Source organism: Varroa destructor, unplaced genomic scaffold (assembly GCF_002443255.2).
Source record: "Varroa destructor unplaced genomic scaffold, Vdes_3.0 BEIS01000006.1, whole genome shotgun sequence".
In the NCBI taxonomy this organism is placed as follows: Eukaryota; Metazoa; Arthropoda; class Arachnida; order Mesostigmata; family Varroidae; genus Varroa; species Varroa destructor.
In genome coordinates, this window is record NW_019211459.1 from 28,561,415 (window position 1) to 28,702,315 (window position 140,901).

General features: G+C 43.3%; 4 protein-coding genes and 2 long non-coding RNA genes across 11 annotated transcripts in view; 3 read left to right on the forward strand and 3 right to left on the reverse strand.

The window, feature by feature from the left end:
• The window catches only part of LOC111253381 (uncharacterized), a 44,431-nt gene extending 43,053 nt beyond the window's left edge, over positions 1-1,378 (reverse strand). The window contains exon 1 of the mRNA XM_022812676.2: positions 427-1,378. Coding sequence (XP_022668411.1) covers positions 427-697 — 271 coding nt within the window. The 5' untranslated portion in view covers positions 698-1,378. The remainder of the gene's footprint in view (positions 1-426) is intronic.
• An 11,579-nt stretch (positions 1,379-12,957) lies between these two features.
• LOC147755081 (uncharacterized) lies at positions 12,958-15,933 on the forward strand. Its single transcript, XR_015330470.1, has 2 exons — positions 12,958-14,366; positions 15,508-15,933. It is a non-coding gene; the product is annotated as an uncharacterized LOC147755081 (long non-coding RNA).
• A 21,048-nt stretch (positions 15,934-36,981) lies between these two features.
• Positions 36,982-42,622, forward strand: LOC147755082 (uncharacterized). The gene is made up of 2 exons (XR_015329970.1): positions 36,982-41,317; positions 41,430-42,622. It is a non-coding gene; the product is annotated as an uncharacterized LOC147755082 (long non-coding RNA).
• Positions 42,623-42,654: 32 nt separating this feature from the next.
• On the reverse strand, positions 42,655-44,772 carry LOC111252676 (uncharacterized). The gene has a single exon (XM_022810950.2). The coding sequence runs from the start codon at positions 44,770-44,772 to the stop codon at positions 43,279-43,281; it is 1,494 nt and encodes a 497-aa protein (XP_022666685.1). The 3' UTR covers positions 42,655-43,278.
• A 13-nt stretch (positions 44,773-44,785) lies between these two features.
• On the forward strand, positions 44,786-121,573 carry LOC111253298 (uncharacterized). Of its 3 annotated transcripts, none has more exons than XM_086992541.1 (4): positions 44,786-46,101; positions 99,108-99,209; positions 111,209-111,369; positions 118,519-121,573. In XM_086992541.1, the coding sequence occupies exons 1-4, from the start codon at positions 45,972-45,974 to the stop codon at positions 119,425-119,427; spliced, it is 1,302 nt and encodes a 433-aa protein (XP_086848667.1). In that variant the 5' UTR covers positions 44,786-45,971; the 3' UTR covers positions 119,428-121,573. The 3 variants fall into 3 exon arrangements, with proteins under 3 accessions (XP_086848667.1, XP_086848666.1, XP_022668225.1); XM_086992540.1 differs by lacking the exon at positions 44,786-46,101 and adding an exon at positions 90,034-91,350; XM_022812490.2 differs by lacking the exon at positions 44,786-46,101 and adding an exon at positions 90,034-91,350 and having other exon boundaries at positions 99,111-99,209.
• An 18,576-nt stretch (positions 121,574-140,149) lies between these two features.
• Positions 140,150-140,901, reverse strand: part of LOC111252709 (uncharacterized) — a 50,142-nt gene continuing 49,390 nt past the window's right edge. For all 4 annotated transcript variants that reach the window (XM_086992431.1, XM_086992432.1, XM_086992429.1 and 1 more), the window contains exon 10: positions 140,150-140,897. In XM_086992431.1, the coding sequence (XP_086848557.1) occupies positions 140,165-140,897 (733 nt within the window). In that variant the 3' untranslated portion in view covers positions 140,150-140,164. The remainder of the gene's footprint in view (positions 140,898-140,901) is intronic.

Sequence of the window (140,901 nt, forward strand, 5' to 3'; positions counted from 1 at the left end):
CGATAACGCATTGTAACGTCTCTCACGTCACCAAGTTGGTGAATTCAAATAAATTGAAGTTGACAGGTTATTGAAATGGAAATCGGTAACTAATGGTACCGAGCGCAGTGAGTAGTATTAGACGCTGCTACGCTTGCTTGCTTCTAAGATACTGTCAGTATTTAGTATCAAAGAATCTTACAAAATGAACAATTATCTTTTCTATATTTGGCGGTTATTAATGGTATTAGTGCTCATAGGCCCTCTAAAACCAATTGTACGGAATAGCTCCCTGCCACCAAAGTTATACAGACAATAGTGCGGTATAGGAGCTTTGACTCCACAGGATATTACTGAGGCATTAGTGCAATCAATTAATTAAGTTACGTTTGCGATAATAAACTTGACGCCAACCTACTAATGATGGATCGAGAAAGTGCAACTGACCTGTCCTAAGTTGATCGATGCTGTTCTGGCTGTATTCGTTAAGGTCACTGTTACCATTATGGGTATGGTCCTTCTGTCCACTAGCGTGATGATGATGGAAGTTATTTCGGTGATGATTGCTATGATGATCGGTTCTGAGCAGGTCGTCAATAAGGTAACTGCACTTGCGTCTCTCTTCAACCCGTTGCTCATCGTCCACCTCGGCGTCAACACTAGCGATAAGCGGTCGCGTTGAGAGATCCAGACCAATGCATTCGCTTGTCATGGTCATATTAAATCCGAAACACAGACTATTTCGAAGTCACCTCACAGCCTGAACGCTTCTACCACAAGAATACCAAAAGTCCGTCGGACGGTAGCGAGGACGACGTACCACAAAGTAATTGTGCTTTACCTCACATTAAGGCGTTTGTTTAGAGAACACGATCTCTATTGAAGAGTCTTGGAATTCCATCCTCCAGCAACAACTGTCCATTTAGGACGCCTTCACGATCTGGTTCTAATTTACTGACGAAGCAGGTGAAGGTAACGCAATGTTTAGGAAAGGCGCACGGCAACAATTCGTTCGTCTTGTCAATTAATAATAATTCTATATATACGCACATACAATTACAGTGGATGCATTAATATTGATAACATTATTGTTGGATTTAGTTTAGTACTAGCTGGATGCTGCTGTATAGCTGGTTATGGCTGTGGCTCTCCGCACCGTTCTTCAGGATGGTATCAGTAGTGTTGTATACCAATGGGGAGTGCGCGAACGCCGCGATTCCGATGTATGGGACAGGGTCTCTGTGCCTAGTGCCTTCGAGGTTATTTGAGCGGTTGTTCGCGCGTCTCGCTGCTTGCTGAGAAAAACCACAGTCCCGCTATCAAGACAAGGCCCGGCGGTAGAGAGCGAAGAGTGTCAAGCTCTGGCTCTACTTGGTCCCTCGGATGCGGATGGGCCCTAGGCCCGTTCAGCCGTCTGCTGCACACCGCCGCCCATCCCGCGATTGCCTCTCGCATAGGGAAACGCCGCAAGTTTGGGGCGGAGTCTGCTGTCTTGGGCGGGGCTTCTTTAGGCGGGGGAGTGGGCCTCAACGAGGGTAACGAAGGGAACCTAGAGAGATGCTTTAGGGGATGCTGACGGGAGATACGATGCCTCGGGGCGCACGAGGAGACAGAGGGGCATGAGGAGAGGGAAACAACCTGACGGGGGGATTGTATTTAGGGATAAGATGGGATCGGGTCTGGTGCTCTCGCTGCTCATCGTTCGGACTAAGCGAGGCGCTAGCCGGGTCGACTGTCGGCTTATCGCCGCTCTGAGGGAGACGGCCAACGCTCACCATCAACCAAAACGAATCAGCTGATCGTTGCGAGCAGACGACCGGAGATCCCTAAATCGAGGGGTAGTCCCGCTTCGCGATCGTTCGTAGTCTCAACTCTCAACTGAGACTCCGAAGCGAAGCTTTGATGAGGATCGACACGGTGCAGTGCCGTAGTGGAAGGTGCTAGCGGGGGACCAAAAGGACGGGTGGAGTAGGGGGAATAGAGAATCTGCTTGTTGATGGGGAGCACCAACAGGATCTATCGCGGTACTTCGCTCTTAGTGTGAATGTAGACTCCGAATCACCTTATTATAACAACAGTATACAATATGTCGCTTGTCTCAAATAATTGATGGTATTAGGTATAGATAATTTTTGGGTAATGATCACCAGGTGTGCGTGAGCGCAAGCGTGTCGCTTGCTAAAAATTGCTATCCTTTAGGAAATATAGGCTACTCTGGGATGCTTATATAAACTAATAGTTATCGAAGCACACCCATTTCACAGCCTAAATTGTTGTATAAACGCAGCCTTATAAACAGCCATGTGATGTGAAGCATTTAGCCCAGCCCCAAGTTTAGTACAACCTTTGTTATCATAATAGTCATGAGAAAAGCTGTTTTCTCGCGATGAATTTTGCATTAGTGTAAGTCCTTCTTTATACTGGCATCATTATTTATACCCAAACAATAAGTTATCTCTCTCGTCCAATAAGATCTAATACTATAAACACCGCAAATCACTAATAGTTTTAGCGCTTGAAAGATTGTTCATGACCGAAATGTAGGGCCTTTGAGCCTGCCTAAATCTGGAGTCGACGAATGAAGACTAGCTGAAAACATAGAAACAGGCAGCAATACATTTGCCATGTTTAGTTTCACTCTATCAAATATCCTGTTAAAAAAATTCACATGAGAAAAACCCGCGCGACTGTATCTTACAAACGTACTTGTCCAGACCCAGGGGAAAGAGATTCATCTTGGCGGTATTAGCTAATCTTGAGGAGAAGCGCCATATTCATGGCTTTCACATCTATGCGGTATCCATGGGCTTTTGGATGAAGGTGTTCCACTCCATGCAATTTAGTAATTCCTACATCCTAAATAGGACATACAGAACCAATTGACACATCTCAGATTCTGCTTCGACGAAATATGTGATATCAATCAAATTATATAACACGAAATCTGACATGGGAAGTTCATATGGTAAAGTCACGATGGTTTCGACATTAACCATTTTACAAAAATGGAATGAAGATTCCTGAAAAATTAATTTGTGCGACTGGATAGATTTTTTCCCAACAAAAATTAGGCCCTAGGTTGCTGGCTGGATGAGAATCCACATTTTCAATGTCCAATCTTTCTCTGCGGTTATGACGATCTATTCGATAGCGCCACCTTGGCGCTATGTTGGAAGTTAAAGCAGAAGGAGTCACTTTAAGAAACAAGAGTCACTGACCCTGTTAACAAAATATGTGCTTAGGTTATTGATCCACATTAGCATGATGTAGTCGTAGGTAGTTAATGTAGTATGGTAATTCATTTTTGTAGTTATTAAAATACAGCTCTAGCACCTGACAATGATTTTGGCTTGTCTTCAATTGGATGATACTAAAATGAAAAATCTAGTACCCCCAACTATACAATCAACATTGCAGTCATACTGTCTAGTTTCCCATTTATCGAAGGTGCTTATCACGAGCTGCCATAGTTCTGATGTGATTATCGACCAAGTCAGATTGTCTTGCTGAGCGTATCCCAGGGGAAGCATGTCCTCATCCTTGCCACCATCACCACCACCACCACTCCCCACTCTTCAGCAGGTGTCTACCTAGTCCGGAACCATTTCAGTATACGACCTAGACGCCGATCGTCTGATTATCAACATTACTACACAGCCCTATGGACGTAGTCACGATGTCGGTCGTATCTATGAAGCCTTCCCTTATACAGCCTTAATCATCACCTTAAAACACCCTAAATACTAGAACCAGACAGCTCTATCCTGCGTGACCAACAACGGCATGTATAAGATCTGGTACCGTCGGCACCCCGGCAGCCGTCGCAGGCAATCTGACAAGACGTTTGTGATTACTTGTTCTTCAATATGGATGGCGGACCCATCGCTCGTGTGCTGTTAACAGCAATTCAATGCCGACAGGATGGGTACGTTCTTGGTCTAGCCAGCTTCCACTCATCGAGTTGAGGGTGTTGGTGACTCTTATCTGATGCTGTCCTGTTATCTGCGGAAGGAGAAGGATCAACGGGCAGGACATGGCACGAAGGCACACTAAAGCAACCCTTCCGACGAAGATCGGATAAGGTGACTTATTATAGGCAGGTGAAGTGGCACCTATGTACCTGATAGACCTGCCTTCGCATGGGTAAACTGCCTCTCGGCTGTGCGTTCATTTCAAGAGGTAGTCGTGAAAAGATAAACCTTACGGTAACCCAGATGAATCACGAACAAATACTATACAAATTTCTAACACAATCGATTTTTTGCGAAAATCTGTTTGTTTGTTGTGTTGCATAACGTCTATATTTACTTGAAACGACAGTAGAGAGAAATAAGTGTGCCTATAGGCTTTTGGCTCCTCTTTTAGCGTGAACGATAGGTGACTAGCCGCTCGCATTTTGCGTTAACTAGGTTGATTATGTTATGGCTGAAGGTATATCCCTTGAGAATGACTAAACAAACGGGCGGAAATGTTTGGTTGAAGCTGTTACGCGACAGACGCCTACATGCGCACCTACTTTTTCCTTAACCCTTAGTTTCCCTGAAGCATCAGCCTCTTCATTTTGCTATATTAACGTTTAAGTTAACCAGCAGCCATTACTTGAAAATAGGTCATATCACATAGACCAAACCGTTAACTACCGTGCTTTACGATGCTGACCCCAGAGATACGGAAAACAATTTGCTGCAGGTCCAGTTGATCTGGATGAATCAACTAGCGATAATCTAAATGGGAAAGCGCGATTTACAATACGGGGTGTTTCAAATATTTCCACAACGAATATTGCTTAGAGAGGTATGTGGCTGTGTCATTGATCCGATGAATCCTTAACGAAACTGGCATAGATTCACCACGAATTTTGCAGAAGAGAGTTCTCATTTGATTTCATAGTAAAAAAACAAACAAAAAAAAAGGCCAAGTTCGATAAATCAAGCGATCTTACTGCTTAGATCGCGAACCTTTTCAGGCTAATCAAATTATACCAAACACCTGTGCTCAAATAATAATAAATGCAGGCATCCCCTTTATGAGTTATTGTTAACGGTCGCCGCAAAATAAATAGATAACATAGTTCGAAAAAAACGCACGCTTTTCTCGAAGTTTCTATAAGTGCAACGTTTTGTTAGCCCCCTGGCGAATTATAAGAGAACGAGCTAAAGCAATTGATAAGTCGTGATTTGCCATTCTCTGGTTTACGTTGCCTCCTGCTTCTAATGTATCGCACTCAGACGAGAAGATGTCGTAAGCAATCTTATATTCCGCTAACCTCAATTCTAAATAATAAATCACAAAGAAAAAAAATAGCCAGACTGTGTGAATCCCTATAGCCGGATCGTAAGTTTGCAACTTCGGTCGAGCTATGAACGCCTGAATGTTTGGTCAGAGTTTATTCGCTAATTTATTTACTTAGCGTAAGTGAGGGACTGTATCGGACGAGAGCGACGGCAGCTGTAGGCCCCTCAGCTGAGTGTTTTGCTCGTTCACAGAGTCAGCAATGAACGCCATGTTGTCCATGCCTCATACAGCTCTGTACAGGACAAGCGTTTTTGCTAGAAGCGACCGCCACAACAAGCTAAAAGATCAGCGGTAACACAACCGTAGAAGCTACGTCAAGAGAATTGTAACGAGATACAATAACAATAATTTTCAAGCGATAATAATATTTTCCGTGTTTTTTTTTTTATCTCCTTGAGCTTTTCCTATTGCACTTGTAGCATAGATGGACACCCTAACAGAGAGATAATAATCATATGTCGAAGGGCGACCCGTTGCGGCTACTGCTTTAGCACACAGGTACAGCCGCTGAATAGAAACAAAAACATCAGTTAGTATATAATTTGAGTATTCCGGCAGGCGTTGAGCGAGCGACTGGCTGCCTGGCTGACTCTGTTGGGTAACCCCGTGAAGATGATAGCTTTCTCAAGCAGAGCTGATGGGAGTCTTGATGCTCCGGTACATATATTCTGTTGATCGTTGTTGTGCAGACTGTCATGCAGACGTGTTCTCTTCAATTTCGACGTAATTCTAGCAATGATAGCAGGGCTAACGTAATGATGACCGTAGAAATAATGGTGATGATGATGCCGCTGCTGATGACGATGATATTAGTTCATTGATGATGGGTATTTTAGAACCCGGCGAGATGAGTCGAAGTATACCTACCGAGAACTCTCGGCCTTTTTGGAATCTTTTCCTTTCTGGGTACTTTATAATAGCGTTTCTCCCGCTTTTCTAGCGGATATGAGCGGTATGCTCGCCGTTCTAACATGACGCGATGCCCATCTGCAAATTCAATTGTGAATTGTTGAAACAGCGTTGGATTTATAGCTCGATTGTAAATGTTCCGCACTAGCCCGTTATTCCTAATATATCCTCTAATTTAAAATGACATCTACTTTACTAATAAGTGTAGACATTATGGGAGCAACTCTTCTGATACAAGAACTTTTTGCCGGTGATCTGAAGCAATACGTAGCATCGGACGTCGAACCTAGCACATTAACTTCGTATTAAATGAAATCCAATTTATTTGTAACACGCGTTTTCATCTGTGCGATTACAAAAAGCCGCAAATTTACTTTAAAACCCTATTCAAAATTACAACCCATATGTCCAGAAGAGTTCTTACGCTAGCACGCTGGGCTTATTTTTGGCAATAGAAAAAGCCTGCGGAATAGAAATATTTAACCACTACAGAAATCTGGCAGCTGCATTCGGCGAAAGATTCTGGGTCGAGTTAATTAACCAATAGTTATAGGGCAAATATAAGTGCTCACTTCCTTGATATAAATGACACATGGGGAAATTCTGGTCTTGCCCAAAAAAAATCATACAGTCCGTTACGATTTAGAACATTTTGCCATGTAGAGCTTTTTATGGATTCTAAAAAAGCAGAGCTATCTTCTCGATGTGACATGAAATGACCACACCAATATCCGTGCTAGCCTGTCGCCAAGATAGTTTCGTAATGCACTAGCTCAGGCGGAAACAGTTGTCCGATATATTGATGTCAGATCATTTTGACTTAATACGAACTTGACCTATGGTAATCGCTAGTTTCTAACCCTCAGTATCAGGCGCCCTTGGCCAATGGCTGGATAGTTATCCGCAAAGCTTATTGAGCTCGGTACTGTTCCTATGATCATCGGGTCACCGAAACGGTGTTCGTATCACTTGCTTCTTACTCAACTGTGCGTCCTGTACTCTTATTTTTTTTCGTATAAGCAACGGTGTTTAAGAAAAACTCCGCCATTCCTAGACAGGCTTCATAGTTTGCACACGAGCCCATCGCTTCATAGACGTGTGATGCTGTCACTTATTACACTAATACGAACTCTCCCTCTAAGCGGACCTAGCTGGTGATTTGTGGCCTGTGCCCTATGTACGCTTTGTTGGGGCGCTTGTCATTAGACCCGCTAAATTTGAAAATAGGTCAATGTACGGCGATCAAAAAGGCGCCCCGAAAACCAGCAGCGGTAGCATCACGACCCAACGTAATGACAACAGCATGGTCATCGGCCTATAAGCAGCCTCCTCACATGAAATCCTGATTCGACTAACAGCGGCAATCGTCGATAGCCGCCAAAAAGTTAAGCCAGCAGTGAATCAGAAGCGAGATCTGTCAGTGCGGCAGCGCTGACCGCTCGATTCGTCGTCCGTCGATCTCTGTTTACCCGCTCTCTGTCCCGCTCTCGATGTCTCTGCTGGTCGGCGATTATTATTTTTTTCGGTTGTTGTTACTGGCGTTAATGTTTTCGCAGTCATTCCCGCCAATATCGCGGATTGTTGCTGCTGTGATCATTGTTATTATTAAGAATAGGACCAGTGTCGATTATTTGGTTTCGTGATGTCTGTTTATTGGCCTGGTCCCCGCTCAGATACAATTATCAGCTAGCTAGTTATAGCCAGCAGGATTCACTCGCTTATAGATCATAGCAGAACAGAAGTAGAGAGGAAAAAATGCTAATGGAATGTATTTGATACAACGAAATGGCGGTCAGACAATTGAATGGAGATTTTCTTCTTATGTCGTATAGAACGCTCGATACGTAACTAGCTATTATATATACACGAAATAACATGGATATATACGTCGTTGCGACATAAACGACGCAGGAGAAAACTAGAAGACTAAGATCATGTTCAGAAGAAGAAGAAGAAGAAGAAGAAATGGCGACGTACGCCTTGACGTGAATACGTCTTGACATTGATGCTGCTAATTGAGCGAGCATGGTTACTTCTGACTGTTCAGTCACTTCAGTTGTACACTGAAATGCCCAATTTGGGTGAATTTGTCAACGCCTCCTTTAACATAACGACAAAAAGAACGCTTGCTAGGTATTCTTATCCTGGTTAGAACTGTTTGTTAGACGTCGAATTTGTAAAGAAGTTTTCTTAAAGCACGAGGTTGTCTACTTCAACGAGTGGCCGTTCAGCAGAAAAGTAACGTACACTTAAGAGGTTAAGGGGCGGTTGAAAAAATTCTCTTATTTTATAGATACTTAGGGATATTCTCTATCTATTCCTAGCTAAGTTTGGCTAAGAGAAAGATCATCATGCCATCCAGAGCTCAGGAACAATGGCGTAGATTAACGGATCGAACTGGAGAGTCCGAGCTGTGGTCTATTGCTGCATGAAGCTTAACAATTCTAACTGGCAGGCTCTTTGTGCTAAAGGTAACAAGAAAATTAAATGTCAGACGTTCGAAAAGGCCAGGGCTTGCTACTGTCTTGTACTGGGATTGCCTTATCAGCTGCACCCCCTCTTAGTTGTATGGACACCCCATACAACAGCAAACAATTCACTTGAGCCGTTGTCGCATAGTAGCAAATCGTTCGTCCAGAGGTTCTCGGGGCTGTTTGCATGTCTGAGAATAGTAGATCATATAATAACGAATGAGAAAATTCACTTCAAAAAACAGTTGCGGATTATACGCTAGATGCAGCTCCGTTTCAACAGGTTGTCGTTGTACCGTACATTTTCCATTTTTAATACATTTACGTGGAGGCCTTTTGTTTGGCTATCGACGGCCATGTTGGCGACAGTAACGCAGATTTGAGTGTTTACATCCGCGCAGTAAAATCCGCACGTATAACTAACAATCCGTAAAACTAATACCTTTGCTCGGTGAAGAAAGAGGTCGGATCCTCAGTCTACAGCGAGAATACATTTATTCCTAGGCGTTGTAGAGGATCAAAACCCACACGAAGGACTCTTTTATAACATACAATTTGTAGACATTTTGAAACTAACATTATTTATAATTATTAGATAATTGAAAACTAAATACTCTGCTTTGATAACGTCAATAAATTTCGGACTCATTACCTTTATACACAGCAAGATAGAAGATACCGCAGCTAGAAATCTCAGAGTGCCGCCTTTTATGCCTATAGTAATTTCAGTCATTAAGTGAAGCTAGTACAAACCCCGGTCGCGTATAACGAAGTAAAAATCACTCAAAAACGTATAATTTTAATAAAGATATATTATTCAAAATTGTTACATTTCGTTTGCAATACATAAACAAATTGAAAAAAATAATAATGATGATACTCTACAGGGGTAGGCGGCTAAAAGCACACTACAGAAATTTAGCATAAGCTGCTTTATTTTATAGATTTTTATGTGCTGTTTTTGTTATTCTATCGACTCGATCGAACACGATGATCTCTTATAGCACATCTATGTATGTATCACATACGTACACGACTCTTAATCATTATAATAATAATAATAATAATGAAAAATTTATTAGAAGGTTTAGGAAAAATGCTTTATTAATTTCCACTTGCTTTGAAGGTAGGGCATGTATGATCGTATCGAGTTGGTAGTCGGTCCGAATAAGCGGTTTACAGCTCAAATACATGTCCTTAATAACGTATTTGTTTACACGGTTTTCGTTGTTAATAATTGTTACGTTAGTAATAACTGTAACGCTAATCACGACAACGTTCGCCAGAGAAGAACATTTGCTCAAAGTGACTTACGCGTATATGAGATTTGTTGACTACCCCAGTTGGTACGATGTGGTACGAAGTGGATAACCTCGTAAATCGTAGCGGCTTTGTCAAATTACGTAGTAAATTTATAGTAAACATGTATTTTAGCGCCGCCTGGACTAAAAAAAATATTTTATGTTAATCACGTAGTACTTATTCTCTCATGGATTTGTGTGCGGCTGGTTACTGTGGTTTTTAAATACTGTAGGGGCTTGTTATTTTTTTGTTTTTTTGTTAGCAAAACGGCCAGTGGACCACCCATTGTTGTTGCAGCGGTCTGAGAAAGACGGCTTCAATATATACGCACGAGAAGATCTGCGAGGGATGAGGGGGGGGGGGGTTGAGGCGAAGCACTTCTGCGTCCATAGCAGATTGCTGATTACTGTGCCGGTCGTTATTACTGCTGTGGATCGTGTACAGACGGTGGCGAATTAGCTCAAGGGAGCTATGCTGAGTGGACGGACGGGGGACGGGGGTTTCGTGCGCGTCACGTCAAGCAGTCTTCTCTGATGGAGACAGATCACCCGCCGTAGTAGCCGTCGTCGCCACTAGTGCCAGCCTGCCACCAGCAAGTTTAGCAGACTGAGCTTTTTTATAAACAAGTCGCCATAGACACAGTTGCAGCGCGCAATGGGACAGCTCGAACGCTACCCCTTCTCGTCGTCGTCGTCGTCGTCGTCGCCATATTTATTCCTTTTTCCCAACCTCGCTTTATCCGCCTCTTTCCTCTCCGCCTCCGTTCAAGTTCGTGCCACAAGAGCGTGGCTCAGCAAAGCTGTTGTCGTCGCTGCTGCTGCTTACTTCCCGTTGGTCTCCTGCACAGTCCACAATAACAGAGTATATAACAAAGTAAGTTGAACTTGGGAGAAAAATCCTACTGACATAAAATATAGGGACGCATAAAGCGGAGAGTCAATAGGGAACTGCATATTTTTCTCTGGCCAACCATCACACACTATTAACGACATACGTATCTGTAATAGCTAAAGGAAACATAACATAACTAGTGTTAAAAGATAAACAAAACAGCAGGCACTTGAAGTACTACTGCTGCCGCCGCCATCGGCGGGACGCAACAATTGGTGATGCAGGCGGCACATTTTTTTGCCTTCACGAGGCACTTTTAATTTGCTTTCTATGGATTCGAGATAGATGCAGCCCAGCTCTTCGAAATACATCTACGCTTTGCTTCAGGTTATGATACATAAGCAAAACTGCCAGTAGTCAGTCGTAATGGTGGTAAGAAAGTACATTATTAGGCTCAAAGAGTGCCGCAGTTCATTTTCTACCCTTTGTCGCGGTCGTATGAAGCGATCATTCTTGACAGCTGGTCGTCGGCTTTAATATTCCTTAGAACAAATACATTATGCCCCTAGTTTTCGTTACGCCTTCGAGAACATTGCCGTCGCGTGTAGCTATTGGCTTGAGCCTGGTGGGTCGAATATGTTTTGTTTGGCGTGGCACGCCCTTCGAAAAACGTTCCAGATGGAAGGAAGGTGGCACGTCTACATGCCCCTCAGCTATAATAACGCTATCGCTGTATACATTAGTATTGAGTCCGTTTGAATTCGAGCTATGGTGGCGAAGTTGTATGCACAAAAAACGAACGAAAAATCCAAAAAATCTTTGCCGGATAATCGATGAGATATATTGCAGGTATCAGACTTTAGTAGGTGCCAAATCGACCGTTCGAAAATGGTAAGATCTCTTTGGGTAAAGGGACTTTATCTATCGATACGAGGTGCAAATCATGGAAACTCTAATCATTCGTTGGAAAAAACCAGGACATCTGCACTTTCAGGTGTGCTGGACGCAATTGACCTGCATGTTTAAGGAACATTAAACTCTCGGCATGACACTAACAGCAGGCTCAAAACGTTCTGTAATATTGGCTCCGGCCTCTAATTTCATACGAGTGGAATTATGTGATTGAACTTACTTATCCTTAGTAAGTAAAGTTATCGCATCGATAAAATCCGTTGAAAAGAATTCTTGTCTATCAAAAAGAGTAATGAAATCATGATTTCTTTATATATAAACGAGATATGAGCCAATACATGAACCGCATCACTGGGTGCTCCTAACAGCATCAACTTGCCAAATCGTCCTGCAAGGATGTTCTGATATAACAACTATCGTGTAACTTGGTAAATATTTATAGGTGAAAAGTGCGGCTGTATGAAAAATCAGCTCAATTCAATCAAAAAAAAAAAAAATAGGGTTGTACAAGTTTATATCTAGGATAGTCGCATACGGGCGAAGTCAACTATACTGTGCTGTCTAGTGCTTAAGGGCGGCAAAACGTCTATACACTTGTAACAATTGGGCCGTCAAATATTGTAAATAAAGTAGATCTCTATTACTGTTCCCTCACCAGTGGAGGGGTTCGTTTCACTCGTTTGATTTGCCATCGTGCTATATTTCCGTACAGACCGTGCTAGTTAAATTGAGATATGTACAGACAGCTCCGAGCACTCTTTCCTAGGCGGATCCGTGGACCGTTGCTCACGCTACCGCCGCAGCTTGAACGCGTGCGTATTTAGCCTATTTTTAGGACTATACTTTTACCGCTTTCAGGAATTCGTTACTCGAGGCATAGTTAACTCGTTCTATAGCGCATTGACTTATGGGTTATAGTTAGTTATGGTTCGAGTACGTGATTCATAAGCAGGTCGGCCTAGATCCCCTTTTCCCCCCCCCCCCCCCTGTGTCGTTATTTTCGTAACGAAAAATGACATTAAACGATCGGAGCCATCTTTATCTCTAGATAAGCAAATATGCATTTAGGGCGAATAGATATGTCATATAAACAATATAATTTATATTACGTCCGATGCTATGTTGTTTAGGCAATTGCCAGTGATTGTTTGTCCGTGCCGAATCGAGATGACGGGGGTGGGCTGAAACCTCCATCCGCTAATAATATTGGCCGCTACTGCTATCGTTGTCGATGCGGTGATGACGTCTGCAGCCGGCTCTCGTCGTAAATTTGCTTTAATTGTTTGAGTAAGACGTGAATAATAATGAAGATAACTGGTGGCGTAACAGCAAACGACTGTTATCGTCCGCTGCTCTTACCTTTATCTGTACACCGTCATTTTATTTATGTTTTATTTTTTTGATACAGTATAAATATATAATTGCGTGCACACGTGCACTTATTTGCCCATGTGATGATGCTTTGCGGTTCACGGCATTGCCGGCCATCGTTGCTATTATGCGGTTGTTTTCCAAGAGACAGCACCGTCTGATGTTCGCTGTTGCTGGTGAAGACATGCGTATAGGCTCCCGAAAATTCTGTCCGGCAACCCTGTCCATTAACTCTCAACAGAAATTACTCAAGCATTATGTTATCTATATACACAAAGTTACATGTGATAGACGCCAGTTCTGCACAGTATACTGCTATCGTCTACTTTCTATTCAGTGGGCTCATTTTCTGCTGGTAACTTCATCGGCAGTTGTATGTGCCCTTGGGTGCTACTTGCACATACTGAGATTTCTACTTCGCAGCTGAAGTACTGACGAGGCGCGCATACTTGCACACGGAATTCGATTGCAGTCGGAGGCTATAATTAATTGGGAGCTTTAAAAACTATACATTTTCACTTTGTCTATGCTATCAAGCTAAGCCTGTGTTTGTTCTTTTTTTTTTTTTTACCCGGATTCTATCACGGATAATTGCCCAGAACAAATTTTCCTAAATCCATCTCTCGATGGTGCCCTGGGTGTACTTCAAATCAAAATGGTCGCAGTTTTGTTATCACCGCCACCGCCACCGCCACCGCCACCGCCACTGCCCTGCTGCTGCTGCTGATGGCGATGACAAGAGTAATCAATTTCACTTATAGTGTACATTCGGAGGTCTTCTGAGATCCGATGCGTTTATTATGAGGATTCTATGATGATGTGCTCTCAGTTACTTCGGAGGCGACAGCAATACGTAAATCGAGTGAGTGAGTGAGTGAGTGAGTGCTATTATGTGATGGTGGTCGTTGTGGCGATAAAATCAATCAGAACCCTCAACGGTCACTGCTCGGGTATTAGTCAAACGTTCATGCGAGGATAATTGGCTTAGAGAAGGCACCAAACGATATAATGATCCTGATGTTAGACGATTGTCGAAAAGTACCTTGTGGCGCTACGATCCGGGTCTGTAATAAAAGCAAGTCCGGATACAAATTTTGCACGACCTTATTGTTGTTGACTGCCAAAGATGATGCTGGTTGAATTGTCAGGGTTTGTTAGTGCCGCGCGTCTTCGCCCTCACGATGCTCAATATTTGACTTCGCCGTCCGCGGTACGACCGCCGTTGATGCCGTGCGCCGTCTACGGCACGAGAGAACGAAAACGACTCGATGGAATCAAGTGTTTCTGCAATTACAGGTAGGTCAAGAATCCAGCCATTTTCTATATGGGTGTTTATTTTATGTTAGCGAATTACCGCAAGCAGATTTTATCAACAACGTGATGAAATTCTTTGACCTGTTCACATGATCCATTGGGGCACGACCTATAATAGCTCATGATTATTGATTTATCCAATGCTCGAGGTCGGAGAACATAATCGGCAGAGCGATAGCGTATGCATCCGCGTGTAAATCTTGCCCGTACCAACTGTGCCTCCAGTGGTGTGGTAGCGAAGTTACCAGTCAAGAACATCTCATAACCACCGGTACCTAAGGAAGCACCTATGTTAATTTGTAATAAAACGTCTCTTCAGTGATCCTGATGCAAAGGGTGACACACTCAGCGTCGCGAAATCTGTCTTGAAACTACCGACTATCTAACGTATACTAGCTAGCCACCAAATCGAGTTTTAACAAAGAAAATATAGCGTCAGTGTGTCAGCGATGGGTTTACTAAAGCTGGCTCCTTTCGCACGAATGAGCGGATACCTTTGCCCTCCTAGCAGTAATCTAGTTTTACGTTTTTCAATTTAAATACCTTTTTTTACTATGACGAAGGGGAGACTCACAACGATACGGGCGTGGTATGTACAATACGATCATAAGCTTTTCATCTCCTGCAATAGCTAAAACATTGGCCCTTAGGTAAAAGGCGTCCCGTTCTTATGGCACCAGCAGGCGGCACCATTCTGTGATTATATATTTCGGCCTCTGCGCTTACTAAAATAATAATCAAAGTTTAAATAGACAGCAGCACGATTTGTATACGCGACAAGCCTGTAACGCCGAGTTCTTGGGTAGGTATTTGCGTTTGGCAGGACTTTAACTGCAGTCCGGCAGATAGGAGAGTTTTGATTATGAAATTTCGCGTCACTTAGAAGAACCGCTTTAAACGGCTTCCATTACCCATACGATATCAACAGAAACCAATCAACGACATGAAGGATTTGCTGAGAGCGAACTGCTGCGACCATCCAATAACGATCTATAACAGATTTTTTGCCAGATTTCCGTACATGTTAAACGAAAAAAGTTGCCATAAACGTTAAGCAATTCAAATCAATGTAATACAACAAATAAAGTGTATATCATTTGCTTGAATTTCCGTATGTCTGAAGGTGATCACACTGTTGAGATACGAGTACAACGGTAGATGGTGACCGGTGCGTACGTGCCGTTACGGATCGCGGGGCTCATGCCACTGCATGCTAAGGTCTCTTCGTTCGGGCAATAACAATGTGTATTATTAATACAGTAGATAAATCTCAACTATAACGGTAACTGTAGAGGGTAGATTTGAGCAAATGAACAATCCACCGCTACCGTGTAGGGGGTTACAATGCGGCAAATTCGATTGTTATATTGCTACGCAAAAATCGAGTAGAGCTTTTGCTTGGATAGCAGGAGCGCTGGTTTGTTTCGTGGCAGTTTGATTCGTTACTCTTATAGGTATTACTATAGAGATGCAGGAGGGTTCTTAAGAAGAATGTTACAAATTCGGGTAACGGGTGAAATAAAATATTTTTAGGATTTCGCTAATTTTACTCACTGCTCACTGCTTTTACCGCTGAAGAAACCATAAACATCGATCTTCAATACGGTAAAACTCAAAATCGTCCTTCGTAATAATAGTACTACGCAACACTACAATCAAACGTAATTATACGAGTTCTATAGAATCCATAGGCCATAGGCACACGCGTGAACACAATTAGAAAGCCATAGTCTGTTTGGATTAAATAGTTCCTATACTGCATTGCTTGCTAGATACGGCTCAGGCAATATCGCGTAAGCTGTTTAGACGTGGGCATACGTCAAAGGATTTATGAGCGGTTAGTTCTGCGCGGTTCGTAGGTAAAAGGACATCCGATTCGCATTTCGGATGCCACCGCTACCAGGATCCTTCGGTTGAACAACATGCCCTTTAAAAATCAATGCCGCTGTTCCCCGACCGTCAACATAGCCAGCCCTGTCTATGTTCTATATTCTATAGAAGTGGTCGGTCGGTCGGTCGGTTTGGCTACTATCCACGACCCGACATTTAATGAAATCTGCTATCGTGGCCTGGCTGATATACGTGGGCTTCTCGGGCGCCACCCACCGGCACAGGTCATTTACCGAACTCGTTATCCTGTATTGTTATTCATTTATGTCTGTAACTGGTTATCGCATTGAATAAAAAAGTGATCCCCAAATTCAAATGAAACGGCATTTGTTCCGTTTTAGGTCGTATCTAAGATCGATTATACTAGTCTGGGACATATGCATGGGTCAACGATATTAGCCATGATGTTCAGTGCGTCTGAAAAGCCTCTTCATACTTCGCAACAGCGTACAATTCAATCTGAGGACCAAAAATGTGTAGGTCTGTCATTGTCAGGGGTTTGTGCTGCCCCCACGCTAACCGTAGTGGACAACTTCATTACTAGTTAACGGATGATACGTACAATATAGATAGATAGATAGATAGTAGGACTTATATTAAACCGATTAAATCTACAAACGAGCGCTAAACAGAGGTGAAGTACTGTGTGTGTCATCTGATCTCCAGAAGACAGTCATACCACCAACCTGCAAATTTTAACCAACAAATACATAGTGCAAAGTAAATTATATATATACGCCTGTGATGTCGACCGTAGGATCTCAACCTAGCTATTCACCATTCTTTCATTATGTTATCGCATTGAATAAAAAAGTGGACGCGCGTAGCTCACCATATGGCAAAGATCGACTAGCTACAAAAGATGCATGCTGAAAATAGACCCGAATATATGGATAAATGTAGAAACTAAGTGGGCATTGTAGGCTGCCTGCTGCGACCAGTTCAGCTTGCCTACTTAGTACAATCCTGATACCAGGTTTTTGTGTTGGCCAGTGCAGGTAATTCAAATCGGAGAAAATTTCATTGGATAATATCTGCGAACATTAGTAGCTGATGACCTGGTACGATAGTGGATAATTGGCATTTGCTAATATTTCATATCTATGTGTGCCAAATCTTTACGCCGGGCTGTTTGGGAACACGTCAAGAGACCAAAATAAATGGGTCGCCCTTTTTCTTTCCTGAGGTTTCGTCCGCTTATAACAAGGTATAAATGAGCGCAAATCAAACGCATCAACAGCAAATACTGGGGATGAATACTAAAAAACCGTTCGTGGAGCTGAAAGTAAGAATCCCGGAAGTTACTGAGATAGGTGTTCGATGGTTCTGTCGAAGTGCACCGAAATTACGCCGATCATTTTAAGAAGCGACACCGTCTAAACGTAAACTATTCAACTAACTACGGCAATATATCTCTTTTCAGTTGCTTTTAATAGAAAGTTCGCTTTCTTCTACTTCTGATTATCAACTACATAGAGCGTGACTGGCTAACGCAAAAATTACTATAGGTAATAATAGCAGTTTTGACGGGTATGGCCAACTCACTTCGCCTGGTACATTGCCCACAAGGTTTCAATTAAGCCACGTTTTCACGCGGCATTCCAATATGGTCCATGGCAGACGACTGGAAGTGCTACCTTATCCTAGATCTCTTCTTAGCCAATCATCGGCCTGCGCAGATGATGCCGATTCAGTAGTTTTATTGATCTAGTCTATGAGATGTTTTTTGAAATTGCCGCCACAGTAGCCGTTCGAGTTTGGCGGGTCATATTCAGCTCACCTGTTTTGGCTCTGTAAAAAGATTTATCAACTGACGAACGTGAGTTAATATAGAGCACGTCGAGCAGCCAGAAGCTCGTCGTTGAGTGGCTGATTAAAATTAAATGGATGGACGTTAATAGATGAAGTAGGAGTGCACCAGGCGTATAGATAAAATGAGATCTAACATTCGACTCTTGATCTAATCATGCTTGTGCCGGTGCGTTAGATGGACAGAGCTGGTCGTGAAGTTTGGCCACGTATCTGTTTAGAAGAGATAGAAGTAAGGACGAATATTTCCACCGCGGCAAACGGGACAAAGGGAGGACAAATATTATAAGGCTTCTCATACGGATCGGAAAAGTTAAGATAGGTCTCTGGCTGAGCAGCTCAGACTTTATTGCGTACTACCAGGGCTTCGATCTAACGCTCTGGCTGTGCCTAAACGTTTAGGTAAACTAAGCTAACCTCTAAGCGATAAATACTGCGAGGTTAAAATCTCGCAAAATTAATGTTGTGTAATTCCCTTTTCGAAGAAAAACTGACCGTTTTTCGATCGGCCATTGGAATAATCCTTCCTTTAATCATCATGTAACACAAATGTATAGACATCTGCATGACAGGCGCTGGCTTGTTTAGTTTGACAATCGTAATGTGTACCAAAGTATTGTTTATCATGTAAGACGAAATCGTCCAAAGCGTTTCAATGCAAACATTCCCATCTATTCAAGGGCTTTGATGATTATGTACCAGTTCAGCAGACTCCAGCAATTCCATTCCATACGACCGATAGGGTATCTCCTTAAAACCAGTTATTTAATAATAAGTTTTTAAAGGTAAATTAAGTGCCCGAGCCTGCCAAGTTGTATCTAAAGCCGTCTCTCATGTTTTATTCTGTTTCTATGCTATTCTGATACGCTGACGTCTACGACGTAAGGTAAGTCCGCGCGTACATGTTACTAAATGAAATACTAATTTTTTTTTTCTTTTCGCTTTACATTGACTTCCCTAAGATCTCCTGTTGAACATTTGTAAAACTTAGCTTATCGCTTTGCTAATGAATGGAAGAACCACAATGGACGATGAACCACCGATTCTCTCAGAAACAACATTTCGAGTGAGGTTAGGCGCACGCATAGGTCGAACGATTATTAAGGCATCTTGGTCCATCCATAAATTAGGATATCTAATTATTCATTAGGTCTATAGTTAGCCTATAATTTACATTCTGATTACGACTCATACTCTATCCATTGTTTATTATATTCGTTTAGGCACCAAGTTTTTTACGGGCTTTCCTTTGCTACTTTATTGTTTACTTCTGATGTATCACTCGAAGGCGTTACATCTCTGTCAGCGCACCATGGTGGCATTTTGTTATGAATGCAATTTTAAGGCGAAAAAGCCTATGAAGTTGGATGTTCCAGACGGAAGAAGATCCTTCTTACTGTCGAGAGCAAAATGCTGCCCGGGACATTTATCTTGTATACAATAATGGCGATATCGCAGCTCTAAAGGGCCGTTCAAGAGTAGTTTGCCGAGTCTAAATACCGTCGTTAAGACTTAAAGGAGTCTCTGTGCTTTGGTCTGAGTTTGCTGACAACTATTTGACGGCCAACAAATAAATTAAGAATTGGCCAAGAAGATGAGCTGTCCTTTACACCTTTGAAATTTAGAGCTTGGGTATTCCATGGGATTTTTAGGTCAGACAAAGATTTACGGTCTTTACTTCTTACTTTACATCTCATTCGATACTAAGCGTGGTCACCATGACCGATTTTTGCACAAAATTTGCACCAGCGATAAGGAGTGGTGACTGTACGTCAACGTGAATTAGAGATCGAATTGGGCGGCCTCAAGATCGGATCGGAAGACGAGCTAAGGCCCGGGGTCCTACCAAATTTTCACCCAAACCACTTCACGTAATAGAAATGCAAGGGTCGCATTCACTGAGAATTGTTTCGTATACATGAGAAAATTGATCGGCACATTTATTGTGTCCAGTTTCGTCGAATCAATTAGGCTATTCAAAGGAAAAAACCCGACAGACAAAATAAGATCATGCAGCTCGATGACAACGCGAAGCCACTCACGGCAAACATCGTTAAAGTGGTTCTCCTGAACTTCAAATAAAAGGTCCTTTTTGCGTTCTCCTTTTTCTTGGGATCTCATGCTAACAGACTTTTACTTTTTTTCATTCATCTGCATCGTGGCCTTATTTTTGACATGAGTCAACAGCCCAAAATGTCCATGGGCAAATTTTTCGAGCCGAAACTTCCTTCTGGCGAAACGGCATACATTGTTTTATGGACGGATGGGAGAAAATCGTGAACAATGACTGAGGATATATAATATAATCACTCACTGTCAGCGGAATGAAAAAATAAAACATTTTCTATCCAGTAAAAAAGACCGTGGGAATTTATTAATCGACCATATTTTGCTATATTCCCTATGTGTCTTTCAAATCTATAACTATGCACAAAGTAAGAAATTTAGATCACGTATAAATACAAGCGGCTAGAAATAAATAGGCGCCCGTACATTGTTTGCAAGCCTATACTGCTGGTACGTTGTTCGCGTTTCTACACAATTAGTTGCTGACCTCTGGCCAGTACAGACCTGTCCTACCCTGTCCTGTCCTAAAGCCAAGAGCAGTACTACGAATTGCAAATAACAACAACGCATGAACGGGCACTCTGCATTAATCCGCCCATTTAACAGCTGCATATGTTACTGCGCTGACCGAAAAAACGGGACAGACGTTCCTATGCCGCGACATAATTCGCAGCGGAGTTCGAAAGCTACAATGGAAGTATACGATGCCGCGAATTCAGTTAATTGATCGGCCATCAAACGGACTCGAATCTAGATATGAAAATCCATCTATGTTGAATGAAATGGGTAGTTTTGCTATGGATTTAAAGCAGGCGTAAATCTAGCGGCCAGCTTGAAATGAACTCATTTTGATGTAAATATTCGAGCCAGATACCCCTACGCGCGCCTTTGGGGCTTCGTGACCAAGCTAGTTAGTCCCATATATATGGCCGTGAGATATCAGAATGGTGATGATGATCTTGGTCCAGTAAGGGAACTTTGTTCTGTGGCCCAACGAGGTAGGGGGTACAATTAGTACAGAGCATGACAACACTTATATTCATATTTCACTAACCCGGGTATAGACCGTATGGCGTAGTGGTGGCCAGCAGTTACAAGCACGTCTCTACGCGCTGCGTTCATTGACAACAGAACGAACACCAATAGCAACAGATCAGGTGGTCTGAACGATGGACCTAAGTCGAATCTGGCCTTTCAGCTGTTGAGCATTAACGGCTTTTCTATGTCCTTATTTTAACAGGACTTGTCCATGGCTCATTTTGGTTCTGCAGCATAACGTCTTTTAAGTATGGCCTCCTCCAGTCTCTATACTCAACGAAAAGAACAGTATGAAAATCGGCTTATAGGAAACGAGAACGAAGTCCGAAGAAGCCATGACCAAAGATGCTATATTAGAAGTAGAAACTTTTTACGCGTGTAGTCGCTATAATAAACGCAATTATCACAAATAAGGTTTGTTGTTCTCGATATCTGCAGGAAACGATTACTGCAATGAGGGCAACATTATGGCGGAGCCCGACACCTCATTTCGATTGCATGGTGATCAGCTGAGTATTGTATATCATTCTTTATCCCAACCAGTAAACACCTTGGTACCACCAAGACGAGCCTGGGTTGCAATCAACAGAAGCTCTTATCTTGCATATTTATGAAGTAATTGAACATTTCTCTTAACATGTCTCTAGGCCAGAGCCCTCCTTTTCGCTCACGAAGGAGTTACACATATGATGACCTTTTAGGTGTATCACAATTGCAAAACGTATTTAAAAATGTTTGTCGTACGAATGTTTATAACGAAGATGTATGACGCTGGGTGCATGCATACCACCATCGGCCCTCTACTATTTCATGTCTTATAAGCTTAGGTTGAAATGGCAAGCATGCCCAAATGTATCCTCTTACCCTTACCTTTGCCCTCTCTGTTTGTGGACTTCGTTACTAAAAGCAAAACTCAGTTAATTGCTTTGTTGTTTGAATATGATATGACATCTTTAGTTTCCGCCTTGATGATCACAGCTATTTTCACGTTATAATCCTTAACATCCACGACCTGGGCTTGGCCATAAAAACCGAGGCCGCGCATCCGTTTGTTCAGGAGAAATTTTTTTTTAGCGAACTGTGCGCAATGGACAATTTATTGTATCGGACTCTGATTGTGACTTGTCATATTTTGTTGACAAAGCGAGCATGTCTTTCGCAAAGCCGCTATTCTATGAACAGACAATGGTTAGCTGGGACAAGTGACGACGCTCAAAAAAGAGCGATATGTCCAGGTGGTAATCAGGTTTTAAGACGAAATGGGGCTAATCCCCATGTTAGAATCCATATTGAGTTTTAATATATCGTATCGTTTATGTGGAAAAAGAAGTCGAAGCTAGAGTATTAGCGGTAACCCAAAAGTACTTAACGACGCGGTCAACAAGATAGAAGCTGTATGTACTTTTGCTCAATCGGATCAAGCAGTCTTTCTACACAAGTTTCTCAATAAGTCCTTAGAGTGAGTGGACTTCCTCCACAAAAAACCTAGAATCCGATAACTTACCTATTTACTATTTGACATTTTCAATATGATATTCCAGATGCGATCAGCCTGACGACTATTCCCCGTTTTTAAAAGTCATATCATCGTCAGACTATGTTCACTAATTTACCCATCAACGGTTATTCCATCAAAAGCAATTTTTCCAGAAGTTAAGATTGCGAAGCCTTGGAACGTCACATGCCAAATTTTGGTACATTCAATGTAATATGCCAGATCGGTCGCATTATATGTTTCCGGCAAAAAAAGAGTCAAGAGCCTCATTCTCATCATCATCGCTGCTAACATCAGGCGATGACTACCATCATCACCACCTGCAGCTAGTCTCGTTACTACTCGTAACCCCTTGTCCCCCTGTCTCAGTCGTCTGTATCATTTTCGACGGGATTCTTTAGATGTCGCGTCGGCGCCTATGAATGCTTGTCAGGTTTTGTGGGTTTCTGTCTGCCTCCGTGCGTTTCTAACGTCTGAGCATGGCGTTGCATCTGTGATTCAATATAAGCTTCGCTCCATTCTTTGTCTGAACTGATAGAAAGTGTCTGGGATGGTATCTCTAACGTGCCACCAGAAGGGAGTGAGTGGGAACCGAAAAATAAACTTCTGCAGCGAGTGCGACCAGAAGCGTCGCTACCGGCAGCTACAGCCGAGACAGATCGCAATAAAAAAAAAAGAAGAAGTAAAAGAAAAAGAAATAACCTCACTCTAAAAGCGGTTAAATATTTAAATGTATGAATCGCTTGCGCGCCATTTAATTGTGCGAGTTTCGCATTTGGTGCCGTCGCGTGCGCTGATGGCCACAGCCGACCCCCGTGAATGCCTGTTGTCCACTCGTGACCAGCAGCAGCCATCGGCGACTAACGCAGTAGCGGATGGAGACTGCCACAGCAGTGGCAGCGCCGGGGTGGCGACCAGACGACGCTCGACCAAACGAAAGTTTCCTTCCCTTTTTACTATTGTTGTCGCTGCTGGTGCTGCTGCTACCGATCGGCAGTCGTTGACGTATTCCTGCAACAGCTGCAGCAGCGACAGGAATAACTGCGGTGGCCACAGAGTCGCTAGCGCTTGGAGACAAGCCGAGCGGTAGTACGAAGAAGACGACAATGTGACATTATTGAGGCTGCTGTTCGTTCTCGGCGATAACGTTGACGTTATTCTTGTCGTTGCTCGATCAATTGTGATTCGTTGTCATCAGCTGAGGGGGCAATGATCATTCTGATCTCGCCAGCAGCAGCATAGGCGGTAGTCAGGGGCACTACGCGCGTGCTATACCCCTCAGCTCCACGAGTCGAATACGGCCCGCCGCGACAACAGCAGAAACAACAACGACAGTAACAACACCACCACCGCCGCCGCCGCGGCCGCCACCGTGAAAAGCAGCAACGGCGACGCCTTAACGCCTGCCGTCGCAACCGCTTTCGATGAAAGTTCAGCGGTCGCGTCGTCTTGTCTCCTTCGACCGCTACTACAAATATTGCTACTGATGCTATGCCAATAGCAGCAGTAGCAATATTTGCTGTTTCCCTTTCTTCGTCTTCCGCTGCTGATCGGCTGCATTTATGTATCTAGTCCAGGCTAAGCAATCGCGAAAAGCAACAGTGCCGTGAAGGTGATTATAGGTAAATAGCTAGGTAAGTAGGCAAAAATAGGAACAACGGATTAGACATGACGCACGAAGGGTAAAACCGTAAACAAGCGGACAAGAAGAGCTGTATAGTACATGCACACACCAGGTAAAGAAGTTACAGTTAATGTGTATTTTAAGTAATCAAATGACAGGCGGGTGGTGATTGATTGATTGATTTTATTGCTGCTATCTTTACGTAGTCAAACGTAGATAAGGATAAATTTTCAGTGAAGGTATGCTTATGTTTGTGCTAATTAAATACGGCCTTTTGTCTATATTATCTATAATTTACTAAATTTTTAGAACGAGAATCAGACACCGTCGGCATCACGGCAGATTCGCTGGGCGAACTTTACTCCAACTAGATTTATCGGTGTGCTAGATCTACACGGGCGAATCGAGCAAAGCGGCGAAATCTTGCTTAACTCTCTTTCTAATAGTGAAGAAAGACAGCTACACAAGACGTAGAGAGATGGTAAACCTAATTTTCCAGATGCGCGCTTTTCATCCCTGCGCCTCTTGAGCCTTAAGGCTTAGTTGTGGGTTGGCTTAAAAGTATCTCAATAAGAAAGCTTGTCTCACTATGTAAGTCTGTTGTGAGCAGTTGTGGCTGGCAGGGCATGAGAGCATCACTACCGACTTTCTTCCGGCTCTACCCTCGGCGCACCACTCTAATATGGTGCTACGGCAGGAATCGTCATTGCGAGAGTGTCGTACCCCGTAAGCGAAAGGTCGTAGCCCTTTCTGGCTTGATTTTATGCCTCATCCCCATAATCATCTAAAGCGCAATGTCAACTATTCTAACTCAAGCCATTCAGCTTTGCTGACTGGCTGGCTGGCTAAACTGTGAGCTCTAACTCGAATTCGGTCATTTCACGCCTTTGCCACCCTCAAGAGAAAAATCTTGTCACCCGAAATCTAGTTTTACGGCAACAACCAACTTATAGGTAGAACATATAGATAGCGCATAGCTATCCTATGGCCTCCTCTTTCAAACAACTTTCTCTCTGTGGTGACAGTTAACCAAGATAAATCTGAAGGACCACGTGGCGCCAGTTTCAGTTGGTCACTTAGTTTACCCTGGCGACCCCACGCTTAGCCCCTATATTCATATGATCCTATTCACTCAAAGTTACATCCGCGATGCAACATACCGTGGCCTAGCAAGTAGCAAATGGGGTAGCACGAAACCCATGTACTAGCTGGCCAGGAAGAGGTACGGGACAGATCGTGAGGACTGAGGGGCAGGCGAGCTGCTGAGGCTGTAGCTCCCTGCTGTCTCCCGCTTTCTGAACTGGGGAATCGAAGGAACGAACACTGCGCTGGGAAGTGAACGATGAGGCAGCAAGTCAAGCGAATCCAGTGGGGCTCGCCGAATCTTCTACATTTGATCTTATTGTGAAGGGAATGAGAACGGGCCACGATTTGAGTGAGCAAAAGGGGTCGCTCTATTGGGACCTATGGAAGGGAAGAAAGCAGGGGCTCGAGCTTAGAGTTTCCGCCACTAGCGGCCCGGGACGCTGCCGATGATGGTGGTAGTGATCATAGTCCAGCCGAGCTCAGCCTGATTTAGCTCGCGACAACCAACACTCACTGATGCGCAGACTTTGTGACTTTTAAATACTGACTGACTCAGAGGCTGGGGCTGACTAGCCGAGTTAGCAGCCCGATTGCCAAAGAGTGCCAATCGTAGTGATCAGTTGAGCTGCTCCAGAAAGAAGCATTCGATAGAAGAGGTACACTGGGGAACGGGGTAGAGAAGAGAGACTGTGGACAACCCCTTCCACCTACCTAGCTAGTTTAGTCAGTTGTCGCTGACTCTACTGCGTGACTGGCATGATACATAGAATCCGGCCTATTGCGTACAGAGGATCGAAGGATCAGAGCAGTACCAGCAGCAGCGCGGTCGCCGCTCCAGCAGGTGGATGCTCCACGCACACTAAATACATGCACACACATGTACAGCCAAACGCTCAACCGTTCACATGTGCGCCGAATACATCAGCTAACAGTTACATCGTTTCAATGAGATGATACGGCGACTCGCGCATATAAACAACTAGAAGCTACCGTGGGGCCGTTGCTGAGAAGAAAAGAACCACTGGTACATGTAAGACATATGCAACGTATTATTGCATATATGTATCTAACGCATCGCGAAAACAACCGTCTATTTTAAATAATTTTAGATTATAGACTAAATAGGAATTGGGAAAAGAAAAATATTTAACTAAAATATAAAGACATTACAATCAATGCTTCTCATTACAAAATTATTGGATGCTACTACCGCTATTATCCTATAGAACTCTAGTCAGCCGAAGCTTCTCTACATTTGATCTTATTGTGAAGGGAATGAGCACGGGCCACGATTTGAGTGAGCAAAAGGGGTCGCTCACATTCACAGGGGACATTCACAGAAGATAGTGCCTTAAAAACAAAATGAACCACAGTGAAGTATATGCCACGCTATATATTTCTTAGATTTATCCACAAAAAACGTAACTTACTTAAAATTGTAGCAAGCCTTTTATTGGTTGAAAAACCAGTCGGTCCTCGTAATGCTCTTCGTGGTGTACTATGCTTCTCAGCAGCTTGTTCAATAAGAACTGCAACAATGAGACTTCTTCTTAAAGATGGGGGACATCTTTACTCTAAAGTTCTGCATTTGTATATATCTAAATACGATACAAACACAAAATCTGTCTTGCCCTCAAACATCAGCGGAGCTATTTTACACTAATATTTCCTCAAACGCAATACAATGTACACACATTAAACTACATTATAAAGCTTTCTAATTGAGCACCAAGCAACGAAGCGTATCCGTATGCGTTCAAGTGGCCAGCACGGAGTCGTCTAACAACAGAGATCGTCTTAACCCTCTCGAAGTTAGTAGACCCAGGGGCCGGCACATTGAAATGAACAACTTAACTACTAGATAGAAAAAAAAAATCTTACTCGATATGTTTATGGTGGTTAACATTAGAGATGCAAAGCAATTGACAAAGACTGAACGATGCTCCTTCCAGGCGTGAAGATATCATTTCCGACATCCTGGAGACTTCCTTCCTAGAAACTTTGTGCTCAATAATTAATGTACGGCTTCGTTCGTCAGCAAATAACATCCGCGCCCAGAAAGAGTTCACGCTCAATGAATATTTAATCGATGTTTCGTTAGATTGCCAGGCAGAGTAAGTTATATATATGTGCACATTTGGTCGTCACCACAGTTGTTCAGGAATTGATAAGGTCCTGCTATATATAGTTAGAAAAAAACCAAAGGCCGAATAGGTCGGTGGCCTGTCATGCTACTGCAGAGCTGTACGGGGACATAACGATGTCTGTAGCCGCAAATGCAACTAAAAAAAAGGCGTTACAAGTACGTAAGCATATAAAAACCATGTGATTTTGTAAGCGAAACGTACAAAATGGGGTACGCATATAGGAGCGCATAAAGACCGATGAAGCCATGCAGTAAAGACATTTGAAAAATGCCAGGTAATGTGGCGTAAGCTTTCTGTACACTGCGAACGAATTCCCGATACGAATAAAAAGTTCGAATCAATAGCAACGCTGACGATAGTGACTAGCTGAGGACAACGTTGGCGTCCTTTTACTATCATGCGTACGGGACACTGTGTTCCCGTAGATGGCGTACCAAACAGCGGCAGTTGGCAGGAAGAGAGCAGCACCGGCAATTGCGGCAGGAACCCGAATCGCACAATGATTTAAGTATTTGAAACGTTAGCGTGGCTGACGCGCAACTCATCCAGTGTATAGAAGCAGCCAGGAAGGTGGGGGCAGGGGGCAAGGCACGCGTCGCACTCTGGCCGTCCGTCCGTCTGTCAGTCTGCTGACGGCTAGATACAGATCGTGCCGGTGCCGTCTCTGTATCTGTATTTTAATCTTGCTCCTATCGACAGCGACGGGACCTGAATGACGCCGATTCGCTTGTCACCGACTGGCGGTAAACAATAACTGTATCTATACAGATCGATAGGTGATAACTGTAAATAACGACTGCGGGGTCTGAGGGAAAGCGGAGGCTAATTCGAAAAAAAGGAACCGCCACGCGGGCGAATCCAGCTAGGGGCTGCAGGGAACTTAATAAAGGTAACCAGTCTCTTGACGACTTCAATGCAGACATTTCGTACTACGAGCAACCAATAGTTGAACCTATGACAAGAACGAAGCGATTTTTCGTAAATGGATGCGTTCTCCGCTCACTGTTGCAGCGTGTTCACTGGGGGGTAAAGCCTTCTCATAATCTACGGGTGTTTACAAAGCATGCCATCGTAGCTAAGAGGTAGAAGATAGAATAGGTGCATCTACAAATCGACTTTGAACAAGGATGGCTCTATAAAGAAAGTTGACCTGAAATGAAAATTGTACAGACGTGTCTAAGAGAAAAGTTCTCCAGGTAGAGGTATCTGAATCCTCTTCTATTCATCCTTAAACGTACCAAGGACACAGTAGCAATCGACGCACTTATTTGAAACTTCGGAAGAACGGGGCTTAGTTGATGCAGTCGGGTTCTTCCCGGCGCAGCGGCGCTCGTCTTGTGTCGTGCAGTAACTCAATTTTTAGAGCAGATTGATGAAGCGCATCGAACGCCATTGTTGTTGTTGACTGTTGCAAAGACCCCTCAGCTACGAAAGGTGATTTGGGTCATTATTCAGACTTCATCCTGCGTCTGATTCGCGAAATTTAGTCTGCTTTATGTTTTGGTGGCCACTTAACTTTATACTTTATACTTCGTTTCTACGAGACACCGCAATTGTTTAGCTTCATCGTTCAGACAGAAGCATTATCCGCGCCGGTCTTGCATTAGTCAGTAATTTACCTAATCTGATTCGTTCATCTACACCAACCACAAGGCTGAAACAATAGTGATCCCGTTGCAGTTACCTTATTTTCTATTGAACCTCGTTCAACATGTTCGCCAAAGGTTCAGCTAACTGGAGATTTATTTCGCTTGCGACACATTGGCTTCTGGTCATTTCCAGGTTTTTTTTTTTTGTTTCAGCACCGACTGATTGACCCTGTTTCCGAAATGCACACGAGTAGAGCTGACCGTCGGTTGACTTCTAACGGTCGATCAAATTGGCCTTCGGCCGATTTTGAAACACATATTGCAATTGACAAAATCAACTGTTTTTTTTTTTCAGTCTGTCTTATTTTGTTATAATCTTGCACGCTCTACCGAATGAGGGTATTTGTATATATTTGATTTAATTGAGATGTTTCCTTTGGTGTACTGATCCTGATCCCGGGATGTTATCAAAACTTAAGGATTTTTCTATTTCTCAATTTTTCTAGTAAGTGATTGCATACATATTCAACTAAATGAAGACCTAATAAGAATTTCATGATGATTACATATATTCGTCACCAGAAGAGAGTGATCTTTTATTCCTTTTTTTTTTTTGACAATAAGGTCTACTTAATTTTTTTATTTTCTTTTTAACATTTTTGCTGAACAGAGAAGTTTCTCACAAAAACCAAATTCTTAATTGGCGTTCATTTAAAGTTCGCCTAAAAAATCATTCAAAATACATTTTAACTTCATGTTATATAGGCAAACCAATAGGATTCTCACTATTTTGATCATATAGATATATGTGTTGCACTTTCATCTAGTTTGTCGAAGTTCATCGATTGAACACCCTTATATTGAAGACCACGTCAAGCTATCATTCTCTAATTAACACTTACGGGTCAAAAATTGAGAACTAGGTATACGAACTAGGCATTTTATTTAGATTCAGCTTATCGACTGGACTCCTTCCTATATAGACTTTGATAAGTGACAATGTTCCATAAGGATAAAAAAAAAAACCACCACATTAGCTTTTTGGCCTTTTTACGCCGAAATATTCATTTTAACTATAGAAAATATATAGCATCGAGATCTATAGATTGTTACGAAATTGGTACCAACAAAAACGTACTTTGCGTTTGTTTGGATATTTTAGCAGGTTTAAGAAATGAATATTGAGATATTTAAAAAGAAAAAAAAAAGTGTTTCATTAAAACGTTCGTCAATAATTAACAGCTATCAGATATTTTCTTAAAAAAGCGTTTAAAAGTAGCTCGAAAAAATAGTTTCGCTTCATTGATACGTGGGGAAAACGAACCGCTCAATAAGTTATCGACTGTTTTCACGCAGAAATATCCATTTTAGCTAGAAGAGCGTGCTTGAATCAAATTCAGTTCGGTTATCTCGTATCAAGAACAACCTCTTCTCTACGTAGACCTTTATGTAAACATTCGGCCAGTAGAAACGTTTTTCTACCCCACAAAAATCCTACTACCACCCACCTTAGCCCCCTACAACTCTCTCTTCAAGACATACAGAAAATGTTCCGGTAAACATAAAATCAAAAGGGCAAACATCACAGAAAGGCGGACAGTTTCCCAGATTAGCATTACCCTCTGCAGGTAAAACAACATTTTTTTTCAGGAAAATATTCATCCCAGGATGAAACCCTAATGACATGCCGGAAACCAGCTCAGTCCGACCATTTGCAGAGGTCGATTCGGGTCGGACAGACAAACAAGTTCATAAATACAGTAATATCTATTATGTTAGTAATATTTAATAACGAATCTTCACATGTGCAAGCTTCGGTTCTTCAAGTTAGCTTCCGTAATCTCAAGTCCACTTCATAAGGACGCTGTTCGAAGTAGCCGATTCGTACCGCGTTCGTCCCTCTGATAATGGCTAAGAATAACTTTCCCGATCTGTACTTCCGTCATCTGTGCGATCTGTCGCAAACGATTTTAGCACACGCATGCACCTTTGTCCATCCGACGACCTCACGCAGTAGCTCATTGATGGCAGCTGAACTTATGACGGTAACGTCGCTAGATGTGAAAAACATAAACATTGATTCTTGATTCCGTGAAGTTTTCTGACGGCTATAACAGCTGATCAAATTAAGCCGTAGTATGATCGTAAACTTAAATGCTGGGTGTATTATACTGAAAATGGGCCGGATGGCATTACGCAAAAAAAATACCCGACACGTTAACATGAACATTTGAAAGAAAGATATAGTATACAACATTGAGTTCAGTGAAGTTGTTTAACTTCCGCTAAAAACAATCAATTAACACCCCCATAAAATTACATTGACTTGAGCGAAGTCGATTGCTTGCCTGGAAACCGACAGTCGAGATCGGTCACAAAAAAAAACCTGACTAATCATGTTGGTTCCATCTGACTTTTGATACGAGTAGTTCGCCCGGGTACCGTATATTAGTTTGTTTGCAATAAGGCCATCGATGTTTTCTTATATTGTTTGAATTATGTCAAGCGTTCGGTGAAATACGTATGGCCATTGCATGTTATGGAATAGCCACACATGTTTCATCAAATGTCTACAAAAAAAAATTACCTACAATTTACAATAGTTACGTTTCAATAATTTTCAGTTTGCCTATTTAGAGCAGGCATCTATCTGTTCGGTAGAGTTTCTTTCAGAAAAACTGGGATTTCTTCGATAGAGAAACTCTACTGGCCATGTTCTTACATTTGATTTCCTTCCAACTGTACCAAGCTAAGGCAAGCTTTTATACTAGAATGTGCTTTTTTCATAGTGTATCTACACAAATCAAACAACAGCCGTCTACAGCCTACCTAGAGCTACATTATGTGCCCCATTGGAGATCGTTCAACAAAAAACACGCTAATTCTCTAGCGCTCCCCAAAGGGTTTACAGTCACTAACTTAGCCTTATTACAGGTACACCGTATCAGTTTCGTCTGGTCACTTCAATTTAGTAGAAGCCAGCTGGCGATGTACGCGCTTGAGGATCCGAACATCGTTCGTGAGAAATTAAATAACATATATAGAAGTAAAAATGTTTTGCTTACGGCTGCTGCTATGATGGCTCACAGTAGTAGAGGGATGACTGTGATGAGGTGTTAAATACGGCCTGGCGCTGGCTGGCCGACAGCAACTTCAGGGGATGGAGGGGTCCGTTTGTCGACGATTTGACGGTGAAATGTTCGTACAATAGGCTGTGAATGAAACGTCAAAAGCATAACGTTGCCGGCTGTCTTCCCTTCGCTTCTTGTTTAAACCGACACGTTTGTCACAGTCAAAGCACCATGCGGCCCTGGACGAAACTGCCGTCGTCCTTTGGAGTCACTCAGGTGAAAACGGAGACCGCCCAGAAGCGTTATGGGAGACGTAACGTATAATCAGGCACATACATAGATCGAGCAAAATGACGCGGAGCCTCTGGAGTCCGCTATTTGCTCCAAATTATCGAATAGTAGAGACAACACAAATGCAAACTTGTTACGTACAAATCATACCGTAGAGAGTATGGCCAGCTCGTTCAGTCGACTAGTCTAGTTCGTTCTGATTCAATCACGCTTGGATGGCTCAGACCGAACCTTGCAGCATAACAGAAGAACACTTAATAACATAAAATGGTCATCACCGACAGGAGGGTAGTATATTGGGATTGTGCTGAGAGCCCAGCAAGCCACCACTGCTAAACAATGCAAAATTGCCTCAAACTGAATTAACGTATCTTTATTCCGTTCAGGTCTTGAAAAGAGTTAATGAAGAAGATACCACTTCTTTGATTTGACGCGCACGGACCAAATTGAAGATATGGCTGAAGTCGTTTGGGGCTTTATAAATGGACGTCATCGAAGTGTGCTTACAAAAATCGTGCTTAAACAAGAAAAGCAGGTTTGCTACCTGTACTTTTTAGGCAAAAGTCTGTAATGATATATATATTATTATAATATTATATATATTATATATATATATAGCTTACCAATGTTAAGTTCAATACGAGTTTGCTGTGCTCAAATAAGACAATACAACACTTGAAAAGCGGAACGAGGAAGATCGCATGGGAAGGGACGCCAACTGTCTGCTTAGCCTAAATCGGAATGGCGCACGCCTAATTTCATAGATACCTGCGTAGTTCGATAATGAATCCATCATCTTTTCGAAATTTTATAGCCAAGGTCGCGTTTATATATACGCGAATATGAGAAGGTCTAAAACGAAACCAGTTGCAATGTTACATGACAGATTATCATTTAATTGCGATCACGCTTAGCTAACTCTGTGAGCAGCAGGTTCCCTTCATCGGAACTACGCCAGGACCATCGTCCAAGAAGTTCCAATGGGCGTGGAGCCTTACGCTACATTGCCCTTTTTGTTTAATACAGAGATACTCGTGTATTCACGAAGTCTACAGCTCTATTATCTAATCTGTCCTTACAGAATCATTTTCTATGGGATATTCTTTTTCAATGTTTGGCGAGGATATCATCGCTATCGCGTGTTGTCCGGAAGGAGCGCAGAAGTGTTTGTTATTGTTTTTCTGACGTTATTACGGACCTTTCGCCAAGTATCGGTGTCCGCAACTGCGTGCTCTATGATCTATTGTCGGTTCCATCTGCTTTCGCGTTGCCGAAGTCATTTGAGACATTTAGCTTTCTTTTCCCTCTTTCCGCCGATGTTGTCCGTCGATGGTTTTCATAGTTCTGGTGAATTGGCGCGGAGCTGTCGCCATGATCTTCATCGGTCTCGAAGCCCCTCCGGATGTCTTCGGCGGCATTTCCGCAGAAGTAGGACTATTACAGATTGAAGTGGTTATCTAATACGTTCCAGGTAGTGCGAGGACCGAAGGCCATCGAGTGGCTGCCCTCTCTTCCTATTTGGGACCGATGAACAACGGTCCGATGCAACAGCGGACGGCAGAGTGTCTAAATCAAAACCATAGATCAAACACTGACTAATAGCTTCGGTGAACACAACACACGATGATACGGCGTCGCTTGGACGAACGGGTTAGAAGACTGCTCTGAAATTGCATATGATTATGACGGTGGTGCTGATGATGAAGGAAAGCGCAAAAATAGCGGGAGAAAACGCATCGGAGATCCTCATTTGCTCAGACAGGGTTCAGGCATACAAAAACGAACTACAACATTCGATGGGGACCGACTTTACGATTGACGTACGCTTTGTGGATACATCTAACTTGTCTGAGAAAGTTTCTTAGCCATAGAATAAAAGATCAGAGAGTAAAGCCGGCATCCACCTCAATTTCAGTAGCTGTATGGGACAGATCTCAGACGACTGGGACCATGGTGATGCTGATCGCGGTCTACAGGACCACTTGTTTGCGGTTACAGAGACTACAAACGAGTTCCACATAAACCCGACTCGTCAGATCTTCTACAGTCGTATAGGTTCCGTTCAACATCGATCCTGCACGAACACGCTCATCATCATCGTTATTGTTACTACGGATGTTTTTGTCGTTATTAGACCGGCAGCGCCACTTACGAGGTCTACAATAGAAATGGCATTCGATATAATAAGACTTAAAATAACAATAATCATTATTATTATTATTATTATTATTACCATAATGACGCTAGAAGTTACAGGAATAGAAGCGGCAGATGTTACAGTCGCTCGAAACACTTTGATGTTGTCGATTTACAAGGCGTCACCTATGAAACGTTGTCCTGAAAAAAAAGCAACGACGTTTGTTGTTATTGTAACGAGATTCAAATCGGTTATCGCTATTTAATCTTGTTTTTTTCTTTGAGTGATGCCTGAATAAGCTTTGGGGAGTGTCTTTTTTGAAGATGACATTTTCAATCGTTTCAGGTAAAAAAAAAAAGGCAAGAAAGAGGCAGAACTAGTTTAGCTGCAACGCATTTATGGATAACTGGCTTTCTGTTAGACTTTCTTCCAGGCGGAGATCTTCTCCTATAAACTAAATGCGGGAGGAAAAATATCAGTTGTCAGCGTGAACGAAGAATTCGCTTCCGAAATACATGCGACATTGTGTGTCCCTGTTCTTCTGTGATAACTGGATTAATTAGAATAGCTGTCCTAGTCTATCGGAGTTGCAGCTTGTGGCAAGACGGTTAGGTAACGCCAGGAAGCGATGATCCTTCATCAGTATTAGGCTGACTATTCACTGAATGGTTCAGTTCTCCCGCCGCGTACTTTTTCATTGTCCCTATAGCCTCTAACTAGCGGTCATAACTAATACCTGTTAGCTGAATTTATTACCGATACTCAGTTACTCTGAAACGGATTCTCTGATTAACTTCAAAACGATCAAACGTGAAACCGGCACATACACGCAAATCGTTGCCCGAAACCTAAGAATATTCAATTTTACTGCAGGGGCTCCTACTACACCGCGCCACCATATCGTATAGAGCTAATGCAATTAAATATTGTACATTTCCACTTGAATCCAATGAACTACTATCTACAAAAGAACAAAAACATGCACTTACGTATATACGCATAATCCAGTGGCAGGAACCTCACTCTTCAATACAGTCATGCTATTGTGATTATCTAGGTACGGCTGTTCGCTACGGCAGTCGTGAGTCGAGGATGACCATTATAGGACCAGTTCGTACGAACGAAGTCAAGAAGGAACGAAACCCATTCACCTGATCCAGGATACGTACATCTAAACGCAAATTTCAGGTTACGTTTTTAACAAAGCATCTTCATGTTTATGCAGTCTGCGCATTTTTGTGCGCCTAGGCTTTGGCTCCGTAACAACAATTTTCTTGGTGTACTGCGAACGGTTAAGATAGGCACATGGCAGCGAGAGCGATTGGGTGGGTAGTTGCAGCTGAGAGAAGACAAGAGAACGACGCGTCAACACGAAAATGAAAACAAGGCGAAAATTGTTCTAGCTAGCGACGCTCCGAAATCGAAATGGGCCGAAAACGCTTGGAGGGAACGCTTTGGACCCTGCTGTCGCTGTTGTTTTTCTGCACTACTACAGAAAATAAAGGGACGACGATGACAAGCGAAATGAAGGTTGAGGAGCCCCAAACTGACGACGTCAACGACAATGAACACAGCGGCGCCTATAAACGCAGGATCGCTTATGAAATGAAATCTCTACCGATTAACTCTGTCGAGTAGCAGGAATGAAATAGGTAAACGATGAAGAACGGTTCTATAGCGGGCACAGCCAGTCAGGCTACTTAAAATACACATACATGCATACAGACAAACATACCAGAATGTCTGACCATTTCGATCGTATACTGCAGTTTCCTAGCAGTAGCGTCCAGGCGACGTACCATAGCACTCATTTTTTGTAGAGATCAGATACCGGAGGTGTGGCGTTCATATTACATCGCATCTGTTCTTGTGTGTGAGGCCAAAGAGAGCTCCGCTTATTTGTCAGCCATTTCATATGAAACGGCGCTCATTGAATGTTCCTTCCTCTAGATGAGGACAAAACGATCGGTAAAGTAAAAGCTCTGGCGCATCAGACAGGCCCAGTATATCTGAGGTACCCAAGTTCAGTGTTAAGAACGTACTTACATCTTCAGCTTTACTGAATTGCTGTGACTGCTTCCTGCCCAACGTGGTAACGTATACAGAGGTAATGCTCACGCAAATTTTTTTTACAACACGCCGATTTAACTGCAGAAATACGTTTGCTTCCTGCCTTCTTACGTGCCGCAGAGCACGCTGTTGTTAGGGGGCAATGGGTATGATCTCAAGACAAGTAGGACTGTATAATGTGGGCTAGTCAAATCTTCAAGTGGAGTAACTTGCCCGTTTCAAACGATGAGAGCTTTTAATACGAGCTTATCGTGCAATTAAATGTGAGCAGGTTGAATATGTGTGCATTTTCTGGAACTTCATCGTAATACGAAAATTCAGCATCTCCAGCTGCAGAAAGAATACTATCGTCAGGTGGACTTAGGGTGTTAGTCAAAAGAGATAATTTTAGATAGAGGACGATTGTAAACGAAATTTTTAAGCAAGTCACAACGAAAAGCGTATGCCATCTCTTAGATAAACCACCTAATTTCTATGCAAAACACACCGTTCACATATCTCAGTCTACCGTCGCCTTTTTTTGACTATCGGACACATACGTTGAACCTACAGCTAAATATATGAATGGAAAAAACGTTGAGCAACTATACGCGCAAGGTAGATCTGCTTACTCCTATGTGCAAATGTGTTCACTCCATCTTAACGTAATTGTATTTTCATTCCTGGGCTCTTAACCCAATTAGCTTCATTGTGGTCGGTTCGCGTAGTTCGTCAGGACGTTACTCTGTCTCTCACAACTGTCTCTTTTCACGTGTCTACTATATCTGTATGTATGTATGTATGTATGTATGTACGTACGTATGTATGCACGGATATATTTCATGGCACCGCTGTTGCTTCGTCTCTTGCTAAGTGTCGTCTCTTTCCGCCGTTTGTGCAGTTATTTGTCTGTCTATTGTTCATTGCCATTCGTAGATCGCGAAGCAGCTGATGACAGCTCCTGGCCCCTTCCTCTGGCTGTTGTACAACAAACCCCCCGAACGGAGCGCCAACCTAGACCAACAATGGTGGTAATGAATGTGTGTGACTGCATGTACATGTGCATGTATCTGCTCGTGTGTGTGTGTGATACAAGTGCGGGTAGTGCCCGCACAGGATGAACTTCTATGTAGTTCTTCAGCTAGTAGTACTCGCATTCGAGATATCTATCGTAATCTGCCTTAGGTGAACAACTTGAGGGTGACTTCAATTAGGGGGTGCCTCGATATTCATCCGGCTTTTGACAACGGCGGCGGCGGCGGCGGCGGCGGCGGCAACAACAGCAGTGGCCTTAATAACTAAACAACCACAAATTATTTCTGCGAATAACCTCACAAGCTGTTGATACACTATACATCTCGCGTTACGTCGTCGGGACTCGCGAGTTCAAATATAAGTAAAGTATTCAGTTAGTTCTTAAGAGGTCGTAGGCGCGGTGGTTTGGACGGCCACGTTCCGGTGGCGTAACACATCTCGTTGAAATCGACATAGGGTGTCTTTCGAACATAAACAAGGCTTTAACAACGGAGACAGTAAACTAAGAACATATTTGGTCGTTGTGCGTTCATAGTTATTGTCTAATACTTTTATTTTTCCAGACACCCTAGGATGAGTATAAGGTTTTTGGTTTGTTTGACTTGAAATGCCTGTCCCAAAAAAGTTAAGGGGAACGGGCACTAGGTTTGCACCGAGTTTCCAACTGTGGAAAGGTGCCTATGGAATAGGTTGTGCAAAACAGAAACAGTGAAAGCTGCAGTTCAACGCCTTTAAAGCATTCAACTTTGAGGAGTCGATAGGTTGAAGTTGGCGGATTCGACGACCATGGCTAGCCGCGTCTAGGATCGTGCGTCCTTTGTCAGCATCGATTATCATCGTTGTGATTCGTGCTATCAAGCGAACACCGGAGCCCCTTAATTGTAAACAGTGTACAAATAAACGAAAAAGCACTTTCAATGCATCGTACGGCTAGATGAGAGATCTCATAGGTCAAAACGTTGACTGACTAACCGATGTTACACATAATTGTGGGTTTGATGCTTTTATCAAAATGATTAACCAAACATACCACAAAGCGATAAAGCCCCGAACGTTTTTGTTTCTAGGGGGCGAGTCCGGTGGTGATATAATTCCACTGGCGTATCCTGACATAATCAGGATACATGTTACTTCATACGGACCTGTACCAGCTGATGTTTATTTAGCAGGCTCTCTGAGCGTTGGCTGCCATCTTCACGTCTGTACTGCGAAGTAACGTCGTCGAAAGCGCTGTGCCATTTTAATGAAAATTGTCAGATGTACAGATCGGATTCAGACGTCTTTGTGGATTATCGAAACATTTAAAACTAATATGATTGATTGAACTACATTTATTACATCTCGGTGCTATCCCAATGTAGAGCAGGCTATCTACGGAACAATAAGTTGAACAACTTACTTCGAACTAATAGTCTACAATTTTTGAGCTTAAAATTTACACGGCTGGACGTCTGCTATATATATATATATATATATATATATATATACACACACACATATACTACAGTGATCATTGATTTAAGGCCGCATTATGGAAACTGTGCAGCCGAGATGCTGATTTTCGCAGTTGAACGGTCTCCTTCCATTGTGTAAAGAGTTGAAAATTGATGAAATATATCTGCGTCAAAATTGGTCGACAGCTCACAACACGAGAAAAGTGCATGGATATGAGCAGGAATAACAGTCGTGTGATGATGAGGCCTGCCAGCATTTAGGTTAAGGTTGCTAAATGAACGAAGCCAGGATTGCAGATACGTTTCCCATATGAGAGACGGGGCAATTTCAGGGTGCACCTGCAGACTGTTAACGAGTTGATTGTAATGAACGGATAGAACAGTTCAGAGTGTAGTAACTGTGCCAGTTTATAGTTTACGTTATTAATGAAACATTCTTGAGAAACGGGGTACCGCTACAGCTAGATAGGGGGGGGAGCAATGCAACCGAATTTACGGAAAAATTTTAACGCGGTAGCTGATGGTGAAGATGTCGATGTTGAATGCAACGACCCATCGGAACAGGCCAATAGCAAGCAGGACTATTAATAATTAGGTAATTATAGCTGTCGGAGCTAGAAGATGACTGTAACGTACTAGATGCCAAAGGATAACGAATTTACTGCACGTACTATTATGTGAGTTCACGTTTGATCCGTACGCCAAACAGTTAAGTTGGCCAATTGTTTCACAGTAATCGATTGGTAACTAGAAGAAGTGTTAGTAGTGTTTGTTGTTAATAGTAATCATTGGTCCACACTTTAGCAGTTCAAGCGATGGCAAAATGCGTGTGGCGTGGGACTGATTCATCTACTGAAATATATTCTATCCGTAATTTGTCGAGGATTCGAAAAAAAAAAAAAAAAAAAACATTCGAGTTAGGTCCTAGGTCATATTAGCCACCCAGCTAAGACACCAATGCTTATCCAACAATAATCATACGTAAGCGTGCGTGTATAATTAGCTTTTTCGGCTCAACATCGTAAAATTATATAATAGAGATACATAATAATAATAATGTATTGTAGCGTAGAAACGCGCTAAACGAAACAACGATAGATAAACGAGGTCATTAGTTAACAGAGAGACGGGCAGAGACATAGATACACACACACACACACACACACACACATTTGGTACGATAAATATTATATTGTCGTTGACTTTATTGTTGCCAGTTCCTGGGTACGTTCCGTTAATCGTCGTAGTCGACGACGAGCCCATCTGTTTCTCGTGCCTTTTCCTCTTCATATCTTCAGCTTCTTTTTTCATCTTCTATTTTGGCTTCTTTATTTTCGTCGTCTTAGTGTCTGGCGATGATGATTGTGGCGCTAGTGATGCTGCGGCCGTTCAGTGCTCTCAGCCTGATTCCGTTGGCTCGTCGATCGTAGCGCCGTAGTTGTTGTTGTTGTTGTTGAACGGCAGATCGTATTGCAGTCGCCAAGTGAATTGGTCCAATTTACTCGTGCCAGGGGCCCTCGTATTGAAGGGCTGAGCTCGCTGCCAGCCAAACACTAGTCGTCGTAGATGATGCCGTTGCCGATGATGAAAGAGAAGAGGGAGAAAGCGAAAAGAAGAAAAAGTACCGCTCCGTGATACTATCTGTACTAGCTACGCGAGCAAACAGACAGTTACACATAGACGTATTTGTACAAAGGTTTGTGCGTAATACGTCGACACACGTCTACATGCATAGATATCCTCGTACACTTTTACTACTTGGCCTGTCAGCCCGTATCCTGCGCGTACGTGCGTCACCATCGAACGGCATCACAACCGCCGTCATCATTAGCGAGAGCAGCGGATGGAGTTTCGTGATACCTCCCTGGCGTACACATGGCCCTTGTTCCCCGAGGTAGGTGTGTGTTTTTCTAACGCTCATCCTGATGCTGCTTGAAATAATTCGAAGTGCTTAAGAGTAAACTGGTATGATTAACCGTATTATTGAATGCCTCAGGTTGATGAGAGTTGGGGAGTCTGTATTGCTATTATCGCGATCCCGCAAAAACTGCGCCGCTTGACAACTGATGAAAGGTACGCTGGATTTACCGAAGCTTCATAGCCCAATTGGTGCGCGCTCACTTCAGCAATCATCGCATCTGAGCTGAAGCCGTAAGAACTCCCCGGCGTCCATTTGAATCGTCAATTATGAATAAATATTTAATGCCTTTCCTAGTGTCAAGAATGTTATTGAATTTTAATTAACGTCTGTTCTCATTTGCAGGATTATCCAACATGTTTTTACCTCAGCTCATGCTGTTATCCACATGATATTGTGGTGCGATTAAACTTTCGCAAAACTGTTTTCGGACGCGACAGTTATAGGCAGGAACGCTAATCACAAGCCGAGCCTTATTGGAACCAACCACCTAACGGTACTCCACCTTACAAATGGTTGACATAGCGCTCAAGTCCTTATCAAAACTGGCCTTGTTTCTCGTGACAAGGTAGAGATCCGGGAGTTTCAGGCCGGGAATTCGTTCCTTCTGCCTTCTCTTATCCGCGATACGGCCCTGGCTTTAACGAGTGCAATAACGGAGAGCAGCAGCTTCTTTGTTCGTTCCTTCTGTCCATTGTTGTTGCTCTTCTTTCTGTTTCGCTGTTATTATCACCATCACCGTCGCTGTTGGCTCTCGACCGCTACCAGGACGCTCCATTTGTAATTGAGCCCAAATGGAATACTCACTAACGGACAATTACGCATTTACTACTGTGGATACAGACTTATTTCAACAACGCTAAAAGCGTCACCGTCGATAAATGTATCGTTGCTATCTAGCCGCTGCGATCGTCGCACCGCGACGATCGCATCGGCTAGATGAAGACAGTTAGATGAAGACTGCGAGCAGTCACCGAAAGACCATCCTTCGACTCTCTGCAACGTCGTTCGTTAGACTAACTGGCCGATATTGATCTTCTATGTACACGACATTTTTTGTTACGATTAAAACGAGCGCCGCTGCTACCGCCACCGCTGCTGTTACTTCGAATGATGGACAAATCGAATGCATCTGTCACTACGAGGAGACACGGCCGCCACTTGCGTAAGCGTAGGCTTGCCGGAAAAGGATAAACGTTTCCTCCAAGGGACACGCTGCTAGTGAATGTATAGTGAGCGCTGTGAAATAACGCACGACAAATACGGCAGATACAACCGCGACCGTTTCAAGTGTGATATTGAATTATTTATGTTTTGAACGCGTACGAAATAATGTACTTATCTATATGGCACGAATGTGACCCGGAATCTAATGTCAATATAAATAAAAGAAGAAAACCTGCGACCAGTTACTGGACCAATGCTGGTCGTTAGACGCCTTTAAATGTTGCCATTTATAGAAGTCATCAGAAAGGATCCAGTTTTGTCCTGAGTATTATTTATCCAATAAATATTTAGATACGAACAAAATAATCGGATCTATATGCGCCTTCAAAGAAATGACAGCAGATCCCAGCGTAAAAATCCCTGAAGTTGTTTATTGCCTCAATTTCAATAGCACATAACGTAACGTCATATCATTGTTTTTGTTGTACTGGCCGCTAGCCGGCCTTGCGAAGCAACGCCTAACAGCAGTAGCGAGTTTGACTTTTGAAACACCGAACAACATTCTAAGTTTTGTACAAAACGTTTTTTTCCATCGTTTTGAAACTGACTCACGTTTTTTTAGATATAGAATAGGATAGAATTTTAGAGCGCTTTGTTTCCATCGAAATACAATATCACATTAGCAAGCAGTCGTCGTACATTTACCATTGCGGATGTGGCATACTGGCCAAGGTAAAAGCCGGTTCGCGGACGGAGGTCTCCAGGTGGAATATATATAGCTCTGTTCTTTGGGATTATAAGAACGTACGATGTACATCGAATCAGTCACGCTGTGCCTCGTTTACAATGCTCTATTATTATTATTATTATTATTATGGAAAATTGTACCACTTTAATGCGTGTGGCGTAAACAGTGAACGTAAACAAATGTCTTGTATGAATGATCTTGTAAGGACCTTAGTAGAAGTATGGAGGCAGGTGAAATTTGCATCCATTTGATTTCCTTTAGCACTGATGGATTGATTAGTTATTCATCGTCAGCAAAGATCACACCCCGTTCATAGTCAAGACGTGCCCGCGGGAACTGGGTTTCAACCGTGACGTCTTGTCTGGTGGCTTGTAAGCCTTTATAGCAGATGACACGCACCTCCTGGTCTTGTTCCACAACAAGGTAGAGCTTACGCCTGGTGCTATACACATAAATGAGTTCATAATTTGCTGGGTCGAGTTCAACCAGCGGAAAGGACAGCAGTTCTTGCCAATGATCGGTATCATTCAGTTGAATGCGGTGAAGGACATAGGCGCGACAGTCCTTCGCTGAGAGTATGACTGGAACGTTGCAAAAGACGGTAGGTATATCACGTTCGCATGATTTATGTGGAAGCTGAGACACTCTCGTCACAACCCAAGGAATTTTAGGGTCATGGTCGAAGCAGAACATACCCTCCTGAAGTATTTCTTGAATTCGTAGTGTAGCAACTATAAATATTTCATTGTTGATTATGTTCTCAGTAATCCGATTCTCGCTCACCTTGATCAGCTTGTAGCCCTTTGGTAACTCGACAGTGTGAAAGCATTTTTTAATCCGGTCGAATATCTTAAGTCGATCACCCGTCCGGCTTATCTTGTGCAAAAAGATCTGTCTCTCGGATTTTAGAAATGACATGAGGGTGCCGGAGGTGCCTTCTACAATACGATCAGGTTGACCTTTTTCCCGTAATTGGATCGACTCCCCCTGCGTTTTGCAGTATAATAGGCTCTTGCCGTATTCCACAATGCAGAAGTGTTCGCAGCTATACGGTAGGTCGTCTGCTTGTGGCCAGTCACATTTGGACCAATGTGCTCCGTCAAATTTTAGCAAATTTGGTTTGGCATGCTCGATATTCTGGAAGTTCACGTACACCTCGTTACCGTGCTGTGATTTAGCATTGTCTTCGATAAGACGTACCTCAAAGTCATCTTGAAGTCTGTTGATGACTGCTAGCTGTAATTCGGTGAAGCACATAAGACGTGTGTGTGCATCTTCCACAAACCATCGATGAATCGCGCCGAGAACACCTTTAAGATTGAACTTGACTTGCTTTTTGAGTACGGGTACCAACTGAAACAATGAATCTTTTTTAAGTGTTTTCTCGTCTGTGAGCACCTCCAGAAGGTGTTGTGATATATAGGATTCACATTCAGCGATCAGGTCTTGAGCTAGCAGCATGTCCGCCGTCTCAAGGAGGTCTAGACTATTGTTAACACGGAGTTCGATACAGCCGTCGTAGAAGAAATCAACCACTGGACTTAGCACACACGATGCAAACGGCACTTGAACTTCGCTCTGACACGCTTCAATGAAGTTCGATGTTAGCATAGCGTTAAAATACGATGAATTCGCACATAGAACCGCTTTGTGACACCTTAAAAGTTGTTCGTCACTGGTGAGCAAGGTTAGGTCGCATAGGAGTGGTTCGTGGATTCTTTGCTCTTTAAGTGAAGTCAACAGGCGACGGCAATGGTGCACGAGCCTCCGCATCGTTACTGCTCTTCCTTCTTACCTGGAATAATGAAGCATTTCAGATATCACTGTGCAGTGAAAACAAGTTTGGACTCGATAAATCATAGCGCCGATGTTGAGACGACATCGTACTGCGTGAGGTAGTATTAGTCATGAACAGAGTCGACCGTATAGCGCGCTATGCTCGTAAGGTAAACAAAGCCTACCAGGGCGCCCTCTAAGCTACACAGCTTCTCACACGCGCCATGTTCTTGAACGGCTAAATCTGTTCGGCATTCACCGTTTAGACAAATCCAAAAATGGGACAGATTTCAATGGTCTGCATAATGAAACGTCAATCCGGTGATAAAGGCTATGGTGACAAATATCCTGAGCCAGACCCCATTGTCTCACCACTCATCGCTTCGACGAATGGCCAAGTTAACAGTAAAAAGCGTAGATAAAGTTATCATGTATTGTGTGTCACTAGTAGGTCACTAGTACCGTCTCGATAGCGAAAAAAGAGGAAGCCATTGTAACTATGGTCACGTAATCTATAACTATATTATTAATGTTGATGCAAGCTCCCTCGTCTTGGGAAATCATGAGTGAATATAAGATAGCACAGTAAGTCGGTCAGAACGTATGCAGAGATTTAATCCGCTTCTTTAATAGGCGCAGCATTGAAAACGTCTGTTTAGTTCCAAACGCATTCGTTCTCTCCCCCCTCTCTCTCTCTCTCTCGTTCACGGCTAACTTAAAGTAAAGCTTCGACGCCATCCAAATTTCCATATATTCAATAGCCATTTTAGTTAATCGTATTGCTTTACAATTTACCTACATCAAACCGGCTATGCCCCTAATAGCCAGAATAATTTATGGTATTTTTAAAATTGTACCGTACATCGATGGTAGCTTTTCTCGATTTTAAACCCTTAAACATGAATAGAGCAAACACAATATGCTCGGACAGAAGAAAATCTAACTTGTATTTTCTATAAGATACGCAAATGTACGTTACACCACTATCCCGTGCATATCTTTTTTGCGTTCCTGTGTAAACTGTGTGGCAGATTAGGTTTCAATTTGCAACTGATGTGTCGATGTGAGGACAAATACTGTATAAGTTGCCAACGGAAAGCCGAATATTCAAAATGGCTATGCTGCCGTAGATGAGGAAGCAATTGAGCCTGTTTTTTAGGTGCGCCTAAATTCGGGTTATCTCGTTAATAGCTTCAATGACCATTAAGATTGAGAGCTGGCCGCAGCAGAGTTGTCCTAAGTGTGACGCGAATTTTTGTACTTTTTGTGTGTATTACCTGGAGAGAAATCGCAGATATGAGGGTGCTTGCTTCATAGTAGTTATTGGTACGTTGTCGCGTTCACAGGTACACAAACTGACTAATCTATTACTGGCTAGGTTAGATAATGCTAAAGTAAGAGTATATCATTTTGTGTGTAAGCTTAACTTACATTTGTCTTTTGTAGATATGTAATAAACAGTCATATTATAGTCTGAATAGAAGTCCTCCGAAGTACAAATACCCCAAGGATTTTTGAGGACCTAGTATATATATTACGAGTAAGTTAATACTACTAGAAAAATATATGTCTTAAGGTCAACCTAGAAAGGTGCAGGAACGGACAGTTTAATAGAGTAGGTTATGATGTGTGCCGCGAAATGGGGTTAGCGAAAGCTCGGCAATAAAAAAGAAGATGCGTTCAAATTAATCACAAACGTTTGATTGAACGCTATAATTTCCGGTAAACTACAAAAAATATGTATCTATTATCGACCTACGTGAACTAATGTTAATTACGAAGAGCTAAAGGATATAAGTTTCAATGGTCGCAGCAGAGGTTCGAAATGAACCGCCATTTTTAAAAAAGCTCACCGGGACCGAGCGGCTGTTCCCACTCGACAATTAAGATTTTGAAAGCAGGCCACAGGAGAGTTGTCCTTAGCTTCTAAGGAAACGTGCGTGTGATACCACACTATGTGCTTCTCACGGGACAGGACAAACGTATTGTGGATAATCAGGCTAGCTTCTTACACTCGCTCTCTAACTTTTCGTTGCGAAAAAGTCTTCTCAGAAATAAGCTTTACTCGTTGCAATTTACCTGTCGGCTTTGTTCTGAATAGAATATAGTCCAAAAAGAAATCTTTAGCTTAGACTAAGGTAAAGATCAACAAAAATCGCATTGTTTTTATGAAAAACAATTGTAATTATTGTTGAAAGCAGAAAGGAGAAGTACACAAGAGTTGAAATTGTAGGGCTAAAACCATGTGCCAAAAACAAATTCTTCCGGATTTACAGCTTGCCGATATAAGTAAAGGATTTTTTAGAGAACATAGACGATCAAGTTAATAAACGACGAATGGTCTAATTACAAAATCATCTAGTGGCTCTTAAGTTCTTGATTCAAGTTTTGTTGCTGGAAGGCAGTGTTCGATCTTAAAATAAATTAACCAGAGTTTCTGACTCAATTATTCTCGATGTTAATAATGGCCCAGACAACAGAAGAATACTAACAGTATCGAGTGGGGTTCTGCGACGGCCCGAGACAAATTTCTACGATTGCCTTTACCATTAGCACCTGCATCGCTGGCACTGGGGCAAAATCTAGGCCTGACCCCTTCTCGACCTGCGACAACGTCAACAGCAGGACGTTGATACAGGAGACGATCAGCAAAGGAAGTCATTACCCGGCAGCGATACTGATCAATGGGATAGAACAGATAAGGATTCAGATCGGTCAAATATGGTAGGAGGCTTTTCGCCATATAATTGCAATATGGCAACTAATTCAACTCTATCCAGGTGTATTTTAATCTGATAACCGTCACTCTTACCATTCGCGCACTAAATGCATCCTCAATTAGCCACTCTGTTCATGCAAACGTTCATATATTTAGGGTGTAGTAGACGAAATATGCTGGTTTAGGTACCCGCTCTTTTTGACCATATGCCCACTTTTTGTGCTGAAAACATCCTTAGTTCCAATTGATAACATGAAGCTGATCACGACTTATCTTACTCTAATGTGGTTAGCTACATTGTGGCAGTGCCAAGTTTCCCGAAATGAGTTAGTTATGCGTTTATTGAGCAATTTTCACCCTTAAACAAATGGTGGAATCGGGGCATCCTATGTTATCGTTATCGTTATCGCTATCGTCGCTTATCTATCGCACATTGCAAAAGTACGTATTTCATAACGTAGTATGCACCCTGAAGTACAAACAGTTACGTATTTAGATCGGCTTTAGATATATATGTATGTATCGCACATCGTATAGTTAGACGTCCTACATGTTAAGAAACTCACGTCCTAGTAGAGATGTGCGGATTGAGAACTATCATTTGATTACCTGCTTGTATCACCAGCGACCGCATGTGTCCTAAACGGCCCCACTTGCTGGAGACACTGTTTCACCTGAAATGGGAGCTTTAAACAGTAATCGGCTTATACAATACCAATGCGTTCGTACAGATCCCTTATTTACAACACAAGAAGCAATAATTGACACAGCTGTCAAATCGGTCAAGAAACTACTATCAGATCTTCTATCTATTGGAAGTCGTTCTATAAAAAAATGTCTGCTCTGGCCTGTTATATACTGACACTTAATTACTCCGCAAACACATCTCGACGTTGTATTGCGACGCTGCCTCACTCGAAATAGTCCACTCGAAGCCCTAAAGGCCAATTTCAGGTGCATCACACTGTCGTAGGTACCTTGAATAAAAACCATAATAATAAATTATAACAAACGCTGTTGTAGTTAAACACTGTATAACAAATATCCTTCGTTGTCACACCCACAAGTTCTATCCAGCCGCACAAAAAGACGACTTTATCAAAATTTTTCCAATGATTCGCAATGAATGGGAATGCCGTACTCCAGCAAGCTGCAGGTACATTGTACAAAGCGGTACATTTGTTGCGAAGTGCGAAGACGGCCTTTCGTTGAAACGAATTTGTCTTTTTGCTGAGGCAGTCGAACGTCGGGGCCAGACTTGTCCGTCTATCGGAAGATCGGTCCACGGCAGAGTCCGCCAGAGCGAGACGGAGTTCGCTCGAAGCACCGAAACAAGCACCAAAGCGGGACTAAAGGCACATATAGCCAGAGCGCATGTTGTTCTAATAAATATATCGTGCAGACAGTTAGTACCACCGGTGGGTTCCACGGCTGCTAACCACTTTGTTACTGGTCGCTGCTAAGTCATATCAGCTGCGCAGATCGTGGCGCTGACATTGGTAAAGGCCACGAAGCGGCAAGGGATGTTGGCAAAGGCACGGATAGCAGATAAACAAACCAACACGCGCGCGATTTCTTGAAAGCGTCGAACTGAAATAAACATCGTAGTAGAAACCGTGTACGGCCAACGTTTGCCATGCCTCTATCGTCCGTTGGAATGTTGTATAAAGTGTACACGGCATCGTCGTGTGTTCGGCGAACGTGTTTCTGCCCAGTGAAAGATATGGCCATCAACCCGTCTCGGGGGGGTCTGTAGAAGAAAGCAAATTAATTTCAATTGTCAAATACGCAAATACGCGAACATAACATCGAAGACGCTAATGCAATAGATTGTGTAGACGAATCGCCGCATCTAATTTCGAAACCCAGGGTATTATCCAACGTTTTTCTTAGATAAATGCAAGGACCGTAGTCGAAATGCGATGGGCCAAGCAGCAGATTCCTGACTCTGGATGATATACGATTTTTTAGCGCATACAGCTTATGCATGGAGACACGCAGCGTGAGTCACTCTCCACCAAAATGCAGAATTTGTGCCGAGACATAGACGATTCGAAGCGAGCTTACAAACGGTCATACGCTCTCAGACGATACCGTAGAGGCTAAATCGATACATAGATGTTCGTTAAAGTCTTTTAACAAGTTTGTGCTTAATATTCATATAGGAATAGATGTTTAGTGAAAAGGATAGCAACGCTAACACTTATTTAGCTAGGTTTCTTTTCATTTTGGCAGTTCGAAAGAGGTTCGACCGATGCCAGCTAACTGACCTGTTATCCTAATACACCGGTATGATAGAAAATGTAGATAGTCTGTGCGTGTTTGGTCAAACGTTTCGCCGGCTGGCTTTGACCTTGCAATTCCTTTAAATAGACTTTTCAAAACGTCTATACACACTCATGGCAAAGGCGATGCTTTACTCATGGAGTTCTAATCGTTGAGGTTAAAATTACTGCTTAAACGTTGTGTATAGGCCGCATCATAACTAAGCCCCATTAGAATTGGGCCTCTCTGAAGTGTAAGGAGTACGAAATACCTTACACTATGTTTTATTGCCCGAACGGCATATTTAATATTAGTTTACATTGGAAAGGTAGTAAAACGACATCCGATACAATATATGGGCCAGATACACAAGAAGTTAATACTGAAAAAAGACTCATTAAAAGTTACCCTATCGTGAGGTTTCTGTTGTCTTTACTTTAAATCTATAAGGACTTGAAGATTAGTGAGTCAGCATTAAAGCACACGCAATCCCACCGATTGACCTCATCCTGCCGCGTTCGTTTCTGAGGCATAGTATCGAAATAATCTACCTGACCTAATTCAGTTTAACATCTCGGTTGTGATCAACAAAGGGTCGATCATAGGTGGCGGTAAAATAAGAAAGTAGCTGAGCGCTTGCACTGTTATTATGCGGTCTGCTAGCAAAATCTCCATTGATTGAATGAGAACAATATTCTCATAACTGAGCAACAATAACGGCAGGCCAACAGACGGTAGCAGTATCTGCAAAAAAAAAGAACGGACGAACTTCGATGGCGGCAACGATAATGGAGATTTGGAATCACTCCCGATTAATTCGACTTCTACTACGCCTTCAAAGTGTAATCAGCGCAGTGGTCCTGTGCCATCAGCTGTTGTCGTTGTTCAATACTCGCTGGTAACGAGTTACTTAACAGGGCAGCAACCGCTCAAGCAGCGCAAGTGTACCTGAACTTCAGTACGAAGCCTGCGTCGCTCCCAGGCCACTGCTTATTTGCTTCTTGCAGATTTGACTAATCTGCAGCCGCGCAGACGGACTTTGCATGCAATCACTCCTATACATCAACGGCGAAGGCGCAAGGCGAAATGCATATCGAAGGCTAAAAAAGAGACAAGAAAGAAGACATTTTAAAATAAAATTGTAATTAATCTTTTCCTATGTTGGCCAAACAAAGGCGCAGTGCCACCGAGCACGCTGATTACCCACCACAGGAGGCGGTGATGTCAACCGCCCGTAGAGGCTGAGATGGAAGGAAAAGTAAATTACTCAGGACGCGACACACTCACTAAAGGCACTGCATTGTCTCTCGCCCCGTTCGACTAAGGGATGTAGCTGCGCGTACGTGTGTCTGTCTACCTAGCTAGCTACCTCCCTGCATATCGTCTACCTTATCGGGTTTCGTCTGCGTCTGGACGCCTCTGCGCTATTAGACAACTCTGGTACTGCATCGAATTTTACTCTTCGTTCTTTCATCGGGCTTCGTCAACGGGGAACGTGCTGCTACCCCTCGACTAATAGCTACTGCAAAAAAGGCGTTATAGTCACAACGATGTTTCCCCCTCTCCCACTCAATGTAAGCACTATTTAGTACCATTCCAGCCCTTCGGACCACCCACAGCTCTTGGCAGCCAAGAAAATACGTTGCCTTCGCTAACAATGTCTACACATCTGACGACTAAATGACTCCGTTTATGAATGTCAGCCTCCACTATCGGAGCTGATTTCTGTAAAATAGTATTTGGACTTCTCAAGACACTTGTACTAAGTTACTACTAGACGATTGGCTCCCCTTAATTGATCGAGTTCGTTTATACTTGTCCATCTATATGTGTTTGTGCTGAATCTGGCCATTTCTGAGATTCTACCCTCAACGCTGCTGCTCAGACGTACTTGAGAATTCGATTATTTGACCTGACCGCTACCTGTGTATTCCGGGTCCCCCAATGAGTTCGGCTGCATAAGTCGCAATATGACCTCATTTACATCGACCATATCTAGCTTTTGCTCCCGAACCCCTCTGGCCCTCTGTTTCTTCGTTCTTGTTAACTTCGACTAACTTCAAAGCCATAGGTTCCATACTACAATATAAATGCTCACGGTTGTTGCACTGCGTTTTGTGCTAGCGAAGTAGACGAATTCGGAAAGGCCCTATTAATGCACGACTATAGGAATAATAGTGGGTTCTGACAGGTTGCATCTACAATACTTCCCTTAAAGGCACGACGTGGCTTTATGGGGTCCTTTGTCCGAGACCGGGTAAATAACACTGAATATTGTGTTCTTCTGTCACCAAGTAAATGACTTCTATACTAATACATTCTAGCTATACCCCCCTAACGACTATGCCTTACGTTTCACTTTTTCGTAAATCAATTGAGTACGTTATGTACATGCGCCTTGTTTTAAGGTCCGTGGCCATGCGTAGACTCGAATCGGGAGAGGGCAGTGCTAGACCTGCTGAAATAGACGTCTCTTATTGAGGAATCTTTTCCGTAGTTGTATGTTTAGATGTCCTTTCGCCTTCGGGGGTTAGTCAAGTGAATCGGTATCTTTGCTAGCGACTGTCAATTTGTTACTGAAGTTGTAGCCGAAAGGCACCGATAGTAAGTAATGGAACAAAACAGAAGCACCAAAGAACAAAGCTTAGTGTAGCAAAGTTAGCTGTGTATTATTATACACAGACTAATCCTATGTATATGTGTCGTTCGAGGCACACATCTATATATGTGTGTGCGTATTTAGATGGTGATCGGCGGCCGCGGGAGGTTCTCACTCAAATTGACTACAACCGATTTCCGTCCAAAGAAAGAGTGGGGGAACAACCCAGGTGTCACTGGAGATGGGAAGTAAAGCTGTCTCTTAGGTGGGGGTGAAGTGACGTGAATCACTTTGTGTGCCCTAGTAGATTTTGTTAATTCAGAACAATAAACTAGTCGGGCTCGCGAACGTAAAGATTAAAAATGCTTTCTAAATGTTCTTTTTCCGTGACGGACATCTGTTTAGCAAGCGCCATTAAGTTTGGATGTGCGTCCAATAACGCTTACCTACCGAGATGTAGAAGATAACGCACCGAAAGGTTCACTGGCTTGCCAAGACCAAGCCAGATATTCTTCGTATAGGATAGGTACATAGTGATACTTATGTTAATATTCCATTTAGAGACCACTATCCGGCAGTATTAGTTTTCCATTTCGGTGTAACATTTAGTCAATTTTTACTATCGTCAATACGTCAGACCCCGTGTTCTGAAGAAATCTCCCGTGTAAGCGTTTGCTTAAAGCGAGGATTACAACCTGAAAATAGATTGGGTTAGAACCTAACTTGTTTTTGATACATTTCTATCTTTCTGCCTCCTATATAGGTGGCCTATCTACTAGCAACTTTTTTTCCTAAGTGTCTCAATGTAAAGCAAACGACCTCGATATCTGCAGCTACCCGAGGCACCCTCTCACATAGTATACGAATAGAGTTTCTTCGAGTTTGTTCGAGCAGGCGCGCCTTAAATAGTGCTGTGATCGCCAATAAATTGGTTACAGAGCGCGAAATAAATGAGTATATTATACAACAAGTCTCGAATACAGCCAACAAACGCGTACGGCACTGTTCAACTAGTCAACTAGGCCGATAAAAAGGGAACTACTGCTACCAGCAACAAAGACGCTTCAGATTCGCTTCGGAGGCACACAAACAGCCGGCAGGAAAGCGGCCAGGCGGATTGACTGCCTGGCTGGGCCGGCCGCGTGAGGTGAGGTATCTCTTTTGCTACCTCTCGGTAGCGAAGCGCGGTGATTCGGCCTTCAGAGGTGTAGGGGAAATCGTGTGTACGCGGGGAGCGAATTTGTAGGTGAAACAGTCACAGCAGTGATACGATGTGTAGTCTTCTTTCGACGTCTGCTTCTATCTATGACCGTGCGTCCGCAGTGCGTAGCATTCATTGGGCTGTCCGGGTTCGCGGCTCCCAGCGCTTGGCCAGCGCCGCTGCCAGCGATTCGAAAACGACGACACGGTACTGACACTGCTGGTCGTAGTCAGTCGACGGATCGTCAGCGACATTGCTGCCACTACGCAGCGCACGCTGCTGCCTTCTGTCTGTCTCGAGGGGTGACGGCGCTGCCTTCATAAATCAAGAGCTCACATGTGAAATTTATTCAAACCGACGATGAGCGCGAAGTACGCCAGCCACAACAAACTCCGCCAACACTTCTAATGCAATAGTACTGATGATCACTATAATGATGGTATTTTGCCGACGCTAGGTGTTTGTGCTCCGCCAGCTACTGGATCAATCCTCGCGCTGCAAAAACGACGCAATCAAATGCAAAGTAGCAATTTTAAATGAAATTATACGATACGTACACAGCATCATAGAGCAACACTTTCTGGCGTCTTCAATCAGTGTACAATTCTAAGTCACGTCAAACACTACTTACATACTGCTCGCAGACAGCTCTACCTGAGGGACCGGTGTGTGCAAGTGTTAAAGCCTATTTAGCAGGCCATTTGGTCTATTTTGTAAGGATACTGCGCTTTTTGTTGTTCGCGAAATGCACGAGTACTCCTTGGAGTCACTCGGATATCATCCCTCGAACTTTACGAGACGAGTTGCAGTGAGCCACGTAGATCAGAAAATTAGACATAAATACAGAAGATAACTTGACGTATAAACATCGTGTTCGGTGAAAGTTTTACTACTTCAATCACATTGAGCCGTCGATTTAAAAAAAAAAACAAATCAGTAAAGGAATTTCTAATAAAGCGGGTCCTATGGAAGCTCTCTTGTGAAAACGAATAGCTAGATATTGGGATCCGAGGTGGGGGTCTATTCACGAGATTTGGTATACGCAAAAGTACCATATTTGCTCAGGTTTGTCAAACGAATAATGTTGGACCATTGAATGGATGCTCTAGCGAAATCAACGCGGAGCTGCAAAAGCTTATGATGTCTGTGTGGTGGTCCAGTGAAGGCGTCATTCACTGCAGCTTCATGAGTTCTGGTTCATCGATCACGGCAGAAGTGTACTGACAACAATTGGAAAAAAATGATAAATTCTATATGAAGGAGCTTAACATAGGTAGACCACTTGTATTGCACGGCAGCGCTACGTTTTTGAGACCGAAGAAATATGCGAATTATAGTTAGACACGTTCTTTTGTTACCTACCATACTCGCTAGACATATGCGCAATGATAAGTTTTTTCGTGGTCTTGGCAACTTCTTGACAGAGGAATTGTGTCAACCTTAGCATAAGACCAAATTGCCTTTCAAGACCTTGTAGACCTTGGTACCCGAATCATTCACAACGGTCAAATAGCTGATTTTCTATCCAAAGGGCAAAATGTTATAAGTAATAACTGAGGTTTGTAGAAAGAGTTAGAGTTCACCATTTCGTATTCCATGCCGAAAGAGCTAGCAGTGTTAGAGTTTCTTGTAGAGAATCCGAATCTGAGATTTCAAACTCAAGTGCCGGGAGTAAATTACGAAATCGCTTGGAGAAGGTTGGCTTCCGACGCCATACATATTTCCTAAATCACCTCGACTGAGATATCGAGGCAAATGAAAGGTCAACTAACGAAAGGCTCGCTTGGGCAATGCCTAAACCTAACCAGGTCAGTCTGTCTAAATATGGCAAACAGGGTGGCGCCTGACAATGATGGGCTGACACGCGGATCGAATTCGTCTGTCGGAACGACTTCTGGCGATTTTCGAAACAAGCAGTCAATTAGGTCTGGAGTATTAGCTTTCAATTGGTTAATGCGGGTCCTTCGGGTCGCTCATAACGATCAGCCGCATTTCCTGATTCTTCACCGGACGAAGAAGCGGACGGCGGGAATAAGAAGATGATGTGTGCTAATGTACCTTCTGTCTAATTTAGTAGGCTTCAAGAGTTTGTGACGGCATTGAGTAGACCTCTTAAAACACATTTTGGCGATTGCAGTAATTGCGGCTCATCAGCATACAAACAGCTCAGTAATAAATGCCCTACCGGTAGGGCAAGGTGCGTGACATTATGGAATGAAGTCTGACCGATTAAGTAGGCTCTCGTAATTGCTATAACCGATCTGTTCTTTGAGCTATTGTAACGCCTATTTTTATGCGCATGCGTACATAATAAAAAAGTAAAAAAATATTTCTTCATCTCGCGCCTCTCGCTTATTCAGACAGAATAAAACTAGTACACATACGCACAACTAAAAGCCTAAGAATAGGCATGTATGCTTTAAATGAGCCTATTTCCAGCATTTTTAGGTATTCTTTAAATTTACATTATTTTGGATTCAGTTGCTTGTGTATTAGACTGTCTTTGTAGTTTCCCGTGCTTTCAAATAGGGTTGTCCTCTTCGGTAAACGAGTATCATCGGTGAGAGCCAAAATAAAGATGGTGTGGGCATTAAACAGAACAACGAGCTTCGAAGAAGCAGCGACAGGTTGGTTCAAGACGGCTGGATCGAAACGATGCCCACATATACGGGAAGCAAAAGGGAGCTGTGTGAGGCTGCAAGTTTGATTTGCTTCCTGCCGCTGCCACCGTGTTTAATCTGAGATAGGTAGGAATGTAATCCCTTCAAGCCTTCACGCCCTTCCGCCGCCCCTGAATCTTCATCTCAAAGCCCTTTTGCTTTCGCAGTTTCTCCACTTCCCTTCCTAAAGCTTTTTCTCTACTTGCCCATTGCACTACTGGATAACGAACGCGGGCTAGACCCACAAAATAACATCTGAGAAGTCTTCGGTTTTTTTTTTTGCAGGAAAGTCATGACGCCATTTGCCACTAGAACAAATAGACGTTTCTATATGATAAGTTGAAATAATATAAGATGTTGAGATTAATAATTCAGTTTGTTACAAATTACAGGGTGCAAATTTGAAAAATCCTGTGGGCTGGCTACATGTTGACTGTTTTTCTCCTCGCAGAGACGTCAACATGAGCAGTTGACTGATGTTTCAATTTAGCTCACTGCACAACCCAAGCCGTTTGATACAATGCAAAAGATCACGGTTCAAAAAAGCGTTACGTCCAGTGGTTTTGATTGTAGCACTTAAACAGTATATACTGTGAACTTAAATAGAACTGGTCAGCAATTTTCCTTTAAGTACCTGTATTATGCGACCATTGTGACGATTCGCCTTTTGTAAGTAAATTCTGAGGGTGGAAATGCTCTTGGAGCGCAAAACCTGGGTGAGCCTATTTCTGAATGCCCGTGAAAGAGGTCTTCGTGGCTCATATCCGATATTTTTAGGCAGCATTCTAATATAAACGACGTCGTTTGCACTGCAGATCATGCGGCCTGCACCCAGCTGCAACTACTACATAAATAACAGTAACATTTACTAAAATATGCCGCAATTTATGTTTATGTCCTTCAAAAAAACTATGTAAGTGTATACGTTTAGTAGTTAAAATGCTGAAACGTCAATCCGCCGTTTACTTTTGATTGATTAGAGACGACTAGACATTTTTATTCTGTTAGGTTTTTGGAGTTGTTATTCTACCTTACATAGGTTTGTTTGTTTACAAAGGGATTTTTGATACAACTGATTCTACATCGGTTATCTGATGCAAGCATTAAACGAAACAATGATAAATATTAGTTATTTGACGACAGATATATACTTTGTGGAATTGAAGTCTTGCGCGAAACTTTCTGATTATGGCACTGGTTCGTTCGCTTTATGCAGCGTGACAGTGACGACACGACAAGATTCTCTCATGTCCGCTATGAAACCTAGGAACGCACGCGACAGTTAGAACGTTCTCCGGGAAACGATTCATTTAAGCCGTTAGAGGCTCTAAGAAGGTTGTGCGTGAAACGGCACGTTATCTAGAGCATATATATATATACACACACACACAAGTACATTATGTAGATGCCAAGAAGAGTCAGGACACAGCCGGTCGACGGTCGGTGGCTGTAGCCGGGGTTCCACAGCCGACGCCCACATCTCGATGAATTTACCACAGCCCGCATCAGTTCGTTGGCCATTTCATGAAGAACGCCAGTTTAGCGGCGCCAGCCTAGCTGACTTACTATCTAATGAATCCATTTCTCCAGTTCTATGATGGGGTTAATGATCGATCAATCAAATCTATCAATTTAAACTGCCCATGATATATCGGAGCTTGCGGGTTTCTTAAGCTTATTACTCGTTGTGTTTTCCCTCCATGACTTCCAAACAATAGAGGTTTTATGACACTGACCAGTTCGTTATCATGTGATTAATGTCGTTATTCCATAGAGTGCTTTAATGAGGCTAAAAGCAATAATAAATGTTTGTCCTAAAAAGCACTATCCGTCAACAGTAACGCTCAAGACTGCGTACAAACTCAATAATGAGATGACATAGAGTAGCAGGCAGAGTGCGCGTTTGTAAGGTTCTATTCTCATTCCTTATCTAGCACGAATATTAATACGAGAAACGATAATGACGCATTATAGAACCCTTTCGTGACACCTTCTCAGTCTCTTACGTGTGTGACTCATATCCGTGACGCACCTCGTTACTAGTGCAGGACCAATCGCCTCTCGTCACTAGAGTCCAAAGAGAAACCCTTTCCATTTGATCCTTCTTCGTCATCGATGTCTTACGAGCTTCTCCTATTTATAATTAAGTTCATGTTATTCCAGAATAATCTGCAGAAAATGACTCGTCCTGTTTGTTAGCTGGTCGCCTTTGCAACTAGTTAGCTAGTACAGGGCAAGCGGTCTGCTTTTATTTGTGTGTATCTGTGTGTGTGTGTCTGTGTGTGTGTGTGTGTGTGTGTGTGTGTGTGTGTGTGTGTGTGTGTGTGTGTGTGTGTGTGTGTGTGTGTGTGTTAACAAAAAAAAAAGCGTCCCTGATGATAATAGTCTCACTATGCGTTATAAGAATGATATCCACACGAACGACAGGGCGGAGTTTATCTGCGACGGATGACTGCGGTAAGCAGCTACTTGCAGAACAGGCAACCCGAAAAGATCTCGTTAGCATCATTATTACCAACACTTTCAACTTTGTGTTTACTTTGTTCTATTCATTGTTTTTATGTCTGTGTTTGCTTGTGCTTGTATCGAACCTCAAACCCCTTTATTACTCTCTGCAAGATTATACTACTCAAATACATCAGGCTCCGGCTGCCATTTATCTGACGCATCAAAGCTAACAGCAAAAGTTGCCACGTCAAAAACAGTATGGATAATAGAAATCAACATAGTAATTATCAACACGATCATCGTTGTGTTTTTGTCTATTCATTTATATTGCAAATCACTTTGGTACCGGCAAGTGTTCGTTACTCGTGAACGCTTCTATTTTCATAGCTGGTTTTTCCCTTCGTCGTTTATATCAAGACAGTTTCAAGAGTGTGGTCTACTTATTAGACACACTTCAGGCCTCATTTCTGAATTAAACTATCCATTTACCATCATACACCCTTTTAGTACTGTAGATATTTTTCGATACCTATCAATCGTTTGTAGATGAGTAAATTTATAGTAGATAGTAAACCTTCAATATTTGAAAGTGAATACTGCAAGCCTAGGTGAGGGTAGCGCGATGTCTAATATGGCCCAAAACTAACCACGATAGTATATTTCTATAATAGGCTCAGGGGCACAATACCCTGAAGGAGACGGCGTTGTGTAAACTGAATTACGTTTACTTAATTACTAGAATAGATATTGGCATTGTGCTTGCAATGATGCATCACCAGCTACAGGTGGGTATTAACCTCATTAAAATAGGCCGTTTTATCCAAAAACACCTCTTTAGAAGCGCATTTCTTGTGCACGCCCAAGTAACTGCGACATGCGTACGAGATGTGTCTCCTAGCGTTCCACCTATTTGATGACAGGTCGGCCTTCTATATAAAAACAAGAGACGACGAGTACCTTGTCATCAGACGACGCTCTTCAGATGTTCGCTTGAATACAGCAGTAGATCGAAACAAAGCGCTAACAATTTGGAAAAATTACGTTTTGTATTTGACGTGATAATGCCTTCCCATTTGGTAGGTGACACATTGAGGGGCGGCATTGACAGGCAGATTGAAGACTTTATACAATAGAATCAACGGGTACAATTTAGCGCATCAAGGGTAGTTCTATGAACAGTTATGTCGAGGGCGGTCTGCATCACCGCTTGCTTACGCTGGCAATAACTGGAACGCCGGTTTCATTGCAATCTGTTCACTTGCTACTCGACAAGAAGCCCATGCAATTTCGAACGAAAAAGACAGTGAAGGCCAATCTCAAGACGATGACCACATGACCGGAAAACGAGTGAAGCATTCTACAGCGACACAACTAGCGATCTGTCTGCTTTTTTTTACGATCATATCGTTATCCTCGTTAGGCACCACGTTAGTCAATTTTACGGAGGGTTATTATGACGTTAGCATTGTTATTTTGGCGGCACACCCCTATGATAACAAATGTAAACATAGTCATACGGCGAACCTCGAAGTCAGACTGACGCCAGCGGGAGACTACGTGGTGCAGCCGACGCTGCAGCGTTAACAATACAGTATCGAAAAAATGAAACGAAAAATACAAAAAAAAAATCAGATAATAGTATAGTAGGGTAAAGGGAAATAAAAGAAGCTACTACTACTACTGGTACTAGTGCTATAGAATGAACTCACTGTCGCCCGATGTCCCTCACTTTTCCGTGGACCCTGTGACGTCGTCAATCGCCACACGCTTAAACGCACCGACGTCAAAGAAGAATGAGATGTATGAGAAACAAGTAACGCTAGTGTCATTTTTTCCATTGTGAAGACAGACGCTAAAAAAGATTTGCAGCAGCAGCAGCGGTAGCAGTCGTCGGTGTTCGTGCTACCTGTCGACTCGTTGCTGTTTTCGATCGTGTGAACTGCAATCCTTCCCCTGTCAGCCTGATTTGCCGTCTCGCGGTCTCTCTTGAGCAATCTAATCGGGCCAAACGGTCTGTCTATTGATGCTAAACATACACAAACATAGGAGATGCCCTGACCGTAATAACAGGCAGCCCGCTTATTTTGGACGGTCTCTGACCGCCTTCATGACTTGCCAGCCCGAAGTTTGGACGAGATACTCACGATTCAATGGAGGAGAGGCTCCGCCCCAGGAGACAATGCGATGATCAAAATGACGCCGTTGACCATTTTTTGTGGTTGCTCTTATCTGCGTTAAAACGGAAAACTGTTCCACGTTAAATATATGCATTGCAAGTTAGCGAGCATAGCATCTTATTGCAAATCCAGTTTACGATATAGACAAGTCATCTCTATATTGATCAGTAAACACCTTTAGCATACGCGACAAAAATTTGTAATAACATAATAACGAGGTGGGTGGTATCCTGAGGCCAAATGTGTCCTAGTTGGATGTTATTGTGATGACTGTCGTTTGGTGCTTCCGTACGAGCATCTTATGCCTTTTCTCAAAATCATTTATATTAGTATCTCAATCAGTCTTAAAGCTTTACAAAACTGATAGAGTATGAAGTGCCGATGCTCGTAGCTTCACGCTGCTACCGCTATTATCAGGTAGTTTACCGTATAACCGTACGTGCACACCTCACCGACAGCAGCCACTATATAGCGACTAAATACCAACTTTGTTGCTTTTTCGTACCTGACAAGAGATAAATAGGATCATGTCCTATAAGCATGGTCCTACGTTGGATTAACGTTCTCTGCTTAGCCATATCATATTCGCCATGCCTTTTTCTTTAATTCTATCTGTTTTTAGCATCATAAAGTACAAGATAAAATAAATTAGATAAAATATGGTGATTTTTGAAGAGCGGCCTGCCTATAATCGGCTTCATATATAATCGCTTTGTTGGAACATAATCTTTATCCTGTATCTGGCCGTCGATATAATTAATTTGACTGGTTGATTTTAGACCCAATCTAGCGTAGACTACATTATTCAGTAACAGTTGTTTCGCTTCTTCGTTCGTAAAATTATTTTATCAATCTGTTCTAATATGAACGAATGTTTGTCTAACTCAACATAAAGGGTACGCGGATTGTAGATCTGCAATTTTTGGGTTGGAGCCTTTTTTCAACCCGCGATACTGAATCACCCTGTATCTGATCCATGAGATATTCGTGCGGCCGGTCATCCAGAAGAAGGCCCACTTCAGTTTGCTACTACAAGCGAATCCGGCGGATTCTGAAATTGAACTAACTAAGCTAAAATGATTGTTTTAAATATGTGTTAGAAGTTCCTGCTTTATTTCTTACAATACGTTGTCCGCCTCGGCAGTCGCATACGTGTGATTCGTGTTTCCATCTGTTTATGGCTTCTCGAAGTAAATCGGTGGCGGAATATGCTCGCCAACATTTGCCATTTTTAAAACACGGAAAGCCCCGTAATCGCACGTATTTAGACCAGGAGGATGAGCGGACTGATGGAAAGGTTGGATATTTTTATATGCTCAGCCCAGGAAGTAACTATGGCGTGGCACGAAGACGGTGTCTACAGTCGAGTTGCGAGTACTACGTTTATTTTTCCTACGAATCTACTCCAGACTCTGTCCATTTCTCTGCCGATTTCTGTCCAAGGTGGTGCCATTTCCATACCTGGTCCCTTTCCGATTGGTAGTAAACATTGAAGAACGCTTTATATATATATATATGGTATTTATATATTTAATGTACATATTACTTGCGATATATTTATATGTACATAGAAAATATATATAAATATGTCGTAAGCGTATGCTTTTTGTCAACTAGATGTCCGAAAATTTTACGTGGAACACCCCAAACGCATATTTAACTCACGTGGAAGCCATTTTTACACAGCTTCCGCATTTTCAACATTGGGGTTTCGACTCTGTAGCATTTGGCATGCGAAAAGCCAGCCCCCAGACTCGCAAGCTCTGCGTTCATAAAAAGCCCCGATGGCGGTGTTTTCGCCCCTCAGGTTCCAACGTCTGGTCACCTACTCGTTCTAGAATCTCCATTCTTGAAATATCTGCATTAATATAGGTACTGTCCTTCTTGCTTAATGTCTTTAATAATCTTCTATGATTTTCCGCAACGCTGTAGCTTTTAAGGATAGAAAAATTGACCATTACACGTTACTAAAAAACGCCAAAGTAATTTTCCTGGAGTAACCCTGCGTTTCATTGACAAGTTTCTAGAAAGCTGGAGTATTTAGCGGTGAATTTTCATAGGCTAATGGCGCGCATTTAAAAAATTCTTCAATTTTCAAATATGCCGGATTTATGGAGTATTAGGCCCAACGTGAACTACCATACGCCATGCTTCTTTCGCTGGATTAGGTTCATTGCGTCAGTGAGATAGGGACTACCGTGTTTGTAAACAAGTCTACAAACAAGTCATTAGCCAATGGTGACGGTCGTACGATTATGCGCGTCCTAAATGTATACATTTTTGGTAGCCATTCATCTGAAAGCCTCCAGCACCTAATTTACTAACCCGCTGCAGGAGTGAGTGGTGTCTTAATAGTTATATTTACAAAGCTTTTTAGAGTGATTCATCTTTTATTAATTGCAAAGTCAGGATCACAATCGGTTACTGCTACGTGATAAGTAAGATCTAGTGTAGCGCCATTAAAAATGAAGAATCATCTTTAAGAAATTCCCAGTGGTCATATCGGGTTCCTTGTATCTAGCTTGAACTAGAAACACTCATTACATATAATTAGCCTTACGTCCAATGACTAGAATCATTAGACTCACCAAAGGCCTAAAGTCGGCTTGACATATTCTTGATGGTCTGGTATTCAGCTGCACCAATAAAAATTATCTGAAATAGTATTCGAAAATTATTTGGGAACTTCTTAATGCTGCTGAATTATGAGAAAAACCTAAGTTTCACTTTTGCATGTCTACGAGCCTTTGACATTTTAACGACAGCTGGAAAAAAAAAAAAATATATATATATATATATATATGTAAACGCAACTTCTACTTCCTTAAATTATATAACTTCTCGCTTAACAAGGCTTATTGCGGCAGCAATAATAGGCTCTACTAATGAAAATCTGCATGCAGTTAACAGGTTGGGATGCGTTAATCTAGCTATACAAACCCAACCAGCCAATCCAGCCCAAAAAGAATAAAACACAAAGAAACAGCCAAGCATAATGCATTACAATTTGAGAGAGAGAGCAGCATTATAGATATAAGCAATCCCTATACATCGGCCACGTCCAAGAGCATTGACTACAATAACCACTTAAGGGGTAAATAGATGAAATCATGGTACTCAACATTGACTGACAACAGCAGAAGCGTTGGTGGGAGGATTCAGCTAACAATACAAACACAATGAGCGTCAACGAGCCAACAGCATTAGTGTAGGCCTGACCGATAGGACAGTAGCGAGGAGGGGTACTTATAGCGAAGGCAAGCCTTGTTGCCTCCGCGGAGGATACCCACCTAAGGATTGACGCTTAACGACCCATAAATGGAATGGTATCCGCGCACAATCATGGGAGGGAGTTGGCTAGCAGCAACCAAGTCAGGTATCCTCCTTTACCGCTAATACAATACAACATATGTGTCCCTCAAGCCGAATGCCAGTAAGTCACCTGTTAGAACAACGACAGTACGCCGAAGTAAAGAATCCTGAAGCTGGCTAGCATAAGTCATCAAAAGCAAGTTACCGATGAACCCCGGACCCAGCCGAGCGCCATGCACAGTAGAGTGGCAAAGCTGCTATATTTACGTTAGCAGAATGCTTTTGCATAGTAAGTTTCAGAACTAGTGGGTATCGAAGGCGCTGCGATCTCACGCGACGACAGATTTGATCCGATGGATGGCTGGCTGGCTGGCTGGCACTACAGGATAGTCGTTTGGTCGATAATGAATATATGATTGAGCCGTGTGAATGGGCAATAGAATTTTGGCACAAGTGGAGGTGTCAAAAGAGGAGGTGCATCGTCCTATGGGCGCAGCACATCAAACCTGATGCTTTGGGTAAGCTGAGGTGACGAAGGGGCGTTGCTGAAGAACGAAGTTCCTTTTAGTCCCTCGTAAAGAAAAGGACCTGTGATGACTGAGCAAATGGTGCCTTTGTCATTTATTGTCGATCAACGAGCGAGAAAAAGCGAACGAAGTATGCGACACCTTTTAAACGACCGAACTCGTGAATACAAACGCAAAAGTGTTGGGTGCCGTGGTCAAGTCACAGTAAATACATGTAAAAAATTTCAGCCATTCTACCTACCTGACTACCTTATTGATTCTGGCTAATTGAGCTCTTGTTTATCCGTTCCATCTGTACTATCATTTTGCGCAGCGGATGTAACAAAGATTGCGCGGGTTAGTTGTCCGTCTATAGAGCTGCAGGCTTTTCACCAAAGTCAAATGATTTTTTGGGTACTAAGGGAATACATAGGAAACAGTTGTATCGGCAAACGGCTGTATATACAGCGAAACATGGTATGATACTAGAAAAATAATCCTATATATACATATATATATTGATTTGCGTTTTGCGATGTTAGTATCTGCAACGGCTGCACGAATTGATAACTTGTGACAGTATTAGGAAGGAGGCAATTTTTCGTTTAAAACATAAGCACAAGTAGACAATCCCAGTGCTTGTCGTACAACTGGGTTTTTGCAGTAAGCAGTCAAGTAGGGACTAGACAAGGTCGACAGGCCGCAGGTCTCGGTAAACAAATACCAATAGCATATTAGGAGAGAACCTGAAATCTAGTAATTCAATTTTTACAAAATAAACTTCATATGATATGCTTTCCCAATTGCGTACAATATAATGTTCTGACCTCACATAGAATTCCCTTCCGAATATGATAAGCAGTCAATTAAGATATCATACCGTACCATAAAGAAGTTGAGACACGTACGTTTTGTGCATAACGTCTTCCGCATTTGAAAGACAAAAGTTTAATTTAGATCTCTTAGAGAAGGCTTTATGAAACATTCATTGGTAGAAGTTAGAAAGGACATCTGTAACTGTTTTATAGAACCTAAATTGTAAATTCAAGACGAGCAGTTTACAGCGAGACATATAATTTCCCGAGGAACTCGATATCTTCAGAAGTGCGACACTCTAACCACACGACATTTTTATTTAAATGTCAGACAACTGAACTGTTTGATCTGATCGGAGACACTTCCGTGGATGCGTAGGTGCTCTTGTCTTTGAGGCTGTAACGTCCGCACGAAAACAACAAGAGGCTATGGTCTCTGTACTGACTGTATTTGTCATTCACTTAATGCGAACAAGGGTGCCCTGCACCCGAGCTGAATCCGGCTGTGGCCGTCGTCCTCATCGTCATATGGATCAGATCGTGCGTTGCCCTGCTGCCCTTGATTATTCGGTCGTTTCCCTCATTTAAGAACACTTCGATTCATCATAAGTGGCATCGAAACATAGTAACAACAACAACAATCCTAGATATAGTGGCACAGCAGTGACAGTTGATCCTGCTCCTGTGGCTATCGACATATGTTTCGTGACTCGAAGCTATCACCACCATCAGTTGCTTCGAGGTACCGTCAACGAGAGAACAACTTCTTCAATACAATTACTATTGACTTGCCGTCATCGCGAATTCGACCTTCGGGCGCCAGCCCCAACGATGGCAGCCGTGGCGGCGGTCGCGGCGAATGTCGTGCGTAAGTGGAACCCCACAACACGGTGAGCAATGGCACATGCGTACGGTGATGTACGGTCCCCTTCCCTCAGCTCGACCCCTTTCAGGGATCCCGTCCCACTCTCGTTTGCTCTTAATACATCAGATAAAAAAAGCCGCTGATTCTACAATTCAAAGTGCGTTCAGTCGGCATTAAAACTTATTTCTATCTTCCCCTCTCCGAGGACAAATCGAAAGGAGGAATCATCTTTCTTTCATTCATTTGTATGAACATTAAGCAATTTGTTCAACTTTTAAGCAACTTATGAAACTTTTAAAAGGTCGTTATTGAGCTCCCTTATCGACTACGGCGGACTTATATCGATCGGCAATTCGGCCAACTTCGCAATTTCTTGGTGAATGATCATTATAGACTGATTCGAGTTTGCTCGTTGAAAGAGTTTGATAAGCTGACGACAATACCTTCCGATCCCGTAAGTGCAGTTGAGGCATCCGAAAAACGATCAGAGACGCAGCTCTGGTGAGAAATAAGTCTATGTTGCTGAAGTTCAGTGAGCCCTAATCTACGATAATGGTTCGTACCTATTCCGCCCAGTTAGTTTGGAACGTTTCATTTTCCCTTGTTTGTTGCCATTATTCATCTTAAATGCAAGCTAGAAAATGCACATTGGCTTCACGCAGCAATAAAACAGTATACATGTTTCAAGGGTCGCCTGTGACCTAGGCGTATGCCTTTATTTGTTTTCAATTAGCCTAGGATGACCTTGTCCCCGTGTGGAATTTGTCGCTTTCGTGTGTTCCCGTAAGTTCATTCTGATAAAGCGATACACATTCTTTTTTTAGATGACAGTTCTCCTTAAACATCCGAAATATAACGTTGTTAAATTTTAGTCCTATTTTCAAAGTACACTCTATTTTGACAAGCCGGATAATAATTAGGCCTTGCTAAAAGGGCCTATTAAGCTCATTTGGTTAAGCTTTTTAGAGAAGTCAGTTCCTATTTTAGTTGTATCCGAACCTGATAGGTACTAATAGACACTAGCTAGTGATAATCCTCGCCTTATCAGTTCCGCTAATGCTTCGGCTTGTTGCAATGAACGAACAAGTTTACAACAGTGGCATGTTACAATATTAAAGGTAGATTGAGATAGATTTAACAGGACTTATATTCTCTAGGAAAGCACCTGACAACAAACATTTTGTGGGGTAATCAATTAGACAATGATATAAAAATGCCACAGCATTGTGAGATAATAATGAACGCTTCGCTTTTGCCTGTTGCCTTCCTGATAAGAAGCAATCATCTGTGAATAACTGTAAAAAGAGGGAACGATTTCTTCTTATCTCTAGTGCGGACTGAACTAAAGGGGCAATTTATGTGCTAAAAGCGTAATAACGATCATGGTCTTGATGACAATAGGGATTGTGAACTCACCTAGTTAAGTATCTATCGTAAAGCAATATAGCTGAACCCCACCACTTCACGAAGCTACAGATAAAGTATATCGAGGGAAATGAGTTTACGATAGCATTAGCGCACTGAATGGACATCGTTTTCCTTGAACTGATAATGGTTATATCACAATGATTTAGGGTTTTTGAATATCCATTTGGGACGATCGTTCCCCCGGGCGCAAGATGGTGATGGCCCTAACATCAAATGAAAGCGCTGGAATTAGACGTTTAGCTCAAGTTGGTATTAGTGAATTTTCAGTTCCAATGATAACTAGAATTGCGATGACTGCTATTGAAAGACAATGACGAATATGTGTCGCTTTGATGTCCTTCAACAATTGATTTTATTTTACAGTTGGTGTTGATAATAGCGGGAAACTGTTATAGGGGGAGTAATCCGTGTGCTCGTCAATCCGTCACCCCTTGACATCATTTTCAAAATTGACTCCATAGTGGTATTGTGCTTGTACAACCTTGGCAGCGACTATATATACACAAAACTTTTCCCTCAAGTTAACGTCTTCAAAAAATAGCCTGAGTAAGTCGCACCGCTTCGCGGTATTTGTCGGCCTTCAGCGATTTTTACGCTGTACTGAATACAAACTTCTGAATGTACGAAAGGAAAGAGTTTTTTTTTTCTTCGAATCAACATATATACCCGACTCTTGTTTCATGAAATGATAGTCGCATAATTATTCTTGAAGCTTGAAAACGCTTATCCAACGCCACTATTAGCTGTTCATTTATGCAAAGGAGGTACGACTGCATGGGAGGGTTGGTAGGGCGCCATTTTTGGAACTCTCGGGGGCAGCTCTTCATCTGAAACTTGTGCGACCCGAAACAGTAGAAATGAATTGAACGGCATCTCGCATACGTCCATGGATGTACAGCGGAGAGTGCGAGGTGGGCACGCCTCTTCGTTAAAGAAGTGATGGCCTGTGAGCGCCGTACTGTGGCCACTGGTGGTGCAGTGCTGCCGTTGTTTGCCCTAACTTGAGCGAAAAAGAGCAGCGGGGGGCACTTTAGAGTTGTTGAGTCCCACGGCGTTGTACGCTCCAGTCGCGTCGAACGGGTATGAACACGGGCTTGTCTTATGCGTACGTTCTGACCATTTTCGAAATGGCAGTGGCTGTGTGGCCGCTGTGGCGCTCACGGCCAGCAAAGAACGAGCAACGCGTGTACGCACTCTAACACTGGGAGCAAATGGTAAAAAAAAAGAGGTGAGAGGGGAGACGTGAGGCAGATGGGGAAATTCTGCGTACGCCGCTGAGTCGTCTCTGTCATAGTCGTCTGCTTCTCTTCTTCTGACTCTATTTCTTTATGCTGTCGTTGTACTGACGAGGTTTGCCTGACCGGCTCCCATCACGTCGAGACTTGTTCGTGGGGAGCGAAGACGGGAAGGGTATTTGATTAGGGGCGGATGGCTGCTGGTTTCAGCCATTGTCTGATGATGAGCTGTTTGCTATCCGCTGGATTGAGCGAACAAGGCGCACCAGCCAACCAGCCAGGTAACCAACTATCTATTTAACATAGCACACGAGCGGGTGGCGTGCAGCGGCACGGCCGTATCGAAACGACAGCTCTCATCGGAGATGCGAACGCGCGCGCGCGCGCTCTTCTAGGTCGCTCTGCAGCAGCAGCAGTCTCCGCCGCATCTCTGTAGCCTCTACGGAAACGACCACTGGAACCTTCCTGCTTTCGCTGTTGCCGCCAGATAAAGACATCAGACAGACAAGCGACCGAGCGAACATACGGCTTGGTCGCTCGTTCGTACGCTCTTCCTTTTACCACTACCAACGCCGCTTTTTCTTTCTCTGCGAGTGTTACCATGATCCTGAGCGAACGAGCATGTCCATTCTCGGTTTTTTTCTTCTAGTAAAGACCGCGGCTCAGGAGAGGGCGCAGTTCCTTGGATCGTTAGTGCAGCACTCAAGAAGAAGGCTTTCTAACTTCCTGTGTAATATCTCTTATTTGCCTTTCACTTTCTATGCCAGAGAAGATGACTCGTGAAATACGACGCTTGATGCGTACGAACCCGAAGCGCGCTCTGTTTGTAGGCCTATTCATTTGCAAGTCTTTATATTTGGTCTAGTACCACACAAAGCCAAAGATGGATAGCTTAGTCAGATTTTTGACTGACTGACTAACTGATTGACTGACCACTGATTCTCATCGTTTAGCATCCGTGGTTTTCTTCAGTGAAAAACGTATTCTGTACGCATCCGCGTATTCCTCGTTCGGCACATCGAGGTATGTTACGATTCGAAGTATCCTCACAGCGATCTCGCCTCACCCTTTTTAAATATGGACCGTCAACGGTCACGCTATGTCTTTATTTGCAAGTGGAAGAAATATGATCCGGGCAACGCCCCATATACTATCCCTCTATTGAGTTGTACTCAACAACCAGACAGATCCAGCCCCCATCACTGGCCTGCCCTGCTCCGCTTGGCCTTTCCTCTTCCAACTCGTTTCTTGTTGTGTAGCCATACGGCAGTTCAGCTAGCTGCTGGCTGGCCTGCTCATCCTTGTAATAGCTACATCACATCGTCATCACGACCCTCTTTTTCTTCCTTTCTCAATAGCTCCGTGGCTGTTAGCCTTAGCTCTAAAACGCTAGAAGAACGCCTCTGCTGACGGCGCCATCAGTGTCAGCTGTTCGTTCTCTCAGTGGTCGTCGTCGCGTCGGCCGTTCACCCGGCTTGTCTGGGCGGCTGAGACGCGGGTGGCCGTTTGGGTGGCCACCCTCTTGCCTGCGTGCGTCGCCGGTCGTCCGCTCAATCGTTGCTAGTTTGCCTGCTTTGACCTAACGCTTTGGAAAGACTCACGCCACGGTGGTAGTAGTGGCGGTGATGGCGGCAATAACCCGCTGGTGTCGTTCGAGGTGACTCCCCATTCTGCCCCCAGGTTTCCCCTGTCGCGTGGCGTTTGCTGCCATGGGCAGTTGCAGAGCCTCGGCGATCACCATGTCGCCCCTGCGGAGCCTGGCGTCCATTCTCGTCCCCTACAGATGTACATACCCGATCTGGCACTTTTCACGTAATTGCTCACAGGCTTCAAGGGTACAAGACGTATCCATAAACGGATATTCAGGAAATAGGTGCCCATAGGGTCCTGCATCGACCAGCTCTTGGAGATCCAAAGCATCAGTTCCTTTTGTTAACACAGATTCCATGTCACCGTAGTTCACTCGCAAAGAGGAGAGGAAAGGAAACGTGGGAAGGAAAAACGGAAGGAGCGGAAGCGACTGAAAAAGATAGTGACGCCCGGAATTTAGTAGAGAGAGAGAAAGACAGGGAGCTTGGGAACATTTCCCGCCGGTTGGAGAGATCAAGTCGTGCCCTCAATAGGGACCTCATCAGTACGCAGAGACGCACCACCAATAAAGGACCCAAATTTGCGTCAATCGGACGCCCGTTAGAAGGCGTGAGCTGGTGTGTAACACAATGCAAATATGCAACTGTGGAGTATCAAAATCGCCACCTATGCACAACGGGAACTCAGCGAGCCAAGGGATTATACATGGTTAAGAAGTAGTCATAACTGAGTTTAGCCTGTCAAGTGCTTTGTGGTCTAATGTTTCGTTATGTTAACAAGGCTTGTAGCGGTTTATTTTTATGTCTGGAAATTTATCGAAAACCCCCAAGGGACATCCTGTAAAAGTCAGATCGTACGTTAGCATTTCAAGCATTTTAAAAGACAAAGACTTATTCTTAGTGAGTAGCTCGTTACATCATAGCTTCTAATCGGAGTAATGTCACCGTACTTACAACACGTTTCCAGACTATAATATAAGCGCTTGACAATTGATTTTATCTATTCTTTTTCCGCTTCATCCAGCAAACGAGTTCGTTTCGAATTGATCAAGCAAAAGGGCTTGTTTGGTTCAGGTGAACGACGAGTATCATTTCGAAGTCCTAACTTTATATTTGCTTTAGCTACATGGAACGCAGGACCCACACAATCCTTCAACTTTATTTTTGTCCTTTATTCATAAGTTAAAGCTGTTCGGATAAATGCGCCCATTTTCTACAGGATGCAAGGATATCAATTTAGTTTACTGCACAGTTGTTCATGTACCCAGTAGATGCATGCGTATGTTTTGTATTTTATCAACGCATGGTAGAAAATGACGCAAAACAATTTCGTATACGAAGTTAATAAGCAACTTACATTCGAGTATTTTTACGGTCTCAAGCATCGGTTACAGTATCCTAGAATGTCTCTATTTCTTACAGTCTTTCTATAGTCCTATCCTGAACGCGCTGTGAGGCAGAAACGAAAGCGATCGTAGTATGGCATTGAGATGCGTTTGCTCATTCAAGCTGACCTCAGTCTATCGTGAGTACCTAAAGAATACATTACACGATGGCAATAACATACCCACCCATAATAGCATGTGACTCGGTTACCCGGGTTGGGTCATAAGGGCGCTATGGCAAACGCATCTGTGGACAGACGACAGATGCATCTGATGGCAAAACTCCCACGCGAGTACGAGCGCGCGATCGTCCGCTCTCCCGGAGATGGATTCACCCTTTGGTGAACCGTGGAAACCTAGAGACGGCGTCTGAGACGGCCATCTGCCTCTGTATAACTTGGCCCGCTGGTGGACGCAGCAGTTCCGCGGACATCACTGCACTGAGTGCAGGACGTGCGAACTCCACTCTTTTGAGGGATGGCTCTCCCAAATCAAAGAAAGTTGCCAGGCGAAAACAGTCGAGCTATGTACGTCGAATTCACATACACTTACGAAGGCATGCGCGACATGGGTCTCGAGATTTCGACGGTTTATGCGGGACTGTGTCTTCGAATCATCCATACGCTATACTCTCCGCGCTAGGATGTTATGTCCGAACAACTAACAATACAATAGTTTACTTAGGTTAAAGCTTTCGCCGCGTGAAATGCGGACCGGACTAGTCAAAGCTATCGATGAAGTGATCCATGTTTTTGCAGTCGTGATTTCTATAGTATTTTTTATAGAATCCCAGTTTGTCTATAGAAATATCAGATAAAGAAATAAAGGCCTGCAGGAACGACAGCCAGTGCTACGCGAACTATTCTATAATAAATACATTGATATCACAAAAAATTGCCGCGTTACGTAGCCATGAAACTTAGCACAAATCGCAGGCTACCGATGACTAAATGTTGCCTAGTTATAAATATATTGAACGTCTGCGGCAGCCATACTTAAAAACAACTTCGGCACTGTATCTGTCAAAATTTTATGCCACACGCAAATCTGTTCTTCGTTCATTGAATCCCATTTTGCCCACCTAAATATCGTTGTGGCAAAATAAGCGCATTATAATTCTACCAATGTCCAGCGTCTTCATTAATAAAGCCTATTTTATATGCCAAGGTTATTAATTGTTCGTATAAATTGCGATGTAAGGCTAGGCATCTATAAAATAGATTGTTATTTGAAGGCGGAAGCACCCTCCAGTTATTGATTTGTTTGATAACGTTTTTTTAATGGCTTTTCGTTTTACAGTATACATCTAGTACTAAACATTTCCGCAATCACCCGAATGTCTCTGTAGATGGATGCACTATATTCAGTCAATCAATGAGAAGCTTGCATTACGTTTCTCTTTCATGAACTACAGCAGCGCGTACTTTCAGCGAGTGTTCAGACTGCAGCCTATTGCTAGTTGCAACCGGGCTCACCGCACCCGTTCAGTGTCTGAGCTTGGTCTGACAGTGCAGGAACTGAATCCTGTGGTACGGGAGTTAGCATCGCTTGACGGCAGCGATTTTGGTGGCCGCGGTAGTGATGCAGGGAAAGGCAGGCGGGGGCGAATGGAAGATGAGAAAAAAGTGCCAAATGTGTCCCTTTTCCTAGTCGCATATTTTCTAACATGGGTTTTTGCTTTGTCTCGGACAAACACAAACAGATATTCTTGTCTCATCTATCTTCTTTTTTCCCATTTTAACTCCCGCCTTCGTTGTCGTTGTCGTCGTCGTCGTCCTGGATGCCGTTGCCCTCTTCGAATGGCAGCAAGCGCTTGGAGCTCGGGGGCAGCAGGCGCTTGGCCGACCTCGTTTGCTATTCATTGCGTCTCCTCTATAATAGTAGAAACATTGGCAGGAGCCTTTCCGTCCTGTTTTCAGGATCCAGCGAACCACTTTCGCCGCAATTGTCACACACTCATACACAATCAACGCGGCTAGTCGCACCTACAAACTCTGTCTTTCACTCACTTACGCTAGAGAAACACATACATATGCACGAACGTACACACATATACACCACCACTTACATAATAATAGCACGGACGTCGCAGCTTGGAGAGTCTTTTGTCGTTCTCATGTTCATCGCAGACTACTCGTTGTCGTTGGCGTCGCCACTAGTGTTTCTGCTGCCCATTTGGTACAATATATTCTCCTCGTTCAATGCCACTGGGAAATATATCGCCGCCACTGTCACCGACCACTGACGTTTGCTCGTTTATGGTGTTTTGATGTTGGTCGGGGGCTCGGTTATGATATTTTCGATGGTGTCAGCGATGGCGACGTCGAATGATAGTGACAATAGATCCCTGCGTCTTGTTCGCCTGTTTAGCAAGTCCTTTGCGCTCCAACAAAGAATAATATTATGTGTATCTGTTTATGTGCGTGTGTGTGTGGCCGTGTTATATGCAGAGACAGGCCGGGCTGGGCCGGCCGAGGAAAACGGCGCGAAGAAGGCCATGAGTTCGAGGCGTTGCGGTGAGCAAAAGCGAACAGCAATTTGCTCAATTGTCACACGCTGACAGCGACGAGCCGATCGGAAAATAACACAACAACAGTATGATCACCTACGATGATTGTCTAGCTGAGCTCGATCCTCTTCTCGCCCTCTTGCTGCTGCATTCCCCAACAGCCCGTTGGGCTCGATGAGCCCACCGGCGGTCAGATCGCTTTGCCAATCGGACACGCTGCTACGAGCCCACAACGAGTGTGGCCATTGAAACCAACAAAAAACCATATTGCAAATATGGATATCGACCAGCCACTCCATGTTACATGCTGTCTACACTAGATGAGTCACGAGCAAAAGGGATAAAAAGAAAACTAGCAGGCACCAGTCAAACAAAATAACTTCTAGCGTTAACAATCTGTACACGTCAGTGAATGTTGCACATGTAGTTGTGCGAGACGATAAAGTAGACAGGGTACGATCGATATAAGAGTCATCAGGCCAGTCTTCCGCCCCCCCATCATTACCTTGTGGCTAGCTATCAGCAACAAGCGCGTACCTCACGGTTGTACTATGTTATTGTTACATGAAACGGCGCTGCTGTTTTATCAGGCAAAAACAGCCGCTATATGGCGCGTTTATATCAAATCAGATATATTTGAAGTGCGGAATATTATCCTAGTCGGTCATCAGTGTCTTTTCGCAGAATAAAGTATCAAATCTCGTACCCGCTCGTTTCATTAATAACATTGTTCGTTCAGGCACGGGCTACTTGAAGAGTACATGTGATACGTACTTGTAAATCCACGCAGAAACGATCCATACGCTTCACTCTATGGCGTCGTCCCGTGACAGGTCTAGGAACAGGCCTGCTTAAAAATCTAATGAGGGCCTTCACTTGTTAACTCCACCCACACAGTTATATTGTTATTTTATCGTACAGCCACCCAGATCGATCTCAAAAGTGAAAGGTGCAACTACTTGTTTATGTATGACGATTTCATCTACCTAATGTCATATTGCGTCGAGTCTTTCGTTCCGTTCCTATTGCATGCACCTCTAAGGTTCTGTTGATTTCCTTCTTCCTCAATGCAATTCATAGGTCAAATTGATTAACATTGGTCGGCCTTTTTCATGCAACTGTCCAGAAGCTTAACGGTCCTATGAGGCGCTCTAGTACGGTCTGAACGTTTTTTGTTCATACGAATTGTTAAAGACATCACCTAAATTTTACAACGAACATTTTGCAGCTGAGCAGTAGGCTTTTAGCTGCAAAGGCTCACGTTCGCCGCTGTGTTAAGTGGTCCGCAAGGACAGACCGCAACCGGAAGGAAATAGACGTACTATAATAACACACAAACGCTTAGATCTACGCAGAGTCTGTAGTGTAATGCAAGCGTTAGTTGTTGAGACGTGGCATCCAAAAGATTGTGCAAAGACAGCAATGCCAACGAACACGTACCAAATAAATCACAATTTGTTGACAGTTGAAGCTTTAGAGAGCAGAGTCGTGGACTCGCAGAACTCGGAGCACGTTTGCTTGGCCCTTCCGCAAGTTCACAAGCAGGCCGAGTGGTAGAATGGACATCGCAGAGCCGCAAAGAAGAAACATCTAGTAAGAAAATGCATTTCGGTACACGATCTGGAAACCTTCGATGCTTAGAAGTATCGCAAGATGCAATGCGGGATACCTGATCAGGGTTCTGCTTAGTTCGTGGAAATAGGGTAGTAAAGAGAACCTGTTGATCGTGCGCGTCTCAACGGCGTTAAGGTACCTTGGGGACCTCGAAGAACAACTTATGGCTGCTGACTGTGATTCTTTAGAGCGCGCGTTTTCTTGTCCTTTAAAATACCCGTCAGTTGGTTTTGGCCACTCCTAAAAGCGGAGCAAATACAGTTCTGGTGTTAGAATTAGAATGCGAGTCGGTTGCGAACCAACTACTCTACATAATAAGGCTCGAAACAAGTAATTCCCCTAGGCCCTGGGCATAGTCTGGGCAGGACAACAACGTCAATGGAACATGAGCAACAAGCCAACGAGGAAAAAAATGGTCGCTGGCCACACAGTGCTCTTTCACGCATTCGTTGATGTGATAGTTTCCATAGAGATAATATGACAGTGAAATTTTACTAGTAGTTTTAGCTAAATTATATTCGGCTGTGAAATTAAATCTATATATGATTTTATTTATTCAATTGGTTCCCTGAAGGACATCTGTAATAACGTAACCTATTTCCCAGACATAGTCAAAGGCGTTGCAATTCTGTGTTTCGGACCATTGTGCATAAACAATAGATGTAGTGTTTTGGATTCTCACTTTATGGATAGTTCAGTAAATATCGCCAAACATTTTTCAGCGATTCCTCTTTGCCTGCTGCAACTGCAACTTTTCCAATATAGTTACTAGATCTCGCATTAGTTCTGCTTAGAGAGCCGTATCTTGGAAGATAAGGTTGATTAGTCTCTACTTGAAGATAATAATTTCCTTGAAGACAACATGTATTCATGTTAATCTCGCCACTAATGTGAATGTTTTATTATGGTAACTCTTTATCATGCGGGTGTATTGATAAAGCTGGAAGACGTGAAGACAATGACCGCTGGAAGGGTAATGCAAGGCGAACTGGGGAAGGAATTAGGCGCACGCTAATGAGATCTAGTGTCTTCAGCTAATACAAACATTAGCTTACTTGTTTCCTAGCAGAGCCTCGTGCCTTTGGCGGGTCGCGGGGATTTACACGCAGCACTGGCTAGAGGTTCATATATACAATCATATAAAGCCGCCTAGAAATTTCATATATTGTCGAGTTTGATCAAAGCTAGTTCTGTACCCGCACAAAAAACACTAACTGTATGCGTTTTTCCCTTTATCTAAAGAGAGCCTTTTCCTGTTCTCTAATGGTTCTAGTCAATTTGATGATACTGCCGCTGAAGAAACAGCTGTAAATTGTTGTGACCTGCCGGACATCTGTAAACACGCATAGCGTGATGGCTGTTTAGAGAATATATGAAAATCCGATCAGTTCAGAGAACCAATTTTGTCCACGAATGATCCGATTTTTTTAATACAACAATTATCGTTATTTTCGATGACAATGACACAGGTATGACTGTGGATGATCTCGTGCATCTATGATTGCCCATCAACTAGAAATTAAATTATGAGCAAAAATTGTGGAATGGATCGGAGATGTATAGCTAGCCCCTGATATCTCTGTCACCAAGACAAAAACAGAAAGGAACTCATAGAAAACGTACAATACAGCGAGGGAACTAGATTATTCTGGTCACGTTACAAAAAAATCGATTTGTAAAGGTGTTTAAATTGTACCGAAGATCTACAGAGCCCGAAGTCACTAAGGAGGACCCTCTGACATCGTATCGAAACGAGTGCTTTTGCTATAGTAGACCAGTCAAAAAAACCCCATCGAACCCACGTTCAAATGCGTTAAGTTGTACACTTGGAAGCTGAAAATCGCATTTTAGGCGTTTCAGCAAAATATTTTATAAGTTCTGTGAAATACGAGTTCCAGCAAGTCAAGCGGGGCCGTGATTTCCATCCAGTATTTCGTCAGCGGAATTGTACAAACCGACAATGGTGAAATAAGTTAGATGCAACGTACGAAAATGGGTTCCGGATGGAAACTATGTGTTCATGTACAACAATTTGCTATCTCATAGGCTGACAATTTAGCCGACTTGAATCCGATCGAAAATGTATAGCTTTGTATCATCAACGGAACGGTTAGGGCTGGGCAGGAGAACACAGCGGCCCAAGTGTGGCTTTAAAGTCCAGACGCGGCAGAGATAGTACGAGGTTGCATTCAAAGCATTCTAAAACAGTAACGGCAACCAGAAATGATAGCCCAAATACTAGCTTCAGTAAGCGCCTTTCCTTGCAAAGCATTGCATCTTGTGCTATCCTTAGAAATCAGAGGGAGACAGCCTTCGGGTGAGAAAAGCAGGCAGATACTTAGTTCAGGTGCGGGGCTATTTTCGAGCGAACTCGACAACTTCTAAGCGGCTTATTCGATTCACGAACGACTATATGTATATGCTTGTTTATTAGAAGATCAGTTTTTCATTTTGGCCTGAAGTTTATTTAGGAACCATTAAGTATGTGTTTGCTTGAATGTCGATCCTACATTTCTGATGAATAGTCGTACTGTTTTTAATAAGGGCCAAACTTTCTTCAAACAATTCTAAGTTTCTTACGTTCTCTTCACTTGTAGGCTAGTCTGGCATTACGCGTAAAGTTTGTTTACCAGTAACCGAGGGGCACGGTTATCGCCATCGGGTTACGCAGATTTCTTAGCTAGACAGATATCTATTTATCTAGATAGCTAGATAGCTTGTTACCTGTGTAAAATAGAAAGAATATAGAATGCGTTAGTTATCAGACTGTTTGTCAAAATCGAATGGGAGAAAAAAGAATGGATTTAATAGTAATACAATAGTCCTAATACTCATGATGCCTGGTTTGTGCCTAGCTGGAACTGTGTCATACGACTTTTCCGTCTAGGTACTTGTTAACAAGACGAGTGAGTACACTGTATGCAGCGCATGGTCAGTGGTTGCCTCCATTTAGAAATTTATCGAAAATTGAGGCCTCCAGCTGGTCGTTCAGAATTATTTCAATACGTTGACGCTAGTTGGTCCTTAAACTATTTGCCTGAATGTTTCAGTATATGTTTCGCTAAGCTGAGCAATAGAAAACTTTCTATTCACATTGGCAGCAATGTATAAACAAGAACGATTAGTTTCTAATTATGGTAACGCCTTGAGACGGTTGTGGATTTCCTGTTCAACTGTACATTTGTAAGATTAAATACCTTTTTCGGGCCGTTTTCGTCTATTTGCTGCCTGTGTATCTAAGTATTATGAGTGTGTGTGTGCGTGTGGCTCTCCCAGTGAAACTTTGTAAGAGTGTGATATCGTGACACGGGCAACGCTGACTCAGGACGGATTTGGCGGATCAGCCACTTCAACCTTCTGCCGCCTTGCACCCGAGTTTGGTCATAGACCCTAGGCTTTACTTTGAGTCACTCTCCCGCCCAACCTGAAGCCACATTCCGCCTTTCGACTGACTGGTTCGGCGGGGGGGCTCAATGGGAAAAGGTCGATGCATCAGAGACGCAGGCGTTAGCCTGGGATAGCTGAGGCAGCAGCTATAGGACATCGGTACTTCTTTGTACTTGCCCTTCGGTTTTGGCGTTGTAAGAAACCGAAAGACAGAGGGAGTAAATGATAGTCTCAAGTAAGGAAGAAGAAATTGATCCTGGCGTACAGAAAGAGCCCTCAAATATAACCCTGCCCACTCGCATATGTAAATACTTATTACCTTAGCTTTTTATTTGACGCGTTTTTATGATTCATCATGTTTTTGATAACCCTTAATGAAAAAGAGGCATTCTAAACTAAAGATACAAATTAGCGAAATCGTTACCTAATTGGCATATTGCAAGGAGGACCGTTTATATTATAGCTCAATAGCAAAACCGGTGTAAGCAAGATATCCGCTAGTTCATTGTCAGGTCAAAATTAGAAGCCGCCGAATTCTCTGTTGATCTGAATAGTCATCAGATCGGGTTAGGGGACAACCAAACCAGTACACGGACAAACATCTAAACTAAGTCAAAATGTAGAAAAATGTTTTATTTAACAGAACCTCATAATGTAGCTTCAGTTTAGGGAAAACTGAGTACTTTTTTTTTTATACTGACCTTCACTGAGTCTCTTGAATGGCTTAGCGATATGCATCAATTTCTTCTATGTGTTTCTGTAAGGTTTGTTATAGTGCTCTTATTATTTTATAGAGCATTCACCTATCATTCAGCAATCCGTCTTTAATTCGATCAGACTCGAACCGGTACATATTTGTAGTGAATTAAGGTCTGGACATGTGTGTCGGATATCCGCTAGCAGATCAACGTTTCCCATCACTGACCATAGCAACAGTGTTGCGTATTAACTGAAATAAGCAGAAAAGAAAAAAACAATCTAAATATTTTATTTGAGAGAAGTCGTAGGAGCTTGTCATAATATCAAATGTTCTAAATGGTGCAAGCATAGCTATTGCTTAGATGCCCAAATATGTATTATTCTTGGACTTAGAACTTGATCTTTCAACTCATTTATCGAATTTGTTCTGTTATAGACGAATAGTTACACATACGTTACGAATAGTTTCAACATGACGAAGGGAAAAGAGATCGTTTAAAAAGAGACTACAACACATTTTCTCAGTGTTTTGCTTTTAGCTACCTCCTGCAAGTTAGTCGACCTCGAATCAGGTTCCTTCTTAGGCTGTAACTACGATTATGATTCGTCCTTTTCGCGTGCATCTTTAGCATCCCCTTTCCCCTCCCGCCGTTTTCTCCCGTCTTTCCCTTCATCTTCAGGAAGAAATAAGTGGGACAAACTGCGCAGACGAAATTACTTCGCAATTAAAAGCCCGAGCTTGCCCTTATGGCTCCACTTAACATTCAACTTGATAGCAAATGGCCCACACGAACTCAGGATTTGGCCCGATCTCTATGGCTCTTCGGCTGCCTAGTTCGGTTGCTGGTAGATGGGTAAGCAGAGCAAGGAAGCAAGCAAGCAAGCGAGCGAGTGAAAGGGGCTGCGGACGCTCAAGACGTACAGCTTCGAAGACACTACCAGTATTACCCAATAGAGTGTCGGCTTTGTCTGTATTGCGCGCGTTTCTTTTTTGATCCTAATCTTAGTGTGTCCCTCCCTCGGCTCTAAAGTACCACTGCTGGCCCCCAGACCCGCCATATCTCCCTACCGTACCCCTGTTCTCCGACGAGCTTCTGCGACCTGCAAAAAGAAAGGGAGCTGATTAACTGAACTTATTAAGATTCCACCCGAATAGATCGCCCTTCGACTGCGCTCTATCGCTATGACTTGCAACCGATCGCTTCTCGGAGTAAAGCAATCCCCTGGCGACTATATATGCTGTATCTATTACATATCGAAGGATTCTTTTAACATGTGGTCCACTTATATAGCCGTATACAGCTACGATCGTAATTAGGTTCTTGAGAACGTTGTCAGGTTTGCCCCTGCTATTTTTTCTGTTCATTTGATACAGACTTGATAGGTCTGTGATAGGATTCCGGTACAGTTTCATGTTCCATGTTAAGAACCATTGCAAAATCCCGTTAGAGGAGAAATGTGGGCATTTACTCTTTTACGTCAGATTCAGTATTTACTAAAGTTGGCACCCGTAAGTATGTTATTTTGGTTCCATTAACGTGTCAGTAATAAACATAATCTAATCCAGAGCACCAGGTGCTCTGGATTCGAGTGAAAGTATCAAATACCCGCAAGAAGGCTTGATCACTCTTATTACTACACGTGTATTCAAAAACAATTCACAGCGAAAGACCTAGTATTAATAAATACAGATCATGACATAACAGAATGGACTATCCGACATATGAGGAACTCTAGCACGAAACGTTTGTCGACATCCCGTCCAGGCCGTGTCCCCACACGTATCGTCCCTAGACCGTGGCGCGACCGACTCAACGCCACTTTGCAGGTGGCAGTGTCCGAGCGAAGCAGTAGGCAAAATATCGATTTCCTTTTTTCCCCCTATTTGATCTCCCTATTATTGGATTCATGTTTACACTATTGGAAATTAATTGTTTGCCAAAGCCCACATTGAGCGTTCGGCTTTGATCGCTCGTTTTGAAACCTGAACGTCAGAATCCCTGCTTGCTATGTACGTCTAATTCAAAGTAGAGGGTAGATACACAGGAATACGATCGAAATCAAACTAAGATATATATTCATCTAAAAAATATGTCAGCATATCGATAAGTTCGAATAGACAATCTGGTACAAAATTATAGGAACATATCTGGGTACCAGCGATCACCTGGTCGAAAAAAATCAGTTATCGAAACGCGATCACATGCCTATGCCCGCGTTGATACTCGTTTAAACCCCCCAAAAAACAGCAGGCGGTGCAGATTTGTAATCCAGCTTTTTTTTAACATCCAGGTTTTGTAGTAAATTTTGACCCGTGCGCTCCGAGGCACTCGTGTGACTACTGGATCATAAAATCGAGACGACACATAAAGGGTGACAATTTTTTTATCGCATTTGCGGTGATAAGCCATCGCTGCTGGCCCTGTTGTTATTTTTGTAATGTTTATCGCGCTAAATAACAACTGCGTGCATGCGGCCTACCTAGGTTAGGTGTTCGGCGTGTCTTTGGTCAGGAATGCTTTCGTTGAGTGTCGTGTTTTCACTGTGTGAAGTCGTCTGTATATCTGAGCTGATGTACTGCTTTCACTGGATGTCTTCGAGTTAAAAAAAATCGGTGTCACTGCTGCTACACGTGACCAAGTACACAATCAATAGGCAATTTTTCGGCACATGAAGCAGACGGCGCGATTAAAACGAAATCACGAAGGCGAAAATAACGGAAACTACAAATCACTCGATATAAGTTTTTGAGTTTTGCTAACATCAGATGCGAGGAGCACTTTGTGAGATTAAAATAGTACTCGTCATACTGCCAACTGGGATGGCGTGCGACGGCAAAACAAACCCATCGGAAGACCCAGGCTTTGATTTGACAAATTCCCGGGTGTGATTTTTCTCTACTTTGATGTCCTGTCGGCCGATATGTACACAGTGGTAAGATAAGCAGAGAAGGTGTGCACTGCACGAAGTAACATCTCGTCCTACTCAGTTTTTTGCGTTATGTAACTGCCTAAAACATCAACGGTGTTGACGACTGTCCGCGTTACATACAAAGTTGTAATAAATGTTTATTTTGTACATATCTCTTTCTATTGATATATCTCTCCGCTGAAAATTCTGCTACGTAAGATATAACCGCCTGTAAACCGGCGACAAACTTCGGCCGTACTCGCTAGTATATGAGGATTGGAGGCGTATGCGAGTACACCATATGTATAGCGGGGGGTGGGGGTCGAGGGTAAGCATGCTTGGTTTGTAATTGCTCCGTATCAATCATCGTCATCCTATTATTTATACAATGTGATGTTGGATATCACGCTTGAAAGAGATTACAGCTGTTGTACAGAGGACTGTTCTGAATATACTTCAAGCCAGCGTCGTTGCTATTCGCGAGTAAATGGCTTACTATGGAGTAATCGTATGGTGGAGTGTACGTATCCAGTGAAGCTCTATTATAAAGATTATACAATCTTTATAATAGAGCACTTTATATGCATAAATAGTTCCTAAACAACAATAACATACCTTGCTATTGTTGGACTATCTGTAGTGTTCGGTCGCGCCATTTTGTAGGATTGAGCTTCGCAGTGTTACGCTTGGACACCCCTCACTCCGATGAGCACACCGCAGTACGTTCCTCAGACGAAGACGCTTCGAGCTTTACCCAGTTAGAGAGTGCCAACTGCCCTCAACTCAGCCAGGTTGGCAAAACGAGGTTACTTGGTAGCAATGATCACACTAGCTAGCGTCGACTCATTTCACGACCAGCGTTCCGGCAAGCGAGCCAAGGAACCAACCAGCAAGGCCGTACAGGCTTCGGCCTATAACGATGGACGAATCGCGTCCCTGCCGCGCAAGACCCCTGGGAACTGAAGACAGGGCAACTAGGTAACTGGGGATGGGGCAGGGAAGATCAAAGAAGATTCCAATGGAGAGCTCCTGGCGTCGTAGCGGTCCTGCCTATTCGCTGGCGCGCGATAGCTGATGCATAGACAGATCCGAGCCGCGGTTGGCCGCACTGGAGCCCCACGGGACTTCGTCTTCACTGGTGCTGCAACCGCTCGTTCTTTTTTTTTTCGATTTTTTCTTCTTCTTCTTCTTCCTCTTCGTCAAAGTCTTCCTCCTTTTCTCCGTCAAACGCGACTGGGGCCTACACACGGCGGTCTATAACAGTTGACAGAGGAGTATTACTACGGTGATCACATGTATATGTATAGATTTTCGTACTATTATATACAGATTGTCGGCTTCACTGGCTAGATAATTCAAGACGTCGGGATGCAGCGTATCTAATACACTACTTGGCCCGTGGCCACAAAAAGCCTGAACAATTATAATAACACGATCAATGATCGGTTGACACTTCGGTCATTAAAACGTCCATATGACGTTCGCAGTGACCAGAATGAAAACGTATATAACTAACAAAAGAGGCCATATCTAACTTGCTGACGTATACTGTAAGTGTACGAAAAGGGGCAAAGTGCAAGAATACCCACCAGCACTTCAGACCGGGTTTAGATAAAGATAGCCCCTCCACGGCTGACAATCTCTACATCTTCCAGTCTTCACTAACGTCATCTTCATTACATAACGCTAGATTCAGACAACGTTTTATATTTGTGCACGGGAAGCGCTAAATGATAATTATCTTTCTAGCAAAATGGGTTGTAAAGCTATTTCGCCATTATAAGTAGATGAGAGTTCCATTGAAAGGTGGCGCTGGCCCAAAGCAATCCCAGTCCTCGGGCGACAACAGTCTATCATAACCTGTCACCTGGCTTTTTCGCTTCATCGTAAGGTAAGACAAGTTGGCGACAACATTCTTTAGGAACAATGGTTTTATCTGCATATTCAAACGTAATTTGTCTAAATGTAATGATAGTTGGTAAGCTCGGGGTAGACTCAGGGGGGCAATACGCTTTCAAATATAGGCATTTCAATTATATTCGTTCCTCATGTATCAAACTAAAGATGCTTAACGTGAAACATATATGAATATCAATGTTCCGTAGGCAAAAACGCTGTTTTTGCCCTACCATGAGAAACTACGCCTGTGCTATTTTATATGAAGTCGATGTTCGAACGAGTGTACTCTGTGGATGCCTCTCGTGGCTTACATTAGATAGCAATCGTCTTCGATTAAATACAGCGATAAGTGCGCTGGGTCAAATTATTGGCCCAGAAAAGCTGGTGGTGCTGAACAACCACACCCCTTACATTAAAATGCCATATACAAACGAGACCCCGATTGAGCAGACGACAGGAGCGAGTCTGTTCGCACTTTAGTCTCGTTCATACACAGACAGACGACATATACATAGCAACGACAGCTAGGGTTCCGTCCATTCGGAAGCAGTACAGGAATAAGTTAGATGTTAAGTTCGGACAGGCCTCTTTCTTTGGATAGAAGCTTGTTTGCGTCACTTAGGGAGAATAGCCGCTCATCCAAAGTCAACAACCACTCGCCAGTCATCCATTCGGCCGCAGTGATAATTTCCTCTCCCCCGCTTTCAAATACATCCCAGACGATGCGATGATACTGCGGTGTCGATAGAGATGCTGATAACTGTGAAAGTTCTGATGATCGCAGCAACGAACAGGAGTTGCATTTGTAAACAACAACGGCGTAACAGAACGTTGGTGTTGGTCAACGCTCGAACGGTATTATGCAAGCGATATAGATCCATCCATAAACAATTTATAATCATACTCTTACGTATATGTATATAATGTAAATTATATATGAACGGATTCGAATATTGATGGCAGGGGAAACGTTTGTCTATGATATTGTGCAGCGCGCAACAGACTCGACTAAATTGGACCCAAGGGAGAGGCGAACGCCAGCTTGTCACAACAGCGTTCTGGCGAATCCCTTCAGAGCGACTTCAATAACAGAAGATTTATGGAAATAGGAAACGAGGATCAAACAAAACGAGTAGAGTAAATGACTACGTAAGAAGTAAATCCCCAAGCAGACGGCACTTGTGACGAGTGTGTGAATCACCATTTTGCCATATATATATTTATATATATATATATATATATAGAAATTTATTATCGACATATTATAACAATGATCGTAGTTTCCATCAGAAAAGACTACTAGCTCGAATAATTTGGCCGCTAAAACCTCTTAGCAGGTGAGTATCATTATCATCTCTACTCAGTAAATGTCTATTGTGACTTTGACGAAGTGATGAATGAGTAACGCGTTTTGCCGATCACCTGTCGTCGTTTTAAGTGAAGATACCTTATTTTATGCGCGAGTTTACGTCCCGAAGATGATGCACGCAAGAAAGTAATTAGCTACGTATGGCGGACAAACAAATGTCTAATTACCTTCTCGTTTATTTATCATTATTACATAACAAACTGGTGCTTAATAGTTATAAGTACGCCGTCGATCACCTCACGTTAGTAGGAATCAGTATGCGTATGCGTCCGGTTGTTGCAGTCTATGCTCTTCCCCAGCTTATTCCACTGGAGAGGCAGAAGGCTCCTTGTTACAATCTCGTCGCTCACAGAATTAAACATTTAAAAAAATTGAGACGGTCGTAAATAACGATATTCAGATAACAGCGGTCATCAATGTGTCCGATGGTAATGACTAATTATGATTTTGTATATAGACATAGCAAATTTGCCGTAATGATACATTTAAATAATTGCTAATTAGCCTACCCTTCTCTACAATTTAGTTTGCCCGTAATGAATGCAAACGATTAGCTAAACCCTATGAAGAATTAATTGATATATCCCTATCACGTTTTTACTTGTTTGCCCTTCCCTTTATAATAAATATCCGTTACCTGTCACCTATTCATACCCATTAGATTTGAATCAACAAGACAGGACTGAGTCGAGCCGACACTGTTCTGAAGCTTAGTTAGTGTTGGATTAGTAATCGGCCGGACTACATCGAAATTATGAAAAATTAATTGATTTTGTGCCGACGAAACAGTGGCGGATTAATTATAGCCCGGTTTCTGCCATATCCCTAAAGAATTCCACACATCGTGGCTAATAATGGCTTTCCATCACAAGGATGATTCCTTGTTGCTCCGTCGTGTCATTCCACTCGGTACAACGGGGTTGCCGCTGGCCGTTGATATGGGGCCTTTTTCCCAACGGATAATGGTGTCTGTCTCCACTACCACCATCGCCACCACTTTGATCGGACTTATCCTGTCACGGCCTGGTCTGCCGCTCTGCCGGCCAGCAGCTCGAAGCGTGATTCCTTTCCCCCTTGTCAATAAGATAAAAAAAAGTCCACCAAAACCCCTCACTTTTATAATTTTCCTTTTTTCCTTGTGGAATCTTTCGCTGAAACTGACACTCCGCCCGCCACCCTGCTCCCTCTGCCCTGCTCCTTCTCCGCCACCGCCTAAAGCACCTTATCCCTCAACTTTTGGTTCCTTTCATTTTACGAACACTGGCTCTTGAAATTTGCTTCCTACAAACGCGCCGCGCTGTCCAATCTGCTTTTCTATCGGTGCTGGCAGGAACACGGCCAAGCTTCAGGCCTAGTACCTACTCTTCCCTGGTCGCGAATATACCACACGATTTTTTCACCATCTTGCTATTTCAGGCACAGCATTCTATTGAATGACATCAGTAATGGTAGCAGCGCTGGCGGCGCCACCTTTCGTTTTAGGCTCTCTAGCTTTCTTTCTTTTTCGAGATTCCATAGCTCCAACTGATAGCCGTCGGAGTCTCGACTTGGAGCACCTTCCGCCTTTCGTTCGTTAACCACCGTTTCAGCCAGCGAGCACAAGCCGACCAGGATCCTGATTCTGTTCATTCGTCAAGCCTTTCTTGTACGCTGTCAATTTTCATCTTGGCATCTTCTGCTTCTCCTCCCGTGTCCTCTCGCCGCCGTAGACCCTTCGACCATCTCAAGCTCACTGCGCTGCTCTTACTACGACTACTACGACAACTACTGTCGTATAGCATCGTCACTCCTGTCACCAGCATTACCACAATCAGGCCTGCTTTGCCTGCGACCGGTACTTCGGACGACGTTGATGCACCGTTCTTTTCCTGCAGCCGGCATAAGTGGAAAGGAAAGAGAGTTTCTAGGTTGGACCTTGATCACAGGAAATGGGGTAATTGGGAGAAAAGAAGCGCACTTACCTCTTGACTCTTCACTGTCTTTTTCCCTGTTCTCAACGAACGTACGAACATGAAGAATGAGCTGGCGGTTTAAAAAATCGGAGAAACGCTCGTGTGATCCACACTGTACTGAGATTTGAAGTCTTATTGAACTACGCACACTTCATTTAAACAAGCTAGACATGAGCTTGGGATCTAGATCAGATATATATATATATATATGGAGAGCAAGGCTGCGTAGGCAGTCATTTATGACACAACCGCATTCTTTTTCAACAGCTGACTTGATATATAGGTATTATAGTTTAGGTTTAACTGTTTCGCATCGGCGTGCACATTGGGTAGCCGTATTAGTCAAGGGTCAGTTCAGTAATGTTAGTCAATAAACGAACACCCATTAATAAGCATTTAGTTAGCAATGGGCAGGCATTATATCAGAAATCTCACATAGTAAACAATAGCCTTCTGAACTGGATAAGGTTAGACAAATGCCTATGAGACGTTACGCAAGAGATACACGAATAGCTGTTACCATCATTCAACAAAACCCTCATGTGAGCTCATTATCAGAAGCTTGAGAGCTGTGTGTCATTGTTAGCACAGTTGATGCCCTAAATAAGTCTCGAAGTTTACTATTGCAAAAGAGCTTTCCAGTGACGCGCAGTCGTCATTAATTATGAATGAATGAAAAAAACCTAATGGCTTACTCAAATGTGTTTAAGTCGAGTTATTTTATATATTGTGTATTGAGATAGGCAGCACTTCGAACGTCAGCAGGATTTTTCGTTGTGGATTTTCCAGCGTACGACCGACCCGACGAATTTTTGAAATGGATTTCCTGTGGAATTATAGTCAGCACGTCCGCGATAGATGTGGCTTTGATCGTATCTGCTAATCGCTTGTACCTTTTTGTGTCGTCGTACACACAAATGTGTCTCTATGTCGACATACAGATGTACACGTGCACGTGCATATGAAAAGCGTCCGCGACGACTACGACAGACTCTCAAATGTCTAGTTGTCGCATCCTTCCGCCATTACAGGTGTGATGGGCGCATCTACAGCTGTGCTCCGCGCTCCAGCTCACTTGCTTCGGCAATGCCGACGATCACCGAGCTGGCCATAGTTGTGGCTCTGGCTTTTGACAAGTTCTAGGAGCTGCACGGGGCTCGCGTTCGCAGGCTGATCATTGCTCCGTTCTTCCTCCTCGTCGTCGTCGCACGACAGCGGCTGCGGCAGCGCGTTTGTCCGGTCGTTCCTCGGTCGTCTGCTTGCTCATTGACTCGTTGCTTTAGCAAGTAAGTTCGCATTACCCGGTACTGTGCTCATCGCTGCCGGCCGCTGCGCCGTTCGTCGTGCTCCTTCCACTAGCAGAAGCACTAACATCGCTAGTGCTTCTGCTGTTTCCACCGCCGCCGCCGCCGTCGCCGTCGCCGTCGCTGTGCAGAACAAAAGGAGCCCTAGCGAGCCGCGTTTGCTGCTGGTCCACGGCCGACGCGCCCGCATCTCGTTTCTCTTTTTCTATCTCTGGCCAGGAGAAGGGCAGGCAGACGCGCTAGCTGGAGCCGCCAGCCGAAGCAGCTCGTATATCGTGGCATGGTAGTAATAATAATTAGCGACGTCCCTTTCCGTGGCACCCTCGCCCAGGCTCCGCCTTCGACCGCCCAGGCGCCGCCTCCGCGAGCCCGGCCAACTGCGATTCAATATCTCCACTGGCGCGGCCAAACTAAGAAACAATCTTAATTGTGTGGTGAAGCCGGATGGTCTCGGCAGAGGGTTGGAGCTGCTGTTGTAGTAGTAGGTGGCCGCTGCTGCTGCTGAAGGCGCTGTCGACTCGTTAAGTTGTTATATCGTTCCCTAGCCTTCAAATGAGCCGGCCCGAGTGAAGCGTTCGGGTTTGTCTGTCGATTATCCTCGACGTCCATCTCTCCATAGATACATGCATTCAACGACTTCGCGAAGCCACAATCATTGTAGCCAGTGTGTGAGTCATTCCAAAGGAGAACGTGCTAGTGAATTTACGTGGTTGATAAAAAAAACATGTAAAATACAACATATGTCTTGTAAAACAGCATCAATAACGTCAAATGATATTATGAAATGCAAGGGCACTCCGTGACGAAGAACCTGTTCTGAAGTAGTCGTCTAGCCAGTGCACAAAAAAGGCCACAATAGGAACAAACGATAGTGAACGCTCGAGACGGTCAAACAACGAGACAAGGTTCAAGTATTTGGTTACTGCCGTCGACGTCCTGAGGCAAAGGAAGATTTTAAGGGGCAACAAAAACAACGAGAACGGCGGCAACAGCCCCTAGCGAACGGTTGTTAGTTATAGATCTTTTTAGTGACCTGTGTGTGTGTTAGTGTATATTGTGCTACCTTGGTTAACCAAAGGCTCATCCAATAATTATAAGAAATAAATATTGTAGATGTGCTATCGCTGCTGTTGGACTACTTCGGAAAACGTCGCAGAGCTGAAGCTCGTTGGTGCGTTTGTGGGCATCACGATATCAGTCGACTGAAGTCTTCAGAATATCAACGACAATCACGCACAGATTGTTGCTGAATCCAGCAGAAGTGAAGGAGTCCATTCGGCGACGGTGGTGAGGCTAGTGCTACTTCTACGCCGAGTACCGGCTTTAATAACGGCCCCCCGCTAATTTCGATACCGGCCACTACGGACGCTACTGCCACAAGAAGACGTGGTGTGCCTGTCTCCGTGAGCCGTGCTATTCCCACAGGCAAACTGGGGCCGGGAAGCGAGCCCCGGGTACCGATGTCTCCTTACGCGGCCTTTGGCGCACCACTGGCGCCCTATAATAGTGTGCCGCTTCATTACGTAGCCGCAATACAGCACGCATTACAAAGTGCAGCTGCGAGTGCGCAGATCTCGACGCTAACAAGTCTAGCACACCAGACCGAAGTCGGTACGCCGGGTGCGTCGCCTGGCTGCACGCCCACCATCCTACCCGCTACCGCTACCAGCGTTCCTCATCACGCGTCACCTTATTCCATCGAAGGCCTCCTCTACAACAACAATAAAGGCACGTATCGTCACATACACACATCAGATGGGGTTCTCGCCACTTGGGCTAACAGACAGCGTCCCGTGCGACACTAGCTATCTTTTACTTATGAGCTCATCTTCTTTCTTATCTCTTTTTGGCCTGTAATGCCGTACACGCTACATTGCTGTTACATTAACGGGTGCCGAATCCTACGGCTTAAGTACCAGTTCGTCGGCCTTGGCTGCTGAACGCGAGTACGCTATCCTCGTTATTCTTGTTCTTGTTATGTTGCAGTAATTCCGTTTATTGTTTCAGTAACTATGTCTTGCTCGAATCGGTCCATTAGCTCTTTTAAACAATTCAGTGGTATAACGCCAGCAATTGCAACTTGCTTCAATTATTCGTATATTTTGCAATCTTTTTCTCGTACTCCAATAAAACGCTATTTTGGTTTAGACATTCGGCTATCGTGTCCTAGCCACCCTGTGGGCGTACAGAGTGTGCCACGTTCTCCCGCGTCACCCCATTCTGCCGTTGCAGTTAAGCTGTTAACGCGCTACCGTCAGTAAAGCTTTTTTTTTTAAAAAAACTAAATTTCACTTCCGAATCGCTTTGTCAGAGATGAAGCTCTATCAAAAACGGAGCCAGCCAGCCAGCCAGTCACGGGTATTCTTCTGAAATGTTTAACGATCTCCTAAAGGGACCATCGACTCGAGGACGACTGTGTGACCATTTTGTAGGGCTCGAAAAATTAAGCACGATCTCCATTTGAATACACTACAAAGTGGTCAGCCGTTATTAAGAGCCCAAATAGGCTATAAAGAGGATATTTCCCGCCGAATCAAGTCGATACGCAAAAGACCTCAAAGATTGTTCGCGCCATATATATACGTAGGGATAGAGAGAAAAGGATTACAGCCTGAGTTGCAATTAAGGACCACGCCACTTGATAGCAAAGGCATTTTTGCATCTAAAGTACAATGGCTTGATTAAACCTCCGCACACAGTTTCGGCTAAGATGTTACTTAGAACGAAGTCCAAAGCGACGCTCTATAGCGGTTATGAATTCAGCACGCGTACAAGGGCACGGCGTATTTCCTTTCCGGGTTACGCTCTGCTTCGAGTATCATTGCACGGCTATCTACTTGTCTCAATGATTAAATTAATTTTCAATTAAGCATCAATGACATGGTCTTTACTGATCCGTCGACAGGACAACCTGTCTGAGGCGACGAGCTCAGAAAGCCTACTTGCTCTTGCTTAAAAAATATAGGTCCCTTAATCGAATTCTGCAGCGGTACGTTGAAAAGTATGCGTTGTGTTTGTTAGTGGTATTAGCACGTACAAGCCCCGGCATTTCGGCAATATGCTCGTTATTTAGTGCAAAATACCATCTTTATCTGCAATCGTTTAGCAGCCGCTTAAGTACAAATCGCGCGACATGGCACTTATCGAGTCTCGTTTCAGCAAACCCTCTGTAGCGTATCACGAATATTGTTTCAATACATTGGAACAGATTTTGCTTCCAGCAGCTGATCTTCGTCTATCTTTTCAGCCCCGCAGTTACTGCCCTTATTATCATTACTATTATTAGACTTAATACAGGCGGCAAACGGTATGATTGTAACTGCAATTACCGGCCCAAAGTACCTACAAAGGACTGTCAGATCTTTTTTAGCTATATGGAGCTCCCAGGATTTGCACCGGCTGAACTGCCGCAGATATCTACGCCATCAGCGCTCACTCATTACAGCCTCCCCTCATCGAATAGAATAAGCAACAACCGAACGCGTAGTACCACACAGTGGAGCGGCTGTCGTTGGCGGACGCAAAAATCAATCGAACGGGCAACGACAAATCGACTTCGGGCCGGAGAAGGCTAGCTAGGGAGAGACGGGTCGCTGTAGAAAAGAATACTATTAGCTGATTCATATTTGCGTTCAGTGTGCCTATGTACATGTTTATATATATATATATATGCACGAGTGGGTGGCATGCATCGTGCTTCCGTAAACTACCTAGCTAACTGCCTAGCCAGTCGATCGGTCGGTCCGCTGTCTGTATCTATCGTATAGATATATACTGTGTCCATGAGGGTTTGCAATGCGCGCCAGTTGCAACTAATCCTGTCCTTTCGAAATATTATGTTCCGCTAGCCCTGTTCCTGTTAATTGCTATCTGCGCATATTGTTTTCATTGATGATGTAGTTGTTAATGTCATTTCGAGAATCACATTGGCTCGATCATCGTTTTGCGGAGTAGAAGTTACACGAAAAGTCTATGCGCCATGTGTTTCGTGCTAGAGCCATCATCACTCACCATGTAGACCTCGAGCGGGACGGGTCGAGGCGGCGACAGCAGTAGCAACATTATCTAATAGGCCCCCCATGTTATTACTGTCGCTGCTACTGCTTCTATCACCGATGCGCCTGTCTGTAGCTAGTGACAATTTGCTTGCCAGCCTGCGGGCTGTGTATATGAACGTGTGTCCTACCCAATGTGTTGCACGTAGGAATGCTAGCACGACAGACAGCGCTATGTAGGCCTCCGGCCCCAGCTAGTGCACTGCTCGTTAGGACCACTCATGATGTGCTAAGGCTGTTGCTTCTGTAATTTGCTGTATTGTCGCCGTCATCGTCAACCAGCATTACAAGCTTCTGCCAGCATTACAGTTCACGGAGCGTAATAATTGCCTTCACAGGAACGAGAATTGGCCCTGATGGGCTGCGGTGTCACCGTCGAGAAAGAAATTGTTAGGCCTGTGTATTTGTAGTGATCTCTTCGTCGTTGTTATAAGTGATACCCGTTCTTTCTAGCCCGAGTTGGCATAAGCATGGAACTCGTGAAAGGCCTACGCTATTTACTCGACAAAGCTATTTGCCCATTTTGGTGGGGTTTGTGGAGCGTTTACATGTATGCTCCGAGATGGACTGAGGTGAAATGCCCCCATGTTTTATGCTGCATAAATATCCTGCTGTTGAATTTATAAACTAAAGCCAAAAAAGAACAGCCTCTTCAGTGGCTGATTACAATTCAACGCTACTCAACGCGATGGTGCGACCTTGGAAGTTGAAGGAAACTGACTTTTTGACTAACATAACAGTAACGGAAGATGAAACAAATATAAATAATAGTATATTTTTAGCAGGCCTTCGAAACTAACAGCGAATAGACAGCGGTCGAGGCAAAAAAATGCCTAAATAGCCAGTGGTTCTCTTTTGCCTCAAGCCGTGTCGAAGATTTGCCACGTCCTTGTTGTAACACTTTCTTGTCATACTTTGAGTGATTGGCAACATTTAGTAGGTACAATATGGTTTTAAGATTAATCAACTGTTTGATACAATCATTTCCGATTATTAACTTCAGTCTGGTGCATCGCGTTTGGAGGGCTCATCACATAGTAGGATACCCCATGATCATCGACATTCTGCGTCAGTAATGCCATATTTTTTGCAGTTATTAACTTATATGTGACGTCCTGGTATAATTCATTGTGCTAGAAATAAATTCTTCGTTTTCTACCTGTTCCTTCGCCATGATTTCTTGTAGCTAGGATGGATTTTGTGCGTCTCATTTCGGGCGCCCATCTCTAATATACATAAGCGGGTACATCTACATAACGTGCTTCTCTAGCCGCTAGTCTCGCTGTTGTGGTACGTTGGTAGCTTAATCAAATGATAGAGAATCATTTTGATGTTGAAATGATAATCGCAGTACGGCTGGGATCAGTAGCGCCACAGACGTCACCAGTCGTTACAGTCACTCAAACCCCCTCATATAAGGGGTTCTATTCCGGGAGTATCATGCGGGTACAGGCAAATCCGTTTGCGCACCTTTCTGGCCTACCCGCAGAGGTACGCGCCCATTGCTCGTGCTGGAGTGGCTTAGAGCCGGACAGGGCCGCATTCAAACATGGACAGTAGAGAGATCTGCAGAGATCATCCTTCTCAGCTTTCCATCTGGTGACAGACTGAACTATGTGGTGACGAGACGGATATTTTTGAACGCGTAATCATACCTGCTACAAGAGTAAAATATGAACGAGTGAAGGGTGAGCCGTCATCGTAATCACCGCGCGAGTCTGTTGTGTCATATCGGTCTAGGAGGAGTGCTAGGAGCGAACATGTAAAATACATCATTTAAAATGAAAGCAACCAGTATGGCCTGTGGACAGCTAAAAGGCGATTAACTTTCACTTCGTAGCAAAGCTTACTGACGATTAGCAAATAACGTGAAGAATCGCAATTGATCTTCACCAAGGCTAATCTCTTCCGGTGATCCTTGCGGAAGGAAGCACTATTTATAAGGGTTTAATAAGTAAGTTGTCTGCCCAACTGCTTTGCCGTCTGCAAGCGTGTAGCACAATCGAAATATTATTTAATCTTTCACCAGTCACATCTATATGTTTATCATTTTAGTTTCCTACATCAACAAACTTTGAATTATTAGGGATGTAGCAGTTTTTCAAATGGAATCGTTTACTTAAGGGGCACTTCAATCCAATTTCATCTACGCTTTTAAAGACAGGCAGGTGTCGGTACGTTTTAATTAGCGGATATTATTACTGTCGGTTCTGTAGGAATAAGTGTTTCAGCAGACGCTTTTATACACAGACTGGCAAATGTGAAGTTATGTGAGTGCCTGAGAGAATGCCTCACTGGAACCGAAATAAGGTGTAGAAAAAATGGGGGCAAATATTAGCTCCTTTTATTTGAGCTCATAAAAATGGCTAAGTGCAAATTTTAGGTTAACTGGTGGACTTTTGTTGCCCTTTAGCTTCTCTTGATATGGACAGCGTTTTTAAGTGAGCTCTCTTCTTCCCCCAGGCTTCCGCTCCGTCAGGTGGTGTCATAGTAAAAATCGGTTCCAAAGTAAAACATTTTCTCGCCTCGCTTCGCTTAGGACAAGCCGAGCAGGTTCCTGCATATCCCCAAATGGCTGAGCGCGGGACAGAAAGGGGTCAGTTCCCTTCAACCTCTGTCCCCATTTTTCCCAATCCCAGCTTGTGCTACTCCCTTTTTTTGCCTCGCTCTACCCACTTTACCGAGGTGCGTGCCCAAAATGCATTTCGACAGGCGATTGTAACAGTTCTGCGTGGAATGCTTCAGCTTATGTCGGTACACATGAGTCTATCATCTTAGTTTCATTGAAGTTACCCGTATCGAGCTATTGGAGCCCCTATTGAGCCAAGGAAGAGCTATAGAAGATGTTATCACGGTCGTGCTACCAAATGAGTTGAGTGCTGTTAATACTATCGTATGAAGGTAGATATATATCGTTGTCGGCGACGATGTGATACTGAGCCAGCCTTTATACGACTGCGGGCTTAGACTTCGAAACAAAGTAAATCACTTTCGTATATTGGCGTTCCCATACGGTGTTGAGTTTATATGTTATTGATCCGCAAAAATCGGTTTATCGGTAATTTCGGTTAATCGTTCGATCAAAAAATTCTACCCCTATAATAATCTTTCGAATACATTTTTTCATGCACTTACGCCGTTCAAAATTAAGGTCTTTGTTAAAAGGGCTAGTAGTCTGTGCTGAGACTATTTGAAATTTCCCGCGGGAAAAATGCTCGCGTTATCGCCTCCTCATAACGACATCTTTTTTTTACTCCCTTACCTTAAGGATAGCTACTGCTGTTGCTGTCGCCCACGCCGCCGAAGACGAGGAAAGAGAGCTTTTTTCTACTCTGTGTTCGCGTCTCTCGCTTCGGGTCGTCACCGTTATAGATGAACGTTGTCCTTTTCGTTTCTCCCGTTTGTCTTGTTCGCTCAATCTCCACACGACTCTGTCACTAAGAGCCCCCTACGGGCGGAGGCCTGACCTACTTCATGGGGAACAAAGTGAGGTTCAATTTATGCAAACAAGAATAAATTTGCGATTAACATCATTAACGATTTTGTCTATTGGTAAACTCACTTGTACGCGAAATAGTACTGAATATTAGCAATTTCTTAAAATAGAATGTCTACTAATAGTAAGTATAAATATATTATTCAGCGGGCCATAACTGACATTATTGCTAATGCTTCTTGTTATAGAGTGTTGACGGAAAACAAGGAAAATTCGATAATAGGAATATAATACTAATAATAATAGTATTTGATACACATGGAAAAAGATTTGTGCATATAGCTAAGTGGGTGTCCAGTTCCCCAGGGGATCGCAACAACACCAACGAGCTGGCATGGTGGGCGCTGTGGGGACAGAGTTGAAGGAGCAACATGCGGCGGCTCTGTGTGGGGTAGAGAAGGGAAAATAAAGCTCGTCGCCGGAGGGCGACTGTTTCGCTTCGCGTACAGGCGGCGGTAGTCCGTTGAAGCGAGGAGAACTTCAAGTACAGAAGCCTATGGCCATGCCATCCATGTCGAGAAAGAGGATCGCAATGACGCCAATCATGAGGAAATGTTTTGGGGCGAGGCGACATCTACGACCCACGGTAGTTGACTAGGCAGTAAGGGTAAGGCGCCGATTATTTCGATACAGTATGTATGTATGTGTGTGCAGGGGCAGGACACGGGACAGACAGAATTACACAGAGAGGTAACATAACGCGCCGCAAGTTCAGGTCCGGCCTGCTAAATCCCCGCGACCAACTATACAGCGATTCTTTTGGCTGCGCTATGAATTATGGGCAATGCACTCTTACTTAGGTTTAGCGTCCCGACAAATCGAGAAAAAGAACAAGTACTGCTCAGTACGTAGCCGTCGATCAAATTTTCTCGCGACCATATTGCTTCTATAAGTATCCAAACCAGTGACAGAAAACTTGAAAGGGACTGGGTTAAATTTGGGAATTTACTTTATTTTTATGTAGATATCCCGGTGCCGATATAGTGTGTAACGTACTTGCCTGCTGAACTAAAGGGGCATGTAGTGCTCTAGGTTCGAACGTTTCGGTTTATGTTAGTAGTCAGCTGTCTTATGAAATGTTTAACATCGGTACCGTACATAAAACTCGGAGCCCTTGCTTTAGATATTCCTGCACACGAAGTCTTAGCAGCAAAAGTCTGCATAAAGTAAGCTCATGCACACCTACTGTCGAATAAGATTAATGTGCGCTCAATCAATTAGTTAAATGCGCGTAAAAATAAAAAATCAATTAGTCAAAAACCTTGTAAGCCTATGTACTAGGTTGTCTCTGCCTAATAAAACAACTATTCTTTCTTTTTACGTGACGTCTTGCTGCCTATCATTGGTTTTTTAATACCATGGGGTGTTTGAAGAAAGCTCACCGCCTTGGTGTGGCGTTCATTTCAAAGTACACAGCTGGAGACCATCCCTCAATTTTTTCGTGGATATCTGTATGAGGAGGTACTTTTATTTAATTATATATATATATATATATAATTTTAACGTAACGAAAAAAAGCTGTTGTTTTTTTCGCCAGAAGGTTATGTTTACTCAGATCGGTAGCTTCTCCAAAAACTACTGTCAAAGAAATCGCACTTTTTTGAAAGTGCATGCTCTGTGATTTCAATAAAAATTTAATATGTTATTTCAGTCGGCAATAGAAGTGTTTCGTTCTTAATAATAACACGTGCTTGAGTCATGTATTGGGCGATTACGCGCCTTGATGTATTGAAAAGTATCACCGCCCAATGAATTCGATCATTGTAACATAGCTTGACGTATATAGGTTTTGGACACGGCAAACTAAATTGAAGACAAATTGGATAATACTAGATAGATGTAGTGCAGAGAAGAATGTATTGAAATAAGCGTTCTACAAGGCTGAGCCAGCGTGTTTTTTAACGTACGTCTCGTCTGTTGTTATTCCTTTACAGCAGCTGTAACAGCTGCGGCAGCAGCTGTAGCAGCAGCAGCAGCAGCTCGCAGAGAATCATCCGACCATGAAGATATCTCGGACAATGATGATCCTGACAGATGTAAGTGTATTTTTATCACTGGATGCTTTAAACAATATATATATATATATATATATATATTAAAGTATTAGGATATAAAGGATTTGCTTAGAAGGGGGCACTTCAACATTTCGGATGTAAAAGCGACAGGGTTCAGTTGCTAACGTTAAGATATTATTATATATATTATTTCCATTGAATTTCTCCAAAGTAAGCTATAATGATCTATAGATATTGTTGAAAGCTTGGGCATCTTGTTTTTATCGTTAACCATGACAAGACACTATTGCTGATCTACTACTGCACGAGGACACCGATCGCATCGGGTTTGACAGATGTGGATAGGTTTGTGCTATTTTTGTCTCGTATCCGCTCACAAATCAGTGTATCACCGATAACACTGATTTTTGAGCTGAAGATAAAAACATATTCTTGGATGATTGTAGTTTGCCTGTGTTTACGATCGTCGGAAGTAGAAAAACTATGAAATATCATTGGACATGGTTATCAATAGTACGTTTTGGTAGAACATCGAAATGTAGAGTTTGGCCGTTTTACCTTAAATAAAAATTTTCGTTTCACAATGTTCTTGATAATAGACCCGTACAGCGGAAAAAGTTTTATTGCCTTTTGGCTATCATTTACCCATAATCGATTATGTAGGCTTATAATTCATGGCCTGTGCCTGCACGGCTTCTTAGGACTATCTTTACCGTACTGTTGTGTTAATTGACTTGCACTCAACGAAAAGCGAGCACCCACGAGCCGTTCGCTACTATCTAGTAAGGTCGATTATCGCATTAGGACGCACTGGACGTACTTGCTGGTTAACAGGCATGACACACAACGCAGGCCAACTTCGACCAAAGAACAAGATCAGATCAATATTTGCTATCATCTCCTACTACTTCTGGTACTACGGCTCCCACAATGACATTAAGCGATAGCACGAACAGTCGATATCAATATCTGTGACTTGTTGTCCTGACCGCCGTGACGACAAACAGGAACAACAACCGTTATCACCAATCGTACTTCAGAATCGTGGATATTTTCGTTTCGTTCATTTTTTGATTTCGATCTTTCGGCCTCAATGAGAAGTCGCACTGCGATTTAAAAAAAAAAACAACTGCCAGACAATTGCAAGATCAGGTCAGGGCGCTTGGTTCAGGCTACCAGACACTTCAGTTTTATTGAAGGCCACGATACCGATATCATAGAGATCGATAAATGGTGATAACAATAGCAGAGCACGTTGCTGTGCAGGCGACAGCAAAGGGATGATTGACAAAGTTTATGAAACAAAGGGGAGAGGCGGCATGCGGAAACGAGAACAGCTTATCTATCCATTCATTCATTCATTCATCCATCCATCCCTCGATCTATGGGAGAGCGTACCCGCTTAAGACCAAATAGGACACAGCCGATCCAATGTGGACCAATAGTATACTATACCTACATACATGCAAATAAACACTAATGCCATTGTTATTACGGAATCGGCAGGAACTACAAGACCAAGTATGGGGAGCAGCAACTAGTGAATCGGCCCTGATTATTGACACGATCAGACGCATAAAGGCGTCGTGGAAACATGTATAGAATTGAAAATCAAATGTCTAGGTTATTATTTTTTGGCATAGATAGAAGAAAGCAAACATTGTTCGCTGCTTCGATTTACAGTTACGGCTATTGTACGTAACGATTCTTTTGTTTGGACAGCGAAAGATTTAGATTTTGTTTAAGGTGCTCTTCTGATCAGAAATTAGCTAAGCCTCCAAAAGCCTTGCGATTACCTAAGTAATGTTTTTTTTTTGCTTCGACTAACGTACTAATTTAATTCATGTTATCTCGTTTTTTTAAGGTAGACACAGCTTCTTTCTTTGCACTTCGTGCTCTTCAAAGAGGAAGATCTTACGCGTTTATTTTTCTCGCAGTGGCTGCTAGCGTCCATCCCCCTCGACGGGTCAAGTCCCTATGAGTGACTACTAATCTCTTAATCAAGTGACGTCGAAATCTGTCGACTAGGGCTCATTTTCCGTCGATCTGACTATTTTGATGACAACGGCGTCACGCTGCTTCTTGACGACGAGCAGGAGGTGATCGATCCGACCTGATTATCGGGTGATCCGAGGCTCATCAGAAGCAATAACGCGTAGTTATCGCCATTATAATCACTATTGTAGTGCGAAGATGATTATGCCTTTAATGGCCACATTGCGGTCCCATCGGCCAACAACATGGGGGCGCCCCATTTAGCTCAGTTCTTATAGATCTCGCCTGTAATCGTAGAATATTACATAGAAAAAAACATGGACATGTCGCTTTATAGGCGACAGAACCTTCAAAGAAACTGCTGACGGTTGATTGATTCGACAGCTTATGCCAATTCTCTATATATAGATATATATATATATATATATATATATAATATAAAATCGGCAAAGTCACGACTGATAGAGAGACAGACAGATCCTTCCCCCTGATCTGATCTGTTTTAAAAAGCGCAGAGGAAAAAGGAAAAGACGAATGAAGGAAGAGGAGACCCATTGGCGACGACAAGGTATCGAAAAAGCCATTGACATCGATTAAGATCTTTACTTTTAATTTTCGTAACGGTCTTCTTCGACTTTTCTCCTGTTTTTCTTATACAGTGCGCTGCCCGGAGAATCATTAACCCTTATTAAAAAAAAAAAAAAGTTTTTTTTGCAAAGGCGTCTCCTGGGACGTCATTTGTTCGTCTTCCATAATTCAGTTCGAAATATTCCCAAACTTGTGCGAACCTGGGTCAACGTGCCGGGTTGTTTCAATCTATGGAAACTTATCAATAGCACATTGAATTAAGCTATTTATTCAATTGCGCTACTGATCTGTCGGAGTATTTGGTAAAACACCAAACAGTTCAATGTTCTAGATTCTCCTCCATTCGATCAGTCGGTGTTTGGGTAATATTTGAGTGCCAGGAAGACAAGTAGCGTAAAAATATAAATGGTGTGAACTCATTATATATCTAATTAATTATTTCAAGCTCATTTTCTTCCTTCGATTCAACCGACCATTTGTCGGTAGTCCTGTTCTAAATGTTTTATTAAAATCTGCTACAAAACGATACAAGCTGTTGCGCTGTCCGCTACCAGCTGGTGTTTACCGCTATTTGGTTTGTCCGTGTATATGGGCGTTTGAACACGTATCGAGTGCCGACTATGCATAGCTCTAGCGATCTGGCGTGCAGCCGCAATAGGAATGTATGCTGCCCGTCCATACCTAAAAAATTCGAATAAAATAGCAAATAGTAGTGTTCCCTTTTTTGTTGTTGTTGTTGTTGTTGTTGTCGACGTCGTTCGAAAGTTGCCCAACAGAGATGGGTCTTAACCCCTTGGAGGCCAACCATGCGATACTCCTGCGGTTTTCGTCGTCTCGAGGGAGAATGACATGGCATCAGCAGCCCTCCTCAGCGACTGCTCGGTTGCTGCTCCTGCTAACTGCTGATATTGTTGCTGCCATCGATCAGTCGCTCGGTCGATCTCCCTGCCTCCATTGGAACATGGGAATGGTGGTAGTGACGCCGATGATGGTGACTGTGCAGTAGCAGTGGCTAATGTGTACTGCCCGTCGGTAACTACCGTATCCGCTGTTGTTGCGTCTCTGTCTGTACAATCATGGCGTATATGTACATACCTATAATTGTAGCCGTCAGGGTACCACTCGGCGGAATGATAAATTTTGAGTAAAACCTTTCGCCAGACTCACTGCAGCCTCGGCAGCAATATCAGGAGTCGTAGTTGTAACACTGACGGTAGCGACGCTACGCTTGGCTTTTGGCTGAGGGGGTATGCTGTGGCTGTTTGTGTTGACGCTTCATTTAATCGCTATACTGAACCGAGCCGTTCGTTGCAGGACGCCGACCGCGAGAAGCAGACGTCAGTGGTCGGCGGCTTTCGCGACGTCGGCTACTCTCGAAATTCGTCGCACCGAGAAAGTAGGCAGACAACCGAAAAACGTAGTTGACCGGACGCCGCCAGAATAAATAGTAGCGATTTTGCGGCGGTTAATTGCGGTTTAATTATTTTGATAATAATAATAATAATAACGATGCCGACAATAGCGACAACTGTGATAACGATGGTTATTATTTGTGTTTGGTAGTGTTGTTATTTTAGTATATATCAATAATGAGCCATATCCTGTTATCTAAACGCGAACAAACGATCCCTTCGCCATTTGCTGGCTCTTGTTGCTGCGAACTGTTGCCGCTGTCAGTCGGTACGCGGGTCGCCGCCCGGCCCGGCCCGGCCCGGCCTGGGCTCGCTGGCGCTAGCCTCATTGGTGCCACCGTATGCTCTCACTGTGCCGTAAAGGTCGCCGAGAAGAAGGAAGAACGATGGGGATCAAGCGTCATCCACGTGAAAACCTTGATTTGCCGTAGTTTCGCAAGAAGACTGCTTCTGAGAGATACATTTCTATCGTTATTGATTAATTCTACAATTGCAGGTTTTTTAGGAAATTATTTGATTGCCATTATCATTCCAAGATGTATGGGAAGCCTTTATCGTATAACCTTCTTTTGTATCTCGGCTTATGATACGTCTTTTACGCAAAAAAACGCATTGTCTTATTTAATAACTGACACAGCGAAAAGTACCTATAACTGGGCTTCGATTCCGTAATACAATTAACGTATTTGTGTGTGTGTTCGTCGGTGTTAATGGCGCAGAAGCGCAAGTGAGGCCACAGTCTGCGAAGAAGTCTTCTATCAGGTACAAAAGATGTTCCCAGAGACGAGTGATGTCGATGCCGCTGCCGCTGCCGTTCGCGGAGCGATGAACGGCATCGCTTTTTGTTGATATTCGGCGAAGCCCTCTGCTCCTCGAACCTCATCTGTTGTTACGATTGGCTAATAACAATAATTTGTATTTGAAGTGGTAGAAGCAGTCGTAGTGCGACGCCCGCTGTATCGGCGCCATAGGCCACAGGTAGCCCCATCATCATAGGACGTTCAAACTATCGGCCTCCTAGCGCATTTGCTTTCGCGCAGACACCCCAATTCTGTTTTCTCCATTCAATCGTCGATGTCATCTTTTCAAATCTCCCTGACATTGAGACGTTCGTTTGCACTATTTTTGCTAGGCTCATTACTATACATGCACTCTCGCTCTATATGCACATATATACATGTACATACCCATATATACATATGTATGTATATACATGTGGAAGCGAAATTTCATTAGTTGGTCTTTGTAATATCATAGACTGAGCAGTGTGATTTGGCTCTTTGAAATCTTCTGTGTCTAATGTTGATAGGCATATGCGGTGCATGCGTTAACAAGCAATTGCCAATAAGCGTACACCTCATTTCCGCCTGACTCTTTCGATGAGTTACCAGCATACGACTCCTCATTTGAAGCATCGATTCTGGATTGATGTCTGCTTCGGCAAGCGACCACGGGCTGTCAAGGCAAAGTGTTGTTTGTCATCACAAGATTTCCTGTTCTTTTCGCGTAGCTACTGTCGGACGTTGCTCCGAGGCAAGATGCGGCAAGAAAAAAAGGGAGGCCAAACGGCCAGATACTAGCGCCACCGGTAGCGGCACCATCATGATCATCCTGACATTGGAAAATTCGTTTGTTTTCCTTGACGCTACAGGATACGAGAGTGATTTACTCATTAGCTTTGAAGGGTCCAACTTGACGCTTTGGACTACACACTTAGCCAGCGTTTTTTCATCAAGCGCTAGAAGAGAGGAAATATAATGGCTCGATTTGGACGAGTCGAAATTTTTCCTCTGACGGAAAGCGTGAGACAACGAGAAGTTGCTGGTCAGTTTCTTGGCCGCTCTATCTCTCGTTCTTTCTCTATCGGGTTTGCTGTTGTTTACTTTGTATGCTGCCTTCTCGTATGCCTCAGATGCGCTTCTTCAGAGCAATAATGCCACGATGAACTTTTGTTTGGGGAATTTGTACGTGCGCTGCAAGAGCACGTAGAGGCTGAACAAAGTGGAAGTGCTAAAAGAGTCAGCGCAGTGCAATATCTTTGTTCCATTATCGTCTCTACTGTTCTTCAAATAAAGAAGAACGAAGGACGACGCTGTTCCTACGATCTGGAACGCGTGTTGCGATCTCAAAGCATACGCGTCCGATGCCACCACCGTCGCTGCCATTACTACGGCCGGGGCACCAGTTCGGAAGGCGCCGCTGACTCTGCACTTGCTATACTCTGTTCATTTTCGCTTGTTCGTTGAAAGCTCTTCGACGGCGGCGGCGGCGGCGGCGGCGTCGTCGACGACGACGACAACAATTTAAGCAGCCGCTGCCAAGACAGACGCGACACAGCTAAACAGATCGGCGTTTTCTGCTTCTGCTGTCACTGTTCATTTTGCTGCTGGCGGCGTTCGTTGCCGAACGAAGGACTGGTGGGGAGGTGAAAAGTTGCGCTCATGTGAGCGACACACAGAAAACTGAAATATCATAAGAGTGAATTGTAACATAAAGCTGATGCCATCGTCACTGCTACAGCCCAGCTAAAGTAGCGGTGGTTCAGTGTTGTCCAGCCCCGTGCAGTTCAATTTAGTAAAGTCCAATTGAATATATTTATATTATTACTGTATGTAAAAAAAAAAAAAAAAAAAAAGAGTAAAGTGACTGGGTAACGAACCGTCGGCCACCGCGAACGAAAAACGAGAAGGAAGTGTAAATTTCGCTCGTGTTTTCGTTCGTAGCCGATGCGATTGCCACAGGAGCTATTGCATGGACTGTCGTAGTTGACTAATGCGACCGCTGGAATTGGTCCTATGTTATCGCTGATGATGGCGATAGAATCTGTTGTGTTGTTTCGTGATCCAGACTCGTTTGCCTCAGTTTGTGTGACGGTCTTGCGTATCGCGTCGCTAGCGTCTTCGGTGCACGACAGACCACAGCCACGAAACACAGTCTCGCTAACTCACATTGTCCTTCTCACCGTCCGTTCAAGCTCAATGAGTAAGCTATAGCTGGCAGCTTAAGTCAGCCAACAGCTATTTCAAATCTCGTCGACAACAACGACGGTGGCAGAAGACGGCGTCGCAGCTTCATCACTTCGACTTCAATTTCTCAACTTGTTCACTTCACTCGCTAGGCGAGCAAGCAAGCAAGCAAGCAAGCGGCACTTCGATACGAGTGGTTCAACCAGCAAACGGCAAAGAGCAGTAGCAGCAGAACGAATGCTCACCAGCAGAAGTGCGAGCTGCAACAGTCGTTCTTGGGCGTCAACAGGTCGGGGCAGTACCGTCACGATCGTGTTCATCATAGAGTTAACGGCAGCGGCGGCAACAGCGTTGAACCGGCTGAGACTGACGGACTAATGTATATTTAAGTATGTATGTTTAATCATTGGCCAGATGAACTAGAAAAACACTGTCCCGAACGAGCGGCCAACCCAACCCGACCCGACCCGACCCGCCCCAGAAACGGAAACAGCGCAAATAAACGCACACAAACAAGTATCTACCCATAGCAACGACGATGAGATTAGTGGGCGATCTCTCTCAATCTAATACGCCACTCACCTTATCGCCCATACTGCTACCGACAAACAAGTACGGCTCGAAGGCTTCGCACTAAGATGAGAATGGTTAAAAGAATCAGGCACAGATTAGGTGCTGCCCATATATTGGCCTAGTTTTAACCAATTAATGTCTACTAGTTCATCCTGCGCTAATGATTGTTCATGACATCGGGGTCGAACAGTAATAAATCGAGGTGTTGTATCTGTCTCTATGAACGAACGCATACTCCGATGATGTATGAAATAGAAACGGCAAATCCACGTAACCGGCACTCCGAGTTCTAGCCGGCTTTAAATGTTTACCGGACTTCGGAGCCCTTCTTGGAGAGTTGAGGTCGCGTGAAGAATGAATATAATGTACCGGGTTAAATTCGCAGTAGACGCGATCCGTTCGGTCGTCGCCAATGATCACGGTGATACCATTCTTCCGTTGTGTCGTCAGACGTTCTTCGTGACTTGTTTGCTTTACTTGTATTAAAAGTTTGAATTCTACACCTATAACAGCGCCGAAGATCAACACGACACGAGTTTTCTCGAATGAGGTGAATGAAGAACTCCTCAAGTGACGTGAGGAGGCTCGTCCAGATGATGGCTTCGTTTATCGAGAAGAAGCCATCCGCCGGATGTCTGTTCAAGCCCGTGTAGAAGGTTTGCTTGGATTTTGTTAAAAAAAAAATCGATCGAGATTGCGTTACAGCGTCGCTAAAAGCACGTTATATAGAAGGAAAAACAAAATCGAAGAGGGAATCCATTTAGGCGAATCACAGAGATTATAATCTTCCCTGTTCTCTAGCAGAAATCTAAGAGCATACCATTGAATATCGGCTATAAACAAAGCCCAGAGGGCTATATGCAATCATCATCGTCACGACCATAGCAGGTGCCAATTAAATATAAACCACCATCTTCAACGACATTCTCTGAGAGCGCCTCCATTGTTTCTCTAATTTTTTACTATTCAATACACACAATTGTGTGTAGTTCCCGCTGAATGGTAGACACAATTGTACGATTTTGTTGGTAGATGCCATGACCTACGACTAATTAAGGATACGCTTACGACGGAAGATGCATCTGATGATTGCAGACGATCCAAAATCAACAAGCGTGATGTTTCGATGATTTCTGTCGGGTGATAAGTACGAGCTTTTTTACGTTTACCTAATTTAGATTTTTGGCCAGTGTTACTTTCGAGCAGCTCGGACTCTGCCGCTCTGAAAGAGGACTGGGGACGAATTTGTTACAATGGTATCTTCAGCTGCAGAGCGATCCTACGCTAACCATTGACACAATCATTTGTGCCAAACTTGCTTTCATCAATTAGAAAACGTTTCGTGTTTTAGTTACAATAGCTGCTCCTGCCAAAATATCTCTGGGCATCTATAATCGGGCGTAGATAAGGGAGCGTCTTGAAATACGGCAAAAATTCATAAGCTATGCGAATAGTATCGATGTGTTCAGGTTTATAAAAGAGTAAGCGCATTATGTGAGTGCTCCCTCTAGTGCGTAGTCTTTCTCCAAAGAGAACTTCAGTGCTTCCCTATCTTTCAATGTCTGGTCCCTCCGCTCGCTCTGTCCCCTTCTGTTGCAACTCCGATTTTCCTTCAACTAGTCGCCTCCGCGCATCGACGACTGAAATAGCATCGTACAACCGGATCCTACGAGCCACTCCCGTACGTCCATTCGAGTAGCTTGCGACTGCAATAAATGTGGCATTTTGTGCAATAATTGTTTTCGATGATGATCGTTGTTGCCCCCGCTGCTGTTATGCGTCGCATCAATGTCTATTAGTTCGCCCTGTCTCTCTCTCTCCCTGTACGCCCCCAGCACCCGGCCTCCCCCTGTGCGTGTGTCTCTCTCATATTGCTGGTGGTCCTTATTACTGTGGTGGAAGTAGTCGCTGCCAACTTTACGTTCGCTGTCTTGTCGCCAGCGCAGACCCTGCGCTCGTTGCGCCGTTCGAATTAATCCGGCGCGGGCCGTGGCGACGGCCGTCGCCGTCAATGTCTCCGTCTCCACAGCAAGCAGCGTTGTTGTGGGACTGCCGCCGTCGCCGTCGTTGTTGTTGGTGGACAGATCTACAGCAATGGCGACCGCTGCTATAGCCAGCACAGTTTCCCAGTGCCAGCACTTGCCTTCGCGGTTCGAGGAGGCGGTACCAACGGAAGGCGGGCCCCGCCCGCTCCACCGTCACCACTTTGAACTACCGATACCACCATCAGATGAACAGCAGCGGCTAAAGCAGCCGCCGTACGCGCTCACTGCCGCAGCTATTTCTTCCTATAGCTCCCGCTGTTCTACAGCGCTCGCTCGCTCGCTCACGCACGCAGCTACCCAGGTCGCTCGCTGTGTCTAGTACCAGTAGTATTAGTAACGAGCGAAGCGCCAACAGCCTACGGTAGCCAGTTATCCACAGACCCAGCAGCGCCGGCCTGAGAGAAACAAGAGAGAGGGTCGCCATGGCTGCCGTCATGGCCGCCACGGTGGTGAATGGCCGAATGAGGAGTGAAGGCAGGGAAGCATCGAAATAAAAGGGGCGCAGGCGGACGGACAGACGACAGCAGCAGCGACGAAGCACGGGGGTAACGGGGAAAGCGGGAGAAAATGGCTGGAACACGAAGAGCCTGACCAGTGTCCTGAAGTGGGAGAGATGGAGTGGGTTCGGTTGCCAAGCGGCCGTTGTGTCCTAGCCCCCGTGGCAGCACGGTAACAGAGAACCCCAGCGACATCGACATCGTTGCTACAAACGCAAAACACAAGCATGAAGCACACGCACACACGTGTGATAAAATAGCCGAAATATCGGAACCCTTTATGTGTTTTACTAGCCTACGAAACGTACGTCGTACAATAGATCGCCTTAAACAAATGGCAGACGTTCACCCCGTTCAGATGTTCCATCATCAATAGTCGAAGGCATTTGGGATCGTCTGTGAAAGCTGCGTGAAGTGTCACACTTCAACTCGATCGGCGTACGGAATGACGACGAAGTTCGTAAACTGAGTGTTTCCATAGAATATAAAGTAGATTGTCAAGTGTTTAAACGCGGCCATTTATTTCGAAATGATAATTCGATGTTATTATCATTATTACTCATGATCATATCGAACCGTCGTCAGGTTCCTTAGCATACGTGCGAACGCTATGACAGGCTCGCAAGCTGAGTGAGTGCGACGAGTCATATAGAATTCAGCCTTTCATGTACGCGATGCGTGTATTCCTAATGGCAACACGACGAAATCGCGGCCTTCGTGTTTACCCAGGGACAGATGTCGGTGTCCGTTCGAAAGGGAAGACCGCATTAGAAACGAACAACGACTGGATCGAAGTAGCATCAAAGGAAACAAAAAGCGACAACAAAGAGCGGGTATCGATTGGGCCAGGGGGTGGGCGTCCATTGGGCTAGACTTTACCGTTTTTAGGAAAGACAATTTCATGTGCAAATAATTTGGGCCTGATGATCTGACATGGCAGGTAGGCAAACGATTTATTTAAATGAACCTATTCTTTCTTCAAGACGAAGCATATCACAACGAGAACCAATAACTGGAACTACGAGCAGCGACCTCTTTTTTGATAAAACGTTATAAACGCCCCTGTGTGTGTGTGTGTGTGTGTGTTTGTGCGTGTGTGTGCCTTGCTACACACGTATATTGTATGTCGGTTACAGTTGGAATGGCGTAACGTCTGCGAGTGCATGTAGCAATATAAAGTTCTATATATGACACATTTTGATTCATAATGTCATTGCATCTCAGTAGCCGGCGAGACGTTACTGGTTGTGTATTCTGGATGACAAAGAATGAATCTGGGTCCTTGGACAATCCTGCAAGGTCCTGATTATTTCAAGAGCGAAAGAAATAAAAAAAAGGGTCACACAGCTACATGTTTATTATCCAGATAGGTAATTTGAATAGTTTCACAGAAATATAGTGTGGTTTCTATGGAAAAGCATTCAACTATGTACGACAAGAAGTATTTTTGTACGTCGTCTACGACGACAGTATTTATCCGTGTCAGTCGTTTGACGCTTATTTATTAATGGCATCATGTGCCTTGTGTTGCAAGTTTTATAGTCCGGAGGTCCTTGCGAATTCACTTCAAAAAGATGACCGCCAGGCGCTGCTTAAACAGCACCAGCAAAAAACCTACTCACAAATTTACATAATTTACTGCTGGCATAAAAGCCAACGGTGCATTCGACTGCCTCGGCCCATAGCAGGAGGTCTAGCCCAGGCTGATGACCTCTTGGGTTGCTCCAGGCCGTGCAGTAGGACCACATTAGCAAGCGAAGAGAAACAGCGACAAATGATCAGGCCTTAGGTCTAATAAAAATTGTTAGTCTAATGGCCACAGATTGATGCAGTTAGCTAGCTGAACATGTTTAATTTCGCTAAATTTATTAAGCGTGTGATTTTCGAGGCATTTCATTGGCAACCTTATATCTAACTCGTAGCGTTGTTTGTCTACCCTTACAGACGCGAATGATGCGGACGCGAAGCGACGCCGGACACGTACCAACTTCAACAGTCACCAACTGGATGAGTTGGAGAAAGCATTCGAAGCCTCTCATTACCCCGACGTGTTTATGCGTGAAGCACTCGCCATGAGGCTCGATCTTACTGAGTCACGCGTACAGGTAGATAGATATTGCTGTTCCTGGAAAACGGGTGGCCCTTTGCATTCAATAAAGGGGCATCGCACCTATGGTTTATGTGCCTACACGTTTGTCTCAACATCTGTGATCTTAGAGATTCAAAAGGTCTAGGCTTGCTGTTTTAGGGTTCAGGAGCCTGGAAAATTGGAAATGCTTAACACAGTTATCTCCTGCAGATAAAACGGAACCGATTGACAAGCCGCCGGCTTGTCGGTTTGCTGAATGTAGTATTTAGTTATAGGAAGTCACGTGAATTTAAGACAATGGATAACAATGAGGCGACATAATGTAGATGAGGTGGAAACTTGAGACAATTACGCCGGTAACAACAAAACTGCTCTTAGAGTAGTAGTAGCAGTGAAAGTAGCAATAAATCCTTCGAACGTGGGAATCTGCAAAACTACCCAGAAACCTAAGTCGTCTCTTAGTATTACTGATCGAATAGACAATCATGCACGGAGTTCTTCTCCAATCAACAAAGTGCGCGAGGGACGATCAACATATCACACGAACGTATAGATAGATAGATAGACGCACAAACGAAAGCTCTAGATCACCGACAAACTTCAAGTTCTTCGCCAAAAAGCCAGGACTCGTTTCACGCTAGGGACTCATCAGCGCCAGATCACTCTATACCAATCGTATCTCTTCTTTCGTACCCACCTATACACACAGAATGTCCACACATACAAAGCCGCACGCTCATTGGAAGGTGCCAACTAGCTAACAAGGAAAGCTCAGATGGAACTCATCGCCAATAAAACGAGTGGTCTACGCGTTCATTGCAGCTTTGCTACGTAACTAGACAATATATTATATGAATTAAGTAAGGATAGCGAGGCAGCCGTAATGGCCAAGCTTAGTCGACGGTGCAGCGCCTTATCGAACCTCTGCACCAACTTCGGCTGCAATTACTGATACGAGCTTATGAAACCGCTAAACTTGCTCATTTTTAATCAACACGCCATGTAAGCACAAACGACTACATATAGATATAGAGATTTTTCTAATTATGACGGAAATTACGAACCTATTTTGGTGCCTGTGACGTCCGGCAAGATTATTATTCTCATTTATATAGAGTAGCACATCGTATTGTTGAAAGCGCTCATACGCAAACCGTGTGTAGTTCATAATGGCTATGTTATTCTATCGAACTATAGATTATTTTTACGCAACTATTAGTCAATATAATAATACACAGTTGAAACAATATGCCACTAATGAGTTGTGACCGACGAAGCAACCTCGTAGGACTGGGGCCACAGGGTCCTATCGTGTTCCTGTCATTTTGTTACGATTTGCCATAAAGCGTACTTGAACAAAGTGTCCCACACATGATGGAGATGACTGCTGCCCGTCGTACAGCCTGAATCTGCAACCTAAAGAGGTGTTCACTCGATTTAGAAGTGTCTCTATATGGCTATTCTATCAATCGAGAATTGATGATAAATAATATCAACCTTTGGTTTATGCTTTGCGCCTGATTTTCCAAATGAAAACAAATAGACTAAAGAAAAGAAGGTACATCCATTTCTCTGAAAATATATATAATAAAGACAAGGGAGTTGACGGTTTGATAAAGCCCACGTAACACTGTCCCGTGCTAAGCGCATCAAACGAAACAGGCCAACAAACATGTCACACAGTTAAAAATTTCAACAGAAATCTATCGTAAAGGTGATTGAAAGTGTCGGAGCACGGTCCCTTTCCAGACCATGTGTTGGCAACTTGAAACTTAGCGGTAAGTAGAATAATCCAGGATCGGATTCGACGATGGCAACAGCTGGCGACGCAGTGATTGCGTAGTTGCCGTGATCCCTATGTGTTTCGCCACGCTCGATCGAATTGTTAGAACGTGAAAAGTGATTCCTCTCATCACCTTCTCCCTATATTCTACAATAGACAACAAAACGCTTCACCTTCTGTTGTAGCCAGTTGGCTCTCACAACTCACTGCCGTTACGCTCACCTACGGTTCAGACAATCGGATCTACAAAACGGCAGCAACATCCGCTGTAAGTATCTACGAGACTTCGTCCGCTGTCAGCGGCTTTCTGTCTAAGAATCTACGCCGGTCGACGACGAAACGGGATAGATCTGACTGGCCTGAATATCAGATTCTGGAACACGTTTCCATTATTCGCGGTCGAAATCGACGATATTAGCGATAGTGAATCGGCGCAGACGATGTTGGTTGGCATCGGACTGATTTTCCTGCCTCTTCTTCTGGGTCTTCCTCGCCGTCGTCCTTAGTATGTCCACGTCGCTGCTCTTCGGACTGAATCATTTGCAGCGGCGTCATAACACTCTTTCGATAGCCATGGTGTATTATACTGCCCATATAGTCGAATACGTTCATTATACGCTAACAGCGTCCGGTCGGTCAACGGACTGATGTCTAATTGTATAGCCAGTAACGACTTTATATTGGTAGGTTTTCCTTTCCGTTATCTTCGACTGACTGTGATTGACAGTAGATTATCAACGACAGTTCGCTTTGTGCTTATTCTTTAGCGGACACTCCCTACGTCCAGCAGCGATGCCGATTAGTCTGTGATCTGTTATCTTCTAGTGCGAGAAGATAGATAGACGGCTGGTTGTTTAGTGCAGCTAATGTAACTATTAAAACGAGAGAAATAACGTTGGCAAATAGATGCGTCTGCTTAGAAGAGCGCTGATCAGACGAGAACCTCGTTTAACGTCAAACTGACCTTTAGACTGACGAAGACACTATGAGAGCGCGCTCCCGCTAAGATCGCCTGCTACAACGCAAACGGGGGACAAGGATAGTTTTATTAACGTATTATGCTTTAGTTACCTGTTACAATAGTGTATCTAACTATTCATCGTTCATTGGCGCAACATACAAGCTATGTGTATACACATATCATTCGGAACTGCTCCTAGTTCGAGATAAAAATAGAACTAACTGAAATAAGCGAGTACGGACAATGAACTTCACTTGGCATTTTCGGTGTACTGCGATTCGCGCGGAAAAATGGGACAGGCCAGAGGATGCTTATGGTTCTTATGTCTGGGTCGCTTAAAAAAGCGCAAGTTGTAGGGAAACAACCGGACTTGAAGGTGAACATGCCTCTACTCAGGGCATATAATATTAACCTGCTTTTGATTTTTAACAGTTAGGGTTTAATACGAAATAAGTCTGTCAAACTTGCTGTACGTATCGGCTGATCGATTCGCTGTTAGCTGGCGGAAAACAACGATTGCTTGCCTCCTTTGCTATTCTTATATTTTTTTACACCGCTCGTGACAACAAAGCGTTATTATTATTAAGCGACGATAGCAACAACGAACACAGCAGTATCCTTATTAATATCGTATCATGAGTAAAACCTCTGTGAATGACAGGAGGTGGCTGTCTTGGCGTCCTTATTTGCTATCAGCTAAAGTAGTGTACCCGCTTCATTTTCATGTCATGATTAAGAAGCAAGCCGAGGAGGGTCAGGAATGCTTCTATGGCGGACAATTGTACGTCTGAGGAACGAAACGGTGTTCTGCTTGATTGGCATGAGGGTAGTGCCCATGAAGCGGTGTGCTGGCGTTTGATTAAGACGTCATTGCTGAAACGCTGCATACGTCAAACAAAAACACGTAGCATTGAGGCGCACTGACTGATTTAGGTTATCGCCTACTACCAAGCTGAAAGAATCCTTTATGATGAGTCAATACAGAGAACAACTAATTCGAGCAATACTCATAGCACCGCACTAGTAGCCATACAAACCAACTGATGCTAGACCGGGCTGTAGGCACAAAAATCTAATTACCGGAGGAGAAGCATAGACAAGCAGAAAGGCCACGCACAGAAAAATATGGGCAGGGCCACTGAGGTTTTCAACACATGTCACATCGTTTTCATCAGGTGGATACTCATCTTTCCTGATGACGTTCTCCCATCTAATAATCAAGCAAAACAAAAATAGTTAAAAAAATTATTGCATTTTTTTTCGCTCAGATATGTTATTCGCTAATTACATTCTCTAAGTAGATCGTCGTTTTTATGGCCAACATGAACTGTCGCGGACCCTCAAGATCAAAATCTTTCCCTCCCGTCGTCGAGTATTCCACTGAAAGGACGACGGCCGCCATGGAACAACAAGTGAAATATAATGGTCAGGTCGCCTAGCTACAATTTGAGATCTGGAAGCAGACGAGCCGTGAGTCGGAGAAGGTAAAGTCTGCCGCTGTTCCGCTATTAATTAAGTACAAGAGATAAGGGTGCGCGTGTTCATCCCGCTGTCGACGATCGCGGCCGCGACGTTTAACGCTGCGCGAGTCGGCCTTCTTTTTCTTCGGCTTGGCTATCCGTCCGTCTGTGTGAACTGTGCGTCGGCTAGCCACCCGCCATTTCGTGAGGAGAACGCCGGTACGTCTTGGCGCTGACTCGTTTGCCCGTTCACTTACGAAGTCAGGCTAACCATTTATCCTGCGCTTTGACGGCGCGTCGAGCGTCGTCATGGAAAAGAGAGGAAACTACGGGGGTAGCATGTGTAATGGCGACAGCGGCGTATTTCGGTGCCGACGGCAGGCAGTAGAACATGAAGAGGGGCGAGCTGCGCGTTGAGTTGAGATGGGACATCACAAATGCGAAAAGGAGTTCACAGAATTTTCGCCAACGTCCCTCATCTGGACTAGATGAAATAATATTATTATTATTAATAGTAACAATAAAAAATTAGAAAAGATGAAGAGAAAAAAACAACGGTAGCAGCGGCATAACTACTACTGTATAGGAAGGGCCTTAAAAAGAAATAACTCATTAATAACAACGGTAATAATTAAGCGAGAAGCAATTAGTAAAATATCGTTGAACGAACGCGGCTTGGACGTGATCTTGGACGTAACGCTAGCTATACACGTCCAGGCTGACTGGTCGCTCTCGTAAACACACCGGGCGACGGCAGTGCTGAGCGCATAATGTCCCAGGGAACAGAGCTGCAGGTCTGCCTTCTCTATCTAAGGATATAAAAAACAAAAAAAACACAATCTATCAAAGGAAATTATACAAAATTGCTACACTTGAGAAATATAAGAGGGAAAGCAAAGAAGCGCATAGAAATAATAACGGAATAAGACGGCTGATAATACGCATGCATATGATATACGTTATAATGTTCCATACATTTGACGACAAGACGTAACAGCTTTACGTGAAGACAACTGATTTTAGCTTAGCAGCTTTATGTGATTCATACCGTCAGCTTAGCCCGTCCTGGTGACAGGAAACAGGTCAACGAAGCTATTGATAGCTCCCCTCCACTACAAAATATAGCGATGATCATTGTGCTGAAATGAGATCCAGTAGAAGCTGCCAGCTTGGATGAGAAGACCACATATATAGTTAGTTATATTTACACGTCGCTCTGCTTCCGAATGTCTCGAGCACCTAATGAATTGGCATCTTCTCGTCAGCTGAAGTTACCCAGCCGTTGTGAGTGTTCATTAATATTCATGAGTCAACTGAAGCAGTCATACTGCTGTTCTTCTTTCCTGTTGCCTAAACCGTTTTGTTATGTCGACCATCCCCATTCATTTACACGTATGCCCCACGATTAGCGGGCTATATGTGGCATATATATATATATATATGCGTAACTGCCAATAGTCATATGGCTTTGAGTTTTGCTAACACTAGGATTTACATATTTATGATTCTTCGATTGCGGTTTTTTTATCCGTTCCGGGTCGTAAGGCTTCATACTGAAAAGAAAACGAACCCTTCCCATGCAGCTGCACTTGTTTAGATTAATGCTGTGTATTGATCTGTTGTTATTCCTCAAATACTCTCATCCGGTTAAGAAGTAGAAATTATATCAGGCATCAATGTACACCTGGTAACTGGCTTCTAGCAGACCCATGCGCGTGTATACGTGTGTACCCGTAGAAGAGGAGGGCGCTGGGCTCTTCGCCATGCTCATTTGTCTGTGGTGTCTCATCGTTCCTGACTAGCTAGCTTCGCCAGCGAATAGAAAATTTGCGTCTGTACATTTCGATCCCTGTCCTGGTACCCACCCATTTGTCTACCACTTTCCTGGATCCATGACCAGAGCCATGGTAGCGATTATAACTAGGATAAGCGACGCTGAGCTGTTTGGGTAGCTGCCTAACGACTGTCGAATTCTCAGTCGCAGTCGTAGCAGCAGTGGCAACATTTTGGGAAGCATGGAGAGTTTACTGGTCGAGACGGTGTTTATACGTATGCCGTGACTATGAAATTTAGACAAAGTACAGAAAGGAACAACTGCGCAATCAAGGGCGGAGGAGAAGACCCTCCCATACGATCTGCTCTAACAGAGTAACTGCTAGCTCCTCCTATTTCGGTGCGAAGTACGCAACGCCAACAAGAACGACTAAGCGTCAACCGACGCAACTAGGCATTAAAAAGCAATCCGTGCCCTATGGCATCCTTCTTAGCTCTTTACGGGATCGTGCAGTTTGCTTTGATCTGTTGTAATCAGAAGTGCCGAAGATGAGCGTGACGACGTTGAATGAAGTCTTCATCCATCCATCTACTGCTTAGTCAACGGCAGCAGTCTACGAAAAGCTGTAGGCATTTCTGATCTGACGTCGTCAGCGCTGACTCGCAGTACCAGCTGCCTTTGAATCCTGAAGATTAACCTGCTAAGAGCAAATTAAAACTGTATACAAGGTGATCACGACAATTAACATTCGCCAACAAAGATCCCCTCTTCGGATGTGTTTATGTTTATGGCGTCCGTGTTGTCACTACGACGAGAGTCCGATAAGATAAATGGCCAGTGCCGACGTTTGACGGCCTACGGTGCGCCAACCCGTCGCTGCTAATTCAGTGCTTTGGACCTATTATGATACTAGTAGTTGTCGTCCGATTATGCGGAATAAAGAAGAAACTTACCTATCCTGATATGACTATACTGTGACAGGATGTTCACACATGGTGCCCGTTAAAGGACGTCGAGTTCTTCTACCTCCGAGATTTGACGTTATTTACATAGACAATTTCAAAGAGATAGTATGTAGTCGTATAGCGTTTCGTATTGTCGGTGAACGTGATGTTATCGCTGGCGATTATCTAACGGTCGCGTGAATTTCGTGTTACGCTTCCCGTGTTGCTCTGTTATGGTTTCAGGTGTGGTTTCAAAATAGGAGAGCCAAGTGGAGGAAGAAGGAAAATACGAAAAAGGGCCCGGGCCGGCCTGCTCACAATGCACATCCGCAGACATGTTCAGGAGATCCCATTCCGCCCGAGGAGATCGAACGCCGTGAACGCGATAAGAAGGAGAAAAAGCTGCGAAAACAGCTCGATCGGACAGCAAAGCGGCTTGAACAAGCGCGCCTCAAGCCCGGAGTGAATCTTGGTTCTCTCCAAGAGGCCATTCAGCAGGCGCTGCACGAACTCTGGAGCCATGCCCCTGGAAAGCAGCCGGCCGACCTTATGGGACAGGAAACATTTTCATTGCTGGAATCAATGGGAATCAACGTGGCTGAGCTCTTCGTCAAGTTTCAGATGGAGCCAAGTCCAGTTCTGACATCGCCAACAAGTCAGGATACAGGAAGCAATAGTTCAGCTGATGTCGCTGCCAGCCTTCAGCGTCTAGTTTCTCAACAAGGCCTACAACTGAAACCACGGCATGGCTCAGGCGTAGCGTCGTTTTCGATCGATAACCTGTTATCGTCAGCGGCCGCATTGGCCGCCCGCCGATCGCCAGAGCCTGAAGACATGACAGTCAAACGGCGATCAGCGAGTGTGACGCCCCCACCGCACACACCTCCACCGCTGACGCCGCAAGCGTTGTTTAGCCTGGCAGCGATGCATCGGGGAGCCGCTTTATCCAGTCTATCGGCCGGAGCGAATCCGTTTGAATTGCTGCGGAGAGCTACTAGCCGGTCACCCCGAGGTTCGGAGCCCGACGCCGACGATGAAAAGCTTAACGTGGTTGACTGCAGTGATTCGGAGGAGACATGTGACTTGGACGAGCCTGAGCCCGATGAACACCGGTCTAGCAACAATAATAATGGTGCGCATAAAGTCCAGTGACGGCATTACGACGCATAGCAGCAGCAGCAGCGGCAGCAGCAGCGGCAGCAGCAGCGGCAGCAGCAGGGAAACGTCGCTTCCGCAGACGCGTTTGTCTTGCGCCGGGCAACAGGTTCCCAGCCGGAGGGTAAACGATGGTAACTTCTAGCGAGACCAACGATACTAAAACAATTTAGGTTAAATTTAGGGGTGACGGCGTCGGACAAACAGAGCAAGAAGCATGAAAAATGAAGATATTTATAGATAGCAAAAAAAAGAAACAAAGGATTTAATACTGCAAACGTGTGTATATAGAATATCGCCTTCGGCTGGTTAGGTCTTGCCTTACCTATCATCCAGAGTTCCTTCTGCAGAGTGGCCCTTGATCGCGATTCCGACTTCACCCATTTGGGGGCTTCTGACCTGACCCGCCTAATCTGATACAGAACCGGACAGATTATTTATACTCAAATGTTGTTCGAATTGTGCTGAAATCGGGCATCGATTCAGGAGAGGCTGTGCCACGATTTCCACCAGCCTCTATCTATCCCAATTCTGTTGTGCGTATCCCCTAGCGTCATTCATTATCAATGTGTGATTGCGGCAGCGTTGTGGATGATGGCAAACTCGTCATGCTGATGCCGATTCGCAGAGGTGTGGTGAGATCAGGAAGCATCAACAGAGGAGAACAGATGGAAAAGGAAGAACGAGAAATAAAAGCGTGCGTAAAGGAGATAGTCGCATGTTTTCAATGTCCGTTGTATATATGACATTTGTCGGATTACGGAAGCCGAAGATGATGAATGGAGTGACATTGTTCATGCATAGCGAGTTGAACGAACGAACAGCTTGCGGAAAACGGGACCGCGATCGTTAGGATTATTCTGTTTTAGATGCAATACCTCGAATAGCCAAGAGCCCTCACCAACATCGTCAATGCTATTGTCACGGTAAAATTCTCAGTGAAGTCTATAGACATCGAATAGATGATGCGCTCTAAAAGAAGATGTACTTTTTATCCTTAGTCTTAGATCGTCATAGTTTAAATGCACTCTACGGCTGCACTCCTAACTATAGAATTACGGCCCTAATAGCAAAAACATATCGATGGTAGTAACGATGGTTCTCTTTGGGTTATTTTGTAGACAGTAGCAGCGATGCTGATGGTGACGGTCGAGTCGGCTATTACGACGCTCTATAGAAGAAGATATAGTAAAAAAATGTTTCTGTGTTAAGTAACATTAAGTTCAAGCGATGATGGATTATAGCGCTGGTGATACTGGTGATTATGACAGCCAAAAAAAAAGACGTTTGATTATCAATGGTAATGATTTCGATGATCCAGTCAGACGATAAATCAGGCGATGATGGTGATGAGGGCTGACATAGATAACTCTAGAGAAATTCACAATATTAAAATTAGAAATACAGATGAGACAGAGAAAAGCCACATCGTCGAAACAATAAGTCTATTAGATTCTTTGAATTACCAACACGACATTGGTAAATACCCTTCCGCATTTATTTGACAAAAGTTTTTCTCTGCTGAAGTAAAAATAGCGAATTCCATGGCCGGTACCACGGATGACGTGGCACGAAGGACTGTTTACGTATACGCAGTGTTCATACAAAACAATTAACCCTATCATTACCAGGCTCAATTAGGTCCTCTAATTAGTGTTACTTAATCGTGCCGTACCACCATCATCACAAACTGAATTTCGACTTCAGTGTAACGGAGATTGTGATTGTCCTTGTACAGGTTTTATTGATCAACCTATAGCATTAAAGGGTTAGCACTTTATGCGTTCATTTCATGTACTAACCGTAAGAGTCAAAAACAGGGCGGTTCAATACGAAAGTTGTACACATAAGTATTCCAATCTTCAAAAACCCACTGTTAATTAGATTTGTCAATATATGTTTCATCAAATCGGTGGCCCTGTAAAAAGATGGATGACTGAGTACGGGCGATTCATAAATCCACGAGACCAGGGGCGTCAGTCGCAGGAGTCTCGCAGCTGCGACTGGGCGCGCGGAACAGTGTGAGCCGTTCGAAAGTCCAAAGTCAATTCCTCGTCGACTATTTCCTCCAACTGTTCCAACCAATCATTGCTATTTATTTATAACACTCAAGAGAGAAATAAATGATATTATTATTATGCGATATCTGACGTTATTAATGATCCATAGTTTGTATGTAGGTTGTGCATGAACTAACACAGGAATAGAAAACCTCAAAATGTTCAACTAGAATTAGTGCGCCGCCATCTGTGCAACAGAAGTTATTTCCACTGCTCGGGAAATCAGTTCCTCAATTTAGCTATTGAAGGGCATTGAAGGATCTAATATATTTGCTAACGTTCCTCAATTGACTTCACGCAACTTGAAGTTCGGACCTTTTATCCTATCTGAGTGAAGCAGTCAAATTGCAAAAGCAAGTGCGCGTTGCTTATTATCATCATTTGCAATAGATATTGAAGCCAACCAGCTTAGTTTTGTCGTGGTTTGGTAGGACGGAGCGCTTCATACCCTTTCGGTCTACGCTTATATATACATATGTGTATTTATTTGTTATATATATATGTGTATATGTTATAAAAATAGAACTCGGCTACGCTGATCTGGCGGAACGTCCTTGTTTTGTGGCCGGTATCTTCTAGCGCTCAGTGGATTTAACTCAACGTTTTCGTAATTTCTGCGGGCATATGGGCGAGATTTCACTGTCTCCAAAACAGACGAGTTGTCGGCGCAACTACTGGCCTTTAACCCCATCTGGGACACCTCGCATGAGCACGCGACAACAAGCCCACATAACCAGACCTCGCTTCATCTTGAAGCACATCATGCTGATGGGTCACTAGGCGTAGGGGTCACGGCCGTTTGCGTTGGCCAACAGGGCATAATGTTTAGCCATTTCCAGCGGCGGATTGGCAAATCGTTTGCCGACCGGTACCAACGAGACGTACTTCCCTAACTTTTATGCCGCCATCTGTACGTGTCAACGCAGTCTAGCAGAACTCTCCCAATCTGGAAGATATGGCACCACAGTTAGCGTACGATTTTGTTTACGTTGAAATGGCGCCGATCACAGACTGTAAACTTCTAGGTCTCGGTTGGTTTTGGCAGGACTCGTTGCGATCGATTCGACGAGTGTGCCATCGTTGGGAATGAACCCATTGATCGTTTATGTTTCCCGCGATATGCGTATTGTCACCAACCAGGTGTTGTCAACCACGACCGATTAGCCTCATCAAAGCACTAATAATGGTTTTTTCAATGGCGTGCATACGGGTTGGCATATCCAGAGCTAGGACTCCGAGCGTTATAGTGCCAATACAGATGGAACCTGCTTCGTTGGTTTGCCGTGCCTTAACACCTGCCAACTTCGAACGCTACCGGTTGATATGGCTTGTTCCGGAAAAGCGACGGGTGTTTTCTTTGTACTAGGGGTCCCTCGAGGAGCGTGTATTAGGCCTCTCCGGCGTATAGCCTTGGATCACTCGAACAAACCCTAGGTAAGAAGTCACTCTTGCTGCTCCGGTAAAGTTAGCGAAAATAGCTGATCTCGCCATTTGACGGATGTAAACTAGGAACACACAAAATTCGAGCTTGAGCTTAACTCATCCAGTAATTCTCGTTTGGTACATACAAATCTTTAGAACGTCTCCGATATCTCCTGTAGGGGAAAAAAAGGAACTGTTATATAGCTCATTCTTGAGGTCGTCCTACGTAGTCGCTTCCCATCCACCCGAAACGTCCCTTGTAGATTCTGTCGCTCTTTTGGTGTCATCTACTTTGTCGGGATGCTGACCGAGACATTCGAATTCTTTGACCCACCTTTTCCCCCCGACTATCATCGAAGGCCGATTCCAGCATCTAACTACCCAGACGTTCGACGAGCCAGCTCACCAACGTGCCCACATCGTCAGCCGGCCCACCGTTGCCGCCAACGCGCTTCGCCTATATATATATATATATGCAAACGTGTATTTATTCGTAATTTATGTTATAGTAATTAACCCATTGCAATATGTGCGTACAAATATTATTTCCACACATTTTTCAATGGCATTATCTTCGACGACGTCATGTTTTTCGTACACTATTCCCTAAGGACGTTTCTAATACTTCCGGCTCAATAACCCATTATTTCTGGAAAAAAAAACCACATTGTGTGTGTGTGTGTGTGTGTGTCGATTTTTTACCGTCTGAAACACCAACAATAGAAGATTTTCACTGACATGTGTGTAATTATCGACTCAATGCTAAATAATACATTTGTATGAATGACATATCCGAAATAATTATATTAGTATATGGATAAATACATAAGTTTTAAACAATTGCTCTTTTTCCACTTTTTGTTTAATATATATCTGTAGTAGAAGCAAAGAGGACACGAAGCCGAGGGTAGGGTGTGAGGACCTAGACAGATAGGTAATTGAGTACGTTCGTTTGTTTTGCTCAATGGCTATCACCATCGTTATCCGCTGTAGTTGTTTGATTGTTACATACTGGGACTATATCCTCAGTATCTCGAATTTAAAAAAGCATCAGTGCTGTACGTACAAACGGTCCGTACTGGTGTAAACGCACACCTGTATGTACATACCAATGCATGTTGAAGTACTTGTACACACATGAATATGTGTTTGTCGGTATAATTAGTGGCAATCAGGTACCGACCGACACAATGGAGAATAGCTGCCTATTCATCCGTGGGCCTACTTTTTCGTTGGTTTGTTATAGCCACAGTGGCGGCTACTACTACCTGTAGTAGCCCGTCGAGGTTGTCGCGAGAATCGAGAGCCTTTACCCACCACCGTCGTAACGAGCACTAATAGTGGTCTAAAAGCTAATGTTATTATCCGACTCCATGAATCGGCCCGTCGTTTGCCCACAGCCATTTACGTACACGTCAAGCGCATGTGTACAAAGACAACGCTGAATGAGGTGGGGTATCACGAGCACCGCTAGACGAACGGAAACATAAGAGCCAATGACAATAACGGAAAATGGTGCCAGCTGACCTAATCGTATCATGTAGATGATAAAACCTCCTTCGCCGCCGCCGCCGCCGCCGTCATAAGTACTATCAAACATCAGCGATGATTAATGGCAAAAAATCGTGGAATCGTTGAATTGCGCTTGAAACGAATACGTACCGAAAAGAAGTACTAGCGAGCAAGAAGCACTAAAGAGTGCTTGTCTGTCCCGACAGAATTTAGGAGTAATTACACTTGGAATGATTACGATGCCATGCCTTCTTAACCTTCCCTGTTTACATCTCTCCGCTCTCCTTCTCATCTAGACCATTGCCGCCTGAACAATTCAGCCATCATCTATCTGTAAAGATACCTATATCATACTGCCGTATATAAGTTATACATCTATATATATAGAATGTACGGTCATCTCCCGTCAGACAATGATTGGTTCGGTCCACGCATTACGCATGATGAAATGCGGTTGCTATGATCTGGGTTGATTTTACTTCTTCATAGAGGGGTACGCATATTGTGCACTATGATAAAAGGGTGAGTCATCTAGAACATTTGATTCATATAACGAGTATTGAAGCTATATGTTAAACTAAGACCATAAGCGAACACATAACGAAGGTCCTCTATTTTCCTCCCATTGAAGACACGAGCTGGGCGCGATCCTTCGGACGCGACAAAACGACACCTGCATTGCCTGTACGAAATCAGCAGCGGCAGCTAACAAGTACGTTCCCTCGCCAGCTTATACTCGGCTATTACGAAACACCTTTATGTCGTCGTACAAGCAAAACAGATCTTAGAGTTCGAATATATATGTGTAATAGAGAAATTTGCCACGGATAGTTTCTATTTCATCGATAATTCTTTATATGGCAGAGACTTCGTTAAGTGTCAAGCCAAGCATCTCAGCCTCTTTTTTTTTCAATGCCGATGTTTTGAGTACGTACCCCGAATACGTACGAGTGAAGATCACGAATGTATCCTAGCGCTATATAGGTAGCATCTGAATTCCCAAAGATCAGTTCCTACCACCAGGTGAAATCTCTACGTGACTATACAACTATTCTACATCAAACTCTGCAGGTTTTTTTTTTTGAGTTTTTACTTTTGAACGAAGGGTGACATCATATCTTTTGGTTTTGTGAATAAAAGTTCCTGGAACTTGGTCCATCCGTGAGATCAAATCCTACCAACTTCCTGGTTCACTTACACGAAACGAGCTTTATGTAGAGCCTGTTTTTACATAGTCCATCTAATAAGCGATGCCTAAATATTCGCCCTGTAGAACCAGCAACTACACATATATTAATGTAGCATTGGACTCGGTAAGTAACAGTAACATTAATAATAATTCTAACTTTAACGTTTTCTGCTTCTTATCAATGAAATGAGCTCTCCGCAAGCCTTCCGATACTGCAAGGTCTTCAATTCTACAGGATTGAGGAGTCCGCCTTAAAGAGCCTTGACAAATGTTATTTTCATAATATCATGCTTTAGTGTATTAGTATTTAATAATTCCTATGAATCACACTTTTCTCTACAGTTTTTTTTATGGGAGCGCCGACGATACAAATATCGAGATAATCTGTTTCTTCTAGTCCGAGGCAAAAAAAAAAAAACATTTTTGCGAATTTAGGTGCTGTAGTAGCATCGTTATGTTTAATAATTAATAACAATAAGATAGTCTAGAAATATTCTCTACTATCTCGTATGAGCTGATCTCTTCTAGATGTACTTTCTTCATTATTTCAAGCTATCATCAATGCTAAAATATACTAGACTCTAGACTTGTAGTTTCGTCTTATATACATTTTAATGAAATGGGTCCCTTTTTTTCTACCAACTACATGCCATATCGGCAACGCTATATTTAGTATCACACAACTACGAAAGCTGCTTTCGGATACTTTCTTGTACAAGTGTTACTTTGTGATTTACTAAGATTGCTTGCTAAATAAAAATAGGAAGATTACTCCCGTTTCAAGCGTACTTATTTCTAAAAAAAAAAAAAAAAAAAACTAAAGTTTCAATTTGTGAGCATCACTAGAGAAAGTTCTTAGAAAAATAATTCAATACCAGAAAACGTCGATACATACGACGCACGAATATATAATATCATGTTGTATTGAATTGCTGATACCTGTTTTCTGTCGATAATGTTGCGCGATTATTACCGTAATAGATGTATGAATGCTATATCAATTTTTAACTTAGCCGTTTAAGTTAGCCGCAAAAACCCGTGCGAACTACAACATGGCTCACTCAAAAGGGAAGCTTCAAATTATCTCATTGTTGTCTGCTTCCGAATCAGTTTATTTTTACTTATAATTAAATAAAAATATTCATTAGTTTTAAGCTGATTATTAGAACGAAGAAACAGCATATCTTATGAGCGTACGAATGGAACGATACCCTTATCTGGTGGTAGCTGTCAGCCGGATCTCCTCATGCAAAAGGGACCTCACTCTGGGGGCTGCTGACTTCGATCGAAGCCCTCGACCCGCTGGAACTGATGTCATTCTGCATACTAATCAGCCTTATTAAAAAGTTAATTATATAATCATTTGCATGATTACATTTAAAGTGACACACTTTTAATTACATGGACTGGTCGGCTGGGGCAATGATGTCCATGAAAAGCACAACTAACAAGCGACCTGCAAATTATACACGATGCCATATGCAGACGATATATGAAACTGCAAAAATCAAACACACAGGACAGCTCTAGATCAAGGATTAGAAAATCCATGATCTCCATGGACTTGCCGTAATTCATTATGTCTGTAACAGTACCTCATTATAATCATGGGTCGTTTAATATATATTCCCTACAGAAATTATATTCGCTCTGGCCCAACACGCAAAAACTTCAGCGTTATCATCTGCACAGATTGCCTGTCACTCATTACTGTTTATTGTGATGCTACACTTCCTATATTTTTTAAAAAATAAATTTATTTCTTGCCAGTATAGCTGATTGTGGTAATAGGAGTGTTACCTAATATTATTCAGACATATTTATCGACTCCTATATATAGCTTCCGTTTTATCACCTTATGCATTGCGATGCTGGAAACATCAAACGGTGCTTCAAACGGCAACCGCGTACAAAACTCGCTTTTAGAATTACACGTTATTTCGTAATAGAGATAGCCATACAGTGGCGATCTATCGTCCTATCGACCTGATCCTGTGTAGACCTAATCTGATGTTCGGCGATTTATTGCCCTAATTATATGTTATATACACACCTGTCGACTAAGATCTCAAAGCAGCGTTGTTCAAGAGGCGCACTGACGAGTTGCCCAACTACCCCGGAACACCTTTGGAAGATGGGGGTAATTTTTTTTTAGCCATCGATACGAGCTAGTTCGTGCTTTAATTTACGAATAATATTATAATACTTCAACGTAAGATCATTTATAATTAAGCAAGTTTTTTTTTTTGTCAGAACTGAGAATGATTAATTATCGGCTAATGCTTACAGAATCAGCTAGATTTTGTAGATCAGTGACATGGGTTGCTGACCTCAATAAATTCTAGAAACCTTTTTCTTGTCTTTGCTTTGAGAGAACCGACACTACCATATCCATGCAAATCGGTTATATTCGTTAATTTCGTGAACTGCTGGAAATTATTTAACACATTTATGTTATAAAACGACCATTTCATTCATAATAATAACCCCATAATGGTAGACAACCTTCTTGAACATAGTGATCCCCTTTTTCTGCTCTCTTTATCAAGTGCCCCTTGAGGGAAGGAGGCACGTAAACGTGTGATTGAGGTGCTAGGCAAGGTTTCGTTGTGGTTCCAGTTTTCGTTACACATCCAGCCGTCCCCGGGGAGTCGTAACAACCTAAACGGGTGTGAATCAACGAGAGTCACCTTTGGTACTGCTGCTGCTGCTGCTGCCTTCGCTTTTGTGTTCTGCTTTTTCTTCTTTTTGTCTCATTTGCGCGCGCGGTCTCGCAACGAGTGCTGTAACATTAAATAGAAGAGGGTGTTTCAAAAGCAGGTGGAGACCCTTTTACGGGAACCTCCCTGTTTTCCTTCGTTTTGTCTTCTATCCTTCGACGAATCGACGAACCACCACTGAGGTGCACCAGTTCCTCAAATGCGCGTCGCGTGTTTTTCTTACACTTGCCGCCATCTACATTGCCATTCTCATTCACCAACGGCGACGGTAGCCGCCGAGCTGACCTGCTACCGGTCAGGACAAAGCAGGGCAAGCTATTTCGTGCAGCTCTTCATTTCATTTAGTCCGAGTGTGAGTATTTTATTTACCAAAATAATGTCCATCTCCACTCTTCTGCTGACCGTTAGTATTCAATACGGCCGTTAACTCAATGACTTTCTATCGTTGCACGCCAGCCCCACGGACAATTTGCTCGGGCGATAACGAGGCTCCTCTTAGCCACTCTCCTAGTCACATGGTCGACATTAGGCAGCGATGAAGCTACGCAAACCCAGCGAAAAGGCAAAAGCAACAGCAGAACTTAACAGGGCCAGCGGCAGCATAAGGAAAAAGCAAGAGGACGATGTTAAAATCTCCCCCTAATAGCTGTGCCGTACATTAGGGAACACATGAAATCGAGACTAGCTTAGTAGTGACTAAAAAATACAACTATATATTCATATAACCTATAGCAATTATGATTTCGGAGGGGTTCGACTTGACCGTAAATGTGGTCATACAGGGTTCCATCTATTTTGAAAGGCCCTCGGCGCCTCCAGAAGGCGGATGCGGGTTCCAGTAGTAGACGCGTCCCTTGCTAATCCCCAACGTTTTTGCCACATTGCTGTGTCTTTATTTGTTGAACCTCATTATTCTCCCTAGATTCAAGAGCTACTTTACTTTGCAGAAATAGATGTTTGAAGCGTTATTTTGACGATTTAAGATCTATTAACACTTCATAAAAGTATCGCCAGAGGTTTGTTCGCCTACTACTACACCGTAAGCATAGGTTGCTGAATGAGGTCTTCCATGCTGTGATTCTATTACGGTCGCTAAATGGCAGACCTGGTTGATGATAGCATCTTCCGTTGCACATAGTTTGCGCTGTAGCTGTCCTGTTCCTCTACACGTACCTACTGTGTATTCTGGACAGCGGGCAAAAGGGAAAATTTAGGAAATGTGTCATGAAAACAAAATAGGAAAGGTGGAGAGCGAACGCCATCGAAATGTCGTGTGCCTGTTGATGATTGTCGCCATGCTGATGATTAAAGAGAGGGACTGAACACGGCAAATCGACGATGAAGGAAGGTGGTGCGTCCGCTTGGTAACAAGAAACCCAGCGCTTGCTCAATGGAAGGGGGTAGGGCCGGCAAAAGGCAATAAGCAAGATCAAGTTCGCCAACAACGAAAGTAGCCTGAAGGGCAGGCCGAGCGGTCGATCAATCGGTCGGTTTAGCGTCAATATGGTGCTGCTGGAATTGGCCTGAGTCTTTCGCCGGCGGTTCGTTATTGTTGGGCGTATCGTTGGCCAACGGTGCGCCTGTGCGTGTGGGGGTCCCTGTGGGGTGAGGAAGGGGGCATCAGCCAACGTCATCCGTCTTCGTTGCTACTTAACGGGTGCCCGTGTCGCCGTGAATCCATCTTGGAAACGCATCTATCGAGACGGTGTGTACACATACACGGTTTCCAATCCCCAGCAGGAACATCTAGAATCCCAATGGTCGGTTTATGGGGACGCAATGACGAAGTTGTCGCGCCCATCGCGATGAAAAATCGAACTACAAACCCTCCGTAGCCCACTGTCCCTTTCTTGCCCGTTCTCGAGAGATGGTGAAGCGAATTTTCGTGACTACAATATTACCAGTCATATGGATAAACATTGCCAGTTATAGTCGCCCGCTAGGTCTGGTTTGCAATCACCTTTTTATATATAGGCTCTGTTTTATCCACAAGTGAATCCCTTGTAATTGTCGCATAGCGTAGCTGAGTTGAATTTGTGCCTCGGTCTGTGTGCATCCAGTACGATGAAACTGGATTAGAAATCTGTCTGAACTCAGTCCATCCTAGTCGATTAACAGGAAATAACAGATGTGAAATCATAAAGTTAGGCGTAAACATCTGGCAATGTACAATGCGGAATCTTTGGCCAACGAAAGCAGCATGGCAAATCAAGGGACTGTGGATCATAATGAAAAAAAAAAAACGAAGCAGATTAACAAGTGTTTATTTGCCCGTCATCGGTCACAGTGGCTGTCGCCGCGCTGTCTATTTCACCCTCGTTGTTGCTTCGCACTCGGACTGCAGTGCTGCGCGTCACTCTATACATTATAAAATAATGGCTCGTTCTTATGTATCACATGCTGAAAGGAACCGAAAAACATGGGGCTCAGGGGCACCCGATCGTGGAGAGAAAGAAAGAAAGACAAATTGATGTAACAACGGAAGAAGATTGGCAAGTTCTGCTGGCGAGCGGTTGACTGAATACTGAAGAGAAGATGTAGACGGGCGTATTACGACTTTTCTTCGAGCTACAGCAGCGTCAGAAGTGGATTTGGGTTGCAAGTTGAAACTCTTGTGTCACAGCAAATAGCTTCAATGCAGTGGATAAATTGCGTGGGGATCGCGTGACCTCGAAACAGAGTGTTTGCTTTTCTTACATAGTCCATAATCAAATATCAACAATTTTATAAAACTCACAACATCATTTTTACTTCATCACATTTGTCGTACAATATACGAGAAATAATAGTGGTAAATTTGTGGCGCTTTTAAACCAGTTAAAGTGGGGAATCTATGAATGACTAAACGATGTCTCATTGCACAATATGGAACTAGAAGCGTTTATTCAATTACAAAGAAAATCTAAGATAAAGCGATCGGATATGTCAGATTGTCAAAAACAGCCTAAACTACCTCACGGCATCATCAGGATAAATTTGCTGAAGGATTAGGTCCCGTACACATGTACATATATTTTGAAACTGTATTGGGGTATGCAATGCAAACGGATGTGTATAGAAGGTACAATGCAAATCAGGTCTCGTTGGAGGTTGCTGGGACGAGGGTGGGGTGGGTTGGGTTGGGGGGTCCAAGGAAAAAAATGAAGCGCTTTTTTACTATATTGTCGAACGCTACGGGTTTTTCAATTTATGAATATATGTGTTCTGTAAGGAATTTGCTTCAAAACCACCGTATCAGAGCTGCCTTGCCGAAACAATGTCTATTATACTACTTGAATAAATATCGCCTGACGCAAAGCTGTTCTACTAACTAACGCTTAGGCAGTTCTCCTATTTCTTCGAAATATTGTATGGTAGTAGGTAGTATGGCTCGACTCCGTGGTTTCTAGCTCATATGGTCAGCTACTGAGACAGAATCTGATGCCTTAAGAACAAAGTTTCAAAGAGTAACTGAGGCGTACCTAGCAGGCCTTCATTGTCTTTAAAATTTGCATTTAAATCATCATTATCCATGTACCCATCGATCTAATATCTCTGAACTTTAGCTTGTGCTCGTGCATCCGGCGTTCGAGCTAGAGAAGGGTATTAAGCGCTCACACTATACGATCTGGGCACACTTTTAGCATCTCAGAAATATCCGCCAAGAAAAAACGAGAATTAATTAATGCGCAGAGATGCAGGCGCAGGATTAATGGCGCGATGTAGGTTTAAAGAACCCTACAAACATGTCATTGTAAAATTATAAGCCCTACTGTAACATATTGATCTGCGTCAGTATTTGATGCCCAGATACAATGCACTAGTTAATAGGATAGTACGTATACTTATTGGATAAAACGTGCACGAACTGCTCCTTGATTTAATTATATATGTAGGATTTTACATTATTACATGTTAGCACATTGCGATCTTTACTGCCACCCAAAGGTTAATTGTTTATTTTTCAAGCTAAAAGCTGTTTAGGTAGATTAGCTTAGTAAACATATATGTGCATATACACAAATCATTACATCAAGAAACTTTATTGTTGAACTGGATATTTGGTTTTTTTTTTTTTTATAGCGAACCCTATGTAAGTACAGGAAGTCTGTTATTCATCAGGACCCTAAGAACGCGCTGACTATAATCAATGAATAGCTAGTTTATTCTTTCCATTGCGTATCCTGTAAAACTGTTGATGTGGGTGTAATAGGTATTCTCGCTGGCACGCGAACAAGGTCCAATTTGAGCGATGTTACATAAATATTTGCCCTAATGCTAGCACTTTGCCAGCGGGCTTCTACGTCTGGCATCATTCGAAAATGATTATTACATTATCGCTGTTGCACTCCTCTATCGATTCGAGTATCACATATCGTATGGTATCATAGTTATTATGACTCTGTTTAATTGACAACCGGCAAATGACGTCCAGCGTCTACGGACCATTATTGAAAGTAGACAGAAGTAAATATTCGATAGTCTCGGAAGGACGTCCAGTGTCTTTTCGAATCAACTTTGCCCCCCACTCGCGTAGACCTCAAACTATATTGTCGCGCTCGTAAGTAACAAATGTGACAATATGGCAGCTACAGTGGCTCAGCATTGTCACACTGCCAATGAAGTGGACCAACCTGCTATAACCCGATTTGCTAGGTCAGCTTCGCGTAATGCTGCGCGGTAAACTGAATAAACGTTCAATAAAGGTCGCCAACCCCTGAAGTGTCACGGACTTCATTTAGAAGCGTAACTCGCGAAAGAAGGCTGTTTGCAAATCCGCGTTCTAACGGAAAAAGAAATCCCCTAGTGATAAAGTGGCGGAAGCAGTTCGATTCCAGTATTACATTTAATAACCGTAGAACGAAAACGTTACGGCTCTTCGTTACCACATTGAACAGCTTTTTTCGATGCTTCGACGGCCCCTGCGACAAGTTGGGCATATGGACGAGGGTGGCCTCATAGTAATCTGTGCATAATGGTCGCCTCATGATGAATGATAGTAGAATCCCAGTTGATTGCGGTTAGTCGATTGTGTTTTTAGCGCGAGCTTGAACAAAAGCCAACTCGGTGCTTCCTCAGCAGAAGGACACCTGGCCTATCAGTGTGTTTTTATTATCAGGTTAAGGTAAGCGCTGTTTCCGAATCATTATCAGATGGATATAATTCTTGTTCATCTGGCGTTGATGACCGTGGGTACCTCCCTAACTGGTAAGCTTTAAGGCCAAACCGTCTCAATGCTTGAACTCAGAGAACAGAAGGTACAACGTCAATCAAAGTGATCATTTGAAGCACTGTAGTACGCCGCAAGTGACGCCAACCGAGAGAAAACGGAATTCGTATTCAGCCACGAACCGAATTGTGATAGCCACTGACGCTCAGGGCTAAATGGTCCTTATTTATTAAATTAAGTGTGTTTTTTTTCTGTTTGACGGCATACAATCGTTTCATTAACGTAAATCGTATCGCTAAATCTATTTATTGTTATGTTAGCTGTTATTTTAGTTTAAACTATACTTATTATATGGTGGTAAAAACACTCAGAGGTTTCCTGGTAAAATATATTGAGATACATTGCAAATCGATTTTGTGCGTTAACATATGGGCCGTTTCAAGTACTAGTATATCATCTTACGTCCTCCTGAGAAACAGTAGGGTGCCGACATACCATGTTATTGTTAGGCCTCGATTTTTGCCTAGAACTGGCAATTCGATAGAGGGAAGCTAGAAGTTAGAAGTTACATCGAATATTGGCGCTAAACTTAAGTAAGTAAAGCTTAGACCACATTTGTTTAGTCTTGGATTAGTTAGTTCATTCAGTGCTTAAAAATAGATTGTGATAGGATCGTAATAGGAACAGCTTTGGGCTTTCCGAGCCTGAAAATGAAACAGGCATTACTAAAACACTGACCCGAATAGCGACATACTAAAAGGGCTAATAACTCTAAAAAAAAAACTATAACCTATCGAAAGGATCGAGCGTCTTGCCTGTACCTGAGAAGTTCCCAATCACACTTTGGTAGCTAGACTGCCTGGTAATATCGCACATCTATTCAAAAAAGCCACCGTTGACCATACTAACTTCCTAACCATAACATAGGCATAATTAGTATATGGGCGATAGCGATGAAAAATTGACGTTTTTAGGAATATTGTGCAATTAAAAAAATTATTCAGATCTACAGTATAACATTTAAGTTATGAGACCATTTGAATCAGGTAATTTCAACGCTGTGCTACGGGGTTATGTAGACTCGAAATTCAAGGTCAAAAGCCCGTTGCTTGACGATGGTTGTAAGTTTCCTCCAATGAGGCTATATAAGCAATTTTGAATAGTCTCTCTTTAATTTCTCAAGATTAGGTCACAAAGAATTGCTTCGCTGCAAAATTACTGGCTTCATGCCAAAACTGTTTCTACGCTAAAAGAATGCAGGCCAATATTTCTTCGCTGCGTCAATGTATCCATCGTACTGAAAGGTTCGTCCTTGCTCTACGCGCAACTTCCTGAATTTCTGCATGGTTTTTAGTTTAAAAGTCAAAGATAAAACTTAATTAAAATAAATCACCCAAGTTACTACCACTAACATGTTTTGTCACCATATTATAAATCGATACAAGGAAAGGAGCGATCTTATTTACTCTATTAAACCAGTGGCTCGTCACACATAGGCACATTTTTCGTAGATAATATTTGTCCATTTTTTCTTATGGAGAAAGACCGACGTTCGGAGATCAAATGAACTTGGTTTAACGTCGCCTTGTGGTCCTATTAAAATTTTTCAACGAGCTCTATTACATAGAAAAATTATTGCAATGAATGCTGAAACATTCTGCATAAAAACACGGGGTGCTATTTGCTTAACAGACAATCTGTCACCGTTGATACCAGTATGCAGCATTCAACGGACGGAAGACCTAAAAAGTAGGATCGTTAATGTCAGGCATCAGCGCACAGAGTTACACATAGTAGGCCCTTGAATTGAAGGAATACACCAATACCTCTAAACCGTTTAATAGAAGCAGCTCTAGAGCAGTACAACTAGCCATCATCCCTCCCCTTAAAATCTTTTCAGCCCTTTTATTTGATCACTGTTCCGCCTTCCTCGTATATTACGACGCCGTCTTTTCCATCTCATTCGATAATAAAGTAACCTAAATTAAAACACTCTATATAATTAGTTTAGTAAAACGCGGGTGCAGGTGAAGGTTCTGTTATCCTGCTGCATGAATACCGCTACATCCTGGCCATTGCCTGCCTTTTTCACTCGAATGTATTTTCAAAATGCCGTTCCTATATTGGGTAATATCGTCGTACCGTCTTACATATAGGCTAACTCAAAATCCGATAGCACCAATACCGTTAACTAAGCGTAACTTCGTAATCGAAAATTAACTTCAGATTAACCGATTCAGCACTTACTAGAAATTCACTGGAAAAAAATCATATTTACACCTTAATGTTACTAGTAATAGACTGATACGATCGACGGGTGTTCCGTCATTTTCGCCCACAAAGGGAGACGATACTCGTCGAAGTTTCCTTTTTTTTCGCGATTTTTTGTAAAACACTCACATAGAGTAGCGAGTTTCTACTTTTCAAACGGCAGCTTCGATCCGGAATTAGGCATTCAGGTAAATAGATATGTACTGTATTCTACCTAGCTCGTCGAGAGCTTTCGTTTAACATTGGGAGGATACGTCCACATAGATCTCTATACGAAGAACTTTCATCGTATGAGCGACTACGTGCGGTGTTCGATCTTTTCCATTCAGTTTAGCTGTGGGAAGATGTCTTATTTGACCACCCAGCTCGCCGAGATCTCTATCGACTGGTGCGAACTATTACTGCCGACGAAGTGGTACCTTACGTAGAAAAAATGTTTTTCATACACGCTATTTTTCTCGGAAAATGTCACCAAAAAAAATAAATACTATATCATTAAAATGTCTGCCGTATAACCAGATTTGACTTTCCCATTCATATGTACTAGAAACTCGTTCAGAAAATATCTTAAAAGTCTTCCGGGGTAGATTGTCACCCAATTGCTATATGAGGAAAACATATTTCGAATACGCTTTCTTGCCATTTGCTCGCCAAATTATCCGTTTTATGTATTGTCAACTTGTCGATATCTGTGAATGGATAGGAAAAAAAACACTCTTACTACATACAACACCATGTTAAGTTTTTAGTCTTCAAATGGCACTTTTTTTTTTACTTGAAAGCTAAGGTTAGAGTACGAGAACGTATGTGCAACATAAGAACGGCGAAAGCTTTCGATTGGTGCCAAACGATGATACCTTCCCTATATAGGCCCCCATATAAATATTTACAGCCACTTTGTTGGGTAAAGCTCTTCTTGATGCCTCTAAAGTGTCGTTTACACCAATCTCTACAACTTTGACGTACGTGTATCTAATCCTAAAAAAGGCCGAAAGAGATAATTTCAAAGATGGAGTTCATAGTCAAATAGACACCAGCGGTAAAAGAAAGATATGACTCATGCTGCATCTAGTCAAACAAAGTATAATTCGATTACAAAGCTGCAGATTTACAATTATCGTGCTGTTTTTACAGCATCGACCTTGTTGCAACTATCTCATTACGTTCTTTCTAGTTTTTTCCGCGTGTCGGAGATCCTATCTTACATATCCCGTTCTCCCAATAGAATGTGCCAACAATCTCACCGGCACGCTGCAGCGATCTGTCTCATCAGCTTGTCCTTTTTTTGTTGCACGAGATCCTTGTTGCACCTAGCTCATTGTTGTTACATTTCACCTATACTTTAACAAACGTCCGGTCCAAAGTTACCCTGAAATCCTGTCATACTAATTCTGTCTGGCTAAAGGATCATATATTTCTCATTTGGGGTCAGTGACTCTGTTAGCTTCAGCAGTGGATGGTCACTTTTGTGGAACGATTTCGCTTTCAGGACCCCCTAGCAAGTGGCACAATTTGTTGAAATCTGTCCTTTAATGCATGGCATTTGCCCTGCTACTTAAAAAACAAACTCCGCTCGGTTTTAAAATCGGCAATTGCAAATTACTCAATTATAGCGTGTAAAATTAATCTCCAATTACGCCGTAGCATGTCGCGCCGCTTTACGGATTTACCCAACGCCGACTCCGTATGTTTCTTTACTTATTTTGGCTCTCTGATTAAAACAATGTTACAATGTCTCAGTACCCTGTCTTATTTATCTTGCTTCTCTATTTTAATCGTCGCTATTAGTTAGAAAAATATACGTTCATTGTGGACATCATGCCGCCACCCCTTCTCCATAAAAAAAAAACCCCTTTTTAGAAACAGTATTCACACTGGTAAATGTATGGACCGCGATGCTTTAAGTTATGATGAGCAATTTGGAAAAATCATTACGTCACGACTATGCGAAGAGTACTAAAAGTTGAAAACCGACGTTGCTTGAAAAGCACTTTTGCAATATAAACGTTTGATCAATTCTCCGTGAGTGTCAAGCAAATTGCCAAAATATGTCTGTTTGCCCAAGTTACAAAATTACAAGTTCGCAAAGTTAGGACTTTACGGGGAGGGAAGTTTTATTCTCTAGGAAAGAAATGTTAACTTCGTCTTGCAGGCTGCATCAGTCCAAGCGGCCTATTCAAAGGAGCCATCTTGGCTGCGAGAAACCTGCCACTCGATACTTTTAGTATGACAAAAACGCTATACAACTTGCTCAGAGAGCTCTATCCTGCACTGTGAAATGTCATGTCTTCGATATGTATCAGGCTAAAAGGACTGATGGACTTAACAGCGCGCCTGTTTTGTTGGTGATTTAATTCATCTTGATCCTGGTTAGTACGGCCGGGCATCATAACATGTAGCAACGGCTACGCCTTCGCAATTTTCCTGTCAACCTAATCCGTAACCGTTTAGCCGTTATCTCATGAGTTTGTCGTGATGCGGACGGATTTAATTGGCCGGTATTTTATTTTTTACATAGCCTTTGACTAAATAATGTGCGCAGGCTGGCGGCGTACGTTTCAAGATCCCTTGAGATCCTGCAGTACCAACTGCATTATGTCGTTTTATTGAATCTGTCAGCAGTAGCAACAGCTATGCTCGTATATCGTCTTACTTTCAGTGAAAGGTTTCAACAATAATGATAATCTCACTTTGCAGTTGTATTATTAGCCTGCCCCTACATGGGCCACACACAGGCCAGCAGAAACTAGTACTCGATGGTTAAGTGATCCTTTTACAGGGTTTTGTTGCAACTCTTTGATTAGAATATCATCTTCTATTACCCTGTCCCATCGGAGATTCGTTACGCTGCTGGAATCGTCGTTCTTTTCTATTGGAACGCTCTAGTGATTTTCTCGTAAAGAATTTGCTAAGGCACCCCATATGTCCTGCTATTTAAAAAAAAAAAATAATTGAACTTGGTGCTAAAATGGCCAATAGGACAATGTACACGACTTGCACTATGCACCCTAATATGTTGGTTGCTATTGCTCCCGTTTATTCAGTGGACCCATTTTGTACAATAATTGTTACTTTTTTTGTCCAGCTTGCGTTGTATGGGCTTTTTTCGTGATTGTCTGATTGTCGCTGCTGAGGATCAACAGTAATGCTAGCGGCTTTTCAATGTAATCTATTATGAGGTACCGGACATATGGACTGTCCTGTCAAAATACACCTTGAAGGAAATCGGCGATAGCAAAATTAAACGATTCGTGTTTTACCGACGGCGAACCATGCTGTCTCGCGTTGTTGGTCGGGCAGAGTGTTAAGCGGCCTATTCAGTAGACTGATCCATTGCCTGTTTTGAGTAAATGTTCGAAACGCTCCTCATAACCTTTTAGATGAGGCGCAAGATCATGGCTGTAGTAACAAAATGAATTCCGCTGGAAAACAACCTTTAATTTTTATACAAAACATCCACGTGCTTCTTTGAGTGCTTTAAAGCTGAAGTCAATCCACAAGAGCTAAGGAGTGCATACTCGCTACGATAAACAGGCCGTCGAAGTTTGTCCGAACTTGAAAGCTTCATATACACACACATATATATATATATATATATGTTTTACCACTTGGTACCTTACGACGCCTGCTGGTCCGCCTTTTGTGTAAACGAATGGGTCGTTACTTACTCCGTCCTCTAGGCAGCACTCTTCAAAACGGGTCCCGCTGTGCGAGAAGTTGGCAGTCAAGTGGTACTACTAGTCTTGGGAAGTAAAGGCAAAAACTCGCAGATATCGATAGGAATTTCTTCGGCTTAGGTGCGATGGAGAATAGCAAATAAACGTCAATGAACTATCCATAAACCTACGCGCGGCGATTATGGAGTTCATCGCCTTCTTTCGTGCATGACTTTATCATAGACTTTACAGGGCAGGGGACATCAATGAACCTTATCGCAGCCGTGGGAGCTTTAAACTGTAATAATATTGTGATGCATATCATGCCGATCACTACCTTCTGGTGCCAACCTTAAAATGCCTGGTAAATTATTGAAAGTTTATAAATTAAAATAGATTCGTATGATCCATGCTCACTTTGATGTTGTGTTATTAACCTACACCCGTGTGTGAAGTGTTTCAATAATAACAGTAAAACTGAATAGGTAAGATTTTTTGTTGGCAGTACACTCAATCAGTCATCAAAGTGAGAGGTTTTAGAAGATTTCTGCTTACTCGGATCTTCGTGGCCATCTTTAGCAAATTATTTTTTTTTTTAACAAATCTACTGTTAGTGATAATGTTATCTGACCGAATAAATACTATTTATTCAGTCAGATAACATTATCACTGACAGAACTATTAGTACAATACTAACCTCATTTTTAATAATGTACGCCAGTTTTGTGTTTAAGTACATCGCAAAAGTTGAAATGTTAGTAGAAATGTTCGCCATCTTTACTTTTTGCGTTACCTGTTTCAGTCTCTCCCGTACTGTCTGAAGATCCCGGCTCAGTGGAAGTGACAGCTTCTGAAGACGTTGAAGATATGTGCGTGTCGGATTCAGTTTCCGCCGATGCGGTTGTTCCGAAAGATGTCTGTTGCTCTGAGCCACTTGTAGTAGATGCTTCGGGTGAACCTTCAGATGAGGCTTCTGTAGTTTGATCCGCTGAAGTTGCATCCGAACTTGAATCGGTAGCGCTTGTTATGAGAGTTGAATCAGTCGTAGCCTCTGAAGATAGCTCAGTAGACTCGCTACGAGAGGTAGATAATTCATTCGTAGACTCTGTAGATCCTTCAGCCAAGGACGAACCTTCTGTAGATATATCAGGGGTGGATTCGGAAGTTTCTGTTGAGGCGAGGGACGTTTCGTCAGATGCAGCCTCGGTTGCACTTTCCGTAGCTGGTTCGCTGGAAACTTCGCTTGTAGACTCAGAGGAGGCCTCGCTGGTAGATTCAGTCGTAACTGTACCAGACAACTCACTAGAGGCTTCTGTGGAGGCTTCTGTGGAAGTTTCACTGGATGCCTCAGTAGACCCTTCGCTGGAAGTTTCTGTGGAAGTTTCACTAGATGCCTCAGTAGACTTTTCACTGGAAACTACTGTGGAGGCTTCTGTGAACGCCTCACTAGATGCCTCAGTAGACCCTTCGCTGGAAGCTTCTGTGGAGGCTT

What these genes read in the sequence shown, in the direction of transcription:
- LOC111252676 (XM_022810950.2), bottom strand. Translation starts at nt 44,772, where the DNA reads ATGCGGAGGCTCGTGCACCATTGCCGTCGCCTGTTGACTTCACTTAAA.
- LOC111253298 (XM_086992540.1), top strand. Translation starts at nt 91,083, where the DNA reads ATGTCTCCTTACGCGGCCTTTGGCGCACCACTGGCGCCCTATAATAGT. An exon ending in CAATGATGATCCTGACAGAT is followed by an intron (nt 99,210 to 111,208) that starts GTAAGTGTATTT and finishes CTACCCTTACAG; the next exon opens with ACGCGAATGATGCGGACGCG. An exon ending in TTACTGAGTCACGCGTACAG is followed by an intron (nt 111,370 to 118,518) that starts GTAGATAGATAT and finishes TTATGGTTTCAG; the next exon opens with GTGTGGTTTCAAAATAGGAG.